A 140,779-nucleotide genomic window follows, 5' to 3' on the forward strand; every position below is an offset into this window, starting at 1 on the left:
AACACTTATATTTGGCTTCCACCACCACCACTGCGTTCATGACCTTGGCTTTTTTGTCTAGTAACTACAAAGCACTGGTATTATACAATTATAACTAAAGAATAGAAGAAAAAAATACTATTTTACAATAATAAAAATCCAAATAAACAACTTCTGAACAGAATGCAGTTAACTTAACATTCATTTTAGTACGGCGGCTTTGTGAAACATTGTGCACATCCTGCTACAAGCATGAAATTTGGCATAGACCTTCCTTAACTATTACTCTTTTATTTTAGATAGGGAGGCATTTGAAAAAAAATGTCGCACTTCCGGTAAAATCCAAAATGGCGGACTTCATACTTAAATCAGCCCAATATCGAAGGCTAGTATGTGAAAAGGTGTTACAATCATGATACTATCATAATATTTGGTACAAACCTTTGTTGTGTACTACTTTTGGATATATTATATAGATTAGATGTCTTTAAAAACCCTACTTCTGGTAAAATCTAATATGGCGGACATTGTACTAAAATTAGCTTATTTTTTAGGGAGGGTAATTGAAATATGTTTAAACGTATTGCTACTATTATTACATTGTGCAGGAACCTTACTTTGGTGCTTCTCATGGATAAAATGTATAAGACATATTTCTTTAAAACCCTTACTTCCGGTAATATCCAAAACGGCGGACATACATGTAGAAGTATTAATTTCTTATTTGTATATTCAACTTTTTTTCAAAATGTAAAGAAAATGTTTTTTTTGTGCTGGTCATTAAATTTTTGGCTTTAAATTATCATCAAAACCGCTTATTCTATTCTGTTGTAAATGTATAAGCACAAAGTTAACACTTCCGGTAAAAAAATCAAATCTGGCGTAAATTTTTAAAGATGAGTCTTCAATCCATATCTTCGATGTAGAGTTTTGGATAGAGTGATTGAACCAAAATAAAATCACTAAAGTACTAAAATATTTTTAAAACTACTACTACTATTTGGTCAAAAATACATGTTTATTCACAATCACCACCACATACACACAAGGCAGTCTACGGGAGACCCGATTTTCCACATAAACAACGACCGCATCATCCTTTCTTACATCCACATGTACAAGCTTCTGGCAAAATGATGAGGCCTCAGAAAGAGTTTTTTTTAAAGGGATCCTCTTTGTCCCTTCGCTATCCATTAGCGTCTGGACTGGGTACATAAGAGCCAATTCCAAGCTCATCCCCCTAAACACCTGCCTTAGTATATTGCACGTTTTACATGCTGGAAAAGACTAGACCAATTTTTAGGGAATAGCCTCAATTAGCCTTCTCTTTTGCGCAAATACATGTAGTTTTTTTCTTGCTTCGTTAACCATGTTAACCCAATCTGTTAAGTTTGTGCGATCTTACAGTAAAACCCCGGTAATTTAGGTTGATCAATCATCATTCTCTATGTTAAAGTCACATCTTCAAATGCCATTAATGTCTCACACGCAGTCTTTTTTCTTTTCAAGCAAAGAGAGAACTGTATCACAACCGGTAAAGGCATGGATCACAATAAGTGTGTGTGTGATCACTCATTTCCTATTGCATTTGAAAGGTCATTGATAGATATTAATTCAAAGTTTTTTGCCCTTCCAAACACAATCCACAGTTCGTCTACCTCTATGTCACGGAAAAGCGAAACAGTAATGACAGCATCATCAGTAACGACTGTTCGAATCATGACTCGTTTAAGTTTGTGTTTCACTGCATCAGATACATGCACCATGATTCTAGTGTCAGCCTCTTAATGTGAATATGGTGCTAAACTTGAAATTCATCACGTGGTGGATAAGATAGAATATCCTGAGCATTTGTTGCTACAACTACCATACGCATCCGAGAATTCATCCACTTGTGCTACAGTTTCAAGGTATTTTATTGAGGTAAGGACATTATACCCAATCAGCATACTCGTTAGGCCGCAAATACATGTTTATTCACAATCGGAGAGCTGATTTTCCACATTTACAAAGACTGGTATTGTTTCTTATATCCATAATGTACAAACTCCTGATAAGATGAAGAGGCCTCACTAAGAGTTGTTCAAAAGGGTTCCCATGGATCATATTTGTTCCTCCGCCATTCATAAGCGTCTGGACTAGTTAGCATAGGAACCAATTCCAAGCTTGTTACTCATTCATACCCGCTATGGTATATTGCACTCTTTACATGCTGAAAAAGACTAGACCAACTCGTGGGAATAGCCTCTTTCCTCTTCCAAAAACGCATGTTTTCTTGCTTTGTACTCATTCTAAATGCTAAAGTCACATCTTCAAACGCCATCCATGTCACTAACGCAGTTCCTTTTCCAGCAAACGTGTAACCTCTCAATGCCTAGTGCATTTGAAAGGTCATGTATAGATATATATCTAAAGTTTTTCCCACTTCCAAATGCAAACCAAAGTTCGCCTACCCCTATGTCACGGAATAGCGAAACAGCAATGACATCAGTATCGACTGTTCGAGTCTTGACTCAGTTAAGTCTAGATCTGTGTTTCACTGCATCAGACACATCCATCTTGATTCTGGTGTAAGTCTCTTCATGTAAAGATGGTGCCAAACTTGAAATATCATCAAGTGGAGGATAGCACTGAACATCCTGAGCATTAGTTGCTACAACTACCTTTTCCTCGAAATTTTATTGAGCAAGCTGTTGTGAATGAAAACTAAAATGTTCTTTCTTATTGTCGTCATCTCTCAGAAAACTTTGCCAATTTTGAGGAATTTGTTTTGACCCTGGATTCGTCTGTGTATTCCCTTTCCCCAAAATGTAACTCTTGCTTTTTGTAGCAGCCTTCAAACTACCAGTATTGTCTATGTACGCATCCGATACTACATCCACTATTGTTATAGTTTCAAGGTGTTTCCTAACGAGTATTCTGATTGGGTAGTATGTCCTTACCTTAATAAAATACCTTGAAACTGTAACCCGATTGGATGAAATCTTTGATGAGTATGGTAGCAACAAATGCTCAGGATGTTCAGTGTTATCCACCACGTGATGTATTTTACGTTTACCACCATGTTCACATTAAGAGGCTGACACTAGAATCATGGTGCATGTGTCTGATGCAGTGAATCACGAACTTAAACGAGTCATGATTCGAACAGTCGTTACTGATGATGCTGTCATTACTATTTCGTACACTTATTGTGATCAATGCCTTTACCGTTAGTGATACGGTTCTCTCTTTGCTTGAAAAGAAAAAAGACTGCGTGGGAGACATTCATTGCATTTGAAGATGTGACTTTAATATAAAGAATGATGTTTGATCTATCTTAACACAGGGGTTTTACTGTAAGATCGCACAAACTTATCAGATGGTGCTAACATGGTTAACGAAGCAAGAAAATAACTATTTGCACAAAAGGGAAGGCTAATTGAGGCTATTTCCTCAACTTGGTCTCGTCTTTTCCAGCATGTAAAACGTGCAATATACTAGGGCATGTGTTAGGGGGACGAGCTTTGGATTGGCTCTTTTGCTACCCAGTCCAGGCGCTAATGGATGGCGACGGGACAAAGAGGATCCCTTTTAAAATACTCTTTCTGAGGCCTCATCATTTTGTCAGAAGCTTGTACATTGTGGATGTAAGAAAGGATGTCGCGGTCGTTGTTAATGTGGAAAATCGGGTTTCCAGTGCACTGCTTTGTGTGCATGTGTTGGGGACTGTGCATAAACATGTATTTTTGGCCAAAAAGTAGTAATGTTTTAGTAAAATAGTGATTTTATTTTGTTTTAATCAATCTATCCAAAACTCTACATCGAAGAAATGGATTGAGGACTCATCTTTGAAATTTACGCCATATTTTTTACCGGAAGTGTCAACTTTGTATTTAAAGATTTGCAACAGAATAGAATTAGGGGTTTTGAGGATAACTTAAAGCCAAATGTTTAATGACCGGCACAAAAAACAACATTTTCTTTACATTTTGAAAAAAAGTTGAATATTTAAATAATGAATTGATATTTCTATGTCCGCCATTTTGGATATTACCGGAAGTAGGGGTTTTAAAGACAGATTTCTTTTACATTGTATCCACTAGAAGCACCAAAGAAAGGTTCCTGCACAATGTAATGATAGTAGCAATACGTTTAAACATATTTTAATTATCCTCCTTAAAAAATAAGTTTATTTTAGTACAATGTCCGCCATGTTAGATTTTACCGGAAGTAGGGTTTTTGAAGACATCTAATCTATATAATATATCCAAAAGTAGTACATAACAAAGATTTGTACCAAATATTATGATAGTAGCATGATAATAACACCTTTTCAAATACTAGCCTTCGACATTGGGCTGATTTAAGTATGAAGTCCGCCATTTTGGATTTTACCGGAAGTGAGACATTTTTTTCAAATACCTCCCTATCTGAAATAAAGAGTAATAGTTCAGGAAGGTTTATGCCAAATTTCATGCTTGTAGCAGGATGTGCACAATTCGTCTGAAATATGCTTGTAGTCGCCGGACTATTTAGTTAGTTTTCTCATTTGAATTGTTTTACAGTGTCTTATCGGGGCTTTTTATAGCTGACTATGCGGTATGGGTTTTGCTCATTGTTGAAGGCCGTACGGTGATCTATAGTTGTTAATGTCTGTGTCATTTTGGTCTTTTGTGGATAGTTGTCTCATTGGCAATCATACCACATCTTATTTTTTATATGGTACAAAACAATAAATCTTCTAGAGATGATGATTTATTCTGTTGGAAGCAAAATGAAACATGAACCGTTTTGTTTTCGTTTATCGCAAACACTCAGGCCCGAACATTTGTCCTTAACCTTTTTTTTATTTTCTCCCAGAAAACAACGTTTCCTTCGTTTTCATTCGGGTATTCTATGTAAGACTCTTTCTGGACTAGTTCTAGCATGACAAGTGGAAGTTCTTTAGGTTGAAGCTGTTCATAAAACACAAGGAATAAAACATTCCTCCCATTTCGTGAATAAATACTTTCCATTCGTGTTATGTTGAATTCGAACCTGCAGAAATACGAATCGAGAAACTTTCTTGTTATCAAACATACTGTTGTTCTACTTGTGTGGATGCAATTTGTTATGTTTACAGTGATGTCTTGTCCGGGCATAAAATCACGTTGATGTTTGCATAGCCTGATGTTTTTTTTCTTTTTCAAGTTTCTCAATGCAGTCTTGATGGACGAAACTTCTGTCACCATCGGAGTATGATATAAATGCGTCATACGTATATTCATCGTCATCATCGGGTGATTTTTTCTGATAGCTGTACTTTCCTTTCGTCATATAGTACATGTATCGTATCTTCCACCGATATCGATAAACTAAACTTCCGATAACAGTCATGATAACAACTAGAAGTGCCAATGATACACCTATAGTTAGTCCTAGGTACGATTTGCAGGTTTTGTTTAACTGAAGCACTCTGTACTCGATCGGATTTATGTTTATTATGCTACCATTCTCTAATCTACAGATGTACTTATGAAGGTCAACATATAAGACGTTGGTTTCGATCATCCACTTTAAAAAGGGAATTGTACTGCATGTACATTGAAAATATTTTGAGAAAGATCTATAGTAAGCTGTTTATGTAAAACTAGTATGTCCATAGTACGCATAGTACTTTCATTGAAAAGCTTGATTTTATTATAAGAAAGATTCAGAAATTCAAGTGCCGTCAAAGACGATAAATCGAATGTAATGTCTTGTATTTTATTGTTACTTAAATCGACATGTCTTAAAAAAGGTTGATGAAAAAATGTGAATGGTTCAAGTTCCTTTATATCATTTTGAGATATATCAACAAACTCAATTATGCTGGAATAGTGACCTTAGTAAAATAAGGATTGGTCGATAAAAAATTTCCTAGTAAATTTTGTTTAAGAATAAGTCGAGTAATGTTTCTAATATCAAGATGAAATCGGGTGAGACCGTTGTTTGAAAAATCCAATATTTGAAGAGTTGGTGGCGGATAACCAATATATGGTGGAAAGTACCCTGCTTTTCCCGCATTGTCTGTAATGTATATTTCAGTGATATTGGTGGTAAACAGTTCCTTATTAAGAACATACAAAGGAAATGTTTTAAAAGGAATTTGTGACTGGCCCAGTTTTAAAGTTTCGATTGAGGTGAATTTTAAGTCTTCAGCGATATTCTCAACTGGTGACGATTTACCACTAAATCAAGGTGTTTAAGGTATCTTAAGCTTTGGAGTGATCCTTTCGTAAATGAGACTTCTTCATTCCTATGTAGTAGAAGATTTCTGGTATTTATGAATGTGGTACTTGACTTTGAAAAGTGATAACCATTCCCTAATACCAATGATTTCAATTTAAGTAGCTTATCAAATCCTTTTTCCAGAAACTATTGCTTGTTGCATCTAACTCCAATGTTTCTAGATCGGATAAAACTGAAATTGTTTCATCCGGAAAATATCGACTGTAAAGCAAGTAATTATTGTTATTTTTCAAAATTAAATGTAAAAGTGATTTTAATGGTATAAATAGTCCTTTTGGAAAAATGTGATCTAGATACATCAATTTATTATTGTCAAGAGAAAGGTAACGTAATTTGCAAAGACCAGTGAATGTTGTAAGGTTTATAGATGATAATTTATTGAACGACAAGTCTAATATTGAGAGAATGTTTGCATCTTTGAAAAATCCTTCGCCGATGAAGTCAATCAAATTGTGTGATACGTTTAAATATACAGTAGACTCAGTTAAGTTCGTTATTCTTGAAATGTTTTTCCACGAACAATCTACAGTTACAAATTCTTTGCTCGTTTTACTACACTGGCATCGCTCGTCAAATTTGCACGAAGCTGTTTGACAAATTTGTAAGCATAAATATATGTTTAACAAAAAGCACACATAGTTCTTAGAATAGACCGCATTTCTATATTTGGTATTCTGAAAGAAAGAAAAAAGAGCATATTTAAGAATTAAATTGCAATTTTAAACCTCTTAAACAGCAAATCGAAAATTCATTTATGTAATGTTTACTGGAGTTCCACTTTCAAAAGCTTCATTCCCTACTGAACAAATTGAACTATGCAAACACGATAGTGCACTGGCTTGAATATTGTGTTAACCAATCCTTAAATAGTTATATCAAACACATGACATATGATTATTGTACATACATATTTGTCTTAATAGCCATGTTATAATAATATAAAGAGCTTTGCATCTTCATTTCATAGACTACGAATATAAAATGATATATAGGTTGATGCCACTGCTGATGGAGTTCAAATTCCCCGAGGGTATTACTAGCCAAGAAGCCAGAACTTTTGTGTTGACATGATTTATCATTGATATGGTCATAATTATGAATTACCGGTTTACAAAACTTTAATTTTTTGAAATACTAAGGCTTTTTTACATCTTATACTTTGAATTATTTGGCATAACTTTTGGGAACTGTTGGTCCTCAATACTCTTCAACTTCGTACTTTATTTGGTCTTTTTTCATTTTTTTTTATTCGAGCGTCACTGATGAGTCTTTGTAGACGAACCAGGCGTAATGCGCAGATATTAAATTTGAATCGTGGTATTTATGATGAGTTTACATATTCAATCACAGTTTAAAATCAAAACTAATTGGCTTTGACCTGTTTTGTCATTTCCTTACCTTATCAAATATAAGCATGCATATAGCATCCAAACACTATTCAGATACACTGATCTGATCAATTGGCCAACCAATATTACAATGAGCAATTTGCGTTTTTACATAAAAGGTAATACCATTTTTTTTATTTTCTGTTTTCCTGTTACAAACAAGTAAGGAATAATAAGGAAATTATTTTCATACCCATTGTTTTATATGCTGAGTAGTATAGAAATGTCGTTTCTTATCATTCCACTAACGAGTTAAGGAGGTACAAAAAATTCAGCAAATATTTAAACTTTTTTTTTCATTACAAATTTTATTTATTATACTATAAGTTGTTACTTTATGATTTGGTACAAAAATCAACCCAAAAAATCAATTCGTTTTGGCCCCAGATGACTTTTAAAATGTTTATATAATTGAAAAAGCTCCAAATTATCTGCCTTTGGTGTAAAAATGCCATTTTTTTGCGTTGAAATTAAAATATCTTTTTTTAACTCATCGGTGACCTACATTTTTTATTACTTTTTTCAAATAAACTGTACTAAACTATTGTAAAATTTAAGCGATTTCTGAAATTTGATTTTTTTTTATTTCGATATTACCTTTTTTTCTCCTTTTAGTTCAACAGAAAAAAAATACCTAAACAAAAATGCATGCATCTTTTAAAAGCAGATTGTGAGCTTAAATGAACGATGACCCTATAGTTTTATTTTATTTTTTTCTATAAGGTATAGGATAAAGTTTTTTATAGAAAAAAAATAGCGAAATCCTATATAAGAAAAAGAATTTGATTTATACCTGGAGCCCCCTTAAATTGGAAAACATTATTAAGCATTTCGATCTTACGGATACGGAGTGAGGCTCCAAAATTGTCCAAAATACTCGGTTAATAATTTTGTACTTTGGCAAGGATGTGCTTATTTTAAATAAGTACTTATAATATGATACGATATTAACAGGGTACGTGACGTTTCATAGTAACTTATTCCGAGTACGGTTTGGTATCAAATCGCCCCTAACGGACAACATTTTCTCTCACAGGAGAAAATGTTGTCCAGTAAGGGGGCGATTTGATACCAAACCGTACTCGGAATAAGTTTAAGGCACCATGAATCACACAGCTGTGATATAGGGGTTGTATTAGAGCCTCCACCACTTCTGTACGTAAATAAATGTCAAAGATTCACTACTTTACGCAAGCTAGCTGCCCAAAAACATAGCCCATCGGTACCAGAGTACCGATGGGAACGTGAAGGGGTTAAAAACGTAACTAAGGAAATGATTAAACATGTTACAATGTGATTCATAAAGGAAAATGTTATTGCATTAGCCATCTAAAACACATGTTTAATTATGGGCAAACACGACTGTATGAGGAAGGAATGATAATGAAATATCAACAGTATTGTGAACTTTTTAGGTCATACATATCACGTACTAGCTAATTGTAATGGCATTTTCCATAAGTGTCTTCAAGTCGAACAGGATGGGAGTAAAATAATGACTTATGTTAATGCATCTTACAGCACAAGTATACACTAGAATATAACAAACCACTGACCAAAATATCTATGTAAACAATTAATAATCGGAACTTGGGTTATGTCGGTCATGGTTGTATATAACATATTGTCTCATAGTGATTGTTCTGATGCAAAGTATCATTCCAACGTTTCATTCTATATCATCACAAAAAACTAGGGGTGATCTCAGGTGCTCTGGAAGGGTAAGCAGATCCTGCTCCACATGTGGAACCCGTCGTGTTGCTTATGTGATAACAAATCCGGTAAATAGTCTAATTCGGTAGGTCACATTCATGAAAGGGAAGGGGGTTGTAGTTACGACGTAAGGAACATATCCGAAATCATTTGTGAAACGGTTTTTCCATAACGGTCAACCAACTTGTGATGGCGTCCGTAAAATTTGCGAAGGGATAATTTCACCATTTGGAACTTTTGGTTTAATAGCTTCCTTGTGAGCAGCAACCCTCTATCAAGAAAATCATGATAGGAAATGCAAGCACGGGAATATCGTAACAATTTGGAGATATATACCCCGTATGCAGGTGCTGCTGGAATGTTGCTACTTAGAAATGGAAAGTTCACAATTGGAAAGCTGAAATCATCTCTTTTGTCGTAAAGTTTTGTTTTCAACCGACCCTCATTGTCAATTTCTAGATGTAAGTCAAGATATGAGGCCGACTTAACTGTATCTGTAGTATCCTTTATCACTATTTCGATGGGATAGATGCGTTCCACATTGTCACCAAATTTTGAATTATTTAGTGAAAGAACATCATCTATATAGCGGAAAGTAGAGTTAAAGGATATTGCTAACTTCTTATCTTTCTTCCTAAGAAGTTCCTGCATGAAGTCAGCCTCATAATAATAAAGAAACAAGTCGGCAAGTAGAGGGACACAGTTTATTCCCATTGGAATATCGACAGTCTGTTGAAAAACACGTCCTCCGAACGTAACAAATATGTTGTCAATCAAGAAATCAAGCATCTTGATAATATCAGTTTCAGAGAATTTTTTGATTGAATCAGAGTGGTCCTTTACAAAATAGGATTTATCCCTCCCTAAGACAAGATACATGTATCTACGTTGGCTATTCTTTTTAATGAAGCAAAGCAATACCAACTCTTTCAATTTGTCTTTTAGTTTGGAATGTGGAATACTTGTGTAAAGAGTAGAAAAGTCAAATGTTTTAATACTGTTACAAGATGAAAGAGAGTTAGATTGTATGTACTCTAAAAGATCTTTGGAATTTTTAAGCATCCACATCTGAATCACGCCACCTCTAGAATAGACAGTTTCACAATAATTTTAAAGCCCGTCTTTGATTACTGATAAAATAGATGTTAATAATTTAGATAGAGGTTTCGTAGAGCACTTGGAAGACCCAGCAATATACCGTTGTTTGTAAGGACACTTATGTAGTTTAGGTATCAAATACAGTGATGGAAGATCCAGTTCTTCGTCTTTGGTTGAAATTCCAAAAGAACATAGAACAAACCTATGACTATCCAGGATTCCCTCTTTGGTAAGTGTCGTGAGGGTATATGTTGAGTTTCCAAGTGAATTGTCAATACCTAATTCGTTTATCAAGCAGTTAATGTAATGAGTTTTAAACACAAAAACGATGTTGTTTTGGGCTTTATCTGCGGAGACAACTGCATATTTGTCATGGAGGTAGGATAGGTGTTTTGCAACATTTGGGTCTTTAAAGATTGACGTAGCATGGGCATTGATAGACCCATTCACTTTTTTCATTCTGATTTGTATCAACGACCTCACTGCCTTAATCCATTCGGAAAGAGTGTCTACGTCTTCCTTCTCGTGGTTAGCCCATTGCCTGGCATAATCCTCGACTGAATCCATCAAAATTTTAAAGTTGTATTTCCAATTGATGGATTTAAGCTCACGATATTTCGGACCTTTCGATAACACATTTCGTAGAGAAGTGTTATTAACAATGTTGAGGTCACCGGTAATAACGTGGCCAGCAGGAGTATATGTGAATTGGGAACCTGCACAAGTGCAATCAGGAGGTTTAGACTTGAAGTCGTCAATATCGAGATCCTGCAAAACGTGTTTGTAATTGAAAGTTTTAGGTGCAAAAGGTTTGGTATAGGTTTAAGAAATGATTGGTACAGACTGGTCTTTGAAATAAGGAGGTATTTTTGATTGAACTAATTTATGATGAAGGATATAGCCTAAGTTGACGCCATCGAGACCTTTGTTGGCAAAGGAAAGATTAAGGAAAGATCTTTTCTCTTTTTCATCTTTTCCAATGCGGACTGGCTTGAAAAGTCTGTGACTTGCAATATCCGAAATTATAGCTTCAAGTTTGTGTTGGTTTGAATGAGGGTTTGTAACAGTGGATTCCAAACATAAATTGAACAATGAAGTTTTGAAATGGGTAATGAATAAAGTTTCGTGCGAATGTGATGAATACCTAACGGCTTTTGTATAAATGGCAGCAAATCATTAATAGAGACATCATGCAGAGAAGGTGATGTATAATGACGATGACCATGAATGCGTCTACGTCGAGGAGTTGATTTGAAAATATTCATCACATTCACCGAGTTACACGAAGGACTAGATAGAATACCTATACCATCAATTTTGTCATTGCAACCATAAGGTGTCACAGTTTCCAATTGTCCAATCCAGTAGTCCTCTTTTTGTCTACGGAGAGTCGTTGAAAGATTAGGATTGTTAGAGCTATGGTATATCTTTTCGATAATGCGAACTGTCATTGAAACGATGGAATGATCGGGCTGATTGAAATGCTGGTATAGAATGTCGTTAGTATTGAGGTTAATGTCTGATCTATGACCGCACATACGTTTGTTAAGCCTAACTTTCGTTTCACCGACGTATACCAATCCGCAATTATTGCACTCTAATCCGTAGACGACAGATCTGGCTGTTTCGATGAAGTCAACTTAGGCAATATCTTTCATCATAAATTAGTTCAATCGAAAATACCTCCTTATTTCAAAGACCAGTCTTTACCCAATAATTTTTTATACCTATACCAAACCTATTGCAACTAAAATTTTCAATTACAAACACGTTTTGCAGGATCTCAATATTGACGACTTCAAGTCTAATCCTCCTGATTGCACTTGTGCTAGTTTCCCAATTCACATATAATCCGGCTGTTCACGTTATTACCGGTGACCTCAACATTGTCAATAACACTTCACTGCGTAATGTGTTATCGAAAGGTCCGAAATATCGTGAGCCTAAATCCATCAGTTGAACACAACTTCAAAATTTGATGGATTCAGTCGAGGATTATGCCAGGCAATGGGCTAAGCGCGAGAAGGAAGACGTAGACACTCTTTCCGAATGGATTAAGGCGGTGATGTCGTTGTCAAGTTGATACAAATCAGAATTAAGAAACTGAATGGAGTTATCAATGCCCATGCTACGTCAATCTTTAAAGACCCAAATGTTACAAAACACTTATCATACCTCCATGACGAATATGTTGTTTTCCCCGCAGATAAAGCCCCAAACAACATCGTTTATGTGTGTAAAACTCATTACATTAACTGTTTGATAGAGCTTTCTTACTAATTGACGAAAGGTACGAACGAACGTAAAGGGAGCACGTATTTCATTTCTACAATAACAGTTAAAAGAGTCTTTGTTTTATCCAGTAAAACAGCATTCTTTTCTAAATCAAGTTTATTAAGAAAAAAATAATATCGCAAATAATACACGATTTTAATATAATCAAACAGAGAAAAATAGTGTAAAATACACTTACGTCTGATACGTTACTTACGTAAACCACGATTACACACATTTCCGCGGGAATTCTTTAAGCACAAGTTTCACGATTAACATTTCAATGACATTATTGAAGTACGTTAGTCTAAATTTAACGACAAGATTCACATTTATTTTTATTTGTTACAGTACACTTTCAGCAAATTGTCAAAGTGGAATATCGAGATTTGCTAAAAAAAAAATGATGCTACAATGTTTTTAAAAAGTAATGTTGAGTAAATCTTGAAGACTATATCAAGAAAATAAATCTACAATTTTGCACCATATATATTGCGGATTTTATAATGACGATTTAACAGTATACATGTTTGGAAGATAGACGCAAAGTTGTCACTTATCGTCCAGTGGTTAATATTTCATGAATGTTGAGGACTATAGGCAAAACGCAGTTATACGCTAAAATAACCGTTCCATTGCTCCGGTGTATCATATATACACATTTGAGGGGGAGGCAATGAATATTACCAGGGGAGAGGCGATGATTCAAAAGTTATGAAACGAGCACCAGCATATGGCATAGTATGAAGATCATCTTTTGTTCTTCATTTTCCTTTTATTATTTTGAGCGCTGAAAATTTTGAATCAAAGAAGTATCTGTGTTTCTGTTAGGGAAGAAGACAATGTATTTGCTTTGACATTTTCTTAGGTTAAACATTGCAACATTGTAATATTGAAGAGTGGGGGAGGGGCCGATTTTTAGTCTTCTAGGGGCATTTTTTTCGTCTGACTACTCTTTATTTAGAATATTTTGTAGTGTTATCTCCTCCGACCTGGTGGTATCAATAATCATATTCTAACCTATCGCCGGTCCCGAAATCCTAAATATATCTCAAGAAAAATCCAATTTAATAAGTGTCGTTGCATGCACAATAATTGTCAAAAGTTCCACGACTATTATTTAAATATGTCAAAATAAAGGATCCCTAAAACGAGTCTTACGTATGATTCGTCAAGCATACGTACCTTTCGTCTATTTGTAAGAAAGCTCTGATAAACGAATTAGGTATTGACAATTCACTTGGAAACTCAACATATACCCTCACGACACTTACCAAAGAGGAAATCCTGGATAATCATACGTCTATTCTATGTTCCTTTGGAATTTCAACCAAAGATGAAGAACTGTATCTTCCATTACTGTATTTGATACCTAAACTACATAAGTGTCCTTACAAACAACGGTATATTGCTGGGTCTTCCAAGTGCTCCACGAAACCTCTTTCTAAATTATTAACATCTATTTTATCACCAATCAAAGACAGGCTTCAAAGTTATTGTTAAACTGCCAATTCTGGAGGTGGCGTGAATCAGATGTGGGTACTTAAAAATTCCAAAGATCTTTTGGAGTACATACAAGCTAACTCTCTTTCATCTTGAAATAGTATTAAAACTTTTTGACTTTTCTACTCTTTACACAAGTATTCCACATTCCAAACTAAAAGACAAATTGAAAGAGTTGGTATTGCTTTGCTTCATTAAAAAGAATAGCCAACGTAGATACATGTATCTTGTCTTAGGGAGGGATAAATACTACTTTGTAAAGGACCACTCTGATTCAATCAAAAAATTCTCTGAAACTGATATTATCAAGATGCTTGATTTCTTGATTGACGACATATTTGTTACGTTCGGAGGACGTATTTTTTCAACTGACAGTCGGCATTCCAATGGGAATAAACGGTGCCCCTCTACTTGCCGACTTGTTTCTTTATTATTATGAGGCTGACTTCATGCAGGAACTTCTTAGGAAGAAAGATAAGAAGTTAGCAATATCCTTTAACCTACTTTTCGCTATATAGATGATGTTCTTTCACTAAATAATTCAAAATTTGGTGACTATGTTGAACGCATCTATCCCATCGAACTACAGATAAAGGTTACAACATATACAGTTAAGTCTGCCTCATATCGTGACTTATTGGCAATGAGGGTCGGTTGAAAACAAAACCTTACGACAAAATAGATGATTTCAGCTTTCTTATGTGAACTTTCCATTTCTAAGTAGCAACAACCCAGCAGCACCTGCATACGGGGTATATATCTCCCAATTGATACGAGATTCCCGTGCTTGCATTTCCTATTATGATTTTCTTGATAGAGGGTTGCTGCTCACAAGAAAGCTATTAAACCAAGAGTTCCAAATAGTGAAGTTGAAATCATCCCTTCGTAAATTTTACGGACGTCATCACGAGTCGGTTGACCGTTATGGAATAACCGTTTCACAAATGATATCCCTTCCTTTTCATGAATGTGACCTACCGAATTAGACAATATACCGAATTTGTTATAACATAAGCCACACGACGGTTGTCACATGTGGAGCAGGATCTGCTTACCCTTCCGGAGCACCTGAGATCACCCCTAGTTTTTGGTGGGATTCGTGTTGCTTATTCTTTAGTTTTCTATGTTGTGTCATGAGTACTATTGTTTGTCTTTATTCATTTTGAGCCATGGCGTTGTCAGTTTATTTTCGATCTATGAGTTTGACTGTCCCTCTTTTAAGATAATGAATCAGCTTTTTCGTTTTTATGAAATTTAGTTTAAAGCACCTTTTTGCACCAGATGTTTTTTGTTTATAAACAGTCTTGTTTAGAAACAAATCCGACATTGTTAGAAATTACAAAAAAAACACCATTACATACACAATTCTATTTTGATATTCTTGTCACTGTTAGAAAATACATGAAACAAAACTTTTACAAACTCAATCCCAATATCATACTCAAGTATGTGTCTGAAATAAAAACAAATCTATTGGTTTTTTTAAGAAATTTACCTCTAATAGTATAAACGTCACAAACAAATACATCAATTTTTGTGGCGTTGTGTCAACTGTCAAAATATTCATGGGAGATGTCTTTTGTTATTCTGTTGTTTAATGTTGTCATATTATTCAATTTATTTATGTCGCTGCCCTGATTGTTCTTGCGTTTTTTTGTACAGTATTCCTGTCACGTAGTGTTATGAATTAAGCGATATTTTAAACATTGCCAAATAAGCAGAAAGTTTAGCTAGTCATATAACTAGGTTCCACCTACTTTTTTTTCTTTAGATTTCCTTATCAAGTCAGGAATATTGTAGTTGTTATCAAATAGTCCGTTTTTATGTATGTTGGCGTTTGTTTCTGTTGCAATTCAGTGTTCTCTTGTTCTGTTGTTTTTGTTTGTGAGGTTTCAATCATCCTTTAAACCTGGTACAGTGATGTAACACTCATTATTAGAACAGATGGTAAAAATCAGTTGCAATTAGGTCACCCAAAAGATCGATACGATGCACAAAAACAACTGACACAAAAACAATATAAACAGAGTATTCTAAGTTATTGATATTTTGTTCAAAGCCAATTACAATTTATAAATGAATCATGGTCTCAGAGACTGAAGCAGTTTTATACCTTTTATTATTTACATCATGTATGCATAATCTCTGTTAAATCTTGCAAAACATACAATGAAATTGTTGTTCTTCTTCAAAATAACCAATATTAAAAGCGGTCCTGGTTCTATTCAGACTGTGATATTATATTCTAACATGGTAGATAAATAGTAAAACAGATGGTAGTTAAGACACAAAATTCTTGAAGAATCTTCTTGATTTTTAAGCCAGTTACACAAATTTGCAATGATATCATTCGGACATACACATGAATCAGAGTGATGGAAATCACTCATGGAAAGATTAGAAATGTAGTTTAAATTATTTCATATTAAGGTATAGTGGGGAACATGAACATTTGCATTTACAGCAGATCTTTAGAAGGAAACTTGCTTTTCCAGTATGAGTATAAAATGAGCTCAAATTAAATAATATTGGTCTCTTAATTTGCACAATTTTATTTAAACTGCAGTTTATATCTTATCGAAATTATGTTTCCGGTTCTGAACATGTTTCAAAAAAACAAACAAATGCAAAAATTCTTCTAGTAAATGTTACCAACTATCCTTGTAAGAAATAAATTTGGACCAACAGCTTAAAACTTTAAAGTGTCAACAAAAAAAATTGAGAAATGTTGTTTTGGGGCATTTTGTAAGTTGAAACAGAGGTTTTATGGCATTGAATATTAAAAGTTTTAGAGTGCCTTTTGATCAATTTTTCAACACACGGCATAGAAAATGTACTTTTTCAACGTAAACCAATTAAAAAACTTATCTTATTGAAATGTGGATTCTTTCTTGATTGCAAAAATATATATTCACATATATTTTTAATAAAAATTCAAATGACTAAAAAAAGACATAATGATTGATGGGAAATAAACTAATAAACAATGGTTTGTTATAATTAAAAGTTTTAAAATTTTAAAACTGTTTCAAGCCAATTCCTGATAAAAAAAAGTGTACTAATTTAATTGTTGATTAATTACAGATGATTATTGGAAATTTATTTATTTTTTAAGATCTTGTTAATCCATTAATCATTTATCTTTCAGGTATAATTTACAGAATCACTTTATGTAATGTAGATCAAAAGTAATTGGCAATAAATAAATCTATCATCCTTATAGATATCAAACATCTAATATACACATTTGTGTAATCAATTATGAGGTCAAATACTTGTGTATTAAGAATTATATGTATATTGAGTGGTCTGTATAATTATGTAAGACTGAGGTGGATAGTTAATGTGGTCAATTTGATTGGCAGTTTAGGAGGTGGGGCATTGTAATTAAAGGTCCACCTTGTCTCTGGTTGTTTAGTGATAATGACAGTTGTCAATCATACAAGTTGAATCAATACCCAGTTACCTAATCAAAATGTTTTTTTAAAAAGCCTTCACATCAACACACCTTAATGACATACATTCTTGAATGAACTGCTCCAATAATATACCCAGTTTTTTCAGTTTATATGTGTTTTATGTGCACATACATGAGAACCACAGGGAACTATATTTCAGTGTGAATACATTTAGTAACAGTAGGCTGTAGTTAACCTGTCCTGTTGTTAGGGAGGCCGGTGCCTAAGTAAAGATTTAGAACAAGTTCTAATCTTTCCAAAAAACGACGTAATACGATCATCATTCAAAAATATATACAAATAACAATTGATGAAAATGCAGTCATTTAAACACATTCATGTCAACACATTCATTATGTGAACGTGAGAGATTGTAATTCAGTGGTTTGTCGATGTTCCTGTTAATCCTATTTATTTTGCTTTTTTCAATTATTATATAATACACTTGTTTATCAATTTTCTGTTTTTAACTTGTTTCCCACCTTATTTTGTCAAGGCCTTTTATAGCTGAGTTTACGGTATAGGTTTTGTTCTTTGGTGAAGACCATACGATACCCTATAATTGTTTTAAAAGATAGAAAAAGTTTCCTTAGTCGACTTCATCATTCTTGAGTTTTGTATTAATGTTTACACAAACAAACAAATACCATGGATTCAACTCTAAAACGATTCGTTCATTACTGGGAAATATCATGCAAAGCTTGATATTAGAAGGTACTGTGTCCTCTTAACTCACCGTACTTTCTGGCATACCACATGGCACAGTTCTTGGACCTCTATTGATTCTGAAAGAGGGCTAAAGATATCAGAGGAACAGCCTGACCTACACACCAATAAAATCAACGTCATCTGAAATCAAGCTATTTACAGTTTCTTTTCAGATCGATCAACAACCAGGCAAACAGTGACCTTTGGAAAATAAACCTTACATCATATGAAGATTGGGAGAATAAATGTAAATAGAGCTTGAGCGCCATTTAATGCATAGTTAAAATATCACATTAGAACAAAGATACTTGATACACATTTTTGAACATACACTAGGCAATGTTGATGCCAGCAAATACCTAGGTGTAACCATCAGCAAAAACTTATTCTGGAAAAGACACATTAATAACATTGTAGGTAAATGAAAAACACAATTGGGATTGATCCTACAGAACCAAACTAATTGAATCAGTGATTTCACTAAACCAATAAAAGAGGGACGAAAGATACCAGAGGGATAGTCAAATTCATTAATCGAAAATAAACTGACAATGCCTGGCTAAAAATAAAAAAAGATAAACAGACAATTTCTCGCTACATTGAAGACCTGTTGGTGACCTTCTGCTGTTGTCTTTTCTATGGTCGGGTTGTTGTCTCTTTGACACATTTCCCATTTCCATTTTCAATTTTAAACATTAGAACACATGCCACGACATAGAAAACTAAAGAATAAGCAACACGAACCCCATCAAAAACTAGGGGTGATCTCAGGTGCTCCCTTTACAAGAAAAAAAGCATCATATACAGCCATTGTGAGACCTACAGTGAAATATGTCTGACAGATAAACAATGAAATAGTTATAAAATAATTTGAAAAAGATAATTAACCTTAAGTAATTTTAATTGTTTGTTAAAAAAAAAGGCAAAACACTGAGATGAACTCATTTGAAAACATAATGGTGTGTTTATTAGACAATTGTTATGTCCTTTTACTTTGGGACAAATGGCAATTGAGTGCTGACTCTATATTCCTTAAAATCTGTTACTTCACGTTAACAGCGCGAATTTCGAACAATCGAGAAATACATATTCCATTAGATTATGGTGACGAAGAATCACCATTTAGGATAGAAAAAAAATACTAATGGAAAATGCCAATGATAAACACATTTTTCGCAAATTTTGGTAAGAAGATAACCAAGAAAAGTTCTAACATCAAAGATATAAAAGAACACAACAATCACTTTTAATATTGGAAATGTATAACAATGTTAAAAAAACAAGACAGTCTGATCAGTTTATTTGATTTCAATTTTTAACTGTGAATTTCTAAGAGCTCATGCATATGTAGCATTCACGCAATGTCATATGATATTCCAGGGATAGTGTTTGTATCATGATTTCCTTTATATGTAGTTGCTGCTTACAGGGAAGGTGTTAAATCAATTGCTCTAAATGACAATAGTGTTGAATATAATTAAAAGGAGACGTGTCACGATTGCCAGTGAAACAACCATTCAACAGATTCGAACGATGTGGTTTTAAGCAAATGTAGATCATCATATGGCCCAAGTACCGCATAGTCAGGCATCAACATGACAAAATATGAAACAATTTAAACGAGAAGAAAAACAACCGTCTTAAACCAATAGATCCAAATGGTGAAGTCGAAATCATCCTTTCGTAAATTTTACGGACGCCATCACGAGTTGGTTGATCGTTATGAAATAACCGTTTCACAGATGATATTTGGTACACATATGTTCCTTGTGTCGTAACTACAATACCCTTTCCTTTTCACGAATGTGACCTACCGAATTAAACTATTTACCGGATTTGTAATAACATAAGCAACACGACGGGTGCCACATGTGGAGCAGGATCTGCTTACCCTTTCGGAGCACCTGAGGGACCGTTCAATATTTACCAGATGGATGGGCCGGTGCATTCTTAACATTGTTTCATTAAAAAAGTTAATGCCCATCCTTTTAAATTCTGAAAAAAAGTCCTTGCCCATCTAAAAAAAATCTTTAAAAAAGTCCTTGCCCCTCTAACACTATAAGACAATCAAAAATGATTTAGGGTCTTTTTCTATTTTAAAGTTTTGAATTTTTTATGTCTTGAAATCAAAGTGTTTTTGTGTTAATACAATATTTAAAATGTGCTAGTTAATTCCATGTTTTAAATGTATATATTTATGTGTGTACTAGAACCATACATTTTATTGTTTTTTTAAAACCGGTATGAATATACATGTACAGCTTTGATTTTATATGTGCAGCCTCGAATACAATATTGATTTAAAATAAAGGAAATAATTTAGATTAAGGGACAATAACTCTTGAACTATAGTAAACATATTATCATATGCTGAATAACTAATTATTGTCCTAATAACAGAGCATGTTTATAGATCAAATATCAATGTCCCTTGATCTATTCTACTTTTCCAAAAAGAAATTATGGTCTTTTTGAGCAAATATAGGCAGACATTGATTTTGATGCAGCCTTTTTCGCCTATTAATTAATTCCCTAAATTTGACAACTTAACACCAAACTATCAAACAACCTAGCATTCAGTAAGACCAATATAAAAATGATTATAGCAGTAGAGTTTTATGAAAATGCAAGTTGATTTGAAAAAGTTATGAAAAAAATTAAAGATGAATTTCTTGAAATAACTTAAAACTGAAAAATTGAGCTTTTTCTTAAACCTTTTTATTAAATCCCTTAGAATGACATCAATACACCAAGCTACCAAACAACTTGGCATTCTATAAAATCAATATATAAATGAAATAGCAGTAAAGTTTTATGAAAATCCATGTTGATTTGAAAAAGTTATAAAAAAATTTAAAGATGACTATCTAGATTTAGCCTAAACTGAAAATTTGAGCTTTTTTTTTAACCTTTTTATTAAATCCGTAAGAATGACATCAATACACTTAACTACCAATCAACCTGGCATTCTGTTAGATCAATATTTAAATGAAATAACTGAAGAGTTTTTTGAAAATCCATGTTGATTTAAAAAATTTATAAAACAATTTAAAGATGACTCTCTAGATTCTGCCTAAACTTAAAGTTTTAGCTTTTTTTTTACCTATTTATAAAATCCATAAAAATGATAGCAATACACCAAAGGACCAAAAAAACTTGCTTTCTGTAAGATCAATATATAATTGAGATAGCTGTACAGTTTTATGAAAATCCAAGTTGATTTGAAAAAGTTATAAACAAATTTAAAGGTCACTATCTGAATCAGCCTAAAATGAAAATTTGAGGTTTTTTTTCTAACCTATTAATTAAATCCATAAATTTAACAGCAATACACCAAACTATTAAACAACTTGGTATTCTATTAGGTCAAAATAATTTAAAAGATAAAAAAAAAAGAAAATTCTAGCTTTTTTATTCCTTAATTAAATTCTGAAAATTGACAGAAAGCTAACAGTTTGTTGAGACATGTTTTGAGTGCCTGCAAAAGAATTTTCCTACACACCGATAAAATTGATAGCCAAATTTTTCCTATAAAATATGTTCTGGCCCATCCACTAAATATTTAAAAAAAAGTTCTTGCCCATCCAAATATTTCCACAAAAAAGTGCTTTCCCCGCCCTATTTTGCACCGGCCCATCCATCTGATAAATATTGAACGGTCTCTGAGATCACCCCCAGTTTTTGGTGGGGTTCATGCTGCTTAGTTTTTAGTTTCCTATGTGGTGTCTTGTGTACTATTGTTTGTCTGTCTGTTTATTTTTTTTAATTTTTTTTAGCCATGATGTTGTCAGTTTATTTTCAATCTATGAGTTTGACTGTCCCTCTGGTATCTTTCGCCCTTCATTAATCTAAGACAAAACAATAAACAATACACAGATTAAGCAGATATCAACAACGACTCTTGTTTTTCAGGCTTCTGCTTTGGACAGTTACATACAGAATGAAAAAGAGTCAATCATGTTCATGTATTTTAGTGTACACGTCTCCCCTCACCCGAGACAATGGTGTACCTAAGATATAGAAATGTAAAAAAATCTGTTGAAAATTACTTCACTGGAGGTCATTTCGTCTTAATATTTATGTCGCCATCAGAATTCGGTTGATCATTATGAAATATTTGTGTCACATGTGACCGCTGGTGTATTCTTTTTCTTTTTCTTTGAATGCCGTATATGGACTTGGTTTGTTCTACTTTTTCAAGGCCACAATCTTGTTCACGTTCGACGTTCAGTTGTTTGATATAGGTGTAATATTACAAAACCATAGTTCTTCACATCTGGTTGCATATGAAAAAGAGTCGCATAAACTAGTCCCTCGAATTTGACAGTTGAAGGATTTTACTCCTATATTTCTTTGCAGATAAATAAAATCTTTTTTTATATATTTGGTGTCTATAGAATATTTTGGAAACTTGAGGTTAAATGGGTTCTAAAGCTTGTTTGCAGGAAAAAAAAGGGGGGGGCATTTGATTATTTAACTTCCAGGGATGGTCATTAGCTTATATGTAATGAAATATTACGTGATTTTGTGTTTTTAGTACTGGACAGGAGGAAACTTTACTCATACAATTATTTCTTTATTTTATACAAAGATGAGTCTCCACAATTTTTTGAAACGAGAAAATTAACGAGACTCAATTAGGAAAAAATGGTGGTATTGCATCTATAGTCTTCAATTTTTGTCATGTTTTATAGATTCTCCCTTTTATGAAACCTTGGATTTAGGTGTTTTTGTAAAATACCTTTTTACTTATGAGATTTAATTGATCTCTCCGTATCTTCTCACTTCTTAACGTTCTACTAATTTATTGCCAGTACATAGTTTTAATAAGACAAATACAGAACTTCTCTGTTAAGGTGTAGAACTTTGTGATCAGTCAAATCTTAATAATTTAGATTATAAGTCATCATTGAACGATGCAGATTGTAGAAAAGATGAGCTATGCAATTTTTACACTATTGCATGTATGTTAATAACGGTAAAATTAAAAACAAAACTTTACACTTATCAACCCACATGTAAAAGAGGGACGAAAGATACCAGAGGAACAGTCAAACTCATAAATCGACAATAAACTGACAACGTCATGGCTAAAAAAGATGTAATGTATGAAGAAAAAATCACAAAAATATTGAACTTCGAGGAAAATTCAAAACGGAAAGTCCCTAATCAAATGGAAAAATCAAAAGCTCAAACATATCAAACAAATGGACAACAACCGTCATATTCCTGCCTTGGTAGAGACATTTTCTCATGTAGGAAATGGAGGGTTAAACCTGATTTTATGACTGGTATATGGTCTATTTCTTTACTACTTAATCAAGAAAAACAATTATAACGTGAGTCTGTACTTTAATAGATCCCGTCAGTATGATATTGTTCTATTATATGTCATTATGATATATTTCTTTTATGAATTAGAAAATGCGTTGACCCACAAAAGTCAAAATTATTCAATCGCGTAGTGGCATGAACTATTTGTGGATTCTTATAAATTCTATATAACTTTTGGACTATTTTAAATCTCGGTCTATTTCTGAAATTAATTCTCTCATACTTTTGATTTTTTAACCCTGTATGCTAACATTGCCCATGTAAAATCTTAAAATTGTTTGTATCTACATTGAACGACAAATATATATGACGTATAAAATTTTCTGACGTCAGACACGCCAATCAATGAATGTGTTTGTAGATAGATATTTTTGAGTTCTGTTAAATTGTTCCTTTTAAAATTGTTACACGATGATGACTGCTGTACCCGTATTTTGACTATTTTATTTATTATGTCTGTTTAGTTCATGCATCATTGTAAATATAACGGAATTTGATGAGACTGTCATCAAAGGGAGAGATTTCGCGCTATAAAACCAGGTTTAATCCACCATTTTCTACATTTGAAAATGCCTGTACCAAGTCAGGAATTCTTTTCCTTTCGTTTTTGATGTGTTTTGTCATTTGATTTTACCATGTGATTATGGTCTTTCCGATTGATTTTCCTAAGTTCAGTATTTTTGTGGTTTTACTTTTTAAATACCAATAAATCTATACATTTATTTATTATTATATATAATATTTGTATTATATGGTTTTCAAAGTAGTTTTTAAGAATTCTTTTTCAGTAACGCGAATACGTTTGGGCCTTCCAGGTTCGCAATTTCTGTAATTTCTGTGTTGCTTAATGGCGTTATTCCCAACGGCATTCCTTTTGTCATCTTTAAGCTCAATTCACTTCCGTTCGGCGTTGAAATCGTCATAATTGAATTGGTGAGGTAATACTTGTTGTTGATATTTTTCAGCGACCCTAACTCTTGTACAATCTTGAAAAAAACAATTAAAGAATACAGGCATGATTTTCAATTTCTGAAAACAAAACAGATGAAAGGAATAAATAAATTATTGTCCTTAAAACAATTACGTTTTCAAATCAGATCCTGTATATTATTATTCTAGCCCGTTCAAACAGTGTGCCTATTACAAAAGTTAGAAAATATCGATCCAAAGCAGAAAAACAACTCACTTAACACTGGGCGTGTCTGGGAATTAATACAACCTCCAACATAAAAGATACGCAGTACCTGACAGCTGGTTCCATGAATGTGCATTTTTGTATATACATTAATATTTACTATGGCTTTAATTTACAGATTACAAATCAGTATTCATACCAATGTAAACAATATTCGAAGATATAATTTATAAAAGTATTGAATTGGTAACCTTTTAGTAAGAATAAGTTTATTCATAGTATCGTAACCAAATTTCTAGGCTAGATGTGATATCCCATTCGAAATAAGTATTATAATGTGAAGCCAAATCTAAAAAATAAATCCTTCTATCTTTGGATTGATAGATTTATTGGTGATTGTTTTTCGCCGCATCAACACGAAAAGGCTTTATCGCGGCGATTGTATCTTTAAAATAATATAGTAAAGGTTTGAAGTAATTAGTGTTAACCATTCTCAATAATTTACCAGTGGATTACGCCCATTGAAATCTAAAAAAAGTCACTTAATACACAGGATACAGACGAGATGGAATTATGACGAGTTTTTAAGAAGTTTGGCCATAAGCTTTGATTCTTAAAAGCACAAAAACAGGTCTGCTATTAAAGGTGTACAAATTGTGCACTTAGGAGAACATACAAACTGTCGAAAAACTTGTTTTGCAAAAATGTACATAAATGTTGTCAAGAAGAAAATGAACTGCCTTAATCGTTTCGTAACATCTTTTATATATCATATCCTTATAAAACATGATTAATGACAATTAATATATTATGTTCTTGTAATTTAAAACGGATTAAAAAACTGCATTTTTATATTAAACTTTACTAGTTTTTGTAAAATATGACATCAATCCAAACGGCCGTCTTGATTACCAGCCAATAGAATTTCCATAATTAACAGTTTGTTTCTTCCAAAAACGTTGTCTACTTTGAATAAACACATGTTTCACCTAAAGTAAGCATTCGTATTGTGGAAAAGAAAGTTGTGTATTCGATGTTCAGGTGATCGACATCCCTGGAAATGTTCTTTAGCAATATTTTAAGAAACAGCGCTATTGTCGCTTTTCTTCATCTTGATAGTTTGTAGGATGCATATAAGTATGTTTCATTTACCTTAGTAACAAACTGGTTCTTATTATTTGTAAATTGGTATATGTTGTTTGTATCGTTACGCTCAATTTGAAGTTTCTTTATCTCTGAGGAGTAACTTGATCCACAAACTGCAACAAAAAACCCAGTCTTTTATCCTTAATTATCTATCATTAGGAAAATTGTATGAAACTTAATGCCAAAAAATCTAAATCAATGAAAATTGGTTCAAAGCAGAGGCTTTATGTAACTGCAACTAATAAGTTCAGTTATAAATAATTCAGATGATATATTAGAGACTGGAATGTTAAAAACTTCTTCGTTTATAAATCGACAATAACCTTAATTGGAATAAGCAAATAGATAGATTGTCATGTACATTATCGAATAGAATAAACTTTTTACAAAAGATAAAAAATTATTTACCAATGCATGTACGTATTATTCATTTCAATACTTATATTCTGTCATTATTTTGTTATTGTTGCAATATGGGGTTGTTATAATGAAAGTGGAATTAGTAGGCCAAATAAATTACTGAATAAATCTGCTAGGGCTTTTGTAGAATCTGACATGATGAAATCCCTCAGTTTATTGTTTAATAGTTTAAATCGGTCAAATATATCAAAGGCAATATTTGTATTTTTTTTTTTTAAGAATATGAGAGAACTTTACGTTCAGCTGTTGAAAAACTATGAAACAAATACCTTTATATATTCTGGTTCTCAAATATGGATTATTTTTTTAAGTTTACACAAAAAAATAACGACGAGTAATACACTTGTATCTTTTAAAATAAAATAGTTTTTTATGAAAAATTAATGGGCAAATTAATTTTCTTTTACATTAGAATCCAATTAAATTTAATAGTGTGTATAAGGCATAACAATTTATAATATAGTTTGCACTTTTTAAATATATTATTTTGATGACTCTCCAGGATATTAGTTTTAGCTAAAAATCGAGATTATCCTCTTGAGATCAAGGTAATTTATTTATTAATTTATATATTTCTCAGAGACACTGCGGAATAATTAATTTTAAAGAAATAATTATCTTAAATACTATATGAATACTATACGATATAAATGCAATATTTTGAAAAAATCATATTTTGAATCCTTACATAAATGCAGCAACCCTTAATAGACCAGGATTATAATTTAATACGCCAGACGCGCGTTTTGTCTACATAAGACTCATCAGTGACACTCAGATCAAAATATAAAGCCAAACAAGTACAAACTTGAAGAGCATTGAGAACCTAAAATTCCAAAAGGTTAAGCCAAATACGGCTAAGGTAATCTATGCATGGGATAAGAAAATCCTTTGTTTTAGAAAAATGCATTGTTTGTAAACATAATTAATAATTATTATATGAAAACTATAAGATACAAAATTGATTTATTTCCCGTATGTGTTCTAAATTAATGCTTTAAGTCACTGTAGCTTTATTCCTGAAAATGCGAATTTTAAACGAGAAAACCATTTCTATTTCAAAGGAGGATGCTATAAAGCATGGGAGTAGATTGTCGTCATGGTTATATTAATGCTTATTTTATCATATTTTTCCACAGTTTCGTGCTGCTTTGATTCATCTTAATGACGTCTTACTAACTTTTGTGTTATTGATGTGTCCTACAACACAGAAATTATGGGCAATATTTTCGTTTCTGTATGTTTTCTGTTTACTTATTTTGCTATTTGTTATTTTTTTATTTTGCTATCTGCTATTACTATCTATGTGCAGCTTAATAAAACGAAAAATTAAAGTAAAAGCGTAATACAGTAATGATAGCAATATAATTTTAATCCATATGACAAAGACTGTTATAATGACCTCTTCGTGCAATTCATAAAATGTCATTTTATATGAACTTGAGACAAAGTATCTTTTACTGCTTGATATTGAAGAAGTTAATCATAGATCGCAAAAAACAAATATTCAGCAGACAATCCGAACTAAATAAAGAAAAGTGAGGATATTTTTTCTTGTTTACATAACACTGCGCACATGTTCACACCGATTTATAGTCGAGTGTTGTAAAAACGATACATACACCGTGAAAGTATGTGCACACGGTCATTATTTTTTTCTAAAACCCTTACTGTTGTCATGCATATGACTTCATTTTGATACTCTTTAAGTTTGTTTTGTTTTCACGCATTATTGTCATGGATATTGGGATATAAAATGGGATATAAAATATATTTCTAAATACAGTTGTGGTCATTGATAATTGTTTGTTGATCAACTGATGGAATTATGTTATGTTATTATTAGTTGTGTAAATAACAATTTTGAATAAACTCATTGTGTTTTTTTTCTTTTCTTGAATGCTTTCAAGCTGCTATCAGACAGAACATTTTACATTATAAAAAGCAAGTTAATATGGTGGACGCGTGTAGATTATTTTTTTTTCTTATAAAAATAAAGATACTCTTTGATGAAAAATGAAGCTGAGTGAAGCGCCCAACCGGACGCTTTTCAATAATTGTTGTTTTAATGTCTCTATCGCATGCTCACATACCATATATTGGATTTTACCTCCCCAATTACATCGAGTTTTACGTATATGCCAGTTTTCTTTGTACGATTTTAGACAGCCAAAGTTTTGAACATTCCGTGGTCTTGATTAAGCCTCTAGCTTTAAAGTCCAAATATCAAAATTTAAATAACGAAAAATAAGACTATGAACATTGGCGAGGAAAACATGGAAAACCACAATAAAAATTACAATGGTGTAGTGATTATAATATTAACTTTTTAGTTTGTCTTATTCTAAAAAAAATTACAAATAAAATTGAGAATGGAAATGGGGAATGTGCCAAAGAGACAACAACCCGACCATAGAAAAAAACAACAGCAGAAGGTCAACAACAGGTCTTCAATGTAGCGAGAAATTCCCGCACCCGGAGGCGTCCTTCAACTGGCCCCTAAACAAATATATACTAGTTCAGTGATATTGAACGCCATACTAATTTCCAAATTGTACACAAGAAACTAAAATTAAAATAATACAAGACTAACAAAGGCCAGAGGCTCCTGACTTGGGACAGGCGCAAAAAATGCGGCGGGGTTAAACATATTTGTGAGATCTCAACCCTCCCCCTATACCTCTAGCCAATGTAGAAAAGTTTCCTTTACTTAAAATTAATGAAGATTTATATATTACTAAAATCGTCAGTTTTGAATTATACAAACCTCGTTGTATCTTTTCTGTTACAGAATCTTCTTCCTGAAAAGGGTCACACATAGTACACGAACAACCCATTTCACGTGCCACTTTCTGTACATCTCGTTTTTTGCCCCAGCCACGACTAAACCCTAGAAGCATATTTGTTACAAACGTGTTCAGTTCCATATTAGAGGTGACGAAAAATATATCAATGAAGACATTAACGTATTGGTCTTTTTCTCCATACCATATAAAATTACTGTATCAATTCAGGAATTTGGCAGTTGTTATCAATAGTTCATTTTATGTATGTCAACTTGTCGTTTGTTTTTGTTGCACTTCAGTGTGCTGTTGTTTCGTTGTTTTCCTCTCATAGATATTTTTTTCCCCAGTTTCACTTTGTATTTCGGATGTGTTACTTTCAATCGTTTTATGACTTTTGAACTGCGGTATACTACTGTTGCCTTTATTTTATGCGAATTTTTTGTATCACTCTCATTGAATATCCTTCATGTTATCCAGTACACTATAAAACGGAGTGAATTTCGCTTAATTTGATTTATTTCATGATGACGAAAAATAATGATTAATGTTAACTTACTTGGAGCACGAAAGGAAAATCGAGGAAGTCGCACTCGTGGAGCACGGTACGCTATACGAGGAAGCCGTATTCGTGGAACATGGACCTTTATACGAGGAAGTCGTATTCGTGGAGCACGGAAAGCTATCCGGGGGAGTTGTATTCGTGTTTTTAGTATTTTTCCTAGTCGTTTGGCTGTATCTGAGACACCATTGAACAAATCCTTGACAGCTTTATCTGCAAATTTCCCCATATTTCCCAAGATTCCAACAGTTTCTTTCATGAGTGGCGGAACTATTTTGTCTAACGGGTATGGAAGAATCGGAGGATAAACTGGCGATGGTACTAAGGGGAAATGTATTGTAGTACTTAATACTATTTCTGTAAAGTTTCTGAAAAAAAACCCCAATAAATTTACTATTCATTTTCTAATTTTCTTACTAAATTTTATATAGGAAACACCTAGAAGATATTATCAGTGTCTTTTCAACTGTTTTGATTTTAGCGTCATTAATGTAGTCTTTTGTAGACAAAACACGTTGCATACAAAATTTGAATCATTATATCACCAATGCTGAGTTTTGTTTTTGTTTCCAAGGAATTAGAACTAACGTGAAAGGAAATAGCTAACGATGTAGAGTCGTTGTCAATTTATCAAGGAAGTAAAACTACCGTGAATGTAAATTGCTTGCAGGTTTTCGTCAATTGCAAGGAAATTTTGTTCTTGTTGTTGTAGTCGCAATCAGTCACCTTATTTTGTGCCTCGCTTTTGGCTTATTACCTTCAGAAGTCGTGCAGGTATATAAAGGGAAGCAACAGTTTGATATTCTGAAAAGTCTGATTATTAGTGTTGTAGTAGCAAATAACGTTGACTTTAGCAGCTTCATTTTTTCCTGAATTTTTCGCTTTTCTATTTTCTTGTACTTCCTTTTTAATTTGACCTTCAATGTATCTTTATTCGAAAGACACTGTTGACTGTTATGAAGTCAGAGTAGTTTTCTTTTATTGGAACTAACATTTTCAACACGTCTTAATTTTACCAAACCCCAAATGATATTATTCAGGAATGAATGCCTTTTGTAGTTTTATTGGATGTAAAAGCTTTGACTGAAGCAAATTTTGAATGAAACCCGGTAGAATCTTATAATTTCATTTTTGAACTACAATAATAAAGTCAAACGTCTTGAGTTGTTTTTTCTGCATTGCTGTGCGATGGAGAAAATGTGTTATAATAAATATGAAAAAAACTTATTTTGGAATGTCTAAAGCCATACAAAATTACGGAATCGTGTAAAACATACATATAATGTAATTATTTCAGAATAGAATGCTTCGTTTTGTAAATCTATTTGGGTGTAAAAGCGTTGACCGAAGTACCTTATGTATGAAGCGCGTAAAAGAAGATACAATATCATAAAATCAATTTTATGACAACTGCGAAATTTAGGTGACCCAAACAGATATTTGACGAACACGAAATTCAAGGGTCCTTTACTTTGTTTTAACTATCTATTTGAAAGTTGCTGCTCACAAGGAAGCTATTAAACCAACAGTTCCAAATGGTGAAGTTGAAATCATCCCTTCGTAATTTTACGGACGCCATTGCGAGTTGGTTGACCGTTATGGAATAACCGTTTCACAGATGAAATCGGATATGTTCCTTACATATATGTCGTAACTACAATCCACTTTCCTTTTCACCAATAATGTGACCTACCGAATAAGACTATTTACCGGGCTTGTAATAACATGAGCAAGACGACGGGTGCCACTTGTAGAGCATGATCTGCTTACTCTTCCGGAGCTCCTGAGATTACCCCCAGTTTTTGGTGGGGTTCGTGCTGCTTAGTCTTTAGTTTTCTATGTTATGTCTTGTGTTCTTTAATTTGTCTGTTTGTCTTTTTATTTTTTAGCCATGGCTTTGTCAGTTAATTTTCGATTTATGAGTTTGACTGTCCATCTGGTATCTCCCCCCCCCCCCCAATTTGCTGCCCTCATGAGTATAAAAATCGGCTGTTATCGACGGCTAGCTTTACACCATTAAGTTGGTCTTATGATTAATGGTAGTTTACATTGTTGTTTTGTTGCTGTCTTGTGGACGAATGACTGTAACCTCCGTGTCATCATCAATCATGTAAGGGATATATATCGGGTAACCCAAACACTTGTTTCTTCACAAAGAAACAACTCTTCGTTTATCTGAGCATGGAACAAATACTTTATATCACGAACTATAAATGAAGATACAAAAAAGGAAAAACTAAGCGAAATTGTTAATGCAATGCATGAAGAAAGTGTTCTATTTCAGCAAATAACACGTTTTCTCAGTTGATTGTAAATACGTAGTAGTCCATCATGCATTGTAACTGATTTAGTAGATTGGTCATAAACCCAAGAAAAAATAAATTGCGTCACACGTAAATAAATAATAACAAGAGCGGGACATAAGCATGCTAATTATGCAAATTCATGACCTGTGTTACCTTTTAAGAACATGGTGAAACGGGAAAGGTATAACGGACAGGAAATATTGTAAAAACAACTTGAAATTAAACAAATAATATGAGAAGATTTTTATACCTAAAACATAAATGCAAATATTTAAAAAAAAAAAGTAAAAAAAAAAAAAAAAGAGATAATTACTCACTTCAATGGTTCACGGATATCACATCGCTTCATACACGTTTCACAGTGTTTGTATTCTGAAGTTATTTTTGCGATACACGCCAAACTGCTGTCGTTTATCTTTCCTTCTAAAGCAAGCAGTTTATCATACACAAAACCATTTATTGCTCCGTTTATTTCTGCCAATATAAAACAGTATAACTGTTTTAAGTCAAAAATATTTATGTTTTCTAATTTATCTATCTGTATGTTTGTACCTCAGTATCAGGTTTCTACACATTTATACTGTTAAGTTACATCTATGAGGGTTAATCATAAATTTTGACAACTACCTGATACTTTACAAAATAAATATTACAAACATCTGATGATCTACTTTCCATGTGTTTGATCTGTCATGATATTAACCAGAGTTTCTTCGTTTCGCAAGTTCTACTACATTCACTTCCAGGAGTCAACAAGACTTATAGAAGTTAAATTAATGGTAAATGATTTTTCTTTAATATTGAAATAAAATTACACTAACAACAATAACGCTTATTGTTCCAGTTCAATGGAAACATATTTCATACAGATTACGTAAATTAATATTTAAAAAATCTCACACCAAATGCACGACGTCCATTCAGATTGACAGTTATAACAAAAACGTGTATTTTTTGTTAATAAATAAAATGGTAAATTTACTGTGTAAAGTCATGATTTTGTTGTCTTTACCAATACAAACATTTAGGTATCTTAATATATCTTATAAACTAATTGAGATATATTGATGATTAAATAAGATATCTTATAAAACTGGTTATAAAGATATCTTATTTAGCTGGTTATAAAGATATCATATTAAACTGCTTATAAAGATATCTTATTAAACTGGTATAAAGATATCTTATTAAACTGGTATAAAGATATCTTATTAAACTGGTATAAAGATATCTTATTAAACATACAAGATATCTTAAGGCTTTTCTAAGGCTTTTCTACCTCAGGCATAGATTACCTTAGCTGTGTTTGGCAAAACTTTAAGGAATTTTGGTCCTCAATGCTCTTCAACTTCGTACTTTATTTGGCCTTTTAAACTTTTTTGGATTCGAGCGTCACTGATGAGTCTTTTGTAGACAAAACGAGCGTCTGGCGTATATACAAAATTTAGTCCTGGTATCTATGATGAGTTTATTTACAACCACTGGGTCGATGCCACTGCTGGTGGAGATTTATTTCCCCGAGAGTATCACCAGCCCAATAGTCAGCACTTTTTTGTGCTGACATGAATTATCATTGATATGGTTATATTAATAAATTACCTGTTTACAAAATTTTGATTTTTTGAAATACTAAGGCTTTTCTACCTCAGGCATAGATTACCTTAGCTGTGTTTGGCAAAACTTTTTGGGAATTTTGGTCCTCAATGCTCTTCAACTTCGTACTTTATTTGGCCTTTTTAACTTTTTTGGATTCGAGCGTCACTGATGAGTCTTTTGTAGACGAAACGCGCGTCTGGCGTATATACAAAATTTAGTCCTGGTATCTATGATGAGTTCATTATATATTTAATAAGATATCTTATATAGTTAATAATAAAACCATCATAGATACCAGGACTAAATTTTGTATATACGCGAATAAGATATCTTATAAAGTAAATAAGATATCTTATATACTTTACAAGGTATTTGTTTAAAAGATATCTTTGAAAAGTATATAAGATATCTAATAAAATAAAAATAATTAAGATATCTTATGAAATAAACAAGATATCTTATAAAATAGATAAGATATTTTATAAAGTAAATAAGATATCTTATTAAGTAAATAATATATCTTAATATCTTCAAATTAAATAAGATATCTTATAAACATTATAAGATATCTTGAAATTTATTAAATATAAAAACAGTTTGCCATAATTTACTCATATTACTTATTTTTATATGGAGTGGTCATTGCAATGGATTTTTGCTAAATTCTATTGATTGATACATTCATTTCTTTTTTTATTTTTTCACTTTTATCTGCATTTCCTACATAAATAATGACAGGACATGAAATTTTATTACGTAACAATTCCTGTTTTTAAATAAGGGCTGGCAACTCCAAAGTTAAAAATCATTTAAGAAATAAGATATTGGAAAAATACAAGATATTGTAGTTATGATTTGATTTTTCTCTCTCCTTCCAATACAAAATTAACAAGTCGGAAAATTTTACTCATTGCTTTACGGAAGTTGATGCGACTGTCATAAAAGTGAGAGGCTTAGCGCTATAAAACCAGGTTCAATCCACCATTTTCTACATTTGAAATGCCTGTACCAAGTCAGGAATATGACAGTTGTTGTCCATTCGTTTGATGTGTTTTGTCATTTGATTTTGCCATTTGATTAGGGACTTTCCGTTTTGAATTTTCCTCGGAGTTCAATATTTTTGTAATTTTCATTTTAACTGTATGAATATAATTAAAACAATGTTTTAGACTAAATATAATAAATTTATATCAAATTGGTTAAAAGTTTCTAGTTTGCAAAATTTAGATCGGTTATGAATTATTAACTTCGATTACTCACTGCTTTTGTTAAACTGGATCGATGACACAATGATTGTTCAAATTACTAAGGAATTTCTATACTGGTATAGATTGCTTTAACTGTAATTGGTACAACCTGTCGGAATTGTTGCCCGCTATTTGACAACACGACGGTTTCCACATATGGAGCAGAATCTACTTACTCTGTCGGAGTACCTGAGATCACCCCAGTTGAGTTGAGTTCGTGATACTAAGTTTTCATTTTCTATGTTCTGTTTGTGTATTATTGTTTTCTTTTAGCCAAGGCGTTGTCAGTTTGTTTTTGAATGATGAGTTTGAATTTACCTTAGGTATCTTTCGCCTCTCTTTTGGCTATGAACTAGTTTTCAGTAACTACGAATAATCTTACAAAAGTAACATATAGAAGAATTAAATATGTTACATCATATTTACATGAGCGACGTGCATAAATTGTACATTAAATTTCAAAATGAAATTCCGAGAGCATCGATATCTTTTAAAACTTTGCCAATCGTACAAACAGCAGCATAATATATATAATTTAATTTAGTAAATGCATCAGTTTATTTACAAACTGATCCACACCTAGATAGATTGAATGTGGATTGTTGCTATTTTTAGACACTATATATATTGTATTGAACAAAAATATGTCAGAAGCCATGCCTGACGATTTGACGCATGTCAAACAACTGACAATACTTATGAAAGAGACGTATTAAATATCAAATTATATAACTTGCTTTTGACTACTGTGCCATTAACAAACTCTGGATCTCCTGTAATAAATTTCCAATTGCATGCAAATAGAACCAAAACCAACTGCAACCACACTGAGTTTCTTGTAAGGTTGAATTCCATCTGAAAGTGTAAATTTATTTATATCAGCAAATTTCAAAAGTACCGCAGTAATGCTTATTACCGAAAACTTCAAAAACCTGGAAATGAAGAGAATCAATATTCATTGATCAGAGTATAACCATATTGCATTTACCAAATATCTTAAGTAAAGTCTAAATCTATGAGACTATTTTCAAGTCAAACATGTATGTTTTTTCTTACTTACTATTAAACAAAAGGTTCTTAGAAATTTGATTGCAAATTTATGTTCGTATAAAGCCTTCTGTAATAAAAAAAAAAAGTATGTTAAATCGGTAATCTTATGGGCAACAATTATGAATCTTTAACAGAAGAATTGTTCACAAGTAAAGAGAAGCAGTTTATACTTTCTTTCATCAAACGTCACTTATGTGTTGTCTATTGTAGTCGATACGCGCGTTGTGTGTACATTTTTTAAATCCTGGTATCTATGATGAGTTTATTTGCAATCACTGGGTTGATACCACTGCTTGTGAGTTTTTTCTAACTGGGTATCATCAGCCCAGCAGTCATCACTTTTGTTTTGACTTTGATTATCATTTAGATGTATAGATTAAGGTCAAGTTACAGTAAATGGGCTATGTCACAGATTTCATTAAACTTTTGCATACTACTCTGACTCGATGAACTGCAACTGAAAATCGAAAAAATAATGCATTTATCTGCAAAAAATCTTCTAAAATTTGTCTTAAAATCGCCAATTTCTAATTCTGCTCCATAGATTTAAAAAAAAAAACTATATGTTGTTGATACATAAATTTCCGTTATAATGATACAAAAAAAGGTAGGGTCACCGACTTCGTTTTTACGGTATAAATCATTCAAAGTTGTGTTCTTTGTGAATAAATCCAATAAAACGTCGAAATAATCGTAACGTTGCATCGATGCAGGCCGTAAAACGTTGATTTCTGACGTTTTTCACTACCAACAAGGTAACACATTGATTTTTAGACAAAAAACGAAGTCGGTGACAATTGGTTTTTTTTATATCATTAAAACAGAAATGTTTGTGTGAACAACATATAGTTTTTTTACTGATCTTTAACGTTAACTGTTTGTGAATTTTTCGAAAGACTAATGATATTCTAGCCCAGGAATAGATTACCTTAGTTGTATTTGGCAAACACTTTCTGAATAATGGGTTCTGCACGCCCTCGTTAGCGTACACTAGTTTGGTCTTGTAACTCTATTCGGGCGTCTCTGATGAGTTATTTGTAGGCAAAACAAACGTCTGGCAAACAATTTCTCTATACTGATATCTTTAATGAGTTTATTCATGTCATAAGATCCATCTAAACATTAACGAACACTAACCATTACATTGGTAAAAGATCCCCAGGTAAACTTGTTTTCTTGTTTTTCGTGCTTTAGAAGTGTTTTATAACTATAAAAGCAGGAAAAATGTACATACTAAGATCGCAATACAATACCACTAACGGAACAATTTTACTGCACCAAGTTTAAAGGTATTGTTTTGAACAAAATAAACAATAAAAGAACACGTTACACCCAAGCACGTACTAAGCGTTTATACCTTTTAATATTAATCACTTGAATTTTAGTTTAAATTTTATTCTGGTTAAGACTTTTATAATTTGACTGATTAACTGCTATATTGATTTCCTTGAGGCATAAATGAGCCACCATTTCAATCGTTCAAATGTCATTCATTGTCAATCTGGAAAATTTCAGATAACGATAAAGCACTTCAAAAGAGATATCATATTTGTCCATTTATAGAACGCTCACTTGATACGTACTAAATAAGTCTTATATTTGTTGAAGCATTAATGGTTTAATTTAGTACGCCAGACGCGCGTTTCGTCATTAAAATAAATGTTTAGACCTTTCGATGTCTAATAATAATAATAATGAGCACTATATTGTAGACTTTATTGTCGTTTATTTTCGTAAATACTCAATGTTCTGCTTTAAGTAAGCTTTTTATAATAAATCGACTTGCTATTTTTTCAAATAGTCGTGGGAACACGAGATATATTGGACAAAAAATAAATGTAGGCCCAGACTGACTGTGCTGAAAAGTTGCTGAAAATATTAATTTTATCCGTCTTGTTTCGTAACGGTCTAAGTAAAACATTTGGTCCACCTATTCAATATTATTATGTGGTTCATTTGTAAGTTTTCTTACATAAGGACAAAAATCTTAACTCAAAAGGGAATACGATTGCAAATGAACAAATGAACCTGGCTCAGTAAAGACTAAACTGAAAGCTGGGCATCCCTAAATTTCAACCTTTGACATGTAAAACTTTCTTTTTTTTTTTTCTTTTTTTTTTATTATACATTTTTATAAACATCACTCAAAAACCTACTTGATTTTTTATCAAGAACTTTCATACTATCAAAGTATTGTTGAAATTCTAACTTAAAAATTCTGTAGACATCAACATTTTTTTGTTTATATTCTGATGCATATGTAGATTTATGAATAGAGAACATTAATACAGTCAGAAACAGATTGATGTCATAGTAGTTTTTATCATATATTTTATACCCAAGTATTAGATTTTTGAAAGTGATCATATGTGTCCCTATTTTTATTTTGTCAAGTAGTAATTTGACCTTTTTCCAAAAAATTTGAAAGTATTGGCATGTGATGAAAAAGTGTTCATAGTTTTCTAATTGGTTGCAAATATTGCACTGGTCATCGCTTTTCAGTTGCCAGATGTACAATAGCTGTTTACAAGGAAGGATATAGAGGAGTAGCTTCCACCGGAATATTTTTAATTTGTTAACTTGTAAACTGTAGAATATGAAGTTAAGCATTTTATACAGATAGCTTGACGATTCTAATTTAAATTGTGTTTTCCATTTTAGAAAGCCAATTGGTGTTTCTTCCTCTACATTACTTGAATTAATGCTTTTATATATTTCTTTTGATGGAAGGTTTTCAATGCAGATCAATTTTGTGTTGTTTTGTGTTTTTAAGTATAGTTTTTTATCTGTTTTAACTTGAGTATGGCATGATTTATCTGATTTCATTTCTATTTGCCATTTTTTTGGTATTGCATTTTTGATTCTTGATAGTTCTGATATCCAATTTGATTTAATTGTCAGTTTATCTAGTACAATTTTTTGTGAGATATTTCCTTCTTTGTCGATTATATCATTAATAAATAGTATGCCATTTGTTATCCAATTTGAAAATATTAAGCATTTGTTTTGAAATTTTATATGCTTATTGCCCCAGATATATTGTTGTCTTATATTAATAAAAGTTGTATCGTTGGTTTTGTTTGAGATATTTTTTATTCTAAACCAACTTTTAATTATTTCTAAGTAAAAAAGGGGGAGTGTTTTACTAAGGTTTGGGATTGCTTTTATGTTACCTGGATTCATGTTGAATAAGGAAAAGTTTTCTCCAAATATATTAAAAAAGAAGAGGGGAATAACTTTCCAGTTTGCAAAGTGTGTGGATGTTAATCGTTTGACCCAGGATAATTGTATAGCTGATAGGAAATTGTCAATATTAATCATTTTTAGGCCTCCTTCCAAATAATCTTTACATAAATATATCCGTTTAACTTTTTCTTTTTTATTGCCCCAAATGAAGTTGTAAATCAGTTTTTTGAATTCATTCAAAAAATTTTTGGATATAGTTGTAACAGATGCCAAGAAAGTTAAATTTGGTAGGATAAGAGATTTAATTACTGTTATTCTACCTATCATTGTAAGATTTCTTCTGTTCCAGCTATTGATTGCATCTTGAGATTTTCTTAAAATCTTTTCTGTATTTAATCTGTCACATTCATCTTTGTTAAGTCCAAAATATACCCCTAGACTTTTAATAGGTTCTGTATTCCAGTTTATATTTTCATATTTATCTTTACAGCTTTTCTATTTGCCTAACCATATGCCCTCTGTTTTAGATCGGTTAAGTTTAAGACCTGATAGTATTCCAAATATTTCAATCAAGTTTAAAGCATAGCTTATTTCCTGCTTACATTTTAAAAAACGAGTAGTATCATCTGCTAGTTGTGAAATTTTCAGACTATGTGTTTTAGAGTCTAGTTTAATTTGAAATCCCTTAATACCAGTATCTTGTCTTATTCTACATGCGAGAATTTCTACTGCTATTGTGAAAATTAGAGAACTGCATGGACACCCTTGTCGTATCCCGCGAGATACATTATAGGTTTCTGAAATCCAACCATTATTTAGCATACAGCCTTTAATATTTTTATATAATGTTTTAACCCATTTAATAAATGAGTTTGGGAGACCAAATTTTATAAGGACTTCATACATAAAGTCCCATTCTAATGAATCAAAAGCTTTTGAAAAATCAATAAAAAGTAATGCACCATCAATATGAAAGGTTTCAGCATAATCTATTATGTCTTGGATTTGGCGTATATTAAAACCAATATATCTATTTTTGATATAACCATTTTGATCGCCATGAATTATTTTTAACAGTATTGGCTTTAAACGTTGAGCTATTGCATATGCAATGAGTTTAGTATCTACATTTAATAATGTAATTGGTCTATAGTTATCCAGTGACAAAGGATCTTTTTTCTTGTAAATTAAGGATATTATACCTATTTTTTGTATGGTTGTTAGTTCTCCTTCTTCATAGCATTTGTTAAAAACTTCAACAGTAAATTCTTTTAAATTACTCCAGAAAGTGCGATAAAATTCTACACTTAGCCCATCTATTCCTGGAGATTTATTTAATTTCATTTTAAATATTGCCTTAGTGCATTCTTCTACTGTTAAGGCCCCCCCCCCCAAGGATTCACTCTCTATTTCAGATAGTTTGTGATCAATGTTGGTTTCATTTATATAATGTTTTATATCTTTTAAATTGGGAGAAGTGCTTTTATATAGATTTTCATAGTATGATCTTTCTATGTTAAGAATTTCTGAGTGTTCTGTAACTATTTTCCCATCTTTATTTTTAAGCGCTGTGATACTCTTTTTGGTTTGTCTTGATTTTTCAAGGCCCAGGAAGAATTTAGTGTTTTTCTCTCCTTCTTCTAACCATTGTACTCGGGATCTTATTTGTGCACCTTTAACTTTATTTAAATATAAGTTTTCAAGTTTTTCTTCAATGGTTTTAATTTCTTTTTCAATAGTTGGGCTTACATTTGTTTTTTCATTTAATTTTCTTAATTTTATTTCTAAATTTTTTATATCATTTTTATTTTCAGATGACCTTTGTTTGCAGTAAGTAAGAGTTGTGGTTCTTACCTCTGACTTAAACATATCCCACAGTGTTTTCAAATTTTTGGTGAGTATTTGTTTTTTATAGTTTTCGATTAATTTATTTATGAGATCAATATAATTTTGCTCTAAGTATGCTATTATTTATTTTAAAGAATCCCCTGCCTCTTTCTTCCGAATTTTTTCTTACCTGTAAAAAAATGGCTTGGTGATCAGTATATGAGATCATTGCAGGTCGAATATCTGCTTTCATAACATGCGGTCTTATATCGGGACTTATTAAAAAGAAGTCAATTCTACTGGCTATTTTTGTATCATTTTTTCTTCTCCATGTGAATTGACTTGTATTTGGATGAAGTTCTCTCTATATATCTGTTAAATTATTTTTCTTTATTAATTTTTTTAAACTATTCACTGGTTTGTAGTTTCGTGAGATATTATAAGTTTTTTTTATCATTAATTGATAGGGTTTCGTTCATGTCACCTCCAAGTATAAGAATACCCAAACGATGGTTTTCAATTATATTTTGAACCTTTTTGAAAAATTTGTTTCTGTTTTTGTGTTGATTTGGAGCATATACATTTATTAAAGTAAAAATGTTTTCCTTTATTTCTATGTTTATCAAAATTATTCTGCCTTCAGTATCTTTTATCTCATTTATTGTCTTACATTTTAAATTATTTTTCACATAGATTGATACCCCTTTTGATTGTGTGTTACCATAGCTATGAAACATTTTGCCATCAAACTCATTATTTATTGTTTTTTCATTTTTTTTCTATAAAATGTGACTCTTGCATGAAAAGAATGTTACATTTTTGATTTTTTGTCCATAATTGTAATCTTTCTCTTTTCTGTTTTTGGCCTAAACCTTGACAGTTTAGTGATATAATATGTAGATTTTCACCCATTGTTAAATTTTGAGTTTAAATGTTTTGTTGACATAAATGCAAAAAGAAGATATATTTGTTTCATCTCATATTTACAGCATATTTTCATTATTTGTTTGATTTTATGATTACTATAAAAACAATGGTACACAGTTATGTGTGAGATAAGTGCATATAATAAATAAAATATAAACACAAACTTGACAGTGTACATAAATGTAAATAAAACATAACACAAATAAATATAAGCATGCATGCATGTAATTGAACATATAATTTTATTTACTTGTTCAATATATACTTTAGATTTTTCTGTTGCTACTTCAACATATTTTGAGACTATATACATGTTATATATACACTGAAAAAACAGATATATTTTATTCATATCATGTGTTTTAATTTCATGGTTATTTATTTTTAGGTCTGATGTTTTGGCAGAAGTATGAAATTGTTGGACCATGTACATGGTGTGGGAATTTACAATCAGTTTAGAAGCAATCAGAATGATTATATTTAGCAAAATCAGTACTTGTGTATTTCTATGGAGGAACATATTTGCTGATAATATGGGACTTGCAAAGGATGGACAGATGGATTTTATCATGTGGATTAAAATTGACGTTTGAAGTATTCCTAATGTATGGATTGAATAAGATATCCAAATCTTTTTAAAACTTTCAATTAACGTCTTAATCGAAAGAAAACGCACGAATTCCGACTTGATTCAACATTAAATTAGTAGTTCAAATTTTGTAAATTGATTAAAAAGTAAAATCTCAAAAAATACCGAACTCGGGGGAAAAAATTCAATCGTAAAGTCCCTAAACAAATGGCAAAATCAAATGACAAAACACATCAAACGAATGGACAACAACTGTCATATTCCTGACTTGGTACAGGCAATTTCAAATGTAGAAAAATGAGACAAATCTAAGTAACAAACAAAAACAGAGGAAATTGTAATGAACTCCAAAAGTAACAAAAACTGGTGCGTTGACATGGTATGCGTTTCTTGCAATACATACATTACCATCTATGCCAATTAACACTCAATTATAACGGCACATTCGGAAAAAGGGACAAGATCAGTATATGAAGATCTAAAATATTTTGATAGTGAGTTGACATATCGTATCTTTCAAAAATATCTGTAAATGAGTTTTGTTATAATCAGTATGGTGACGGATAAGCTAGTATACAGCCAAGGCTCCATATTGAAGGCAGTAATTTGACTTATAACAGTTTACTTTTACTAAGTGTGACTTGGATGAAGAGTTGTCTCATTTGCACTCATATCACATTTTCTTATATCTATATATCATCTTTGCATATATGTTGTTAGCAAAACAATGTTGAAATAAATATAGCAAAGGATGTTTAAATTTATTGTGAGAATGTAAAAAAAGTGATATAAGGAAGCAATCAGATACCCATGGTTCAATAAAACCAAACACTACCATGACAGAAAGATTGAAAGTGTTGCGAAAGTAGTTAGTATATGTTAAAATAGGGAAGTAAAAGCATTGGAAAGGTGAAATCATCATGTTGGTCTAGATTTGTCATAAAAACAAAAGGATGGCAACAACAGCAGACAACTACAGATAAATAGACACGAATGTAAACATGTGTAGGTGAACTCAGGGTATTACGAAAGATCAGAGGTTCCAAACTCAAGGATTTGCTACTGGTAGCATAGAGATTGACTTGCACAATTTTTGTAATCAGTACAAATATCGGAGGTTCTGATTGACAATAAGCTTTTTTTTTTTTAAATAATTCACATTAATTGTACTACTCTTGACCAATTAAAATATAGCATATTCTTTTGTAATTTAAAAACCGAAAGTTATAAATAAGCCTCCGAATAATAAGATCAGAACGACACTATTTCCTACTGCATTGATAACATATAACAAATATTATCAAGATAGTTAAAAGTAAAAACATTAAAAATTACTTACATTGCCAGGGTATGAGCACATGCATGATTGCAGAAAAAATATCTCATTTATATAGGTACACATATGCTGGTTCTCATGGTCGTAATCGAATTTTTAAATAAAATTCTGTGAAAGCTTATTAACGATTTTTTAAATTAAAAAAATAGTATTCTAAGAAATGATATGCACGTTGTGTAATAAATTAATTTAACCAAATAAAATTATTGGTAAAAAAAAAAGGATATGTAAAATTCTGGAAATATTTAATAAATGGTTAAATTTTAATTCTCAATGATATTTGTTAAACCCGAAATGAAGATTGTATACAGAAAATAAAACTTTATATCTAGCAAACAAAATTATAATATACTTTTTTGCAATTATTGGTCGAATTCAACATTTTTTAATTAGTATTTGTTTTTTCAATATCATCAATTTTTAGGGTTTGCTTCAAAATACGTTTTGTTTGTTCACCCATGTAGGAATAACGCTTTAAAGGGGGAATTGGGTCTTAAAACATAGTTTAACACAGACATGTTGTCAGATAGTACTTTTCATATTTTGTCATTTGGAGAATTGTATGTCAATGCAAAATCATAAACACTTGAATATATTCACAACCTCCATGACTGATTACTAATCTATAAATTCTATTCGGTTATTTTATATTATTTGACTGTCCTAGTTCATTACCGGTGCAGTGTTATACATTTTAAATTTTTGATATAAGATTACAATCATTATCTCTTTCTTGTATATATACGCAATCAGTAAATCTTTAAATATGATTTGTTTTATAATGTGTTCACCTTAACAAGGTAGTGGTATAGGGTTGTGGTTTTCTTTATTTTCATATTTTTGCATTTTGGTTTTGGTTTAGTTATTAATCGAACATTTTGTTTAGATAATGCCAGAACCCAGGCATGAATATGAAAGTTGTTTTCCATCAGTTCCGTTGGTTGAAAACGTTTGAATTTATCAGTTTTTATGGACTTTCTGTTTTTAAATTAATGTGGAGTTCTAGTATTTTTGTTATACTTTTTATACTAATCGGGAATTTCATATCACGGAAACCTCATTTTTTACAACATAGTTGGTTGGATATGTAGTGGCTTCTAGATATGCCATGTCCTTGGGAAACTTCAGTGGTTAGAACCATATCGACCTATTTTTCATTCGGAGAAGATGAAGTAGGAATATCGGGAGAGTATTTGTTGAAAAGAAGCCAAACACTAGTCTACAAATTTTTAAAATCGATCTAAAAAAAAATGGAATTGCTACAGTTGCAAATATGTTTCCTGTACATGTAAGGTCAGAAAAATGTCCCTGAAATAAATTGCGCAGCGTTAAACAATACACAACAGGTGTTGCATACGTTGTCATTACATATATATCGATTCAATTTTCCTAGTATTAGTAATAGTGTTAATCAGTTCATTTCTTTCTTTTTTCCAAGTATTTTTAATACGGTTAATCATTTGGCATGAATTATCATTGAAATGGTCATAATTATAAATTAACTGTTAACAAAATTAGATTTTTGTAAATACTAAGGATTTTCTTTCTCGGGAATATATTACCTAAGCTGTATTTGGCAAAACTTTTATAGGACTTTTTGGTCCTCAATGCTATTTAAATTCGTAATTTAATTGCCCTTACACTTTTTTTTTCGAGCGTCACTGATGAGTCTTTTGTAGACGAAACGCGCGTCTTGTGCATATACAACATTTCAATCATTGAATCTATGATGAGTTTAATTCCTACCACATTCTAATCAATACATATTTTTTCTCAATTTTAAAGCAACGAAAAAGTCCATGTGATCAAAATGTTTTTTGTTCTTCCGAAAACAGATATAAGACATTAAAGCCCTGCACATTTATGATTAAGTTAATATGGACTAGAAAAATTGAAACTGAAAGGGATCTAAAATTACAAAAACATAATAACTGTTGGAAAGATTTTTCAATCCTAATACTATTACACATGGAATTAAACGTATTTATGGACCTTCTAACTAAGAAATCAGAAGACACATATTCAACAAATATAGAAAAAAAAATACTAAAATCTAAGACACCTTTGCTAACCAGCTGCCTTACATAGAAATTCGTGCGAAGACATGATATATAGTATTACAATTTATACGTTAACGCCAATAGGTGGGTTCTGGGACATTACATTCAGAACCGAAAGGATTGTTTATAACTTCAAGGTTTAATTTCGGATTTATATATACTATACTAAGTCTTACTCTTAATTCAATTCAAATCCTACTCGGTGTCATCAGCTTTTGAATTTCAAACACTTTTAAAGAATCATAAACAGGGTAAAATTTCGAAGATGTATATATCATCTTGAGTTTTTGAGTCATCACCATTAATTTATAATTTCATTAGATATAACGAAATAGATAGACTTCAATGGCAACTGTACAAATGCAAAAGTGGCATCGTAAGTTGAAATACCTATAATCATAAAAATACGACTTTATCATAGTTGGAGAGGATAAATTTTAGTTCAAGTTTTTCAAACTAAAGAAATACGCAGAAGTAATTTGTCTATTCTCTTGAAAACCATTATGGTTATAGAAAATATGTAGGTGAGGATCTTTTTAATGTTCAGGTCTACCTACTGTCTATTCCATCAAAACTGTCAGATAACTTCTTATTACAACAAAACTATCAAATAACTTTCTACTCAATGTTTGCCCTTTGACTATGACTTGAGGAATTTAACATTTTCTTATATTTGCCAATTTTCTTGAATTTTTGATAACAAAAATTATAAGCATTACAACATCTACAAATAAGTCAATGACTAAAATTGGCAGTCGACTTCTTCTAGTATTTTTTTTTCTCACATAAATAAACTCATCATAGATACCAGGATAGAAATATTTTATTTGCTCCAGACGAGCTTTTCGTCTACAAAACACTCATCGGAGATGCTCTAATAAAAAATTGTTAAACAGGCCCAAAAAAGTACGAAGTTGAAGAGCATTTAGGACCAAAATGCCTACAAGTTTTGCCAAAATACAGCTATGTTTATCTTTTCCTGAGGTAGAAAAGACTTAGTATCTCAAAAATTATTTTATTTAGTAAACAGTTGATTTATAACTATGACCATATCAATGATAATTCATTTCAACATAGAAGTGCTGACTACTGGGCTGGTGATACCCTCGGGGAATATAAATGAAGATATTTACAAGCTTTTTGCGTCTTGTCTATTAGCCTGGGAACATTAATAGAAGAGCAAACAATATCAGCAAGACAAGATATATAAATGAGTTAACCTGGTCAAATTCGTTATTGAACTATCTATAGGAGTGATTGCCCTTATTCATTTTGCGTTTTCTACGATTATCCTAAAAACTAGGATGCAAAAATAAAAACTTGAAAAGCAAAAAGTATCAGCAGGTCAAGATAATATGAAAATATGTCAAAGGGTCGAAATTGTTCACCAACACATTATAGGATATATTGCGTTTTCGTGGTGATTTTTATCTAATCTTGCATATAAGCTGTTAACATGAAAAATAATCGACATGACATAGTCTACAAAAGAGCAACAATTGTCAATTGGCTCCTTGTAAACAGTATTGAGAAATGGTCAGTTAAAACCATCATAAATACCAACTAGAAAATCTTTAGTATTTCGAAAAATTCAAAGTATTGAAAACAGCTCACTTATTTAATGCTCTTCAACTTCGTACTTTATTTGGCCTTTTTAACTTTTTTGGATTCGAGCGTCACTGATGAGTCTTTTGTAGACGAAACGCGCGTCTGACGTATATACAAAATTTAGTCCTGGTATCTATGATGAGTTTATTTATAATTATAACCATATCAATAATAAGTGATGCCTACTGGGATGGTGATGCTCTCTGAGGTTAAACCTCCACCGTCAGTAGTATCGACCAAGTGGTTGAACATAAACTATATCAAAGATACCAGGCTTAAAGTTTGTACCCCAGAAGCTCTTCGTCTACCAAAGACCCATCAACAATTTGACGCTCGAAGCAAAAAAAAAATAAATTAAGTTGACGAGCATTGGAGACCCAAATCCTGAAAGGTTTTTTAAAATACAGCCAAAAAAGAGGCAAAAAATTCCAAAGAAAATTCAAACTCATAAGGCGAAAATAAACTGATACCACCATGGTTAAAAGGGAAGAAGAAAAAAAAACAAACAACAAACAACAAAACAAAACAAAACAAAATAAAATAAAACATGTAGAACTAAAGACTAAGCAACACGAACCCCAGCATGAACACTTTGAAAAGTAGAATCTTGAGTTGTTTCAGCTGATTAGTGTTTTAACTGGAATGTTTCGTTTATGCTAAAATTGTCTTACCCGTAAATTTCAAGATGTTTTAGCTAGAAACGGTATTTTGGTGTTGACAAAATGTTATATAGCGAGACTTCCTTTTTATAAATCATTTATTTTATTCAAATTGGGTTGTTACAATATGATCCTCAACTAAGGGAGCTACCATTTTTGGGGGCTAGGATGAAATTTGAAGAAAAAAATGCAGGACAGGAGTTTTGAGGTAAAAAAAGACAGAATAAGGGATGACAATTTATTTGAAAGAAGTCAGAATAACAAATAAAAAAGGCAGGACCGAATAGAGTGAAAAATAAAAAAGCAGGACAAAGATTAATTTACAACTTTAAAAAATGCAGGACAAAATTTCAAATTTATTTTAGCAACCCCCTCCCCCTAAAATTCAAATAGTAGCTCCCTTAAACTTTTAAAGGTTTAATTATACTTTAGTCAATACAAAACGGAGTCATATTTCAATGCAAATCTAACTTATACCTTACAACTATTTCGTTAATGAGAAACTACACATTTTGAAAATATTAAGACAAATTCTGACCACGGATTATTTACAAATTTTAAAGAGGAAACTTTTAAGGGATGAAATTTCTAGATAAAACCTTAATTGTCTAGTATGCATTCTGGAATGTAATGAACAGGTACCGTCAATTCTCTGTTAAAAATTCCTGAATAAGATTATACTAGCATACAAAAAATGAAAATAAAACTCTATGAGTATCAAACGTTCTTATTTTATGTATTTACCTTCATCAATAGTGACAAATACATTTACGTATTGTTGAAAAACGAGACAAGTAATAATATCGGTTATGAAATATAATATGAACACAAATAAAAAAAAAACTTGTTTTCATAATCTTTCTGTTCAGATGAGATATAAATTAGATAGCAAGCTCCCTTCGTGGGCTCCTGTTGTCACCCTCTGGTTTTTTTTTCTTCAGTGGGAATCATGGTGCTCAGTATTTAGATTTGTAGATTAACTTTTCAGAGACATTTTGGCTTTGGTTTTTGCCAAGGCATAGTACATGTAGCAATCCGCCACTTTTAAACTCAACGTGTTTTAATGAGCAATTAAATTTAATTAAAACACTAATTTTCAAACTTTTAGGAATGTTTGGTCCTCGATGCTCTTCAACTTTGTACTTTATTTGACCTTTTACAAATTTTTTTGTTTATTCGAACGTCATCTTATGTAGACGAAACGCGCGTCTGGCGCAAATACAAAATTTTTAATCCTGTTATTTATGATGAGTTTGCATATTGCCATACCTTTTTTTTTTTAAAGAAAACGCAAGACTTTGAGCGTTTGCAATGCAAATATGCATATACTTAATATTCCTATTTTAATGCCAGTGGCGGATCCAAAAAGGGGGGGGGGGGCGGTCCTGGGTTTGAAACCACCCTCTTTTTTTGGACGATCAATGCATTTGAATGGGGAAATGTAGTTGGACCCCCCTTTTTTAGTCCTTGGTTAGGACCCCCCCCCCTTTTTTTTAAATGGCTGGATCCGCCCCTGTATGCAATTTTAATTTGGTTGGAGATCTAGATCGAGACTGACAAGACCATTGAATCAAAAGTTATATTTAATCTGGGACTTTTATACTAATACTAGTATAATAGTCCCAGATTTAATCCTTAATTTCTGTAAAGAGAATATAGCGTTCATTATACAAAAAGAAAAATAATATTTTAAAAATGAAATGCATGCTTTTAAAATTTAAGAGCATTTCATTTTAAAAATATTATTTTTCTTTTTGTATATTAAATACCCCAAAAGAGCAACACATGTCATGTTAGTGTAAACGTCACGAAATTCAAATATTAAGCTATAACACTGTGTAGGATATTTTATGGCCTAATCGGATTTGTAAAAATCCGGAAATAAGCTGATATATCCGGTATTGTTCTTTATTACACAGATGCTTTGTGTTTCATGCAAACGTTTTATACCATATGAATTTATCTTTATTTAGAAAGTAAAGTTTTGATATCGTTACCAAAATAAACACAGCGTGAAACGTGGAATACATTTGTAATAGGATACAGAATACAGAATAATAGGAGATACACGAAATGTTGAAGACAATACAGGTATGAATTGATGATTTGATCGTCCAAATTTGCCAAGTGATACAGAGGCTATCCGCAGTTAAATAGTTATAGATCCAGCCTTGTAGTAAATTAAGGATCATTTAGTCCAAATAATTATTACGTCTGGCAAGGCTATTTTGATTTTTTTTTTCTGGGACGCCTTCCTACGACTTTGTAACTACGTAAAAATTTCTAACCGGCAATGAAAATTTCTTGTCAAAATAAGGTGTCAAAGTTCCCCCCCAAAATTTGCTCTCAAACTCCAGATGAAAAAAAATGGCTTTAGCCTTATGACATCGTAGGAAGGCGCCCCAGAAAAAAATTTAAAATAGCGTTGCCAGACATCATAATTATTTGGACTAAGGATCATCTAAAAAATTATGAAATCCTTGGCTTGTGCCGTTTTGGAGTAATTTCTGAGTCCTGGTTTAGTATGGAAGTTGGAAAGGCAGATATTAACAGTGCTGAAGGTTTCAGAGTTTAATTTTGACTTGCGGCGCTTGAAATATCAGAATATCAAAAGGTTGATTTTTACCCTCCCCACACAGAATATGGGTCCATTCATAGGCAATCATATTCACGCCCATTTACATTCGCCCACTTTCACTTTCACACCCTACATGTACACAGTGTTGAATAAATGGTAAGCATGGTAAGTGTATTAGCTATTGCTTTAAATAATTTGTATATTCTGTATTCTGTATGTGTCGATGTTGACACTGGATTGTCTCCCTTGTAATTATTCAAGTCTCACCTGTAAATATTTCACTCTGGTAAACAGCTCACTTGTACTTTAAAATATATACTTTTAGGTGGCAACTGTACTAGTACTGTGCTTAACATATTTTGACAAAAATTAAAAAATATACATACATTTATTAATTAACAAGAAAATTTAAAGGAAAAAAAAATAATAATTAATATTTCATTAATAAAAAGGGTGCGACTCGCAAATAAAGTCACAACATTCATCACACCATGGGGGCGCTACAGGTACAAGGTTGCTCCACAGGGATTTATGGCCAGCGGTGACGCTTACAATCAACGATTTGATGCTATAATATCAAACTTCAACGACAAGGTTAAATGTGTGGATGACACATGTATGTGGGCGAACTCCATTGAAGCAGCATTTTTTCAGGCATGTGAATGGCTCGACCTGTGTGCTCGTAACGGCATTACACTAAACCCAAAGAAGTTTCAATTTGCTCAAGACACTGTCAATTTTGCAGGACTTACAATCACCCCAACAAACATACGACCAAGTACTAAGTTCCTAGATGCAATTAGCAACTTCCCAACACCAACTGACATTACTGGTGCAAGAGCTTGGTTTGGGCTAATAAACCAAGGAGCATATGCATTTGCCATGGCAAGACAAATGAAACCTTTTCGTGCTCTATTGAAACCATCCACCACATTCTGCTGGACAAATGAATTAGATGAAGTATTTCACAAGTCAAAAGAGATCATTATCCAGGAGATGAAGGAAGGTGTTCGTCTTTTTGACCCTGCTCGTATGACATGCCTAACTACCGACTGGTCTGTTGACGGAATTGGATTCTTTTTGATGCAGAAGTACTGTCAGTGCTCAAGTAAAACCCCTACCTGCTGTAATGACGGTTGGAAACTATGTCTAGTTGGCAGCAGATTCACACATCCAGCAGAAAGTAGATATGCTCCTATTGAAGGTGAGGCCTTGGCTGTTGTGTATGCACTTCACCAAACACGCTACTATGTTCTTGGTTGCAAAGACCTTCTTGTTGCAACTGACCACAAGCCACTACTACAGATTCTGAACGATCGATCACTCACAGACATCGACAACAGACGACTTCTCAACCTCAAAGAGAAAACTTTAGGGTACAGATTCACAATTCTTCATGTACCAGGCAGAAAGAACCTTGGGCCAGATGCAGCGTCACGGTATCCTGTTGGACCACCAGATCGTCTGAACTTACCTGGTGAAGCACCTGAACTTGATTCCCTAGTTAACATGACTGCTCATTATCATGATACACTTACCAGTCTATGTCTACATACAGAGGATAATGATGCAGCTAATGACGCCTCCACAGTTGCTGCTGCCACTTGTGCCTTGAATGCTGTTATCACAGTTGTTACTTGGAACATGGTTCGTGAGGCCACTGCATCAGACCCTACATTTGTAAGTCTAATCAGGCAGCTGGAAGCAGGGTTCCCAGAAGACTACAAGGAGCTACCAACAGACTTGCGTCCTTACCATCGCTTTGCATCCAGTTTATGCACCGTGGATGGTGTAGTTCTTATGGGCCAACGAATTGTTATACCTCCAGCTCTTCGCAAACCAGTACTCAATGCTTTACACGCAGCCCACCAAGGAGTCAGCGCTATGCGTGCGAGGGCCATGGACTCTGTATATTGGCCTGAGATCACAGTAGATATTGCCCGGGTGAGAGACCAGTGTGTTCACTGCCATCAGATGGCTAAGTCAAACCCTATGCAGCCACCGTCTGACATAACACCTCCAGATTATCCATTCCAGATGATTTGCAGTGACTACTTCACATATAACAGTAATGACTATGTAGTTATTGTTGACAGGTATTCAAACTGGCCAATGGTATACAAGTCTGAATCAGGTGCCGAAGGACTTGTCAAGAGACTTCGTGAGACGTTCGTGACATTTGGAATCCCAGAAGAGTTGACGTCTGATGGAGGTCCACAGTTCACAGCAGGGAAGACTCAAGAGTTTTTAAAGGCCTGGGGAGTTCGTCATAGACTTTCATCAGTTGCAAACCCACACGCTAACTGCAGGGCTGAGATAGCGGTAAAAACAGTAAAACGCATGCTGGTGGACAACATTACAGCAGTTGGATCTCTGGATGTTGACAAATTCCAGAGAGCCTTACTAATGTACAGAAATTCTATTGACCCAGAGACAAAAGCATCACCAGCATTGATTCTGTTTGGACGACCCATTCGTGATGCCATTCCCATACTGATGGGTAGATATTCTCCACATGAAACATGGACTGAGTTAATGTCTCATCGAGAGATGGCTCTTGCCAAACGTCATTCAAGGGAACATGAACGGTGGAATGAACACACTCATCACCTGCCAACACTACAGGTTGGAGATCATGTATACATACAAAACTTGGTAGGCAACCATCCCAGGAGATGGGAACGTACAGGAACAGTTGTTGAAGTACGCCAATACCACCAGTATGTTATACGTGTAGATGGCACAGGCCGAGTGACTATCCGCAACCGCCAACACCTTCGAAAGTTCACTCCTTTTCAAACCAACCAAACACAAGGTACTTTGATGGCACCTACTGCAGTTCAACATCAAGAAGTGATCTTGAGCTCTCCATCTACACCCAAGACGAAACAGCCACAAGTGCCCAAGATTCCAGTGTCTTTATCACCAACAAGAATCTGAAGTCAACCAGCTGCATTGAATGAGACACCAATTATAGTCCCCACTCAAAAACAGGCGACGCAGACTCAGACAATTCAACAGCCTTCACAAATAGATTTGGACCAGTCATTCCACCAGACCCCTGAACCAGATGTACCTTCAATGTCTAGAATACCACGTGCTCTATCCCGTCTTCAGCCACATAATAAAGCTGGAGAAAAGGAACTATTGACACCACGCAGCCCGAGCCGCCGCAACACAACAGAACATAACATTGATGAATCAGGAACTGATTAATGAAATATATATACAAAGACATTGATAAGTGAATCTAGAGACTTTGCGTTTAAAATTATGAAAGGATACCATACATTTAAAATTGTGAAAGGACACCATATGTTTCAAATTGTGAAAGGACACCATACGTTTAAAATTGTGAAAGGACACCATACATTTAAAATTGTGAAAGGACACCATATGTTTAAAATTGTGAAAGAACACCATACGTTTAAAATTGTGAAAGGACACCATACGTTTAATCTTGTTCGCTTCCAGATGACTTCAACAGAACATTCCTGAAGATCTATTTTCTAATAGACTTGACTTTAATTAATTAAGTTTGTTTTTTTTTTCGTATACAAAAAAAAACTTGTCCCCGGGGGAGGAGATAACTAATCATTTACTAATATACTGTATACATTCATTTCAGGTATCAGTCATCCTTATTATTAAAGCTATAAACCTAGGAAGATGTTGACTCTCATTTAGTAACTGTAATATGAGCTTCTTTTTGAATTTGATTTGCCTCTTTAGCTGCATCTTTATCATGCTAGCTTATCAGCTATTTCATTTCCGCTAATATCTGCATGTCCTGGGGTCCATTCAAAATTTATTTTATTCCATGGTGTTTTTGGATAGATTTAATAAGGGTGATAATTTCATGTGAAGTGGATCTGTGATATCCAATTTTCCAGTTTAATGTTAAATTTCCAATTGTTGATTGACTGTCTGAAAATATTTTTACTTCTATTATGGTTTTATTTTCAATTCTGCTTACATAATCTAATACTAGTTTTATTGCAACAAGCTCTGCCAAAAGAATTGAACTCCTTTTTGAAACTGGTTGTTTAAGTTCTATTTCTTTATTGTTGAAGATTACAATTGCACCTGCTCCACAAGGTCCTGGGTTGGATTGGCAAGAACCGTCTGTAAAAGCAACAATTGTTGATTGAGATACTGTGTTAAGTTTGTTTAATATTAATTTTTTTCCTGTGATTTCTTGTTCTTTAGTTCTGTTTTTTGAGAAACCAAGAGTACGCCAATATTCTAGTGACGATTTTGATGCTTGTAGACCTTGAAATTGATATTCTGGCTCTACATTGTATGTCATCAATACTGAAATCTGTTTCTTCTCTCATGTTTTTTTTTCATTGTTTCTAAATATATTTGGATTCTGACGTTTTAAAAAGTATTATTTGGTATTTACATATAAAAAATATCTATAATTCAACTGAAATTCGAATAAAAATGTGTAGTGTGCAAACAGACTTGGGGGTGAACATGCAAGGTGTGAACGTGTAGGGTGCAAACGTGTAGGTCACGAAAGGACCTGATACCCCTACACACACATTTCTAAAATGTATACATTATACTTTGGGGGCTTGGTTTGTTTAAGTCCCCCCTTTTCTACCCTTTGACCTAGAGATCAATCTGCTAATTTCTCCCTTTGAGCAGCTTGGTCATTCTCTCCTAGGCGAAGGGTGTGAACGTGTGAGAAGCGAACATGATTTTTGGTGAATGGACCCTGATTCACCTAGTACTTGGGCTTTCTTAATTAATAACAGAATGTCCTTGCACACTCATTGTTCTGAGGTGGTCATTGTTCTACATGTGATACAAATAGAACAGACAACAAACTAAAAAAAATGTTGATAAATGGTGCATGTGTAATATTTAAGAAGTTCGAACATGTTAAGTACAAAAATGTATGTTGATTAGAAAGGAAACCAAACACTATTATGATTTGGCATATACATGTCATGTTGTCATTTATTTTCAGGATGCTAGTGACTGCTTTGTTTATTCTGAAAATGATCTTTTAAAGAATTGTCAACTGGATAAAGATTATCAACTTAGTGAAGTAGGTATAATTACAAATGTTCAGGAATTACAAGTATCTGACCTTTTTATTTTGAACTTAAGGAAGGACAATACTTTAAAAATGATCTTGATGAAAGTCACTCTTTGTGATGAATTTAAACAATTAATACTGTTGTCTGTGGGTGATTCCCCTTGCATTATGGTGCTGTGTATTACATTTATGTACATGTAGGTAATATATGACAGGATGTAAAATTACATTTGATCAACATGCACAGCATCAATTGGTTTCAAAGTGAATCACTCAATGCCAGCAAGAATGCAATTTACCTTTCAAAAGTGTGGCTTGATATATCTGTCTGCTTTCATGATGCCCATATTTGTTTAATTTCTACTTGAAACTTTAGTTTTTTGTTGTTAAAAATAAACACTATTTAAAAATAGTCATAATGGAATTAATCCTCGATATCTGATCAAAATTTTAAATTAAAAAAAAGGATTGGCTGCATTCTTTTAAATTTATCTTACATTGTCTTAGTTAGATCTTCTTGTATACTGGTAGACAAAACAGTTTGTAAAATAAAATCTGTCTGAGGAATAAACATGATAAAAAATGTGCAAACATAAATTAGATGAGAAGAGAATTTAGAAGTGCTATATATAGAAACAAAGTAGCAGCACTCTAAAGAAATTTAACTCAGTGGCGATTCCATGCATGGCCAATGTGAAATTGATATTGTTTTTCTTCAGAACTCTTAGGTTCAGAAAAAAATCTTAAAGTATGAGAGAACATGTAAGTGCTAAAATATGTGGTAGTTTTAAGTTTTGATTTAATATGCCACCTGTCTGCAAGTACAAGAAAAGCTGCTAGATTCTTATTGTTAATAATACTTTGGGAGCATAGCGCTTAGAGGTCAGCTGATCAGTACTAGTCCTTTTAATTTTTTTAGTCTTTTAATTTTTCCAATCTTTATTTATATACATTATGTTTCAGTTTGACATCCAACTGAGAAAGAGCTGGGATGATAAAATGAAGAATGGACATTTCCGTTATCATTTAGACAAAGTAGAAACAAAGATTATACCAGGTTCATTGAAATATGTAGCACAGGTAAGATAAGGCATCATAGGGATATACTTACTTATAGTTGATTCCCAGTACAGGATCCTTTAAGGTTCCTCTTCACCAGACTCATAATATATATTTATGGTATACATGGTATATGGCTACAATGTATATGTTATCTGACAATATCTCTTTGTATGATGTAAAAATATACTGTTTCTTTAATTTTTGTTTCACAAGATAACAAAAGGATATTTTATACTTTATATGATTGTTTTATGACATTAACTTGTTGGAGGGAAACTTTTCTGGAATATTGCTATATCTCCAATACTGTTTTTCTTGTTATAATATCGCCTTCATAAATAGTGGCTGGGTGCTCTAAGTAGTTACTACTGTAATCACTAGCCAGTCAGCACTAAAGGTTGAACTTTTTTATTGACTAGGATTGTCAGTTTTCCTATCTAAGCACAGTGCTTTTCTCCAGGAACTCCAGTTTCCTCTACCAATAAAAACGTGAAATAGCCCAAAAGCGGTGCTTAAAAGTAGCTTTAAAACACAAAAAAAATCAAAAATCAAATCTCCTGCATAACAAAAAAAAAAGTGTTTGACTAAATTTTTTTTTTTTTTTACAATGTTTGTTATATTCTCTTGCAGCTTTATGAATTACATACTTTACAAAATAATATTATAACAGCCCTTGCAATTTGAAAAATGAAGGGGACTAATATATTCTTGCTGATTGTTAAGCCTACACAATAATAACTGTACATGTACTGTTTTAAAACTTTCAGCTAAATGTAAAGAGAGCTACAGAAAGAAGACCTCCTCAGAACATAACTATAGTGAATCAACCTTTTGACAGTAAAGTGTTTAATTTTACAAAAGTAAAGGAAGATGAGATTATATTTAGGTTAGATAAATCAGACAACGATGGTCAACAGCTGTGTAATGGACATACAGATTCTAAGAGTGAAGTAAGTATTAAATATCTGCTCATGAATAAAGGCAACAAGTTGAAGAAAGACAGAAAAAAAAATTAAAAAAAAATACATACATACATGCAACAATAAGAAAATATTACACATTTAAAAAAACAAGATCAACATGGACTCTATGAAGAACCAAGACAAGAAGGCACATAATGACAAATGGATAATTGTACATCATTTGATTTCAGAAAAGAAATATTGTAATGGTAAATGTTAGTCCGTTGGAGTATGGCCATATACTGATCTGTCCTGATATTGATGCTTCTAAACCACAAGTAAGTAATTAGTTTATATATAAAAAAGAAGATGTGGTATGATTGCCAATGAGACAACTATCCACAAAAGACCAAAATGACACAGACATTAACAACTATAGGTCACTGTACGGCCTTCAACAATGAGCAAAGCCCATACCGCATAGTCAGCTATAAAAGGCCCCGATAAGACAATGTAAAACAATTCAAACAAGAAAACTAACGGCCTTATTTATGTAAAAAAATGAACGAAAAACAAATATGTAACACATAAACAAACGACAACCACTGAATATACAGGCTCCTGACTTGGGACAGGCACATACATAAATAATGTGGCGGGGTTAAACATGTTAGCGGGATCCCAACCCTCCCCCTAACCTGGGACAGTGGTATAACAGTACAACATAAGAATCCATGTAAGTAATTAGATTGTGGTATATATTAAAAACCATACCAAACTTTTATACAAATGGTAAGTTCTATTAAAATTTCGTCAAGAGCTGATTAATGGCATTTTAAGTTTTAAAACCAAAATACATCTAGGTCAGATGAAACTTGTGTAATGTCTTCTGACATTAGCAGTTTACCTGTCATAGCAATATTTGTTTGATCAGATGTTTTAGCTTCTCAGGAAAAAAATTAACAGACTAGAAAATGGCAAAATCATGATTATATTAAAATATTATGTACATTTGACAATTGAAAAAATGTTTGAGTCTTGTAATGTTATTTATTCAAGCGTTTTTTGTAACTATTTCAGCTATTAGATGAATATGCTCTTAAACTAGCCATTAACTGTCAGCTACTGAGCAAACATAAGTAAGTATTTTACTGTTGTTTTAATACACTATTGTAACTTTACTTTGTTTCAGGATTCATCATTCATTTTTATTGGAATTCAGGTTGGCATCCCTTCTACCTTTGTAGTCCCTACCCCAGGGATAGATTTAAATGTAACAATAAATGTAACTTATGGTGTTGCATAAAAAAACCTGCCTAAATAACCCTTAATGTGTAAGGTACATATGTTTTGTTTTGTGGCTCCCAATGATTACTGGTACCATGGTTTCAGAGGAGAGTTGAATTTTTTGTAACTTCAAAAAAAAATTGCCATCTATGACTATAGTTTGTTGTTGCAAGAACTGTTTTATTTCAATGATAGCCATGCAGTGTAGTGGGTAAATTTTCTAGCTTTGGACCAATCTGCACTGGATACAAAAAAAATGTACTCCCTGCATGCCGTGGGCATGTAGTAGATAAATGAATTTAAAAACAAAACAAGAGTATTCCTTTTTAACTCCCTATTTAGAGCTAAGATCCCAAAAAAAATGTTTTGACACTAAACAAATATTTAAAATTTACATCAATTTGCAGGTTTAAGTATATATTTTGTTTTGTTTTAGGGGATTTAGACTTGGTTTTAATAGTCTGTGTGCCTTTGCCTCAGTTAATCATCAACATGTACATGCATATTACTTAGAGCAAGAAATATTTGCAGAAAAATGTGTAAGTTGGAATCTTAATGTAATGTTGACTCATTATTATTTGTTTGATGCAAATTTTCTTATTTACAAATCTAAGGATTCATGAATGTAAAATTAAATGATATTCAACAAATTACAATTTTTTGTTGAGCCTTCGACTTTTGTAGAAAAAGTGAGACTAAGCGATCCTACATTCTGTCGTCCTCTGCGGCGTCCACAAATATTCACTCTGTGGTTAAAGTTTTTGAAATTTTAATAATTTTCTTAAACTATACTGTATTACTTCCAAATGTGGACAGAAGCTTTTTTATGATCATAAGATAGTATCCAGAAGTAAATTTTGTAAAAATAAAATTCTATTTTTTTCTGTATTTTACTTATAAATGGACTTAGATTTTCTGCCAAGAAACAACACATTCACTCTGTGGTTAAATTTTAAAAAAAAATAATAACTTTCTTATACTACTTTTAATTTGTACCAAACTTAGACAGAAGCTTGTTTATGATCAAAAGCTAGTATCTAGAAGGAAATTTTGTTAATTTTTTGTACCTGTGTATCTGTATTTTACTTATAAATGGACTGAGTTTTTCTTCCAGTTAACATTACATACAGTCTGCAGTAAAAGTTTTAAACATTTATTAGATTTATAAACTATCCTGGATTTTTACCAAACTTGGACAGAAGTTTCTTATAATCAAAAGATAGTATCAAGAGGAATATTTTTATTGATTTTTTTCCTCATTTTTTGTTGAGCCTGTGATTTTTAGCAAAAGAAGGCAAGACACTGGGTTCCAAGGAACCCTTACAAATTTTTCTTTAAAAATATATGTAGATTTGCAAAACCAAAATATAATCTTCCATCCACGAGAATAAATGATACCACAGTAGAATCGTTTGCTTTTTTGTCGAGCCTGCAACTTTTGTTGCAGAAAGCTCGACATAGGGAAAGTGATCCGGCGGCAGCGTTAGCTAACTTCTTAAAAGCTTTATATTTTCGAGGGTGGAAGACCTGGATGCTTCATACTTTGTATATAGATGCCTCATGTTACGAAGATTCCGTCAGTCATATGTTCAATGTCCTTGACCTAATTTTCATGGTTCAGTGACCACTTGAAAAAAAAGTTCAGATTTTTTTACTGTAATGTTGAATTCTCTCTATTATAAGTAATAGGATAACTATATTTAGTATGTGCATTCCTTGCAAGGTCCTCATGCCCGTCAGACAGTTTTCATTTGACCTTGACCTCATTTCACGGATCAGTGAACAAGCTTAAGTTTTGGTGGTCAAGTCCATATCTCAGATACTATAAGCAATAGGGCTTGTATATTCGGTGTATGGAAGGACTGTAAGGTGTACATGTCCAAGTGGCAGGTGTCATCTGACCTTGACCTCATTTTCATGGTTCAGTGGTTATAGTTAAGTTTTTGTGTTTTGGTCTGTTTTTCTCATACTTTATGCAATAGGTCTACTATATTTGTTGTATGGAATGATTGTAAGTGACATGTCTAGCAGGCAGATGTCATCTGACCATGACCTTATTTTCATGGTTCAGTGGTCAAAGTTAAGTTTTTGATTTTTGGTCATTTTATCTAATACTATATACCATAGGTCAACTATATTTGGTGTATGGAAATATTTTATGATCTATATGTCAGTCGTGCAGGTTTTATTTGACGTGACCTCATTTTCACGGTTCATTGCACAGTGTTAAGTTTTTGTGTTTTGGTCTATTTTTCTTAAACTATAAGTAATATGTCAACTATATTTGTTGTATGGAAGCATTGTTAGCTGTACATGTCTGCCTGGCATAGGTTATCTGACCTTGACCTCATTTTTATGGTTCATTGGTCTTTGTTTAGTTATCTTGGTTAATGTTAAGTTTATGTGACAGTTGTAACAAAGCTTTATACTTAGGACTATCAACATAATATCAATGATTAGTAAAGAAGGCGAGACATTTCAGCGTGTGTACTCTTGTCTTTAATGGTTCTTTTATATTATGGACTAAAATCCAAATGTTTTTGCATTTATTTGAAATATTTTGTTTTTCTTTGTCTCCCTTGAAAAAACATTGTAAATTGAGCAGTTTGTCTCAGGTAGCCTTATTTGGTAATATTAACAAATATATATTGATTTTGCTTCATGTAAACCCGTTATATTTCTACAGTCTTTTTACAGGACTCAATTTGATATTAAAGTATAATTCTTTTTGTTATAACATGTTTCTGTTTTTGAAGCAGAATATTGTCTCAAAGTGTCAAGCATTTAAAGCAAAGATGTGTTGTTTTTTTTTTTATTTAGCCTGTTCAACATTTAAAAGGACCAGTGTATGAATTAGATGTCATTCCATGTAAAGGTTTCGTGTTCCAATTGTTCGGAACTACTGTGGACCAGCTAACAAAGTGAGTTATAATCTTAGTTCTCTAAATTGTTTAATTTAACACTGATACAAAAAAAAATGTTGGACACAGTAGAATATTAAATATATATATTTTATGTTTTTATTTTTCATTTTTGTTAGATAATATTCATGTAAATAATTGTTATAGAAAAAGAAATGATGTAATTTTTTTCTCCCTTTCTTTCTCTCTTTTCTTTCTTCTTTCTTAGATGGGACAAAGAGTAAGAGGGTTTCAGACCTTAATGGTATACATGTATATACAGTTCATATTTGGTTCTTTTATTTGCAAAAGTTAGTTTTTTTCATTCTCTATTTTATTTCAGAGATGTTATAAAAATGACAGAATATTTACAAAGTAATGAAGTAGCACACAATGTTTTCATGACCAGAGGTACTGCATTTGGTGATAATAGCAAAGAAGATACAATCAGAATATATGTGTGGCCAAGAGCAAAGTTCATCGGTAAGATTTGGTTCAAGTATTGACTTCAGTCATAATGTTTTATTCCATTAAATGAAGTTTTGACTTGTCACTGAAACACTAAAGAAGTACTGTCAGGGCCAGCAATTTGCATTGTGTCAAACAATTTGCTTTAAAAATTATTACTTGGCAAGACATTCAATGCAGAGGGAAGCAGGAAACCTGGGGCTTATTGGTGAAGGTCAAATAAGAGAATTTTCTCTGCAACTTGTAAGTAATTGATGATAAATTTCAACACAGAAAAAGACCTATAGGGACCTTTATATAAAATATGTTTGAAATATGACAAAAGAAAGAAGATACAAGGCAAATTGGCTCCTGGTACTGTAAATATCAAAAATCAATGCATGTATTTACCATTGTGAATCTGTGACCAACCACTAGTCCTAGCAAAAATGCTAAATAGACCTTAATTAATGCAATTGCCAAAAAAATATGAATGAAAATCACTACTGAAAATTTCAATGCAATCTTTTATTATTGCGAACCAGGTACTGTCGCATTATTTCTGAATTTACAGTATTAAGTGATAGTAATTATGTTAAAGTGTAGTTCCAGCTGATAGGAAATGCATTTGAATAAAAAAAAACATAATTATATCAGTACCTGCTATACTTTCAAACAGTATATTAAATAATTATTATACCCCTGCTTTCAAAAAAGGAGGGAGGTATACTATTTTACCTCTGTCTGTCCATCCATCCGTCAGTCCATCCATCAGTCTGTCCATCCCATGAAAATTTTTCGTCGCATTATTCTCAGGAATTGCAATGCAAGGATTTCTGAAATTTGGTTTGAGGGTTTATATAAGTCAGCTATACCGTGTGATGCATTTTCAGATTCATCACTCGACATCTTCCTGTGAACCGAACACTCACATATTTTTACACAATTAACATTATCCACTTGCACCTGGTATCATCAGTGAGCAGTAGCTCGCAGTTACACTTGTATTTCAGCAGTTTTTTTATCTGTAATTTCAGGTGTAAAAGAAGAAGCTGCCTTTAATGTAGCTGTAGTAGAACTGGCTGGACATTTGCCAATCAAAGGTAAGTCAATATTACTTATTTAATTTATATTTATTCCCAAACTAGGGAAAATATTGATATAAAAAAAAATTGGTAAAATTGAAATATCAATATATATATCAATGTTTGCATCAATATTGCGAAATTCACTACCTTTGGACAATAACAGAAATTTTACACTAAGATCGGAAATGAAAAGAAAAAACATTTTGAAAAAAAGTATGGTCAGAAAAAATATCAGACTAGCATGACTATGGCTTGATCATAACATAAACAATGTTTTGATTATATATATTTCATTTCAGTTGAGAAGTTATATGAAGATCTGACAGAAGAGTTGATATCTGACACTGTACGTGAAGCAGCCCTACCTGAAGAGGAATACAAAAATATAAAAGACAATATACTCAAATTGTATCTTAGTTGATAATAGTTGACTTTTAGATGATTGTGCAAAATAATGACCTGTAAAGTATGTTATATGATATTTAATAGCAGACAAGATTTAAGTTTTAACTAACAGTTGAAATAACTCAGTTTTATTGGGTTTTTTTTCATCAGATTATATTCAGAATAATCCAGGCCCGTAGCTAGGAATTTCCAAGGGGGGGTTATTTGGACTCATGAACTTGACTTTTACAGTCACAATTTAAACAGAACGTTGACTTTAACAGTGCTTATTTGGTTTCAAGGGGTGGGGGGGGGAGTTCGTCCAAACCCCCATAACCCACCCTGGCTACAGGTATGTAATCATAATATCTATTGTGTCAGATTAAGGATATTATTTGTATGAGGCTTAATTATAGTAACAAGAACAAATTAATTTTCAATCTGATATAATGAATAGTTATTCTATTTATAATGCAACCCAACCATTGGACATAATTTAAAGCTGTTGATATTAAAAATCTGCAAGATTGAAATCGACTTCCTTAGTTAAATAATAAATGTTAAAGTAATTTGAATTACATAGAAGCAATGCTGGTTAGGGCTATCCCTTAAAAATATATGTGGGAGGGTAGGAAGGGACTTTTAAAATATCCCTACAACCAAGAACCATTTTTGATAATTTTGTATAAAGGTAATAGACCCATACTGAAAAAAGACCCATGACCAACATTCAATAATCAAACTTCCCTTCCTACCCTCCAACATACATTTTAATGGGATAGCCCTTATCAATTTCTAATAAACATAAATCTGTATTATTATCCATATCATATATCATTATTTACAGTGGAGCAGACTGGTGATATATTTAGGTATTGTAAACATAAGTGGTGTTCATTTATAGTTATATATGCATAATATTAATAAGTTTTAAAAACTTGTGACCACAATAGGGTTGTTGTCTATATTTAATCTGTGTTTGGAGTAAAATTTGCTGATTTTGGTGGACAATATTCATCTACAGACTAGAGAAGGCCTTCAGTTTATACCCCATTAAATTCATAGTATACTATACTCTTACTAACTATTTGCTTTTTCCAAAGTTTGATAATAAATTTTTAAGACTTTAATTAAGTCTTGTTATAAATTGTCTATCACCAGGTAGTTTGAGTGACTATTTGGTCATCTATGGTACATTTGGTGTTCTGGGCAAGGGGCTCTTCACAAAAAAAAGACATGAACATTCCAGTATATTTGCTATCAATTTAAATCCTAATTTGTGAAAAGTATTACTGAAATAAATGTTACATTCCTAAGTTGTTTTTTAGGGGGTGGGCGAGGTTTGGAAGTTTTCTAGTTTAGTATCTCCATTTTTTCATCTTTTCATGTGAAAATTATTAAATACGAGTAAATGCTTTTTTAAGTTATCATGTAGACAAAAGTGGGTAAATAAATTTTGAATATGAATATGATTGTCAGCAATTCTATAATTTTTTTTATATTTTTTACAACTTTTTTAACAGTTTTGTTTTTCATATTACTGCTGTTATTAACCTTGATGTATTTGTTGTATATCAGATAATATATTTGTTGTTTATTATATTTATATGTCGTATTTTCTTTATTTTTGGGATGATTAAAATTATTTTTATAGATGTGATGTTGATTGGTTATTGTAGACCAGTGTTTTAATATTCATATAACAAGAATGTGTCCACAGTACATGGATGCCCCACTCGCACTATCATTTTCTATGTTTAGTGGACCGTGAAATTGGAATAAATTCTCTAATTTGGCATTAAAATTAGAATGATCTTATCAAAGGGAACATGTATACTAAGTTTCAAGTTGATTGGACTTCAACTTCATCAAAAACTACCTTGACCAAAAACTTTAACCTGAAGCAGGACAGACGGACGAATGGACGGACAGACGGACGGACGGACGAACAAACAGACGGACGAACGGACACACAGACCAGAAAACATAATGCCCCTCTACTATCGTAGGTGGGGCATAAAAACTTTAATGGGCTCTCTATATGGGTAATATCATACCATCTGCAACATTTCTCATATTACCAATATTATATTTGAGAAATAGAGTGGGATTTCATCTAAATCAAACCTTTCAAATCTGAAGATGTTTTCCATTTAGGCAGGTGTATGGATTTTACATATGGACTTACAAATGAAAATTCAGGTACATCTAGACAAATGATTCAGTTTATACAGATTTCAATAGGTATATTGTTTATTCTCTTATTGTTGTGGCCTGCTATCTATTTTTGGCATGAATACATATTTTTTGTATCACACTATACATACATGTAGTGATATACGAAAAAGTCTTCTTTAATTTGATTGGCTAATCGAGTACATGTATCACAAGACGATATAACAGCATTTCCATTGGCTATTCGTTATGTCATTGATGACTTTCAAAGGTTAAAACTATATATTTTGTCCATGGCAACATACATCTATGTCATTTCTGCAATAATATACTAAATACTCACACATTCTGAAGCCAATGAAAAGTCTTAAAATGTTTGATGTTAAAGTTTGACACTGGAAAAGGACATATAAAGTCATACTGGCATGTGCAAAAGACTTGATCAACATTTCATGGAATCTTTAATTTAATACATTAAGAGTATTGACCATAAGAGAAATAGGTTTAACAACTTGTGAAAATTGGATATCAACTCTGGTTATTTAATTTAAATAGTAATAATAAACTCGCTGAAGGTTAGGTTATTATTATATTGAAATTAAATAACTCAAGTTGATATCAAGCAATATCCCATTCTCACTCTTTGTGAAACCTATTACTATTAACATGATAAAACTTACTATTAAAATGTGTTTTTCTCCTGAAGTTGCAGTAATCCATATTCTGTCAAACTGATCAACCAAGAGAAAGATTGGTTCTCGATAACTGATATTTGTAAGAGTGCACACACTGAACTGTCTTGCCTGCTTTAATGGCCCTTGTTAGACTATGTTGAAAGTCTTTAAGATAAAGATTTACTACAAGTGTCACATAAACCTTAATTTTTTAAGGATCCATGGCAATAAGGTCAAGGTAAGATTAATCCTGTCTGATAAACATATACACCTTACAGTTATTCCATGCATTAATTATAGTTGACCTATTGCTTATGGCAATTAATAACACAAAATCACAAAAAAATAACCAATGACCAATGAACCATGAAAATGAGGTCAGGGTCATATGACACCAGAAAAACTTACATGTACCTCTTTAATAAAACCATTCAATACACCACCTAATGATTATAGTTTCTGAGAATTGGATGTAACTTTAACCTTGATCACTGATCCATGAAATTAGGTCGAGATTTGGTGAATCCTGTTTTATGGACATGAAGACACTGCAAGGAACCCATATACCAACTATAGCTCTACCACACTATTTCTAGTAATAAGCAGTTGCTGAACCTATAAATTGAGGTCAAGGGCAATATTCATATGACAGAAAATTAGTAACATAAGGTATCTGCATACATCCAGATCTTTTACCTTCCGGAGTATATAAAGCTGTATACAAATAGTTTAAGGGTACATTGATGCTTGACAGAAGGATAGAAATAACAAGTCTGGAAGTAATATCTATATAATATTTTTTTTATTTTAACTGGTTAAAAATTAACAATAACAGACAATATAAATTGTATGGTTGTAAATGAGAGATTTTTAAGGTACCTTACTGTTGAATGACAGATACTCCAGTTTGATGAGGTATGAAAATGAGTGAATAATTGTATCTACATATATTATATGATTTTAAAAATATCAATCATTTTTGTTCTTTAAGAAATTGTATGAAGAGTAATTTTATGCATTTTCTATCAGGACTTTTTTTATAAATTGACCATGATTGAAGTTCACTTTTCATTATTAAAGCCATCTGTGTAGATGTTCAGTACTTTAATTTATCAAAATGAAATCCTGGGTCTGATTTAAACTAAAAATAACAACACTATGCCCATATATAGAATCAGAATTTGTGTTCTTCAGTTCAATGATCCACTGTGGACAGATGCTTTCTGAAAATCACTGATGTTCTTCAAAATAAAAGATCTGAAAATATAAATACACAGTATTTACAATCTTTTACAATCTCTAAAGCTAACAGTTCAGTTTGTCAATTTAAATGTATGACTGTTTTAATGAATGACTGCTTACTATAAAATTTAGCCTAAACAGGTTCACTATAGCTACAATTTCAGCTTTATCATATAGCTTGGTTGATATTTATTTTCTCTATTAATATTATTATCTCCCTTTAACATTTTTGAAATGAAATTTTCAATTTTGGATTTTTACTATGAAGAGTAGTCAAAAACATATATGCAGACATTATAGAGTAAATTTGCTGAATACTGACTTTATAATGTCTGTATATATTTTTTAGACTGCTCTTTGAAAGTATTGATGCAAAAATGAAAACTTCTTTTAAAAAATGTCCAAAAAGAAGGCATTTTTTTCACGAGTTTTAGGGTGAAACTGTTTTTAATGCAAATTATAGCCATCAGTGCTTCTAAAATATGTCTGTAATATTTTAATTAGACTTCTAAATCGTAATTGAGAGGTTTTTTTATAATTTATCTAAGGGAGATAATTCAGCACAATTTGACTGATCGCCCAGACTGAGCTACAACAGCTTAAGAGAACCTGTTCAACAGACATTTAAATATCTAAAAAAAACAAATTCTTATACTTCTTAACAGGCCTTGTCATTGGTTTTCTGAAACAATATCTTCTATATTATATAATGAAAGGATGTCGACCTGTCCATCAATCCTCAACCTGGAGAGCCAGATAGTCTTTGTTCAAGATTTCATTTCTTTAGATTGTTTGGTGACCAAGATTGACACATGGTGATGATGGGAGTTGAAAGTTGTATTCGTGAAAAAAAATATAGATCGCTTTGCACAAATACTGACTTGTGACAAACACTGAATATAATTATTAGTGTTTCGGTAAAAATCTTTTTCATTTACATTCATGACTTTTTGCTTGAAATCTAAATACATATGAAATTTAATGGTTCACAGTTATAGCAAAAACATTCTTACTGACTGTGTTGGTATATACTGTCAGACTCTACTTACTTTGCTCTTTGTGCCATTTCATTCCCAGTCCATCTTGGACTGTATGGGTAATCCCCAAATGGTTGAATGAATGGTTTTCGCTTGGCATCTTGATGATAAATAGACTGGAATTTGAATTCTGGTTGTTCTTGTGGAAAGAACTGTGGCAAATCAACTTTAATAAAAACAAATACCAAGATGAAGTAATTAGATTTATTTTTGTTAGCAGAACACCTGGATTTGATTAGAAACTGAATGCAATATTCTACTAAATGTTTTTTCTGTGCAAACTTTTTTTTTCGCCTTCGGCGAAGAACAATCTATTTTTTTAGCGACAAACCGAAGACAATTTTTTTCTTTCAATTTTAGCATTACATATAGTGGCAGCTCAGGGTGAAACAAACAATTTTTTTTACTCAGGGTCCAAAACAAATTATTTTTCACCAAAACCTGGAAACAAACTTTTTTTTCCAAAAAAACCCCCCCCCCAGAAAATCAAATGGTTGCTGCCTTACACTTCGGGTTAAAACCGCTAAATTCATACTTCACTGTCATATTTCTTTGTACAATTGTCCTGATGATGCCTATCGATTAGGCGAAACATGTAGACCCAATAAACAGATACTATGCGGTAAAAACATGAGTGTTGTTGTCTTTTTTGTCGACACACTAAATTTAGTTGTGTAAAATATACTGTTACTAATGATGATATTTCATCCTATCTGGGTGAAGATATGAACAATTACTATTATGTGTCCATCCTTCTATTTGAACAAGAGTGCACACGCTGAAATGTCTCGCCTTCTATACTAATCATTGATATTATGTTGATAGTCCTAAGTATAAAGCTTAGTTTTATTACAACTGTCTCATAAACTTAACATTAACCAAGATAACTAAACAAAGACCAATGAACCTTGAAAATGAGGTCAAGGTCAGATGAACCATGCCAGGCAGACATGTACAGCTAACAATGCTTCTATACAACATATATAGTTGACCCATTACTTATAGTTTAAGAAAAATAGATCAAAACACAAAAACTTAACACTGTGCAATGAACCGTGAAAATGAGGTCACCGTCAAATAAAACCTGCGCGACTGACATAAAGATCATAAAATATTTCCATACACCAAATATAGTTGACCTATGGCATACAGTATAAGATAAAAAGACCAAAAACTCAAAAACTTAACTTTGACCACTGAACCATGAAAATGAGGTCAAGGTCACATGGCATCTGCCCGCTAGACATGTACACCTTACCATCATTCCATACAACAAATATAGTAGACCTATTGCATATAGTATGAGAAAAACAGACCAAAACACAAAAATTTAACTATAACCACTGAACCATGAAAATGAGGTCAAGGTCAGATGACACCTGCCAGTTGGACATGTATACCTTACAGTCCTTCCATACACCGAATATACTAGCCCTATTGCTTATAGTATCTGAGATATGGACTTGACCACCAAAACTTAACCTTGATCACTGATCCATGAAATGAGGTCGAGGTCAAGTGAAAACTGTCTGACAGACATGAGGACCTTGCAAGGTACGCACATACCAAATATAGTTATCCTATTACTTATAATAAGAGAGAATTCAACATTACAAAAAATTTGAACTTTTTTTTCAAGTGGTCACTGAACCATGAAAATGAGGTCAAGGACATTGGACATGTGACTGACGGAAACTTCGTCACATGAAGCATCTATATACAAAGTATGAAGCATCCAGGTCTTCCACCTTCTGAAATATAAAGCTTTTAAGAAGTGAGCTAACACCGCCGCCGCCGCCGCCGCCGCCGCCGCCGCCGCCGGATCACTATCCCTATGTCGAGCTATCTGCAACAAAAGTTGCAGGCTCGACAAAAACTGAGTTGGATTCCCCAATAATCTAAGGAATAAACTATAATAGGCAAAAGAGTTTGACATTAATAAAGTGATCCTATTATAATATGAATATGAATATTTCATTTGTTTTGTTCAAAGCAGCAATGGATATAATGAGAGATTGTGATACAAATACATTTTTTGTACTGCAAAAACTAGGCAAAAATAAAAGGTGTAATTTTGCCTTGACTTCAGTTTTGGCAGAATTTTTACACACATAGTTTAATTTCCTCTGCAATGTAGGATACAATGTTCAACCTGAGTAACTTCTACTGTCATTGTAATGATGAAAAGTTATCTTTACTTACTTAAAAATATAAAGAAAAAATCATTCCATTCAAACAAAAAGCTGATCTTTGTAAAAGCATCTGCATCATATTCCAGTAATGATCTGTGAAATAAACAGAATAAAATAGTCTGTGAATATTGGTACATATTAATGGTAAGTACTCATTGTTTCTTTTTTTATGAACCGAACAAATATATCACTTAAAAGATCTGTTTAAAAAACAAACAAAACCATTAACCATTAAAAAAATAATACTATCTAAATGGTACAAACAAAATGTAAATAAATCTGAATCATGGAAAAAATAAGCTGCTTACAGTAAATATTGTATTCAGATTTACTCTATATTCACATTATTTTAGGTTTATATCCTCAAATAGTAAAATTCATGAATTTTTCTTAGATTGAGTTCTCTCCTTTAAAACTGTTTTTATAAATAAACCTACCTTCCAAAATGACTTAAAAATGCTGCGATATATTCTTTTCTTTTCTCAAAATTTGCAACTACTTGGTCAACCTACCCAAAAAAAAAAGTCATCAGTACTGAAAAGAATCTATTTTAATACAAATAAGTAGTATGTTCTCATGCTGAGTGACAATTTTTGTAAGTTCAAGAGATAAAATAATGCAAATGTCATGTATGTTGACTTTGCTTTACACAAAACTCCCTATATATACATGTACATTTGTAGCTAGGGCAAAGTTGACCATCACTGAATTTGGCTATTTATTTTAGGTCTCTTTTGATCAAATAGCTCCAACCCTTCTGCATATCTGCATAGCTTTATCTACATCTCTAGTTTTCAACGGTTTTGGCTTGTGCGTTTTCAATGAAGATAAACCCAGAACATTTATTCAATGTTTAATATATATCGAGTGTTATTTTCATTTGGAAGAGGTTTTTTTCTTTCAAAAACATAAAAAAGAGCATTTTTAATATCTTAACCTTTAAGATATTCAATTGTACAGTTATCTGATATTTTATCTTACAACTACTCCTACCTTATTAGATAATAAATTAGAAACATTTGGTACATAATCTAACAAACATCCATCTGATGGAAAGGCTGGTATTCTTAAATTTGCTGCACCTCCTAGTGCACTGAAACAGAAAATACAAGAAATATTAAGCAGTTATCTCCCTTACAGAGGTTAATTTGAGAAGGGAATCAAACATTTATTTCTCTTATCCTCAGCCTAACTTACCATTTGAATATATTTGTATGCCCCACCTACAATAGTAGAGGGGCATTATGTTTTCTGGTCTGTGCATCTGTCTGTTCTTCCTTCCGTCTGTCCTTCCGTCCGTCTGTCCTTCTGTCCGTCTGTCGTACCGTCCGTCTGTTCATTCTTTCAGGTTAAAGTTTTTTGGTCAAGGTAGTTTTTGATGAAGTTGAAGTCCAATCAACTTCAAACTTAATACACATGTTCCCTTTGATATGATCTTTCTAATTTAATTGCCAAATTAGACTTTTGACCCCAATGTCACGGTCCACTGAACATAGAAAATGATAGTGCAAGTTTCAGGTTAAAGTTTTTGGTCAAGGTAGTTTGTGATTTAGTTGAAGTCCAATCAACTTGAAACTTTGTACACATGTTCCTTAGGTTATAATCTTTCTAATTTAAATGCCAAATTATATTTTTTATCCCAATTTCACGGTCCACTGAACATAGAAAATGACAATGGGAGTGGGGCATCCGTGTACTATGGACACATTCTTGTTTTTTTTAATTCAAAGATCAGGTTATTCTAAACTGCTAATCTTCCAATATAAAAATCAAAATTTTGGAATCAAGGGTAGATAATCCTACATTTTTCCACACATTTTTTTAATAATGAAGTCACTTACTGCTCAACTTTTGGTGATAAATATAACTGTGGTGTGATCTTTGAACTTGATGGAGACAGAAAACTTATGAGGAGGATGGCTGAATCTTCACCAGGATTATCCTAAAATACAGATATGATTAATATAAAAAATATGCAAATCTCACTTCTTCAAATCAGGAACCACCACTGTGAGCTTCTTCATTTAACTTGTTACACTTGTATCCTCTTCCTTTTTCTTACTTATTTATAGTTTGATTGATGAAAATTATACCACCATCTAGTACACAAAAGACCTAAAATTTCATCTTTCTTATGAAGGCTAAAGTGAACATTTGAAAATAAGAAACTGAAGGATAAATATATTTAAATTTAATATTAAACAACAAAGGATTAATTCAACATTATCTCCTACTAAAGTTGAAACTATACTTTACATATTAAGTCACTTTTGGGAAACAAAAATCAACAACGCTAAAAAAATACAAACATTTTTTTAGAGTTCTGCAATTCTCATGATCAACAAAGGAAAGAATAGTCAAGAATATAAATATTTATTTAGTACAATATTATTCCAAACTTACCTTTGATAAAAATGGAGGTATTCTGGTAAAATCTACTGGTAATCTGATTAAAAAGCTAATTGGTCCAACTTTTGACTGAAAAAAATAAGTGTAAAAATAATTTCATATGAATTTGGAAGGCTCTGTTTAAGTATCAATCATTAAACATGGTCATATGTCAAGTTCTAAGTTCAAAGGTTAATACCAGTTTGTTGTTTCTGCACAATGATTTCAAAAACCTATTGACATCATATTTTTTCTTCTATAAATGCATTTACAGGAAAAATGAAAATAAGAAAATGAGGCAAAACATACAATTGTTCTGTTACACTTGCATACTTCGCCAAACTTATTGAGATAATTCAACACACCAAAATCAGTTTACAATTACATTCAGATGATTTGCCATCTCTAACATTGTCTTAATTGTAACTTCATTTGTTTCTAAGGCTTTTAATCATCCATTGACTGGGACAATTTACGTGAACGTTTGTCTGTAACGACCACTGTTCACGACGTACCTACGATAGACATTTAAACTGTGGGGTCACCAAAGGTTTCATAACGCCTTTAATTATAAAATAATTCGAAAAATTAATCAGGAATAACCTTTGTGTTTTGATTTATATAATTGATATAAATCAAAATATCGTGTTATTTCTGATTAATTATTCGAATTACTTTATTTAGGTGTTGAAAACCTTTGGTGACCCCATAGTTTAAGTGTCTTTAAAAAGTACATAGTGAGCATTGGTCGTTACATACAAACGTTCACCTTAATTGTTCCAGTCAATGGATGATTTTTTAAAATGTGTCAATCAATGGCCACAGCTACACTGTTTTGAATTTCATTCTAAGATAATTTTTATTTTCTACCTTCTTTTTTATAACACACTATGTTTTAAAATCTTGGGATTAAAACTAAATCAAAATAGTTTTAAAAGAAAGCATAAAAATAAATAACTACTAATACTTCATTTTATATAAATGTTATAAGGGACTGCTGTTTTGTGTTTCACTGATTACATTCTATCAATTACAACTTACCTCAAACCTAAGTATATGTATTTCTACATGTTGTGAGGTGATATCTGATTGGTTAACTAGTGATGAATATTCAAATTGTAATTACAACTTACCTCAAACCTAAGTATATGTACTTCCACATGCTGTGAGGAGATATCTGATTGGTTAACTAGTGATGAATATTCAAATTGTAATTACAACTTACCTCAAACCTAAGTATATGTACTTCCACATGTTGTGAGGTGATATCTGATTGGTTAACTAGTGATGAATATTCAAATTGTAATTACAACTTACCTCAAACCTAAGTATATGTACTTCTACATGTTTTGAGGTGATATCTGATTGGTTAACTAGTGATGAATATTCAAATTGTAATTACAACTTACCTCAAACCTAAGTATATGTACTTCTACATGTTGTGACAAATTGTAATTACAACTTACCTCAAACCTAAGTATATGTACTTCTACATGTTGTGAGGTGATATCTGACTGGTTAACTAGTGATGAATATTCAAATTGTAATTACAACTTACCTCAAACCTAAGTATATGTACTTCCACATGCTGTGAGGTGATATCTGATTGGTTAACTAGTGATGAATATTCAAATTGTAATTACAACTTACCTCAAACCTAAGTATATGTACTTCCACATGCTGTGAGGTGATATCTGATTGGTTAACTAGTGATGAATATTCAAATTGTAATTACAACTTACCTCAAACCTAAGTATATGTACTTCCACATGCTGTGAGGTGATATCTGATTGGTTAACTAGTGATGAATATTCAAATTGTAATCTGTCATAAGCTTCTACTATACGCTCCTGGTGGGCCTTATACATTCTTAGAAGTTCTTCTATAACTTGGAGCAGGGCATAAGGATTATGATAATCCCAATCTACTAATGTCTATAAATAGATACATATATATCACTATGCGAAAAGTAAATACCTGAATTTACATGTCAATATGGTCAAAAACAGACAATGAAGTGTACTTTACATTTTCTATAACCATTTTTATTTAGTTGAAGAAAGTATGTTGACTAGATGTCTTTTGCGTTTTTGTGTAATTGGGTTGTTGTTTCATTGACCCCCGCCCCACATCTCCTGTAATTTATATTAAATCAAGTAATATTCTTTCAAGACCTATTGGCATTCATACATGGTGATACATTTTTGTATCTGAATGACTTTTCCTCTGACACATTTGACAATTTTTATGAAAAAGTTTCTATGTCTTTAAGTCATTTTTCTGATTTTCATGAAAGTTATTCCATTGAAAGTTAGATAATAAGCAGATTCTTGAGATAATTGTCATTAATTGTGTAAACAAACAATCCTACTTTCGATATATATCACAATCTAGCTTTATACTCATACTTGTATATAATGATGACATCGGAACTTTGTTTAGGATTTTTGTAAAAAAAGCTTTCCTACAAAGAAATTTTAACAGGTTGTTTGCTTACCAAGCATTTAAATAAGTATATTCACGCATTTCTACAAAAACTGACATATTTTTCATATCACTTATCAAATCAAATATATGCATTTCATTTGTAAAATTGTTTCGTGTGCAGTTTATAATGACACATATGAACACATACTAAGGCGATGTATTCATGTAGATATATTTGTACATTGTGTAATAATTTCAAAAATTATTTGATGTTTTTGTATTATTGATATCTGCAAGACAAACCTTAATATCAGCTATATCAGGTGAAAAATCTGTGTCTTCTGATCCAAAAATAAAATCTGGTGATTCTTCTGGACTATATTTATCAAATATTACCTCCCCTGAAAAGAAATATTTTAAGTAAATATGTTTTATAAAGAAAAAGGATTTTTGTGGCTGAATATATGCAATAATGATAGATTATTGTTGATCATCTCAACAAGATTGATTTCTTGCTTGAGCCAGTACTTTGAAAGTGAAAATCAAGTTGAGATCATGACTATTGACTATTGATAATGTGTTTATCACTATTTTACATATATAACAACATTGTTAATTTCATGTTAATTTCATAAACAATAGCACATGCTCCCTTAGTTTCTAGCGATAATTTTTCATATTACTCGACATTGCTGAGAAAGAAAATTATCAGTCAGTAAGATCAAAGGAAAATTCGTAAAATAGTGATAATTGAACTTTTCTACTATCTTGATGTCAATATACAATTAGAGAAACAATTTTAAAAGGTATATGTTTGCACATTCCTGTAATAATTTCCTGTGATATGTCTAATACATTTGTATATAGTGCAGTCAGTGGTTGTCTTATGTCATACATACATGTATGAAGTCTAATGGTTTTTAATTGTTATTTTGAGCTTTTTGTCACAATTTCAGTGTACACAGCAGATCTTTTGTTTAATTTATTCAAACTCAGCCAGTCAAGACTCTACATAGAGTTTGACATGAAGAAGACTGTATGATGACTTCTAAGTGTCATCTGTAATTTGCTTTGTCATATTTGCTTTCTCATTGATGTATATATCCAGCATCTCCTATGATTCTTTTTGGTAAGCTGTTGTATCCATATACTACTTCTTATATTTATCTAATGTCTTTTTTGGTTATTTCTACCCAGTAACTTAAAAAGCAAATATTTTACTTGACATGTACATGCAACAGCGTACTAGGCTTAACAATATTTTGTTTGTTGTTCATCTACAAATATTAAATTTATTGATATACATGATATACATATAAGAATGTGCATGTATGTGTGGACAAGTCTAGTGTTTTTGTTTGTTTCAAATATGGACATGATGGATATTTACATGTTAAAGTCTGTCCAGCATAAGGCAATAGTACTTTAAATCTGTCTCCTTCACAACCAGCAATAAATGACACAGATCTGTAAAAAATAAAAAATAATAAACATTAATTCTAAATGTTTATGTAAGAACTCTATTTAAGAAATCTTTGACAACATAATTGTAAATAAAACCCTAAATTTGTAGTCCTGAACATATTTCTGTAAAGGACCTTTTTCCTATTTTTAGGCATTAGGAATTCAGGTTTGTAATGGCCATTAGAAAGGGGGTCTCATTGGGGGTTCTGATCCAAGATCCAGCTTACTGTTTTATCTCCCATCTCCCGCTTATGTACATGTAGCAATACACAGTAAGGAGTTAACTTTCACATTTTGGCCCCAGTGGATTTTTCAAACATGAAAGTTATTGTGTAATAAAATTCATTTTTAGACAGCTGAGTACTAATTTAGCCTTCAAAGATGGTTTATACAAATACAAAAACAAATATTTTATTGGCACAAACTCAATAACAATAATTGGCAACGGCCCATACAACTAGTATACAAATAGTAATGATGCAGCAATTAAACAATATAATACTACATAGCATATCATTGGGCACATTTCGAACAATGAAATGTGCAGTTATAAATATCAATATATATAGGTTAATTTGTAAGAATAGACTACTGACATAAGTATATTGTATGTTATAGCTTCAAATTGTTCATATTACTCATTTATAAGGACATTTTTCCTTAATTCAAATGATTGATTAATAAAAGATGATATTAATCTAAGTGTTTTTCTACACTTGTTATTAAGTAGTAGTTTTATATATTCATCCTCAGTTTTGGATTTTTTGTCATAATTTTTAAAATAGGACAATTTTGATATATAAGAACTTTTCTTTGTGATTCATATTTTGTGCAGTGCAAGATAAAATGTTTTTCGTCTTCTATATTTTTATTATGACATAATTTGCACAACCTTTCTTCTCTGTTATAAACTTGCATGTATCTACCTCTTTCAATTTCAAGATTGTGTGCACTTTCAATTTTCATGTAGCCTTAGTTTTGCCAAAGGTGCCCTATCTTTCAACATATTCAATATAAGAACATCAAGATTATTTTATACATGTTTTATTGGCTATTTTCTGTTTGACTCTCCATATTTTCATAGCTAGACCAGCCATAGGTAGAGCTTCAGAAAAGGTATTACTTCAAGTGATTGAAATTCTACTTTTAGCCAAATTATGGGGAAATATGTGACATCTTTTCCACCCTTTTTGCAAATAAATTCAGATTGTTGCCATGGATACACCCAAAAGACAAGTATATTTTACCATTTCACATACAGGATATAAAATCTATGGAAGATTCTGATTCCATACATATGCACACATATGACACAAATAGTAAGCTTAATATTGCAAGAAAGCAATGAAAAGGTGATGGTAAAATTCATAGGGGCAAATTTTGATATTTTTTCCTAACTGTTTATTGCTACCTTACACTATGTACGTAAGCAATTCTCATTTTTTTTTTATAATTTCCTGTGTCCCACTAAACTTCATTTCCCATTTTCACGGCACAATAATATGACTTTCACCTGTCACGCTTACAAAAAATCGGCAATCCCACATCATACCCCAATGAGACCCACTAAAAATATGACAAATTTCAGCAATAGTTTAGAATAACAATGAAAACATATCTTTAGAAATGTTTTTTTTTTATTCAAAAGAGTAGAAAAAAACATATTCTGCATTAACTTTGTACGCTGGTAGTTAGCGTAGTGATGTCAATATGTAGTTTCCCTGTGTGATAAGTTCAAACACAGATACCAAACAAAACAACAAGATGACTGATTTTAGACTACGGTAGGATACTCCTATAGAATGAGTCATTAAACGACCCTTGTATATGCCAAATAGTAATGATACAAAAATATATAGACTAGTCCAAATTATCATAGTGTCTTGAAAGACTATAGAATAGAATAGAATAGAATATCTTTTATTTCCATAAGAGGTACCCTCAAGGGGCATAGTGCATATACATTCATGACAATATATAGTTACAAACAATTACAAATACAATAAAGCAAAACAACAAAACAGTATGCTTTAAAAAGTTACACATTTTAAATATTACTTACAGTATCCCAGTGTTATATTATAAATGTTTACTCAAGGCAGGTGTTTTGATAAGAAATAGCCAAGTTGTTTTAAAATATTAATAGACTCACAGTTTAATAGCCAAATTAATTTATTGACCATATCCAAGGAGTGAAAATTTTTACATTCTTTAAATATCAGATCAAATAACATGTCTCTATCCTTAGAGTATACAGGACATTCTATAAGAAAATGAAGTTCATCTTCCACTTTATTCAAATCGCATTTATCACAAATTCTTTGATGAACTTCTAATTTGGAATATCTCCTATAAATATTTTGCTACGACCCCATCCTACAAAATGTTACAGCATAAACATATAATAGCCTTTCAATGAACTGTTCAAGACGTCATAATGATAATTATTAAAACTAGTACACTGACTGTACTGTATAAAAAATTTACAGGATTATTACAGTGCGATCACTTAAAAGGTAGGTCAGTAGTGGTTTTTCTTTTTGCGATTTATGAATGGAATGTGAAAAACTATATCTCGAGTGAACGCGATTGATAGTTTAGATTATTTTTACTGATAACCGCTACGAATTTCAGCTGACGGCGACTATAGTAGGAAGCCTGGAAGGACCATTTTTAGGTAAATCCTGGTAATGTAAAAACAGCAATTTTGTATAAATAGATTACCCCGATCTAACATCTGTTAATCTAGCTTTTCCTCCACATATACCAAAACATGAATGTTCTATCAATGTTTCTGCAAATTGTCGAATATCAGGCGAAATCCCTAAAAGAACATCATAATCGTTGTGATTCATTTCTTTTCAGCTGTATCCGTGTTTATCTTCTTCTCCGGTTGCAGTCGGTGATTATAATTTCAGATTTCCGGTTCAACCGAATACCAAAGAGATTTTTAGAAGGCATGAAACTATTTTTTTCAATAACAAATTTGAGTTAAAGCTATTGTCTTACTCACAAACTAGAAAAATACCAAAAGGAATAAACTGCTGGTTTATTGTAAAAGCACTGTTTGTTATAGTTTAACCAACAAGGTGATTAATCATAATGGCAGGGTGAGTTCGATATTTAAAACTGGTTAATATCGCTAAACGGTAATCAACTCATCTGCACACGTACATGTAGTTCTACCCAAATATAAAACAAATACTATTGCTTATGTTAGCCTTGTCAGTTGTGTCTTGCAGTTGTGAGATATCGTTTTCTGCGCTACGGCGCCTTTAAACATAAATAAAAATAGATTGTGAAGAGTCATAGAGCAGGAAAAAGCGTAAAAAAATCTTACTTTAACGGCACACCTAATCTAATATAAATAAAAAAGAAGATGTGGTATGATTGCCAATGAGACAACTCTCCACAAGAGACAAAATGACAAAGAAATTAACAACTATAGGTCACCGTACGGCCTTCAACAAAGAGCAAAGCCCATACCGCATAGTCGAATATAAAAGGCCCCGAAATGACAAATGTAAAACAATTCAAACGGGAAAACTAACCGGCCTAATTTATGTGCAAAAAATGAATGAAAAACAAATATGTTACACATCAGCAAATCAAAACCACTGAAATACAGGCTCCTGACTTGGGACAGGCACATACATACAGAGTGTGTTGGAGTTAAACATGTTAGCGGGATCCCAACCCTCCCCTAACTCTGCTTTATAACTGTATTCAATATTTTCCAGGTGCTTATTTATGAAATGTAACAAAAATCTAACAAGTGGTGCATTCTGTGGAGGTACATTTTACATTGCATACAGGGAAAATGCCCGAAAAAATATCATTTTCTGCATAAAATGGGTCAAAAAAAAATTTGGCCTCGCACAGCTCGGCAGTCAGCCTCCCCTTACAGGTCAGGCTATTTACGGCCCTGAACACAGATCAAATTTGAATTTGGGTGGTGAAATTCAACCATTCTACAGGTTTTCCCTGTACATACAAAAAATACTGAATTATTTTTTCTGGTTCTCTTGCTTTAGTCTTTTACGAGGGTAGTAATGCCCTCATAACGCCAGACGCCAAACAGTTATTTTAGGCTACAGTTAGCAGGGGCGTAGCTGCCGTTAGGCACTTTAGGCACGTGCCTACACATATTTTTTTCACAAATATTTTTTTTTTGTGAAAAAAAATAATGAAGAACGTTATCCTTAGATGAAAGCCGGTGAAGTTGTCAATATTCTTTAATTATCGAATGCCATTTGTACACTAGTCTTCCGTCCTCATTGAATGTAATATTGGATAGAATTGAATGTTTTTACGATTTGACATTATATAGAAACAAAAACTAGAACTTTGGTTCAGATCATTTCTCTTATATCAACAAAAACTTGAATGAACATCAACTGAGAAACATGAGCTTTTTAATTAGTTGTTGTTAGTTTTCAACTAGCTTTCCACTTTGTCTTCACCCGGCTTGCCAATGTTGGTCATTCTGTGCAGGATGTATAAATACGCAGCCACGTCTGATCAGAATGGGGACATTAAATCCGATGCCTGGTTGTCGAGAGAATGCAACTCTTTGAGGAGTTCGCAGTTGGTCTACTGAAAGGCAAAATTTCTGCTCCTATCCAATAATCCCTCATTTTCCAATGCATGTCATTTTTAAATTTCCAGACCTTCGTCCTGGACGACACCTATTACAGGACCTAGCGCCAAGTTGTATTTATTGCAAAGAAAAATTTCAACGGTCCTGAACTTGCATAAATATTTGGCACAAGATGTAAAAAAACAATCAATCAACTGGCTTCCAGTAATTTTAAGTTCTCTCAAATCTGCGTGTAATGGCCACAATTATTCAAAATTACTAACCAGGTAGGGATTGGCGTGTAATGGCCACAATTATTCAAAATTCCTAAGCAGGTAGGGATTTTACAGTAGAGGATATATAGAAATACGAATTTCTTGAATTTTGTTAGGCATCGACTATGTCTGTATGTGTTTGTGTGGCTAGGTGGAAGGTTTAAGATTCAAAAGATTGATGGTTGATGTCTAGCCAAAAGGATAGTTCTATTATATAGTAGTATCAGTGTTTACGTGCCTATTTTTTTTAAGAAGGATCGTCAATATGTACTATTAATTAAGTTAAACGTATATATCAATCAGAACGGAATAGATATGATAATAACAAACAGGTAGTACTGCTAAATTAAAGGGATACGCTTATCTACGCATATAACAATGCATATTGTAAATAATTTTTATGTTACGGATTGCACTGCGTTATTTGATTCACCTGTCAGCATGGTCAGATGTTATGGTACATCATTTTATTCATAATTCTTCGAACTTTTCATCATGTATATTATAATTATCATAATTAAATAACCAGTAAATTTAACATTTTTGTACATAAAATTTTGCAGCTAAAACGCTGAAATCCGTTTTCCGTCGGGGGGCTTCGCCCCCTGGACAGGCTGGGGGCCTTAAGCAGCCCAGCCCCCCTGCCGATTGGTGCCTACAGTTGACTAAATACCTAGCTACGCCCCTGGTTAGCATCAAATTGTTTAAAATTTTACCATTATTCATCAAAATATCCTTATCGTGATTCATCAGAGGTCTCAAATAATTATTGTTACCATCATTTTTGGAAAATAATTAACGTGATTCATCAAAATCAGTCTTAAAAAAGTGTAAATTTTATTGTCATACACCAAACAATACCGTTAACGTCATATGGCAAGTATTTTTACCGTTATTCGTCATGAAGGTACCCTTCCGGAGCACCTGAGATCACCCCTAGTTTTTGGTGGGGTTCGTGTTGTTTATTCTTTAGTTTTCTATGTTGTGTCATGTGTACTATTGTTTTTCTGTTTGTCTTTTTCATTTTTAGCCATGGCGTTGTCAGTTTGTTTTAGATTTATGAGTTTGACTGTCCCTTTGGTATCAGTCGTCCCTCTTTTACATTGTTCCTCCATTATGATCGTCTTTTACTGTTTTAGACCTAAGACTTAAGATAAAGTCTTTAGTTTGCCTCACACAAATGATATGAAACTTATACACAATGCTTCTGATCGCAAAATAAAGATCGAGTTTGAATTTCGGTTGTGTTCAGATAAAGTTCTTGAGTTGTGTGCCTTTACAAGATAAAAAATTGCTGATTTTTTTGTTTCCATTCTACATTTGTTCTCTAACTTAAGTTTGCCTCTCCCAAATATTATGAAAATAACACAGAATGCTTATTACCACAAAAATCAAATGGATATGAATTTGTGTAGTGTAACTTTTACTATTCTTGATTTATGTTCCTTCATAATATTTTATTCATTCCACATTTATTTTGAAATGATATAGGCATATTTGCCCCTTAAAACTTTCTTTTTTTATTGTAAAGTTTTGTCTCATGCTCCCACATGCCCTTAATCTTAGGCCTTACATACTGTACCACTTAAAAACTACTTAAAACCTTTGAAAATATGACATTATTGTATGCACATGTTCAGTAAGTATGTTTTCATCTGGGTGGTGAAATCTAAGTAGGTGACATTGTCTGTATGTTTATGTTTCCATGTAGACCATGTTGTACTGATCCCAACACTTCATATATTTCTAGATTATCACATGTCATTTGTGTCTATCTCAGAACTTAAACGCATTGTTCGCAAATTATAAGTAATCTGTTGAAACAAAAATTGTGTATAACAGCTGTGTTATGACCTCAAACATCCACATCACCCAAAAATAAAATAAAATTTGACATTGCATACAGATAGAAAATAGATCATAATGTGGGGTATATGATGTATATAAATGAGACAGCAACTAACCAATAAAAACACATTTATGTTAACATATGTGCACATTCTTCAAAAAACAAAAAGTGTGCCATTGCCAAATGTTAAACACTAAATGGTCTACATTATGAATGCATGTTAACAAACCAATTCAAGAGATGCCATTACAACCAAATATAAAGACAACCACTGACATGGTTTAATTCTAATTAATGAAAAATACATTTTCTGTATTTTAGATAACACAAGCCAACATGGCGTACTCGTCAAGAAGACTTCAGAAGATATTGATACTTTTAAAACAGTACAGTGTAAGTTAACACAAAAGTAGTGCTTGTTCTTGAATCTTTGCATATTGTATAAGCGTGATAAGTCTCTATGTCCTCTAGGTTTTCCCTCTTTCACTATTGAATTTTTGAAGACAAAATGAGTTTTTTTATGTAATGAAATTTTGAATTAAACAATGATATACCTGCAGTATCTCCTTTTCTTTCATAGTTCTAAAAAGTGGTTGTCTATGGGATTTTACCACCAAATATATGGGAAGGACTGACAGAGTTTTGGTATTTTGAGAACTCTGTACTTAACCATATACTGATTTTTACCAATAATGATAATATAAAGATTTATTTATAAATTACAAAGTTTGACAAAGACCAAAATTTGTCTTGAGATATAACAGACAGAATAATTTCTAAAAATTGACAAACAGCACTACCACAATACAAGATCAAATCCTTGTAACTATATCAAGCCTTATAGTGTTTAAAAAAGATGCCTTCACTTAAAAGAGGGACGAAAGATACCAAAGGGACAGTCAAATTCATAAATCTAAAACAAACTGACAAGCCATGGCTAAAAATGAAAAATACCAACAAACAACAGCACACACGACACAACATAGAAAACTAAAGAATAAACAACACGAACCCCACCAAAAAACCAGGGGTGATCTCAGGTGCTCCGGAAGGGTAAGGAGATCCTGCTCCACATGCGGCACCCGTCATGTTGCTTATGTGATAACAAATCCGGTAAATAGTCTAATTCGGTAGGTCACATTCATAAGATGTACAAGAGAAGAACATTAGAGAAATATTATCTCTTTTTGTATGTGTAGATAATCTTTAAATTTCTATTTTATATTAAACGATACCACAATTTGGCTAATTTTTGAATTTTAATCATAAAAAAAACCCATTGAAAGGAAGCTGAATAGCTTTCATTGTTTAAGATAGATTCTAAGATATTAAGCATTGTTTGGGGTTTAAAGTTTTAATGATAGATCAAAGGTTTTCTTTTGTACTATTATTTGTTATGAATTTCCTTTGTTTCCTTTTCAACTTTCTTTCTTAATAAATATATTTGACCTTTACTTTACTAGTGATGAAAAGGCCAAGATATTTAGACATTTCTCAAAATTGAACAATATGGAAAGGTTGTATCAGTGCATCATGATTATTATTCTGACTGGTATTTTAATAGTTTGATTTTTATATTATACTATTCTTTTTTTCCAGACACTAGTAGGAGACAGAGAATTGCCAAGAATAACAGTTCCTCAAAAGATGATGCTCAATTTAGAAAAACAAAAACTTAAAAAGGAAATAGAAAATAAGAAGAAAAAAATAAAATTCAAATCGCCTTTAATTATTTCATGCAAGCGATCTCAATACAATCACCATAAAGGACAAACATATAGTGAGTTTGATCCTAAAGTACTGGTTTCTCATGCATGGAAAAACACTAAATCTGCTGGAGATTACTTCACTATAAATAGTTACGGAAAGGTAAGAAAAAGGTTTTGATTTTTGTTCAATTATATAGCAGTTGGTAATCTATCTGTGTTATAGGAAGCAGTTGTAAATCTTTATCAAGGTTCAGAATTTGTAGTATACCAGAAAAAACAATGATTTCTTGAGACTTGGTACATTACATAAATAAAAATAAAATTTTAAATTTTATTTTAGAGTAGTTCATGATGTGCCCTGCACCTTATAACTTTTTGTACACAAATATCAAATATTCCTGTTAAAGTTAGATTTAACAAGGGAAAAGTTGATGTCATAATGGTCATAGTGATTGAAGTATGATTTTAAGTGTAGAAGAATCCCTTAAAGGGATGGTTATATTCATGCATAATAATAATTAATACAAAAAAAGAAAAATTTATGAATTGTCTTCTTTTCAGAATCCAGCCTTACTGAGAGATGACGAAATTCAACACTTTACAGACTTCGATATAAACCCAGAATTTCTGCCTGTGCTTGAAAGTATGAACATTACCTCCCCAACTGTGATACAGGTATTTATTTGAAGGACTCTGAACCACGATGGTATTCTGAACTGCGATGGTCACGCTGAAGTGTGATGGTCCACGCCAAAGTGTGCGCCAAGGTGTGATGGTTAACATGCTGAAGTGCGATGGTGACATCAACTTGTTGATATCTACGGTGAAGTGTGATGGTGGTTAGGCTGTAGTGAGATGGTCTACCTGTGACATTGAGCAAAAAACAAAATGTACATGAGCCATTGAAATAAAATCATAATTATTAGGACTTGACATAAGTAGCTGCTAGCCTTGCATCTGAAAGATCTTTTAATTTTTGTTCAGGTCAAACCAAAGACCTTAAGTTTTTATTTTTTATGTAATTGTAAATTTGCCAATTCTCCGATTAGCACGCAGTAGTAGTCAGATATAGGGTGTTCAAGGGAGAAACAATTTTTTTTATTTTTTTTTTATCTATATGATAACAGTTAGCAGGGTTCATTTCAGTTTATCAAATGTTATGACAAAAATTAGAAATTAATCAAAACAATTAATCCTATTTATTATTTTAGGAAGAGTAGGGAGCAGTCAGGTTGATTTGTGGCGATCATGTTGCAGACAATTAACACTGTAACCGCAATAAAATAAGACTAGAGCGACAATATTCTTACAAATAAGGATTTATCTCAAGATTAAACCATCTTATTAACTTAATTAACAAAAACATTGCTAATACTCTCAATATTTTTTCTCTATTAGATAGTAAGTTTGCGGCAAAGGTCCAAACACTGTATAGCCCATTTGCTGACCAAGTTCATCAAGTTTCAGCCTCGTAGCTCTCCCTAATTTGCTGCTAGACATGGTTAAAATATTTTTGTAACTTCCACATGTAATGCTTAAAAGTGTTCGGGACTTGAATAGTTCGTTTTCTTTCTTTCTTTCTTTTTCCTTTCTTTTCTTTTTTGAGCATGAAACATTCATTTACAAAACCCTATCCTACTACTTGCAAACCAATATTGTATTAAACGTTATATTGAAAAATGTCACAATATTCAAACATCATGCAAAATCATCGCACTTCGGCGTAGACCATCACACTTCAGTGTTACCATCCCACTTCAACATCCCCATCGCACCTCCGAGTCCTACATATTTAAAATAGAAAGTTGAAGACAGTGATGAAATCAATAAAGCCAATCAATGTACAAAATAGAAACATTTTATTTTCATTTTATAAATAGCCATTTTTTTATAGTTTAATCACAGAAATTAACATACTGCAGGAATAACTGTAAAGGCTAAGCAGTGAAATGACATGTTGCTGTATTTTGAAAGTGCTGCAGATTTGTTTTCATTGTTTTCAATTTCTGTTTACAGAGTAAATCTATTGCTAAGGTTTTAGAAGGTGAAAATATTCAAATAGCTGCAGAAACAGGTGAGAATTTACAATTCTACATTTTGATTTTAACAACAACTTTAAAGATTAGTTCTTATGTAGTAGCAACATGATTTTGACAAAGCGTCACAATGTGCCAAAGAATTTACTTTACTTTAAATCAATAAATAAAACAGAAAAATGATAGCAGAAATCTATAATCAAACAGACAGCATACTAGATCACACCACCCACAAATATCTGATCTTGAAAAAAACAAATTCACAAATTAAGACATACAACAGCACAACAGACTATAATACCATTGAGCAATACTTGAATAAAAATAATAAAATCATTAACAAAGACAAACAACGAGGAACAACACATGGCCTTAAAAAAATCCCTGCTTACTCATACTTACCTTTCATAATTTTATTACATATAGTTTAAAAGCCATATTTGAAAATCCTATAAAATCCTTGCGTTTTTTCTTGTTTTTTTTTAGTTCCTTTATTTATATACTATCAATATATAACAGTCTTTTAAAAAGCTTGTTATTTTGAAACTCAGTAGCGAACATCCTAGTTAAATGTATCTCCTTTCTTTGCTTTGCATTACATATTAAGTTCTATTGGATCCACTTTCATAATTTCATCTTTATTTAAGGTAGTGGTAAAACATTAGCTTATTTGTTACCCATAATGGAAATGATATCCAGACAGAAGAAAAGTGATGCTAAATTTGGTGCAGAAATTCCAGAAAATAGTCCAAGATGTATCATATTGGTTCCAACTAAAGAACTGGTACAACAGGTTAAGGTACAGCATTTAAAGCAAAACCTTCTTTGCAATTTAATGCTGAGTTCACACGTAATTCGAATTCGATTCGCATTAACTAATTCAAATAAGTTTAATTCGCATTCGAAACGTTTTATGTCCTAACGTCATTTCTAATTCGAATTACAATGCTCTTAAAATTCGCTTTACTGTCCAAACGACGTTAACTTTTAATTCGTATTCACAAAAGCATATTTCTAATGCGAATTAGATAATTCGAATTAGCCAATTCAATTAAAAAAGAAGAGTGTGTGAACGCGATTTGCAAATTCGATTCGAATTCAATTTGAATTAAATGTCCATGTGAACGAGGCATTAAAGCAGAATTAATTGAAGTATTTTCTCATTAATTGAATATACTTGACTGTGTTCTTCTTAGGTTCTTTAAGTAAGGTAAAAGTTCATGTGAATAGTTACATACCATGTGAATATTTTTAGCTATTTACTTTAGATTTTTTTTTCAATTTTTTAAAGCTGAATGTGTTGAATTCAGATTCAAGACTTTGCTTGACTTATAAATTGTGGAATGAAATATTTGGATTTTCATATGTATGGAAGTCTGTAAAAATGATATGAAATATTTCCAGTGCATGAAGTGAAAAAAATATTAGTTTTTTTTGTCTTTCATAAATTAAACTAAAAACAAAAACATATGATTTTATATTTTCAGGTCCTTGCAGACAAGTTTGCAGCACAGATGGACTTTTCTGTAGATACTATGATAGGAAGCTTTGGAACAAAAGTAGGTCTTTTATTATCAGCTTTCAAATAGAATCATTTATATTTTATTGTGTTGGTGGAAGAATTTTCATATGTTGATTTTCTAAATGTTTTCTTTTAGGAGGAATACAAATCTTTATATATTGCATAGAATAAAATTACTACTCCATATAGAATAACAGGTAGTTTCGTTTTTGATACTGACTATATCATGTGGAATATCTAGACGAGCCCGTTAGGACGAGTTAAGATATTCCACATGATATAGTCAGTATCAAAAACGAAACTACCTATTATTCTGTTTATCGGTAATTATGACGTCACACAACGTATTGCCTAATATTTTCAGTGATACAGCCAGTACGTTGATACTCGAAATTATTAGGCAGTAAGATCAAAGGGAAAATAGACGAATTACGGATAAATTCATTTGATTGTTTATTTTATTGAAATGAAATTAGATTTTTCCAATGATACTGGACTTTCAATTTAGGGAAGAAATACTAATTAAGCAAATAAATATATAAGAATAAGAAGATGTGGTATGATAGCCAACGAGACAACTCTTCACCAGACACCAAATGACATTGAGGGTTACTTTAGGTCACCCTACAGCCTTCAACAATGAAGGATAGACTATAGGTGTACCTGTAAATTACATATTAACTATAAATAATTTGTTTTCTTTTCTCTTTACTATAGAAAAAGTTGGCTTATCCAAAGAAATCTGAAATTGATATACTGATATCAACAACAGGAATGTTAAGGAAATTCTTAGGAGCCAGTAAGTATCGCTAGGATTATTTATTGTATATCAGGATCGATGGACCTTAAGACGCAAGATGCCAAAATATCCCTTTTTATTTTATGTCATGCCATATGAAAATTACCATTCAGAATATACTTTATTGTTATTAATTTGTGAATGTTTGTGTCATCTAATTTCTGTGGGTTTTTTTGTCAATGCAAGTTCAAAGTTTTTTATTTTAGTGTTTTATATTGTAGTTTAAAAGGTAACGTTCAGACACTTTTAAAATATGCAATGACTTTAAGGTCTTACATTTTCATGCATCACATGATTCTTGTAAAAAAAGAGAACTGTTTGTTTGATTTTTTCTTCTAAATTTTAAAGAAACATCACAAATTTGATTTTTCTTTTTTTCTTTTCAGGGATAATTAAACCGTCCCATGTGAGACATTTAGTCATTGATGAGGCAGACACATTACTGGATGACAGTTTTAATTCAGAAATCAAATATATTATAAATAAATTAGGTGTAAGTTTTACATAACTTCTTTGACAGGGCTTATATCAGGATTGAAAAAATACACAACAAACACTAAATATCACAATGCTGTTAACATAATAATATTTAAATGATTTCATCATAAAATTTCTGAATGTACAATACAATGTACTATCTTTGATGATGGATGGTGACCATATCGTATGTCTATGTATAAATTGCTTGAGTAGACTTTTTTATGAATTTAGTCCAGTCTATCTAGCATAAATTTGACCCTAACCTTGAAGTAATTACAACAGAAGAGTTTTATTTAAAGTTTTTAATCTTTAGCATTATTACCCAAATATACACAGGAAAAAGTCCCAAAAAATCTAACTTGGGAAAAACTATAAATGATGATTTTAAAATTCCTATGGAGTTTGCATTGATATGGGAGATAACTCTGCAAAAAAGTTAGAAATATCAATAAAAATTTATCCAAATTATAACTTTACCACTTCTATTCAACAGAATGTATTGGTTCTTGATATTTTAGTTGTCTGTAGAGTATAACAAACCACTCTAAAGGTGTTTTCATATCTTTTATCAAGCTACAACCTAGATTTCATAATTCATTAGTTGACCAATTATTCGATTTTTCAGCATGTTAAGGTAAAGAATCTCAAATTGAATAAAACTAATAATGCATATTTTCTTCTTGTTGTGGTTTAAAGTTTCTTTAAACAAGGTAGATGCTGAACAAATATAATTTACAAATATAAACAATACCAAATATTCACATTATTTTTTCAAAATGGTCACAAAGCCATAAATTTTCAATTTCTTTAATGAAAAATGTGCCAAAAAAAAAAAATACCCATAACACTTCAGTTTTGTACATTTCATGAGCAGGAGGTTATATAATGTAGTCAAATACAAACTTATAATCCCATCAAAGTATAATATTTTACATGAATTTAAAGAAAATCAACCAAAAACTGACACAAAAACCCACATTTTTGTGGCGTTATCTCCCTTTCCAATGTTAATTTCAATAAGAAATTAAAAATGCAAAATTTGAGTTTCCTCAAGTTAGATTTTATGGGACTTTTTTCTGTGTATATTTAGGGCTTAATGCTATAGATTAGAACTAAAACATTTTCTGTTGCAATCAGTTTGAGGTTAAAACTTAGTTTGACTAGACTAATTCAGCTGAGGCTATTCTTCTCTGACATTCAACACAAAATTTCTTCAACTGATAACATAAGATCTCCTTCAGTTAATAATTGGCTGGAAGAAAAGATGACAGATACATACAGGAACTTCTGACGTTTTGTATTTCAAAAAATCATGTCAATCAGTTAATATATGCAAGGAGCAGAAAGATAGAAGGGCTGTTCCAATATTTATATATCGGTTCAGGAATGGGAGGCACTCCATGTTAAACATGGGTATTTGCTGAGAATTTTGCAAAGTTTATGATTTTTTGTTTGTTTTATGGGTGGTTGGGGTCTTCAAAATATGCCTCCCATACCCATGAGTTTAATTCTTGTACAGCCTTTATGCGTTGTGTAAGAAAATAAACTGAATTTTAATTTTCTTTTCAGGTTTCAGAGAATATTATTTCAGAGACAAGTGCAGTAGGAATGCAGCTAGTACTAGTTAGTGCCACCATGCCAAGAAGTTTAAAAACTATACTAGGTGATTCATTTCCTGTGAGTAAAACAGATTGAATCTGATTCAAAATTGTAATTTGATATGACATGTTATGTTATAAAATTGAGAATGGAAATAGGGAATGTGTCAAAGAGACAACAACCTGACCATAAAAAAAACAACAGCAGAAGATCACCAACAGGTCTTCAATGTAGCGAGAAATTCCCACACCTGGAGGCGTCCCTCAGCTGGCCCCTAAAAGTTTTGATTTGATGACGATTGCCATTTATTCATGGTTGGCAAAGTCATTGGCAACCATCACAGTCACTTTTTCTGAAATAGTCTAATTTTTTTAATTTTAAGATTACTAAATTGGAATATTTACAATACTTATGTGTCAATTGGTGTTTAACACTATCACTGCTTCAAACACACAAATGTTATTTCTAGTGTTTCTGAATTCACTTTAAATCAGGGAAAAAGTTTGTTTTTTTCATTCCAGTGTTTTCTTTGGTTTGTAAGTGCTTTCTACAGAAGCTTGTTCAACAAAAGTTAGGATAATTTATTAGATGAGTTTGTCAGAGGTTTAATTGTAAAAAGAACCTTAAGAATCCACTGTATGCTGTTGCTGTTAGTGTTATAATTGTGCATTGGTCATTCAATATACTATATGAATAAGTTTTGAAAAGTAAAATTCTTTTGGATCAACAGTCAAGGAATAAAGTTTTGTAATCTTTAGTAAAACGATGAACATTCAAAGGTTTTTTTGTACTCCTAATTAATGAAAACCATTTGTGTTTTAGATTGAAGACATGGAAAAGGTAACAACAGATTTTCTACATCACTTGATGCCACATGTTCCACAGAAATTTTTAAGACTGAAACCTTCACAAAAAGCAGGTAAATATATATATATACAATATTTGATACTGTGAATGCATTATTAATCTTGGGATATTAATTTTGTTGAAATTCATGGGTGAAGAGGAACAACATATTTATACATTCAACAAAATAAACATTTTCTATAGGCTTAAGAAATAATTTATCCATTAAAATATAATTTTCCCCCAATATACAAAAATTGCTTCTCAAGATGATAAATGTAGCAATATTACTAGAAATTATATTCTACCTGCAGTAAGTTCAAAGAATGCCAAAAATAAAGAAACTGTAACATCAAAAATAGTTTCATGAGTAAAAAAAAACGAAGATCATACCAAAAATCATACAAAAGCCAGAATGTGTAATAACTAGAGGATTAAAATCAACCCACAGAAAAATAAAAGATTGAGTTAAATAAACCTATAAAAAAACTTGTGTAAACTCATGTTATACACAGTTTCTACTCTACATAAAGGTTGTTTTCTTTTGTGAAACAAGTGCACATGTTCATAAGTCCCATTGATAATAAAAAAAAGTTATCCAATCAAAGGTCTCATAACAGTTTTAAAAAGAATTATGGCCCGTCAATCATTAAAAGAACCACCCAAATTTCTTGAAAGGCATGAACAATTTTTCATATGATTTCAATCATTCTTGAAAGCTAAGGGACAGACTCGATGTTCAATTTCACTCAGCTGAATGAATTTCTATAACCTACACTCAACTTTTGCCGCTGTAGGTGAACTAATACCTTGTTATTACTTGACAGATATTTTTTGGAAAGTTTGCTATAGCTTGCTATTGCTACTTTCCTTAGGCGTCGGCCTCAACTTCCAGTGAGACAGACTATCCCAATGTTCTGCTCCAAGATAATGTAGTACTAGTGTTCGACTTCTGATTCTTGGATACTTTGAGTTGCTACTCTTTTGAAAAGATTACAGCTTGAATAAAAAAGGAATGAATGTTCAACGACAATTCAGATGAATTTAGCTTCATATTGAAAATAAGTATCACAAACACTACTTTGCGGATCGGCCATTGGCTGAAGAGAAAATCAAAGAAATCTACGGGAGACAGCGTTTCATTCATGAATATTTCATGAATGAACATTTTCCCGCATCTTTTTTTACTATGTACGATATTTACAACTGTTTATTATGGAATAAGTAAAAGCCCGAGTGCATCGAAAGAGTCCGGTATGCGAGAACAAGTTGATATTTGACAAAATTGTCGGATAATTGACAAGTGATAATGGTTTGATTTATTTTAAAAATACACAGGTGATAGAATATAAAATAATCGATAATTATATGGCTTATGTCTCACGCCATGGACGATTAAAGGTAAATACCGGCTTATAGAAATAAATAGAAAAGTGCATTGTTTTTGTCAAACTGACATCGATCTGAAAGTTTTGATGCCAAAAATCATTTGAAAACTTTTAATTTGTTAAGTACTAGCTGTTTCACATTCCAATGTGGATATAAGGACCTTCACTCGTTCAGCATGTTCAAGTGGATCAAACTGACAACAGAAAAAACATTGTCTTGATGACAATTAAGCATCCGTATAATTTAAAAGCAACTGAGTCATCAACTACTTCTAAGAATATTATAGTTCAGAGTATCAAGACGGAGATCAAGCTAAAGTCAAGTGCTGTAGAAATTATTAAAATGATTTAATAACATTTGTCCATGTACTAGCAAAATGACTTTCTTAGTGCTTAACAATGCAGTGGCGGATCCAGAACTTTTTATCCTCACTTTATTCCTGGGGCAGTATGATTTTGTAAGATTGACCTATAATTAATAATGTGTCCCCACAGAGGCAATGATTAAATAAATGGCTTAAAACAAAAATCTCAAATGTCATTGCCTCAATGGCAATTATGCAGCAGCAACTAAAATGTGTTACAGGGTTATAAGCACCTCAGATCAACATTGTATGAATCTAGTGTATATAAACTTTTTTATTCCTGAGGTCATACTACTATTGTTATGCCCCCACCATATTGAGTTTTATCCTTGTTTTTTTCTGTAAGTATGTACGTCCCTTACTTGTACGTACATCCATACATCCCAAAATTGATTTCTGTTCTCTTACTTAAGTTTGCCTGAACCAAGTTTTATGAAACTTATACGCAACCACAAAACACAAGTCAAGTTTGAATTTTGTTGGCGTCACTTTTACCATTCTAGATGTAAAGGGGTGAAATTTTCAGTATACCCTATCAAGTATATATACCTTTATATATAAAACATAAACATAAAAACGGTCTTTAGATTTAGAAGTATAGATATATAAGAATGGGTCCCCAGTACACGCATGCCCCATCTGCACTATCATTTTATATGTTCAGTGGACCGTGAAAATGGAGTAAAAACTCTAATTTGGCATTAAAATTAGAAAGATTATATCATAGGGAACAACTATAATACTAAAATGACGAGGTCCAATTTATCAGCCGTCATTGGGTAAAAACGACAAATCAAAGAATTCAATTTTATATATATCCAATATAGGACAATGGTGTTGATTTAAAAAAAATTACAGCACTCTTCCACATAATTAATATTCACCTGTTACCTATTACTTATCGGTACGTTTCTCATCTGACAGGCGCACCACCAAACAGTGTATTTCGGATTTTGCCATGTACACGGGTCATAGTCACAGGGTTGACACTACTAAATTCAATCATTGTCAAATTGTTCCCTATTGTAGTATTTTAAGCAGTAAGACTTTCTAAGATGACAATATGAGTACTAAAAATCTGGACTTAAAATAAGGCGTACAGGTACAGTTTTCAATTTGTTAGCGGGCATGACATAAAACAGCGAATCAAAGAATTCAACTTTATTTATAACTAAATTAATAAATATAGGACAATGCTGTTGATTAAAAAATACTCCATTCCAGGACCTTTTGTTTTCAATTAATATTACCAATAATTGATAAGTTCCAGGTCGACGGGTTCAAACAGACAGATTTTGAAAGCAGAGAACACTGTGCATCTTATAATCGGCATGACTTTATCAGATGGCAATCCCAATACTAAAATAAGGCGTAGGCATAGTTATATACTTTAATTCAGTCACAGACCCGCGATATCACGGGTGTGTTCTAGTGTGTACTAAGTTTCAAATTGATTGGACTTCAACTTCATCAAAAGCTACCTTGACCAAAAACTTTAACCTGAATGGGACAGAGGAACGGACGGAAGGACGGACGGACGAAGGGACGCACAGACCAGAAAACATAATGCCCATAAATGGGGCATAAAAAGTGATTTTTTGAAATTGCTGGCGAGACAATGGTTTAGTTTAAAAAATCAAAACAGTGATTTAAATACTTATTTAAAATAATACACGTCAATAACCTATTTGAAATAATACACATATACAGTTGCAAACTTTTCAGAGGTGCTATCCAGCACTTTGATTAATCATTGAAATCAGTAACAGCAGCAGAATGTCTTCTTGTTTTGTTTTTCAGAGGAGATTGTTTTAATGTCAAAAAAATTAATGAAGAAAGGCACTCCAGCAATGATATTCTGTAATGAACATGCCAGATCAGTCTGGTTGTCAAGATTTTTAAAAGAACAATCCATTGATAATGTTCTTATGAATGCAGGGATGACACCATATGTAAGTACAAATGATTCTTTAAAGCTTTACTTAGGACTAATAAGAAACCCATGGGAATGTTAGAACCAATCATATGTATCAAACTATTGTTTGAACTGACGAGGAAATTTACACTTATAAACTACAAATAAACTGAAATTGTTTTTCACAGTCACAAAAGTTGATTTATTCTTTCATTTAACTCAAAATTGAAATTTGCTTTGAGAAATGAAAGTGCTGATCTATTATAATTTTTTAAATGAAATGTCCGCTTAAAGATATGCTAAGATCCTGCATAATGCATCAATGTAAAGGTCATCACTTGATATATATTCTACACAAGTTGCCATGTAAGTTGGAAAATATCAAGTAATTGTTGAGTCTGCGACTTTTGTTGCAGAAAGCTTGACATAGGGATAGTGATCCAGCGGTGGCTACAGCGGCAGCGTAAGCTAACTTCTTAAAAGCTTTATATTTCAGAAAGGTGGAAGACCTGAAGTCATAAAACTTTGCTCAGTGTTCGGAGCACAAAAATCATGCTCGAAACATGAAAACCAACATTTTGATTGGTTGATTTTGGAGTATAAAAAACTGACTTGAAAGTTTTATGACCACAAGGCAGGATGATTGATACTTTGTATATAGATGCATCATGTAAAGAAGTTTCTGTCAGTCACATGTCCAATGTCCTTGGCCTCATTTTCATGGTTCAGTGACTACTTGAAAAAAAAGTTGAGATGTTTTGTAATGTTAATTTCTCTCTTATTGTAAGTAATACGATAACAATATTTGATGTGTCATACCTTGCAAGGTCCTCATGCCCATCAGACAGTTTTCACTTGACCTCGACCTCATTTCATGGATCAGTGAACAAGGTTAAGTTTTGGTGGTCAAGTCCATATCTCAGATACTATAAGCAATATGAGTAGTATATTTGGTGTATGGAAGGATTGTAAAGTGTGCATGTCCAACTGACAGGTGTCATCTGACCGACCTGATTTTCAGTGGTTATAGTTAAGTTTTTGTGTTTTTTTCCATTTTTCTTATACTGTATGTGATAGGTCTACTATATTTGGTGTATGGAATGATTGTAAGGTGTACATGTCTAGCTGGCTGATGTCATCTGACCTTGACCTCATTTTCATGATTCAGGGGTTATAGTTAAGTTTTTGTGTTTTCGTCTGTTTTTCTTATATTGTATGTGATAGGTCTACTATATTTGGTGTATGATATGATTGTAAGGTGTACATGTCTAGCTGGCAGGTGTCATCTGACCTTGACCTCATTTTCATGGTTCAGTGGTCAAAGTTAATTTTTGAGTTTTGGTCTTTTTTTCTTATACTATATGCAATAGATCAACTATATTTGGTGTATGGAAATATTTTAGTATTTTTGTGTCAGTTGTGCAGGTTTTATTTGACCTTGACCTCATTTTCACCGTTCATTGCTCATTTTTAGTGTATGTGTTTTGGTCTACTTTTCTTAAACCATAAAGTCAACTATATTCGTTGTATGGAACATTGTTAGCTGTACATATCTGCCTGGCACGGTTCATCTGACCTTGACCTTATTTTAATGGTTCTTTGGTTAATGTTAAGTTTATGTGACAGTTGTAATAAAGCTTTATATTTAGGACTATCAACATAATATCAATGATTAGTAAAGAATGCGAGACATTTCAGTGTGTGCACTCTTGTTTCAGTTGAGTAATTAAAACTTGGTCTAACTTTCTCCTCTGAAACTACTAGGCCAAATTAAACCAAACTTGGCCACAATCATCATTGGGGTATTTAGTTTTAAAAATGTGTGGCGTGAATATGCTGCGTCACTCATTTGACTTGAAAATTCCATTAATGAACAAATAATTGTGTTTGTTAATTCACATTAATGGGTACAAAATGTATTAAAATTGTGTTTTTAACCTTTAACCAGCTAGACAAACATACCTCCGTTATCCATTTCAATATTCTATTGATTAAGGTGAAGGAACAGTAAATCAGCTATGTCACAGATTTTTCAAAAGTTTTGCATATAACCTTAACTCGTTGAACTACAAATGAAAATCAAAAACATAATGCATTTAATTCTTTAATTATCTGAAATATCACAGATTGATTTCTTTCAATATGAGTGAATATTTGTATAGATAGCACATAAAATCTGCAAAAAATCTTTTAAAATTTCACATAAAAAACTTTATGTTGTTGACACATAAATTTCTGTTTTAATGATATAGAATAATCATATGGTCATATCGGAATGATATATATTGTAAAAACGAAGTAAGGAACCCTATCTTTATTTTTCACCATTAAATGTATTAACAACATATAGTTTTTTAAGAAAAATGATTTTAAGACAAATTTTAGAAGGTTTTTAGTCGATTTTGTGTGCTTTCTTTACACATTTTCACACATTTTGAAAGAATTCAATCAGTAATATTTCAAATGATAAATAGAGAATATCATATGGCGTTTTCAATATCGCATCCGTATCAACCCGAGACACCAATATAATCCCAATAGCTCTGCTCGAGGGATTATATTGGTTGAGGGTTGATACAGTGTGTGATATTGAAAAAGCCATATCATATACACTTTATTATATACATATATCTCAAGAAGATGTTTTTTATGTGACATGACATCATACAGATAAGGAGGATTGACATGATATCATACAGGTTATAGGTTTGACATGACGTCATACACATTAGGGATTTGATAAAGCCTTTGCAACAGTGACTGCAATTGATGATGTGACGTCATACAGATTAAAGGTGTGATAAAGCTTTTGCAACCATGCTGATATCGATATCATCACGGGTGGCTGATACAGCACGCTTGCCGATGATTGTATTACACATACAATTTATCTGTATTTACTACTAGGTATATAATAAATTAGAAAAATGCATTATTTTTTCAATTTTCATTTGTAGTTCATCGAGCCAGACTGGTATGCAAGATTTTACAGAAATCTTTGACATAACCCATTTACTGTAACTTGACCTTAAACCTTCTTTTTATGCTTCAGGAAAGAAAAGATATATTTGAAAGATTCCAGAATGAAGAGAATGATTTATTAGTATGTACAGATATAGCCTCTAGAGGCTTAGACACTGTCAGGGTGAGTGCCTCTTCCTGTCTGCTGTATGTGTGGTTTTTCTTCTTCAGTATATTACTTACACCAACATTTAAATGAGACTGCCATCTTGGAATATTATTTTTGATTAGGACATTATTTTACAATAGAACTAAAGCAATTTCAAAATCAATCTTCCAGGTAACTTTTTAACAGGATCATCATACATAAATAAAAATGTATAAAAATAAGGATGTAAGACATTTAAGATATTTGTGACAGCTTTTAATGTTTTTGTTATATTAATACTTATATAACTTTATTTCTATTTACAGGTAGAACATGTGATTAATTATGATTTCCCTAATTTTATGTCGGACTACATTCATCGTGCTGGCCGTGTAGGTCGAGTTGGTTCCAAATATCAAGGTCTAGTCACAAGTTTTGTAACATATGCTTGGGAGGTAGACCTACTGTGGAATATAGAGGTAAAAAAAATAAACAACCATATGTGCCTGTCCCAAGTCAGGAGTCTGTAATTCAGTGGTTGTCGTTTGTTTGTGTTACATATTTGTTTTTCATTCATTTTTTATACAAATAAGACCTTTAGTTTTCTTGTTTGAACTGTTTTACATTGTCTTATCGGGGCCTTTTATAGCTGACTATGAGGTATGGGCTTTGCTCATTGTTGAAGGCTGTACAGTGACCTATAGTTGTTAATGTCTATGTCATTTTGGTCTCTTGTGGACAGTTGTCTCATTGGCAATCATACCACATCTTCTTTTTTATATTGCTATATTACAGTATATAAATAACACATATTAAACTTTTAAATTAAAATAAATAAACTATGATGTTTTTCTTATAACAACTTTCCTTTTAAATACAGTGCACAACTGATTAAGTGTGTGAAGGGTAAAAGAATATAAGCTGTGTGATAGATTATCGCCCTCTTATGAACAATCAAATCTGGCATTTTAACATGGAGTATAATAATATTTTTCTCTTCCACACTTCTGAATGACCATAAGTAATGTTTTCTGATGTAACTCATATTGCGTCGGGTATAACCCCCCCCCCCCCCCCCCCCAAAAAAAAAAATGGTAGATGTATTACAAAAAACTAGAACAATAATAAGGAATATATACTCAATCAGGAATAATTAACTTGAATATACTTGAAAGTGGATCTTTGTAGTAAGATATTGATTTGTTTAATTTTTCAATGAAAGAGTAATATATACTGTGAATTCATTATTATACTTTGATACTAATGTTCATAGATCAGAGATGGGTCCGATTACTTTCAATGTAATTGATTAAATTACAATTACTTTGTCATTTGTACGATTAAATTAAATTAATGATTACATCATTTCTGAAAGTATCTGATTAAATTAATGATTACATTGGCAAAGTAATCATGATTACATCTGATTACAATGAATTTAAAAACAAAACATTTTGAATGATGTGAATGAATAATCGTTCAATATAACTATAGCATTTTTGAGAAAGTATTTTATTTGGTTCAATTATAAAATGATAACTTCAAATTAAACTTCATCTATTTAAATAAACACCAAATTTCACTACATACATATACATTACACTTTCTCACCAATGATCTCTGAATTATTTTGAATTAAATTTAATAAAGATATATCATAATCAAGTGTTTTTTTGTTTGTCTTCTGACCTCTTTCATAATTTATATGTATTCCAAGTTGCAGTTTATGGAAGTTTAAATATGGATGAAATAAAGTTACCAGTTAAAACTATGTTAAATGTTAATAGATATGTTTAATCAAATTGTAAACAATATGTAACATGTGTAAGTACTAAAAATCATTGCATTTTACATGTCCAGTCCAAATACAAAAAAATTTTAAACAACATATTTGTCCAACTTTTAAATTTAATTTGTGCTAATTAGATAAATTTTCATGTCTGATATATCTTTTATCATATATATATTTCCCTACAGCTATACTCATTGGTAATTGCAATAAAAACAAACCTTAATTAGTCTCCTACCTGTCAATTCGAAGTTGACAAAAATCACAAAAATTAACAAAAGATTATAATTCAGGGTTAAAGAAAAGTATTACTTGAATATACAACAGTTATTATCAAATATTAATATGAAGATCATTATAAAACGATGAATATACATGTATGTACAATATCTTTTACCAAGATAAAAGGTTTATAATTATATTATATGTCTCTGCTTAGGCTAATGATGACTTTTCAATACTGTAACAGTTTATTTTTTACTGAAGTAGACATGCTTAAAGTAACCAAACCATTTTAGTATGTAAAAAATTTATCAAATATGAATAACAAAGAGGTTCATTTACTGACCAAAACACAATTTTACATTTTTTTCATTGTAATCAGAATGTAATCAAAAAGTAATCATGATTACAGGGTATTTTGAAAAGTAATTGATTAAATTAAATTACATGTAATCAGATTTTTGCTGATTAATGATTACACTGATTACTTGAAAAATTGTAATCAATTACAGCTGATTAACGATTACAATTACAATTACCCCAAGTCTGTCATAGATGTCATTGGTAGAGACAAACCAAGAAAGAATTTTTAAATGTTCAAAGAAGTACAAATTTCCTACAACTTTAGCAAATCTACAAAATGAAGTTTCATACAATTTTTCTTCAATCAATGACATTTAAAATTAATGAATACACAGTCAACCATATTCAAACAATGTTTATCAACCTATATTAGTAAACCAAGTAGTTTTAGTATAACACTTGTAGTAAGTTAGGATTTGCCTCGATATGATTTTTGTTTTTTATTTCATGCATGATATTGGTTTTTTTTTCTGTTTCAGACTGCAGCCAGGAAATCCAAGGAACTACACAATGTCAATGCAAACATAAAAAAGAAACTAGTTGGTAGAGCAGACAAAAGAGAATTTGAACAAGAATAAAATTAAACATATAATTCTCCATTATTACAAAATTTTGACCAGTCATGAATATTCAGACTTAATGATGTCATGAACAAAACAAAAGTAATTTTAGAAATGAGGTTATTGATATTGAAAAACAAAGATAAAGATTTATAAATAAATGGTATACTAGTAACCTGAAATATACAACAGTTCTAATACCAATTCAATTTTGTGCTCTTTTCAACCAAATTTTTATCATTTTAAAACTCTGATTCACCAGCAACACTATACAGACCAAAAATCATAGATGTCTTTTCTATCCTTTCTTTCATGACATTTTTGTTTTGGAGGCTTTTTAGTCAGTAGCAGCTACTTTCAAGGAAAACACCCTATCTAATAATAGCTGATAACTACTAGAATATCTCCCATAAAAGAAAGGTGAAAGATAACAAAGGTACATTCAAACTCACAACTTAAAAAAACAAACTGTTGATAACATTGCAAAAGACGAAAGTTGATAAAATGACTAGTAATGGTACACAAAACACAGCATAGAAAACTGAAGACTGAGCAATAGGAACCCAGTGCATTCATGAAGGTTGTTGGTTCTCTTTGGGAACTCTGACATCTGCACAAATTGAATCTGACTGCAATGAAATAGCTCAAAAGTGCTGAAAGCCATCAATATAAATAAAGTAAATGTTTTTGTGCTTAGAACCAATCTGATGAGTCAAGTCATTTCCAACAGGGTTTTACAGTTAAATCTTGTGTTATGCTGTTACATCGCTATCAAAGGTTAGGGAAGGTTTTTTTGCTCACACATCTGTTTAAATCGCCAACATCTTGTGCTTGTCCCAAATCAAGAAACTGTAAAACAATGCTGCTGTTTGTTTCTGTCTGTTTTCCGTTTTTCTTATTTTTAGCATAAATCATTCTTTTGGTTTGCTCTTTAAAAATGGTTTCCTTTTCTTATGCCTGATATTTCGTTGTTAGCGTCCCTATGGTGACCTTCAGTTGTTTACATACATCCTCATCTTTTTAAGTCTGGTGGTTGATTGTCTCATTGACAATTTTACTGCATGTTATTTATATGTTGATAATGTAGTATTGTTGTAACTGGAAATAGAAATTGGTCTGACAATAATTCCAAAAAAGAGAAAACTTTTCATAAAGAACTAGAAATATTACATATCTACATAGACAACTGTGTATTGTTGAAGACTATGTGTCCTTTGACTGTGTTGTTGTGTTACAGTCTTTTTGCCATATTCAAATGTTTCTTTCATTTCCATTTATTCACTTATAAAGAAGTTATGCCTGGTATTGAAGTTTATGTTTTGTAATTGTGGGTATTTAGAACAATTTAATGAGTAGCAGGTGGTCTTATTTGGATATGTTGAACTGATTAGTTTACAGATACTTGGTATATATATAAATCATTGCAATGTATAAATGTTGCTCTCTCAACCTCCTAATTTCATGATCAGCGATGAAGTTGTGTGATTATATCTGTTTCTTAGATGCTATTACAAAAGGTCAGAAGTATTGGGTATGCACAATGATTTTAAGGTGTCATCCGACAGGTTGCATCTGATTTTGACGTCATTGTCATTGATCAAGTTACTGATTTTCGCATTATGACCTTGATTTTGTATACTATCGACTCAAAACATCTAAGATTATCAGTTAAAAAACGAGAAATGGTAATCTTTCCCGGGTAGAAAAAAAATTATGGACAGTTTCCAACTGTTCGAAAATTGAGATGTTTTATGAAATTTCACAAAATATACTAAAATTCATCTTTTATAACGGATTTGAATGTTCCAAAAAAAATCAAAGTCTTAAACATGTACATGTATGGGTGCAATCATTAATGAAATTCGCTTTAAGAAGCCAATTTTGCCTAGATAAGCTATGAAACTTCGCTGATAGAATGTTCTCTAGCAAATGAAAAATTTGACCGCAATGAATTCATATTCATGTGACCTTCAATTTAATCCATTAGCTAGAGTCTGGGTTGCACGAACCAGGCGTGCTCAGTTATTAAAAGAAAAAGAATGAAAGTTCAAATTGAAAGTGAACCAAGGGTAAACAATTTGATTGACTGATTCGGTCAACAAAAATTGATTTTCATACAGGTAAAACAATGCTTTACCTATAGCATGAGATAAAATAGACCAAGAAAAATCCAATTGCACGAGTTCGCTATCTATTTATATCTATATTCAGACCTGCTGTTAATTAAATTTTCTTTAATAGTGCTTTATTAATGTTCCTTTCCCCCACCATACCTTAATATGAAATTATTCAAACTACTCTTCTAATCTTTCCATGACTGATTTCCATCACTTTGATTTTATATACGTTTAAGTATGTTATAATTCAAATATGAGAATTTGAGTCAAATCGGTGAGCACAAAATTGACAGCTTATGTCATTTGAACAATATATTAGCTCTACACAGGAAAATTTCACTCACATCAATTTCACGTGAATTTAAATTCATGTGAATCTCACATGAAATTCACATCAATTTCACCTCAAACGAGCTTATACGTGAAACTCATGTGAAATCAGTTTTTGTGAGTTTCACGTGAATCTCATGTGAAACTAATGTGAATTTCACATGGAAATCACGTAAAAAATTTTCATGTGAAATTCACATGATTTTTTAAAATAGAGTATTTCAAATAACATGTAAATTTTCAAATTGAATTAAAATCATGTAAAATATCAATTTTTTTTTTGTAAATTTCACGTGAAATTCATGTGAAAAAATTCACATCAGATTCGTGTGAATCTCAATTCACGTGAAATTCACATGAAAATTTTCACGTGAGTTTCATGTATAAGCTCGTTTGAGGTGAATCTCACGTAAACTTTTTCATGTGAATTTCACGTGAGATTCATGTGAAATTCATGTGAGCAAATTTTGCCTGTGTATATCATTTCAAAGATTATTATATTACCCAGTTCTTTCAGCTGAAATGTTGTGGAGCTAGAATTGTCATGAAAATTAAGTTTACACGCTGTCAATGTTTTTCTTGCAGCTATTGGGGTTATATAAAGTAGGTTATTAAGAAGAAGAAATTGTGTTTCATGCTCACTAACTGTGGTTGACTTACAAGAGTTACTTAAATAGGTTTTAAACTGCATATATCTGTGCCGAGACTTAAAATAGGAAACTAGTTTATGGTAGGTATGACACCCTTAAATATGACTCTCTTTTCTGACATTCATTGAAAATCTGCATTCTTAAGAACTTCAAATGGAAAATTAAAACAAAAACATTTTTATAAGTACTTCCTTCTCTGTTATGTTCCCGAATAACAAGATTACAATTGGATGTTGAAAATTTGAATTTGGGAAGTATTTGTTTTGGCAAAAAAATAAGATAAAGGTAATCCTCGTGATCACCAATTGTTATCTTTTTTCTTTTTTGAATTTTTACTTGGATACCTAGATATTTTGAATAATGTTGTGCCAGCTGCCAAACATCTAATTTGCATGCATTTCTAAAAGGTTACGCGCCTAATGTATGTTCAAGCAATTTCAACATTTTTAAAACGATTTTATTAAATCAGATGTGTTGATGAAGAAGTATGAATGGCATGCAAAAGAAAAGTAAAATCACAAAAATACTTAACTCCAAGGAAAATTCATAAAAAGGAGTCCTCAATTAATTGGCAAAAGCAAAATCTCAAACACATCAAACGAATGGATACTAACTGTCATGCATATTCCAAACTGATATGTTTTAAACTGTTGCTTTATTGTCAACACAATTCAGATTTGGGAGGAGTGTGGAGTTCTACTCATTCAGCTAAGGTTTACTGACTGGAATCCTTAGATCGTTTAAATGTTGATTTTTCTTATAAGTTGTGTTTATATGTATACTAGAACATAGGTATTCAGTAAGTCCATTTAAATCAGTTTCATTACGGTAAATAAAATATATAGCCTATATCCTTTGTCAAGATCTAATGACTGAAATTTGTACTTCATTCAAATTGATTTCTGATGCAATAGGTATGTTAAAAAAAAGTACTAGGACATTGATATTGAGTATACGGTTGCATCAGGATTCCTACATTTCAGTTTTAAGGACATTATAATTCCTGCTAATCCGTCATGTTATATCGTTCAGTTATGTTTAGATTTCGGATTAGTTAGAACATTACTTTAACTAGACTATCGATGTTTGGTTGGATGTTGCATTACCATCTGCTCTATTTCTCTCTCATATAGAATTTGACAAATTAGAGGCAATAGCATTTACCGATGTTCTTATCTCATAAATCCATAGAAATAGTTAAAAATGTGAAAATGATATAAAATCGCTTGAACTAAAAAAGGAGCAAAACCGTCGGGTGCGTCGAAGTGGGAAAATAAAGAAACATTAGTAGAGCGTTGTGGAAATCTCGTAAGTTGAGAAGGAATAGAAAATTGAATGTTAGAAATGAAAATTAGGAAATCGCATTAACTCAACAAGGAGTAAAATCAGTCAAATTGTCATGATCGGAAATATGACAAAATCTGTAAAATTGCATATCACTTGACTGTTTCTTAAGTTTTTGAGCGCGAAAACGTGTCGCTTGTTAATTTAGATATAGACACATCGTATCGCTCAACCATTTTAGTATGGTGACCGTAACACCATGTAGAGGAGATTATAGTCGCGTTTCGAGCTCATAACTTTGTTGAATCAGTTTTTATGAGAGGAGCACACTCCTGTTGAAGGCCGTATATTATGTACATGCAAGTATTAACTAGGTTTTGTAAAACGCCATGCATTTGAACATAGAGTATCTTTCTGCTGAGAAAATAGAATTTTGATAATTGGAAAGTTGCAATCATCATGATGGCTATTAATAGTAGTTTGAATGTCGCAATCGAGGAAAAGATCGAAATATTAAAAAAGTAAAATAACAAAATACCTAACTCCAAGGAAAATTCAAAACGTTTAGTTCCTTAACAAATGGCAAAATCGAAGCACACATTCTACTTACGGTAGTATCCTGAATTTAAAGTTCACTGTGATATATAAGACTTAAGCTCTCATGGAAATGTGGGTAATTGAGTGAGAGAACATCACAGTTTATCTGAAATTGAAATGATATGCTTTTTGTTTTGTCTCTTAGAAAAATCTTAATGAATTTTGCTGCATTTGTGAATATAAAAAGTAGTTTAAAAGTGGTACACAAAGTGTACCTATTTGAATACCGACCTTTTTCTCGATCAACCAAACTCACCAAAAAATATGTTGAACAAAGACCTCAGCGTGTTTATGATGTCATAATCAGTGTGGTATGACAATATATCGTCTTTTAAAAGGAGTAGTGTGAAGTTTAGTTATCCAGTTTTTATGTAAATACCGTTGGAGAAAATGACGGAAATGTGATTTTCTAAAATCTCTTTCGTTAATGTTATAAAGCTATATGTGGGATTCACAGCATTGCTGTGAGTAACAAGTTGCAAGTTATTTAGTGAAACTTTCCGAATAATGATTTGTGCATATAAAGATTTTTTTAGGCGTTGTTTGCTAATATAACAACAAACAAGGGAAGATACAACATCAAGAAACCTAGGCTTCTTGAAAGAGACAGAAACCTATTGATTCATTGTATATCCTAGCTTAGGAATGCACTTCTAGATGCACTACCTAACAGCTTCGATCAATTTATATGAAGTGTCCAGTTTTGCTTCATCTTAGTCACAATTTACCCATTTTCGGGCATAGTATGAAATTGAAAACAACACGTTTAATAATTTCTTGCGTCCGAAGCGTTTTTCTATAAACTGCACCCAACACTTACCTGAAGTTGATGGACTGGGGAATTCGATATTTCTGATCGTTGGCTAACAATTCTCGCTCTTAGTTGTTCATTGTGTACGATGTTAGAGTCTCCATGTATTACATGACAAGCGGGACTATATTTGTGCGAAGAACAATTGTCTCTTATATATATCGCATGCCATGAAAATACACACTCAAAATTTCACAATTGGTAAGTTTACAAATGAGTGGACTATGGTAACTGAAGAATTAACACTGCGAAAATATGTCGCTAGTGTTCAGACAAAGAAAAAGAGAGATAACAGTAGTTTACCGCTGTTCAAAATTCATAAATCCGAGTAACATACTAAAACCGAAGGTAACTTATTAACTATGAGAGGAAAACAAAGGAACAACAGGAACACGGAAGTGCAAAAAAAAACCAAAAAACAAAGACACATCGTATCAGTCAACCAACCGTGATGTTAATGAGTATAAGTTGTTTTTCCTCCTAACATAACATAGCAGTTAATGCTTTTATTTTAGTTTACGCAGAAAGATTTTCAATTTTTCTCTTTGTTGTAAGGTAGAAAATAATTGTGTAACAATGGGCAAAATTTTCATTCGATACAGTAAAGTCATAACAATTTGATGATTTCTTATTATTGGTTAATGGAGATAAAAAAAAAAAAGTTTATATTCAGGTAGCAGGAAAAACAATTATACACATACATTGAAGCAATTAAAGAAAATATCTAAATAGTTATCAAAGGTAATCAGGCTTATAATATAAAACGCCAGACGCTCGTTTCTTCTACTTAAGACTTATTAGTGAATATTAATGACCCAAATTTCCAAAAAGTTTTGCCAAATATGACTGAGGTTATCTATGTCAGGGATTTCAAATAATTTAAACTTTTACAAACATTAAATTTATAAAAAGTTATATAATTGATATTCATGTCAACACCAAAGTGTTGACTACTGGGCTGGTGATACTCTCGGGGACGAAACGTTCACCAGCAGTGGCATCGGCCCAGTGGTGTAAATGGTTATCAAAGATACCAGGCTTATAATTTAATTTTAGACGCGCGTTTCGTCTACATAATACTCATTAGAGACGATCAGATCGAAATAGTTAGAAAACCAGACAAGTACAAAGTTGAAGAGCATGAATGACCCAAAATTCAACAAAGATGTGCCAAATACGGCTTAGGGTACATTTTTCCATCACAGTTTGATTTTCAATTCTAGAAAAAGCGAAGTTATACTTATCTGATCATGTTGAACTAAAATAATTCCTAACTACCTTTCCCTTTTAATGTTGTTTGAAATTAGATTCGGTTGAGATATGAACTATATATTAATGTTTGAATCATGGATGCCCATTTGTGCGAAATATTCCGTTGTGGGATCAGGTATGACAAAAGTATATTTTTATCAAAGGGGCTAGGACATGAACTACAGTCTCTGCTTTTGTCTCTAAATACAGTGTGCTTGGCGAATGAGCAGCAAATTCCGATTACCAAGTCTTCCGGATGAAACCACAGACCTTAAAAAACGTGCATTATCGAGCAACATCAAATCCTTCTGTTAATATATTTGTTCTGGAATGTGTCAGATATTGTGAAGTGAGTGATCTGTAATTCCTAACATCTAAGTTATATGGACTTGGTCTCACTTGAAATTATACCACATATTTATTTTCATATTAGAATGAATAACAGTTTATTGAAAAACCAGGTTTAATCCACCATTTTCTACATTTGAAAATGCCTGTACCAAGTCAGGAATATGACAGTTCTTGTCCATTCGTATTTTGATGTGTTTTGTCATTTGATTTTGCCATGTGATTATGAACTTTCCGATTAGATTTTCCTCTGAGTTCAGTATTTTTGTGATTTTACTTTTTATATGTACGAAATTAAACGGACTTGCCTAAAAGAGAGTGTGATGATATTGGATCCGTCTCTCCTTTTCTATCAAAATTGAAGTAGTTATAACGAATTCAGACGAAAAAGAACCCCAATATTTAATATCAACTTATTATCATGTTGTGTTGTATTAGTAGTTTTATACTGGAAATAATATTAGCGGTACAAATTTTGCAGCACCAGCTGTGCGTTTCGACAATAAATATCCTTCAGTGATGTTCCTAGTCCAAAATATTTGAAAATCCATATCTCATACAAATAACAAAAAGTAAGATCACAAAAATACTGAACTTAGAGAAAAATCAATTCGGAAAGTCCATAATCACATGGCAAAATCAAATAACAAAACGCATAAAAAACGAATGGACAAGAACTGTCATATTCCTGACTTGGTACAGGCATTTTCAAATGTAGAAAATGGTGGATTAAACCTGGTTTTATAGCGCTAACCCTCTCACTTTGATGACAGTCTCATCAAATTCCGTTATATTTACATTGATGCGTAAACTAAACAGACACAATAAATAAAATAGTCAAAATATGGGTACATCAGTCATCATCGTATAACAATTTTAAAAGGAACAATTTAACAGAACACAAAAACATCTATCTACAAACACATTCATTGATTTGAGTGTCTGACGTCAGAATTTTTTTTAAATACGTCACATAAATTTGTCGTTCAATGTGCATGCAAACAATTTTAAAATTTACATAGGCAATGTTAGCATATAGAGTTAAAAAATCGAAAGTATGTAAGAATAAATATCAGAAATAGAAAAAGATAATCAAACCAGGAATTACAAAGGATGAAGTCAAATCTGGACTTTAAAAGGGTTAGGTCGAATGGGTCCTGATCCCGAAATCCCGGGCTTAAAAACATTTAAATTCCGACATCCAGAAATTTTGAAAAAAATCCCGGATCCCGAAAGGTTCAATCCCGAAATCCCGAGCTTTAATGATTAAAAAAGCACACATATATTTAGTCTTTTTGTTTACCGCTACTTAATGATATTTAATTTTTAAAAAGAAAAATATTTATCAACTGAACTTCAATTTCAACTGAAAAATATTTTCAAAATTATTCTATCTTTCAAATCACTTGCTTCACCAGATGTGCTTGATATTTTCCATCCCCCCTCATTAAGAAAGATATATACGTAGTTTAATCACCAAAGACCTTATATATATATGCTAGTTATGATGCAAAGTCCACCAATTTTTCTTCATATGATGCATTTCATAATTGAAATATTTTCACTGAAAACTATTTCGAAACCATATACAGTTATATTTAGTTTTATTTAAACAAAATACCTACGTGACCTTCATTTTAAGTTTATCACATATAGTCACACGGAAATAACATATAAGGAAGTATTAAAGAATTATAGATATGACAGTTTCAGATCAGGTAAATTGTAATTAATTGATAAGCAATTTTGATTAATGATAATGCATAATAATTAATGAGAGTTTAAAATTATCTGTTACTACTGTTTGTCTTCTAAATTAGATAAAACACATTTGAATAATTTGGGGAAACAATATTTCATATAATTTGACTGATCAACCTTATCAAATGTGAAATTTAGTAGAAATTCAAAAAGTAATCTACATGGCTAATGATTAATCTGGTAGAGCTACCACCCCCTTCGAGACCACTCAATACCATCAAATTCAATATTGATTTTGGACATTTCCATAATGCAAAACATTGTTCCGAACCAATAGAGGTTCTGGGACATTAACCCCTCCCTTTTTTCCCAAGTCGAAATTGTAGGTTATCTACCTGCAAATTCCGGACAACGAGCATGTACTCGGTGTAACAAAGTAAACATATTTTGTGATATCTTAGTTAATATAAAAAGAATATGTAGTATGATTGCAAATGAGACAACTCTCCACAATAGACAAAAAGGACACAGAAACTAACGACTATAGGTCACCATACGGCCTTCAACAATGAGCAAAGCCCATATCGCATAGTCAGCTATAAAAGGCCCCGACATGACAATGTAAAACATTCAAACGTGAAAACTAACGGCCTTAAACCTGCATTTTTCACAGTCCTGAATGTTGCTCGACTGCTCTTCAATGCACTTGTTAAAATATTATATCATTTGAAGAGAGTGTTTAGTTTCAAAGGGAAGTTTAAAGTTTTGGTATCTGAGGTGGATAAAACAGTTTGCTTTTATATCAACTTGAATTATCCGAGTATAAATAGCTTAGTTATTTTAAACATGTATTTAAAAGATATATTTCCCTTTTTCCAAATGTATTGATCTTGTGATAAACAAGGAAGTATACTTAGTGGAATATATATATATATTAAATATTTCAGTTGTAAAGGTTATAATGACAATTTACAATTCTTTTGATATCTCGTGAATGGCGGTTTTAAAGATTTATTTTCAGGTAAGAAAAGTTCAATTTTGGTTCATCGAGGGAGGGGGCTGTTGTAACATTTTCTATAAAGATATACACAGTCGTGTTACTGTAGTTGGTATAAAATTAAGACTTTTTCAGTGTTGAAGACCGTACCTTGATCGATAATGGTTTACTTTTATAAATTTTTATTTGGATGGAGAGTTGTCTTATTGGCACTCATACCACATCTTCCTATATCTATTTTAAGTACAAATGTATGCGATAATGATGTTTGGAAGGCGAAAGATGGATATCATATTTTCAAACCTACATAAAATACACAATTGATGTATTCAAATGAAACTTGTTAAGGCTACACCTAGAAAAATAATAAATACGTTCACCGGGTACTCTCAAACCCCAACACTTGAAAGCCAGTGATGCACTAATATGTACAAACGTTAGATTTTTATAACCACAATTGAAATTGGGAATAGCCAAATTCATCTATTGTCAATTTTGCCTGAGGAATTTGGAACTTTGGTTTCATAGTTATTTTTAGAATTTATGATGAACGTGAATTATAATACGTTATAAATCAGGTTCGTACATAATCACTGTCGACCGAACGTTGATGATACTCTGAGGGACTAACAGTCCACATGAAGAAGTATAGAACATGTGGTAGTTATTTAATACAGCAATTTGTAAAATTTGTGCATCCGAAACTTTTCTGGAAATGATTTATCTTTGTCAGGAACGCTCAAACCCAAAATGCTGAAAGCCAGTGGTGTATAAATACGTTAGGTGTTATATAATCAAGGGACACTTACAACTGTATCAACTAGAAATTTAAACGTTTTTCTTGATTTATCTTCCCCAGGAACGCTCAACAAAAACATTTGACAAACATATATATATATATATATATATATATATATATATATATATATATATATATATATATATATATAGATATACATAGAAATAATTGATTATATGAGAAAAAAGTATATTTTGGTCTCGATTTTTTCTTTCTTGTATAGTGATGAAAGGTGAATATTTTGTCGTCTTTATTGTTTCTGTTGCAACTTTTTTTCTGGGTCAAACGTCAATCTCACTGGACTTGAATAACCATAAGTCAGTGCTAGTCAATTGAAACGACCCTTTTTAGATTTCATGTATCTGAAGCGCAATAACATCTTCATCAGGAAAAAATTCAAACCAAAATTTGAAAGTCAGAGATATAAGCTATAAATACGAAGAAACTTTAGGATAATAATAACGAACTAGAGGCTCTAAAGAGCCTGTGTCGCTCACTTGGTCAACAAAGGACACAGATGGATTCATGACAAAATTGTGTTTTGGTGATGGTGATGTGTTTTTAGATCTTACTTAACTTAACATTCTTGCTGCTCCAGGGCAGATAGATCTTAACCTGATTAACCTGATAAACAATTCCACTCCCTGTCAGATTTCCTCTAAATGCTTTGGTTTTTGAGTTATAAGCCAAAAACTGCAATTTATCCAATATGTTCTATTTTTAGCCATGGCGGCCATCTTGGTTGGTTGGCCGAGTTAGCGGACACACTTTTTAAACTAAATACCCCAATGATGATTATGGCCAAGTTTGGTTTTATTCGGCCCAGTAGTTACAGAGAAGATTTTTCTAAAAGATTACTAAGATTTACGAAAAATGGTTAAAAATTGACTATAAAGGGCAATAACTCCTAAAAGGGGTCAACTGACCATTTTGGTCATGTCAACTTATTTGTAAATCTTACTTTGCTGAACATTATTGCTGTTTACAGTTTATCTCTATCTATAATAATATTCAAAATAATAACCAAAAACAGCAAAATTTCCTTGAAATTAACAATTCAGGGGCAGCAACCTAACAACTGGTTGTCCGATTCATCTGAAAATTTCAGGGCTGATAGATCTTGACCTGATAAACAATTTTACCCCCACATCAGATTTGCTCTTAATGCTTTAGTTTTTGGGTTATAAGCCAAAAACTGCATTTTACCCCTCCCTTTGTTCTATTTTTAGCCATGGCGGCCATCTTGGTTGGTTGGCCGGGTCACCGACACATTTTTTAAACAAGATAACCCAATGATGATTGTGGCCAAGTTTCGTTAAATTTGGCCCAGTAGTTATAGAGGAGAAGATTTTTGTAAAAGTTAACGACGACGGACGACAGGCCAGGTGAGCTAAAAAGGTAATTAAAAGAATAGTAAAATTCAACTTAGATCAACTTTGTCTGAGAGAGTTTAAACCTTAGTTTCTGTGTGTTTTCTTAACACTTTATATAAATATTGTGTGCAAGATAGTTATCAAAGGTACCAGGATTATAATTTAGTACGCCAGACGCGCGTTTCGTCTACAAGAAGTGTTATTGGAGCAGGGGTGTAATGAAGGTATATACCTTAAGGTAATAGAAAAACTTTGCATTAGAATTTCCATTTTTTGAATATAAGCGGCTTTCTTTTTTATGTTCCTGACATTATGATTTCGATCGGCAACACAAAACCTCATTTGATCTTAAATAAAACCAAAGTATATTAGGTTAAGTGTTAAAAACAAAATATCAAACTAACTTTTTAACACCATATTACTGGTGAATATAATAAATAAGCTAACTAATTGTCAACCATGAAACAACGTTCATTATTTTCTTTTTTAGATATTAAACCTACAACCATGACCAGTATTAAAATCATCATACCTGTATATTTATTTGGAGTTATCTCCCTTACGTTGTTTCACACTGCTTCTTTAATAGAATGTCCACAGTTTTGCATTTGTAACAAAACAACGAGTGAAGCTAAATGCCAGAATGAATTATACGACGGTATCCCAGCTTTCCCAAATTATATCACTAGTCTAACCTATACAGGTATGAATTTACCTGAAGTGAAAAAGAGAACATTTGAACTAATAAAAGATTTAGACTTACAAGTTCTTATTCTGAGACATAATCGTATACAAAATATTACAGATCATGCACTTAGTGAATTAATACATCTGCGTCATCTTGATTTAAGTGGAAATGGCCAAATTAATTTTACACAGTTAGCTGCATGCCTTGGGAATATTGAATCGCCAAATATAACGATTTTAAAACTTAATTCATTTGATTGGGACAATGAACCGATAAGCATTTATGAAACAATTTCAAAGTACAACATCACTGAATTGCAAATGTCCCGCAATAATTTCAAATCTTTGAATATGAGCGCACTTGAACAGTACGTACCAAACTTGATCTCATTAAATGTGGCGTATAATGATATAGAGCATATAATACCAGGCCAGTTAAAGAAACTTGAGATATGGAAAATCCACCACAGTTACGTTGATGTAAATTACACATTATTCAATTCTACTGGAACCTGTAACTTTCCAAGTTTGAAAGTTTTGAATTTGACCTCAAATTTTGTCAACCATTTTGAAAATCGTTTTTCGTGTCTCGATAAACTAGAAGTATTGGTCCTAGACAGAAATCCCGTCAAGCAAATTCTAAAAGACACTTTTGTAAATCTGCCGTCATTGCAAGTTCTACATTTGAATCACCTTGGTGATCGCTTGTATAATATAGAGGCGTTTCCATTCCGAAGTAAGACATTAAGGGAATTGTCATTTTCAAGAAACCATTTTGCATTTTTGAAATCTGCAAGGTACTTATACTTTAACAGTACTCATATATTTCGTGGAATTCCTAATCTTGAAGCAATAGACATTAGCGAAAATTACTTTAATCTTTCCGATGGTATCCTTCAAAAAATGATATCGCATCTGACAAATTTAAAACGAATAACGATAAAATCGTGTAAATTTCAAACCATTCCTACTGATATCTTTAGCAAAATGAAAAGACTTGAAGTGTTAAACTTGACTAAAAATCACATTGGACAATGGAATGGAGCAGAAGTTTTCGGTAGCATATCATCACTTAAGACATTGCGTTTGGACTTTAATTATATAAATGTATTCAACGATACATCGTTTCCAGAGTCCTTTATGGCAAATCTTAAGTCTATAGATTTGGCGGGAAATCCTTTTTTCTGCAGCTGTAAGAACCTCTGGTTTCGTAAGTGGATTCATTCTTGGCGATTGAAAAGACCAAACATATTTAGAGGATATCCAGCAAATTACCTTTGTATTAATCCGCCAGAATTATATAATACCGAATTGAAAGATTATTTCCCGTCCGACCATGAGTGTTACCCGGAAAAAATGAACGCAGCATTACAGTCATTTATAGTGCTATCGCTGATTGGCATCTTCAGTGTTATATTGGTAAGTTTAATTTACAAAGGTAGGTGGCACATCAGATACTGGATCTATCTACAGCGCGTCAAACAAAAGGGGTACATTTCACTTAACAGTGGGGACAGTTCTCTGTATTCTGGATTCGTAGTATATAGTGACGAAGATAGACATTGGGTATTTTCCAAGTTTCTTAAAATAGTGGAGGAAGAAAATGATCAAACATTATGTATCCATCATCGCGATTTCGAAGTAGGGAAGCTCATTGTCGACAATATCGCCGACTGTATTGCACAAAGTAGAAAAATTATATTAGTGTTATCTCGTACCATGATGACGAGCGATTGGTGTTTATTTGAAACTAGACTTGCGCAGAGAAAGTTTTTAAATGATGATAATGGATCTCTTATAATTATTATGCTCGAAAATATTCAGAAGAAAGATATGCCCCATTCTTTACGTGACTTAGTTGATTTGACAACGTACATCACGTGGACCGAGGAACCTGAGTTACAAGAAAGATTTTGGAAAAATGTTCTTAGGTGTATAAAAGATGAATGATTTATTTCTGTTATCAAATAATAGCGTAGACATTTGTAACCCTTTTCTAGATTATAAAATTCTATTCAAACGCTAACTGGTCATAAATGTATAGAGAAATTATTTTTTGAAAAGTAAGTTAATGCATGAACCCAGAGAGAGAGAAAGAGATGTTTTTTTAAATTCATTGTACATACATCTGTCAGTCATGTGTTTACATTTGCTTTCAAACAAAGGCCTTTTATAGCTTTTGCTAAATTCCAAAAAAAAAATTAATAATTTATAAAGGATATCCTTGTTTCTTTTTTTTCATTTTAACATATATGTTTGCTTATATTTGTGTTTCTATACAAATCAAGCACGGACGAGAATTGGACCAAATGTATCACATTAGGTATCAGTAACGGGAAACCCCATTGGACAATCCCATGCAGGCTGTTATCATTAAAAAAAAAGACGAAAATTAATTCACGTGCAGTTATATGTTTAATCCAAAATTTTCCACATAAGAAAATGTTTTTACCAAGTCAGGAATATGACACTTGTTATCTATCGTCTGATGTGTTTGAGAATTTGATTTTGCCATTTGAATAGTAACTTTCAGTTTTGAATTTACCTTGGAGCTTGGTATTTTTGTTACTTTACTTTTTACAAGAACATGTACATAACTGGCAACAATAATAAAAACAACTTCCCGTAAAATCGTTGTTTTTTTGGTATCAGATGCTTAGGAACATGATTTCCTTTGGCTTGTGTCGCATTGTTTATCAGTAAATCAAGTAGTTTATAACATTTGGTCACGATTTAAGTCAGATATTCAGATCGTCTAGACTTTCCTCAATCTATGATGTATATAATAATCAATTGTGTTCAGCCGTCTTGCAGAAATAAAAGGGGAAGCGGTCTGGGAACAAAAATATATACACTCATCCTTCATCCTAACTACATACATCAAGGTATCAAATTTTCTCATGAAAGATCTAAATCTAAAATCACCTTCCTCGATATTATCAGCTCTCAAGTAGATGGCATGATATCCCCATACCTATATTTTAATTCTATTGATACTCACCATTTCTGCTCACTGTAATAGTAGCATCCAACACTGAGTCAAACGAATATGTTCAAACACAGATATATTAAAAAAGACTGAGTCAACTCTAAACAATCCACTGGAAGAGAAGGGGCTTTAAACAGAAGTCTATTAAAAGATTCCAAAGAGCGTAATATACCTAAAGGAGCAAACTCTCTCATACCAATTTTTTTTTTTTTTTTATATATCTAACCAACTGTAAAAGGCTTTCTTCTGTTTGCCATTGGAGCCCATCATTTGATAAACAGTATCTAGAACCAAACCTGTTGAGATCTAACTCACAAATGCTATAATCACACTGCATTCTGAATGAGCTGTATGTACAGTGTTAATTCAAACAGGCTTACTTTTTTACATAGTATTATGATTTCCGTATGCACAACAAATTTCTGGAATAAAATGAATTCATTAAACACTAGAAACAATATTGGGAAACAGAAAATTCTGGTATGTACATATTACTTTCCAGCCTGTGGATTTTGCAAATAACTCGTTTTTTTTAACTTGGTTTTGCGAAGTGTTTTCCCAGGGACATAATCGTCATCATCGAAATAGAGGAAAGCGAAGTTAAAGGATACTCCTTATATTCTTTCTTTCTTCTTGAAGTCAGCTTCATTGGGATAATAAAGGAATAAGTTGACTAAAAGAGCAGTTGATTCCCATGAAATACCGATTGTTTGTTGCGTAACAAATATGACGACAATCAAAACATCTAACATCTAGATAATGTCAGTTTCAGTGAATGCTATGTTTGAATCAGAGAGTTGCTTTATAAAGTACAACGATGTATCCCTCCCTAAGTAAAGATACTTGTATCTACGTTATCGTTAACTTTTATGAAACTAATGTTCCAACTCTTTCACTTTTCAGTTTGGATAGGAATTAGTCAAATATTTGAAAACTATTGCAAGATGAAAAGTCTGAGTCATTTGGTCTCTGTTGAAGAGTTGTCTCTATGGCAATCATATCACATCTCCTTTTTATATATATATTAAAAAAAGCTATCTCTAACTTATTATTTTTCGAGGGCTGCTTATATGATAAGTTTTTACATGAAAAATATATCAACAAAAGATTTTGTTTTCAAGTTTAAGGTGGCTTGTGGGTACAAAAATTTCAGCAAACCTTTATTTTTTCATTACAAATTTTATTTATTACACTTTTAGTTATTACTTTATGATATGGTTCAAAATTCAACCCAAAAAAAAAAGATTCGGTTTGGCGCCAGATGACTTTTAATATGTTTATCTCATCAAAAAAGCTCTAAATTATCTCCCTTTGGTGCAAAAATGCCATTTTTTGGCATTAAATTTGAAATATCTTTTTTAACTCATTGGTGACCTCTATTTTTTATTATTGTTTTCAAATAAGCTGTACATAAACTAAATAATTGTAAAATTTAAGCGATTTCTGTAATTAGGTTATTGTTTATTTTGATATTACCTCTATTTCTCCTATTAGCTCAACAGAAAAATACGACATTTACAAATATGTATGCTTCTCCTGGAGGCAGATTGTGAGCTTAAATGAACGATGACCCCGTTTTTTTATTTCATTTTTCTTTTAAGTATCTGATAAAAGAGGGACGAAAGATACCAAAGGGACAGTCAAACTCATAAATCCAAAACAAACTGACAACGCCATGGCTAAAAATGAAAAAGACAAACAAAAAACAGCACACATGACACAACATAGAAAACTATGTTGAAAACTAAAGAATAAACAACACGAACCCCGATAAAGTTCGTTTATAAAAAAAATATAGCGAAATCCTATATTAGGGAAAAAATGATTTATACCCAGGAGCCCCTTAAGATTTCTTATATATTCACCAGTAATTAAGAGATGATGATGCGATTGTGGTATTGACATATTGAACCCTATTCAAAAGCTGTAAATAGAACAACTCATCAAACATACCAGGTAAATAACTATATTCGCTATATGTGCGTTTTGCTACACAGACTCATCAGTGGCACTAGTATCAGAACAGTTTTAAATTTAACAACCAGTCACATTATGTATGTGGCTGGTTGTAAAATTTAAGTCTCAAGTCATAAGAACGTAATTCAGTGGTAATCGATTGTTGCTGTATATCTTATTTATTTTTGGTTGGTGAAATGGGTAAATCTTATAAGACAATAACCATCAAAACCAAGGAGTAAACAAAGACTCACAAAAACCAAAGGACACGTATATCAACAGTTATAAATAATTTAAGAAACAACACGGACTCCACTAAAAACCGGGAGTGAAATCAGGTGCTCCGGAAGGGTAAGCATTTTCTGCACCGTATACGGTACCCGTCGTGTTATTTCTTTGTTCAGTCCGGTAATGATGGAAGGTTATTATGACTGAGGAAGAATATCAGATATGATTTCTGACACACTTTTGTCATAATGGCTAATCAGCTCATGATGGAGACCGTAAAATTTCTTGAGTGATGACCTTAATTTAATTGATTCATAGCCCTGTCTTAGCAACTTTTGAGAATGCAGTATTCCTCGTTCAACAAAATCAGCGTATTTTTAGCTAGCTCTAGAGTAACGTATCAATTGGGACACATATACTCCATATGCTGGTGCCGCTGGGATGTTGCTACACAGAAACGGAACTTTTAGGAAAATTAAGATCATCGCGTTTGTCATAAATTTTGGCATTCATCCTACCATCAGTAGTCATTTCGAGAAAAAGGTTTAAATATGAAGCAGATTTATCTGTGTCGGTAGTATCTTTTATTTCAAGTTCACTTGGATATATTAAAAGTAAGTGATCACTGAATCTATTATTATTAAGAGACAGTACATCATCAATATACCGAAAGGTGAAATTAAAAGACTGGGCTAATTTTTTTTCTCCTTTCTGTACAAGCCCTTGGATAAATTCTGCTTCATTGAAATATAAAAACAAGCAAGTAGAGGAGCGCAATTGGTATCCATTGGGATTCCAATAGTCTGTTGGAAGACCAAACCTCCAAATTGAACAAAAATACTGTCAATTAAAAAGTCCAGCATGGCAGTGATATCCTCGTCTGTATATTTTTTCCTTGACTGTATGATTTTTTCACAAAGTAAGCTGAATTCCAGCCCAAAACTAGATATTTTAAACGTCTAGTGCCCTTTTTGTAAAAAAAAACAACATAATAAGTAAAAGCCAAGGCAATCTATGACTGGGTGTAGAACACTCCTAATGTTCCGAATAATTTGACCTTCCTATAAACAGTCGATTTAATGAAAATGAAAATATCAAAGAAAAATTATGATACCCTTGGAGATGAAACGTCATATGACAATGTCATCGACCAAGTTGTTATAAAACCCTATAATTTGTTGTAAGGACTTTCTGTAAAGGTATAGTTAGGTCCGTAAAATTTGTTATTGAAAAACGGCTGTTAGAAATACAAATATATTGAATGAGCTCTTGGTTATCAATGTAAGTAGCTGCGATAAAAAGTAAAATAACAAAAGCACCGACCTCCGAGGAATATTCAAAACGGAAAGACCCTAATCATACGGCAAATTCAAAAGCTCAAACACATCAAAGGAATGGATAACAACTTTCATATTCCTGACTTGGTACATACATTTTCTTATGTAGAAAACTGTGGATTAAACCTGGTTTTATAGCAAGCTTAACCTCTCACTTGTATGGCAGTCGCATACAATTTCATTATATTGACAACAATGTGTAGTTTGTACAAATAGACATATTTGGTGAAAATGTCAAAAATAGGGGTACAGCAGTCAACGTTCTGTTATAATCTTAGTAACTATGCAAACAAAATAATAGGTAACAAAGAAACACAACAAATACATAGAAACAAGCACATTAGCAAAAATGAAAGACAGGAATATAAAAATTTACAAACGTACACTATCACAATTAAGGGATGTATAAGTACCGAGCCACGTCAAATGGATATTACCAAAAATAGACTAAACAGTAAAAGTGATATTCATTAAGAAAAATATAAGAATACTATGACACGTTCAAAAAAGTCCTTAACATTTCTTTTAAGAGTCTTCGTATTGAAGTTATGAGCAGTGGTATGACTCCCGGTTTGTAGTGGAGTTCGTGTTGTTTCTTATTTATTATTTATAACTGTTGGTGTAAAAGTCCTTTGGTTTTGTGAGTCTTTGTTTACTCCTTGGTTTTGATTGTTATTGTCTTCAAATAAGAAAACTATCCACATACGACCAATTGTAAAATTAAAAGACTAGGTAACTATATATTCATTTTTATAAGGATAAGTATACAGAAACGCCATGTGTCTGGATTAAACTAAGCTTTGCCTACCGCATATTGAAATTGTTTCATGTACCAACATTGTATAATTTAAGAATGACAAACTCTAATTACATATGGATCTGTTTTAATTCAAAGACATATAATTCGGATTTAAGTCAATTTGATGTAGGACTTCAACTCAAACTTGTTGAAGAGTACCTAAAGCGGTATTATTATATTAAACTTGGTAACAGGTATCGTTCTTTTACAAATAGATTTGTATAAGAAAATTATCGTGTTGTCTTTCTCGTAATAAAAATGGACTTATTTTTACCAATGTCATATATTTTTACAGGCGGTTATCTACTTTCTACATCTTGTTAACGTTTATATGGTTTTCAGAAAATTCATCTAGGATGTGTTAGTACCTTATGGCATTATGCAACTTTATATATAAGGTGGGATACATATACGCTATCTATATATGTATATATATAGTGTTAGATGTTTCCTGTCTGATCTTTCTGCTATACATTTTATTTTTTGTAAAATATTGACTGAATATCAATAAAACTTTCAGAAAATCGTTCGTTCCTTATAGAATCATGCACCTTTCATTTATCATATTGTTTCAAACTACTTTTCCGAAGGTTTCAATATCAAAACATGGCCTTGACCTTATGAAAAAGGGAACAAGCTTTAGGATCATGTATCAGTTACTGATCCAAAACATTCAAAAAGCTTTAAAAACCTTAACGAATATATTGCTCATTCTTTAGTTTTAGTTTTTCAATGGTGTGTCTTTTGTATTATTGTTTGTCTGTTTGTCTTTTTCTTTTTTAGCCACTTGCAAGAATTTAATGAATAGACTATTGGTATTTCATAGCAATATTTGAATGGGGATTTTATCTATATTTAAGCAAACGAATAAGTTTGTTAGACAAATTTGATGGAAAGTGTTGTAGTTATCCCCTTGTTGTAAACTCATTGTGTCTTGTATTTTCATAGTTAATATCGGTGCGCACATTTATTCAATATAATGGATTTTATGCGACTGTCATACAAGTGAGAGGTTCGGCCAGCTATAAACCCTGGTTTAATCCACCTTTTTTTACATAAGAAAATGTCTGTACCAAGTCAGGAAAATGACATTTGCAATCTCTTCGTTTGATGTGTTTGAGCTTTTGATTGTACCATTTGACTACGAAATTTCCGTTTTGAATTTTCCTTTGAGTAACTGTTTGACAATTAATGAAAATCACTGCATAATACCACCCACTGGTAAGAAATATAAGAGAATATTTTTCCTCATAGCTTGGTTTCAATAACTTTTAGCTTACCTTCAATAAATTTGAGCTTGCTATCGGTAAATTTAAAATTGCTTCCAATAACTTGAAATTGCTTTTAAAAAGTTTGAGCTTGTTTTCAATATGTTTCAGCTTGCTTTCATTTACTTTGAATTTGCTTTCAATAACTAGAGCTTGCCTTCATTTACTACTTTGAGCTTGCTTTCAATAAACTTTGGCTTACTTTCAATAACTTTGAGCTTAGCTTGCTTTCAATAACTTCGAGCTTACTTTCAATAACTGTGAGTTTGCTTTTTATAACTATGAGCTTGCTTTTTATATTTTTGAGCTTGTCTTCGTAAACTTTGAGCTTGTCTTTATTAACTTTGAGTTCGCTTTCAATAACGTTAAGCTTGTTTTCAATAACTATGAGTATTTTCTGTTAAGGTAACAATCAGAATGTTTTAAATACACCGATTCATCGTTTCCTTCATTGCCTATGTTGTAATCATTATTTTCGATTTATGAGTTTGACTGTCCCTCTCGTATCTTTCGTCCCTCTTTTATAATCATTAATCTATGTTTGATATTTTTTATTCTTTTTATATGTACCTTATTGTATAAATGATATTCACTGATTGAAGTACAACAAAAATCAAGAGATGACTTCAAAAAAAATGTTCAACCGCGCACAAGTTAATGTTCCAGCTCACAGTCAGGGATTCGTCAGGGATTGTCTCCGTTCATATATGTCATTATTGGTGTAAAGTCACATAATCAATCAAACTGTATATTGTATTTCAAACATATGCATAGTCTATATCCGAAGCATTAGAAGTCTGAAGCTACTGGTCAAATGACCGGGGCATTTTTAAATGAGAGTTATAGACGTCATGCAAATACGAATTGCATGTACAATGTAGTATAGAAATGGACTTTCAACTATCGTGTTCATTGATCTTTAAACATAGGAATTCTGTTGTATTATATAACTTTAATCAAAACGAAACTAATTAAATATTGATTTTCTGACAGAAAGGGACGACAGAGGTGACGATATGTCACATACATACACGTTGTCAACACGGAAGGTGCTATACCTGAGTGTGAAATCATTCATCCACACAACAGATTCATAGAAATTCCAATTTCTTCAGATAAGTCATTAGGAATTTCTTAATTATTGTTTTTAACAAAATGGCCTTGATATTATAGGTCCTTCGCCCACCAAATTATCCATGATAAAATGAAATGATGCATTATGTTATATGAAATAAGACAATAAAATAAATGTATCATAAGTATCAAGTTGATTTGTCATATGAACATAGGATGTTGGAATTCGAGAAATAAACCCTCATATTTGAGGAAAAATGAGGGTAATGGTAGTGAATCAAATTGATTCCGATAGAGATATTATACTAAAAGTAGAAAAAAGTAAAATCACAAAAATATCGAACTCCGAGGAAAATTCAAAACGGAAATTCCCTAATCAAATTGCAAAATCAAATAATAAAACACATCAAACGAATGGACAACTGTCATATTCCTGACTTGGTACAGACATTTTCAAATGTAGAAAATAGTGAATTGAATCTGGTTTTATAGCGCTAAACCTCTCACTTATACGACAGCAGCGCCGCATCAAATTCTATTATATTGACAACGATGCGAGAACAAAATGTCACAAACAGGTGTACAACAACAACACGAACACCACCAAAAACTAGGGGTGAATTTAGGTACTCCGGAAGGGAAGGCAGATCCTGCTTCTTATTTAACATCCGTCGTGTTTCTCGAGATATTACAAAGCCGGTAAATAGTCTAAATAGTCTTATTCGATAGGTTACATTAGTGAAAAGGGAACGTGATTGTAGTTACGACATAAGGAGCATATCCGATATCATCTGTATAACCGATATTTCGTATTGGTCAACCAACTCGTGATGGCGTCCGTAAAATTTACGTAGTGATGATTTCAACTTCAGCATTTGGAACTTTTGATTTAAAATTTAAAAGGTCACAACTTTGGGAAGCTAATATCATCTCTTATGTCCTACATTTTTGTTTTCAACTGACCCTCATAGTCCATTTCTAGAGTTAAATCATAATCAAATGGCAAAAATCAAAAGCTCAAACACATCAAACGAATGTATAACAAATTAACTGTCATATTCCTTAAATTCGTACAGGCATTTTCTTATGTAGAAAATGGTGGATTGAACCGGGTTTTATAGCGCTAAATCTCTCTTTTGTATGACAATCGCATCCAATTCCATTATATTGACAACGATGCGTAAACAAAACAGACATTATAGGTAAAATTGTCAAAATAGGGTTACAGTAGTCATCACTGTGTCACAATCTTAATTAGAACAAAAATAAACAAATATTTAACAAAGAAGCACAAAATGCATCTATCAAATTTAACAACCACATTTATTGCTTACTTATATATTAGTACCAAGTATGTATTTTAAATCACTTGTTAATATTACGAGTAGATAATAATCTAAAACATAAAATATCTTATTAATTGTACATGCAGTTCATATAATCTAAATTTTTACTTTTTCACTTTTTCACTCCCTCCTGAAACAGTCGATATGAATGTAAGTTATCTTTGATTATACTCAATATATATATAATATAATGTGTCTGTTAACATCGTTAACATCAATTTCAGGGACTGAATTTTCGACTCTCCCTTGACACCATTTGCGAGTATGGTCTTGAGGAATCGATGATAGTCCGTCGGAAGGGGACGATAAATGGCTGACCCGTGTTAAAGCTCTAGTTACATTGTCGCGTTTTACTACGGTTTAAAATGCTACGTTTTGAATAAAAATGTCCCGTTATTTTGAAAGCTAGGTTTTACTAAGTTTGTGCTACATTCTTACCACGTTTTTCTACGTATTAATACGTGTAGACCCACGTTTCCACCACGCATTGATACGTTTCGATACGTAATTAGCACGTTTTGTTAAGTTCCGCTAAGCTTTGATACGTATTTACTATTTCGTTTCAATTTTCGCTACGTTTGTTGTTGAATTTTCAAAACATACACGGAAGGTCCCGTTTTGAACAAAGGGTCACTACGTTTCGATACGCTTAGTTACGTATATTCCCATTTCTACGCTTTCAAAACGTAGCTCTTGAAACGTGGCTGTGTGACTGGGGCTATATGAGAGAGCCATATCTCTTGCTAGTTAAAGACACCCTTGTAGATTTTGAAAAAGAGCAGGCTAATGCCGCTACAATGCAGTACTCGCACCATCAATGTGGAAAGGGATTGGTATTAGTTGCAACAACTTGTTTCCCAATTCACTATAGATATATTTAAACTAACATCGTTTAAGAATACCATCGTTCATTTTTCGGCAAGTTCCATTATAAAATTTATTATCAGAATCCATGTCATGGAAAACTACAGTCACACCCTTCGACTTAAATGAACATGTATTGAAATTATTTGTGTAAGATACACATGATTTATTCACAGTTTCTATCGATATAAACATATACTGTTATTTTGATTTCACTTTAATTCAACTTCTATATTTGCGTTCATACCTCCAACATCCAATGTACATGTCCACGACAGTACGCTCGTCTGCGATTGTTGTCCGTTTTACTTTGATGCGGTTGCCCTTTATTGAATCTGGTGTTGATGGTAGGATCTTTGGTATTTTCGGAACTGTTCGAGGTTCGAAGCAATTGAGAAATACCTATACTTTATAGACACTTCTATAAGTGTCTACTGTTTTCATTTCATCGGGTTGCTATCTGAAGAATGATACCAGGTACATAACTGTTCATTTATAGAGTTTGTGGTGATATATAAAAAAAAATGGGGAAAAATAGATGTTTTTCCTGGCAAAGTTACATTTTTAATGTTTTCAAATGCCTTTTTATCATGGAAATATCGTCTTTACAATAAAATTAAAAGAAAATGCTTGCAGTATTTCACTTTTCAAGCAAACATTCAAAATAATGGATGGGTTGAAATTAAAGCAAAATGTATCAAATGTATTGATTGTCTTCTAAAATAATTTAACGGTGTTATAAGTTTACTTTGATAAAATATTGTGACGACAGCTTGTTTTGATAATTGTCGTTATTGAATAGATCTATTCGAATGATGAATAATTTTAATTTAAAAATGCAGTGATAAGGGATTAATCTAAGGTTAAACTCCTAGTATCTATATATCGTTATGCGAAGTTGGCTAAGCTATGAAATAAACTTTTGACATCAGATTTTTTTTTGACAGCTGACATGCTTGTTAACAAAATATTAATTCTGTCCAGTTCTCGCGCAATTTTCACATTGTTGTGTTAAGTTAAGAATCAGTTATAAATGCTATCAAGACTAAGGATATTTTATATAAAATAAATGTTGTGGATGAGATTTTTTATCTTCATTAAAAAAATCTAGTTAGAATTTAGAGCAGCTGCCCTTTTTTATTAGATGAAACTCGTTTCATGTAATTTCTGTTTTCAAAAAATTTTGTAATTTTGTTCCAATCATTTTTCATTACAAAAATTAATCTTAAACATTATCAAATTTATATTTGAAGGCTTTGAACTATCTCAATTAATTGACGTAATTCGTCTTTGTGTTAGAATATGCTGTTTATGTTTAAATTTTTATTTACGATTTTATTGTCAAATATTTATGAAAGAGTTATTATGCAAACAATTGTATCGTTTAAACATGTTTAATGTTAGAAAAGGACAATATCTTCCTTTTCGTATTTTATTTGTACGTTGTAATCTATAAAATGAAATTTTAAGACATTTCATATGTAATTATTGGAAATGTTTCTCCTCGGATACATTTCTGCATTGAGTTTGACATTTATTGACCGCACGACAGTAAGCTTGAGGCAGCTGGCCTATCAAAAGTTTTGGCGGGCAAAACGAAATAGAGAATTTTCATGCAGGTGCCATGCGCGCGTGTCTTATGGATTTTTCAGGATTATAACTCGTCTGCTACCTCAAAGAATAACCGACAGCAGCCGATATAGATTTCCGTATTGAAAGACAAATTTACATTTGGCTTCATTGTGATAGGAGACAGGTGTGTGTCTGCTTCTGCGCAAAAACAAAAACAAAAACTAACAAGGAACCTAAAAATAAATGTCGTGAAATTAATATCATAATGAATGTAGTGTCTGATTTCGCCATTAGAAATTGTAGTTATTTAAATCTCAAAAATGATTTGTTTTTACGTTAAAATATCTTGTTTAAATTTTTTCAACACAAATGTTTTAAAACTTGTGCTTTAGTGTGCAAATTTTTAAAATATTTATATGATGAAAATAACATGGAAAGATTTTGTATACCACATTTCCTAATTTAGATTTTTATTGATTACGTGTATTTAAAAGAAGAAAGTTTTCGTCATTATTATGTGAAAAAATGCATTTGAAATTAAGCTCAATATAAAATTTCGAAAGCTTAATTTTTGTAAAAAATTGATTTTGAAGGTAGCTAAGTACTTATAGGGTATCCATCTATATTGACATACTATAAGTATATGCACATCACAAAAAGCGAAGGAATGGCGCTTTTATTGCTTTTCTCAGTTCCATCGCAATGTCACATTGAGTCCTTAAACACGAAAAGTAACAACAAAAAACAAAAAACTCGCACTTCACCGAATTCTTTGCAAGTGACAATCACGCAACAACTTCTACATAGAAAAAAATATCAAACATCATAGATAAAAAGAAGACATTTGTAAATGCATAACTTGAACTTATATGAAAAAAATAATATCTCGTTGCCCATCTGAATAGATACCAAACTATCTTAAAAGGACACTTAGATGTTCCAGAGTCATATAAACACACGGTTATAATTCATATTTGTCATATTTGTCAATATGCTTTTCTCCATTTTTTAAGCATTACATTTAATATTTTGATATGGAAATTATCATTTTTTTTTTAAAGAAAAGTCAATCCCTAACTTACCCATAATACGATACTTTCATACATATTTTATATTTTATTTTACTGCTAATCAGAATGTTTGTCTTTTCCCATAAAAATATCTATCTGATTTTTTTTTTCTCAATCAAACGATTTTTAAAACAACTATTTGTAAAAACATTTCTTTACATCTAAAATTCAAAACAATTGTATGGGAAAAAATGAAAGATACATTTTAATTCAAAGATCAAAAACAGTCCAGTTAGAAATTGAATAATCATGAATAAATAATATAAACCGCATGTTTAAGTTTAAAGTCTTTTCATGTCGAACTTAATAAAACTTTATACAGCAGGTGACACGCGAGCGGCACACGCCTTTAATGAAAATAAAATGTCCTTTTATGACCTTTTTTTTTATTTAAATTCACTGCATAGCTTTTGTTTTCTACTTTTTGACAGAATTATGGGAATTATAGCAGGTAAATAGACCCTACAACAAATACAAAATGTTAACCAATTATATTTGTTTCTATTGTGCTTCGTATTCACGCGCGCGACAAACGGTATATTCTTTCGTACACCTGTCTTTTTTGGACAAATCGATCATAGAAACCGCCTGTCGCACGCGCCTGCAATATTGTTGAGCAGGTGAAAAGTGGAAATATAATAAAATTTCATAATCCTTTCTGCGTTTAAACCTACAGTAACGATGATTTGAAGTATTTTGTTCATCTGTTCCGCTTCTTTAAAAGATCATTGAACTTTTCAAATATTGATGAAATTAAACGATCGTTAAGAGATGAAGCGATTAGCCCCGTAATGGTGTAAATAAAGTGAACTTTAAAAAGGTCATATTTTAAAATCAGTGTAAAATTATAAATCCATATTTTCATTTGAACATTGTCTCAATGACTAACAATTTAATTATCGTATTTGTCGGCGATTTCAACATTACTCCAGCTAATATAAAATATTACTTTCAAATTGATAGAAAACTGTTAAATTGGATTGTTATCGTAACGATCATTTCTACGCCAATGGGATTTTCATAAAACTATTTAGTCAACCATAAACAGGACTTTCAAAAAATGTCAAATTAAAGATTTTTGATGAATAATGATTTGAGTTTCATTATTACTAACGCACATGTCTTTGTTATTTTTGAAATTATTTAAGAGAAATTACTCAACTCTCTGGAAACTCGGCATTGTTTCGGACTTTCTTTCGTCTGTTCGCGCTGCTGCACGTGCATTGTGTCGCCTGCGATATTGATCATAACTCTACTCGATATCGTTGCTATCTCGCTGCTTCTCCACTGAAATTATTTCCGTTCGTTAGATTAATCTATGCATCTGTCATTTAATAAAACACTTCTGTAGATTCTATACCAACAAGTGACAGTCGGACGGTTATTAATTTTGCCAATACCAAGTAATATGCGATAATTTGTATAAAATGTTTGGTAACAACGGGGATAAACCGAACTACCGCTGTGCTTCTCAAAGGAACCGAACGCGTGATTCCAGCGTCAAGTTTCCGTTTAATCTTCTAAAGTGTGAATTTATGCCGGCATTCTTCTGTTTTGAAGAGATTTTTGGAGTATCATATAAGTTTCAATTTGGAATCGTGACAAAGGCTTCATCCAAACGAGTGATTCAGTTATCAGGAGAGAATAAGAAAACACGCTGTTAAAGAACAATACCGCCATCATTCGTGTTTAAATGCAATAAGTGACGGTCTTTAATGGTTATAATTGTCGCTCAATAAATGACTGATTTTTTTATACAGATATCGGAAAATATTCAAATGTCATGTTCTGTTATTACAAACTAATCAGCATATAAAACATCTAAAAAATCAAAATATTGAAATTATCGACATTTGCAAAAGGACAAGCAATACATTGGAAAATGTTTGAGCGTAAAGTTTGAAATCAGATAATAAATTAAATACCAACACTAATAAATGCCACTACTCTCATTAATATTTAAACATGGAAATAATCTAACTGTTTTGATTCAAGCTGAGTTTTTCAACATATTATAGCGCGTGTTTTATGGCAAATGATGAACCAATTAGAGTTTTTTTAAATTTTAAATTGATCATCAGAGAGTTCATATTAATAAAACTTAATTCTATTTGTCTCATTTCAATATCAGTTTGATATATTAATTTCATAAATTTTCAGCATATATGATAAATGACAAAGAAAATCTGATCCCAAACAGCTGTTTGTTTGAAATCAAACCGTTAAATGAAAGTAAGCCATAAGCCGGCATAACCGGGGTAAAAAGTAAAGGGGAATTAAAGAAAGCATTTGTCGTAAGTCAAAACAACACGCTTCCAAAATAAGTTATTGCCAAACCATTTAAAATTTCAATAACATATTTATAATATAAATGATTGCTATCAATGTATGTCCTAGATGCCTTTTCTTTGATAACTGATAGCGGTACAATACATTTAAAACGAAAAAGAAAGTGAAAATTTTGTTGAAAGCAATAATGCTTGTAGATCAATTTAACAAAATAAAGCAACAGCTTAAGTTCCAATCACGCTCAAAGACTGATACAAATTTTCAAGTGCGAACATTTTTTCTATCACTTTTTTCTATAATTGGTATTGTACATAACCAAATATTGAGATAATTTAAACTACAAAATGTACTAGTTTCCAAAACTTGATACTAAATTATAACACAATCTTCTGTTTGGTGCAGAATTTTTTACTCGATAAGAATAAATGGGCTACTTCAAATTTGGTTTCTCCATAAGAATATGCATGTCTTAAGAACGGGAAAGTTGCACAAAATGTTATTACGAGAGTCTCTCTCATCACCATAAATATAACAAATTTGGTTATTTTTCAGACTTTACCTATCTGCATGCATCCATAAACTTTAGACATTTTTCTGGTTTGATTTGTGGTAAAATATCAAAATACAAAGATAAATTGATTGATTGCTGTTTGCTTAACGTACAGTGGCAAATATTTTATACAAATGTCAAAGGTTCTGCCATGTATATGTCCGTCAGGATGAAAGGCAGGAAATATAACTGTCACTGCAAATTTCTGGTATGTTATATAGTGGGGGAATAATGCCTTACAACAGAATAACTACGCACAATTCATAAGGTTGTTGCAACGGTTGTTTAACGGACAGAGAGTGTGTCACTCTTTACATGCATGAAGCGTCGTTTCAAACGTCCCTATTCCGAAAGGACGTAGTTGCGTATTTATACATCTCGCACAACCTAACCGGCACCCACTTACAGGAGGACAATAATTTTTGAATGGGGCGAAATGCATGAAACTGAAGAAATACTGTTGAACCGGTAGCAAGTCTGAAATATATTTGGACGATTTTACGCTAATATGATATACATTGTATTTTCAAATCAAAAGGCCTCCTCCCCCGCCCCCCGTGACCTATTCCCCATTGGATTTCCTCTGACTTTTGAGATGGGTTTTCTACTGGTAGCAAGAATGTAGTGACAATCATACTTCTATACCCCCGTCTACCCCTATGCAGACAAATAAAATTAAATGATAGGGGGTAAATAGAGAATAGTATTCGGACCATTTCATCAGAATAGAAAACACATCAATGTTGACAGGTAGTGTAAGTGTTGAAAGAAATAAGTGATATTTATTTGATAATCTTGAAAATAAACACTTGACAAATATTTTTACAATTAGAACAATCACATCATCTTGATGGTTTTATTTGCGATATCCATCTCTAAATGCTGATTTAAATAATATAAACAAACTATACGGTAAAATTGTTGGCACGCGACATACTCATTAAAACCATGTCTTTGTACCCGGATAAAAAACCACAAATACAATTACATTAGTAATCAGTGATGCGAATGTATGTGCAATGAGCCGTTGGTGTGACCATATCTATGTGTTCATTTAACGGCTTAATGATAAATTGATACGATCTTCACAGATGTCCCGCCTTTAATTTGAAATTTAACCTGGAATGACAGAACATTCATTGCATTAAAACGTTTGAAAGCATGAAACATAAATTATGTCAAAATCAATTTGAGATTCATTTTAATTGATTATGTTTATTTTGATTTTTGAACTTTTGAAAATAGTTAAGTGATCCTGTCGAGACGACTTTAACGTAATTGGCACCATCTTTGTGAAGGGCCATAATCGTCTTTTATGTCCAATAACAAGTTGAAAAGTCAATGGTATATTTCTGTAAAAAACAACAACAAATTTATCGAAAGATTAAGAGAACATCCGAGATAGTCGCCTTCAAATGTTCACCAAAAATCGAGGGAAAATGGAAAAAGTCTTATAAAGGACCAAATGATACCAAATCTAAGGAGTCAAGATAATGCTTCGTTGAATGTTGAAGTCCTTGTTCTTCGCATAAGCAGATAAACCATGAAGCGTGGCAATACCGTTATCAGGCCATTTTTTTTTTTTTTTTTTGCAAATTACTTTAGTTACCACAAATGAATTGCGAAACCAGCTTAATCCTATGCAAAATTCGTATTAGCCAAGTCGTATAATAATCATTAAAAATCTGTAGAAAATAAACGAATTGAGTAAGCATTCAAACTGCCAGAGTGTATGTTTTATTACTATCTAAGACACTTTTTTTAAGCAAATGTTAAAAGAAAAACTAAGGAAAAGGAACAGAGGCCAGGATATTAAATTCGTTAAGATTAAAAAAATCATCATATAAAACCAATTCCATGGCCGAAATTAGTGAAAAGGAAACAAACCAATAACACTACATGAATACTGCAAACTTTGAAAAATGAATCAGCTTGAGTTAGAGTTTTTCGTTTTTTCGTTTTTCGTCTTGATTGTTCAAAAGTTGTTTTCTCCATGAGTGTGTGTATAAGTGTGAGGACTGTGTTTGATATGTAACTTCTAGTTATTGTTTGCATGGTTCGAAAATGAAGGAAAATTGAGCATGTAATATTTACTTTGACATAATACAAATCATATTTTAAAACCGTGCAGGCATATTCAAATCATTTTTTTTTTTTGTATATTTGGCATTGATATTATTTATTAACATATAGTGCTGTTAGAAGATAAACATTGTCTCATTGGGAATTATACCACATCTTCTTTTAACATGAAACTTGATTCTCTTTTTCATATAAAAACTGTAATATTATTTTTTTTTGTTCAGTATTTTCATGTTTACAAATAAATTAAAGAGATAAAAAAAAAACATAAAATTTGATAAAACGAAAAAATGACAAAACATGACACATGACAAAGGACATTTTTCATCTGCTAACGATTTTTAACGATATGAACATTTGTGTAAACCATGTTTATTTGTCTTATCCAGCTTTTATCAGCATGCATAATCACAGTCTATCATTTATAAACTACTTTCTTTGGTAACATCTGCATTCCGGTAAAATACAATGGAATCTCCTGTCAACCAGTGACTTCACGTCTGAGTCCCGCGTGATTCCCGCATCAGTATGTACGGCAACACATGTTTCCAGTATTATTTTGTTATGTAAATTCGTAAATATGTTATGAGGGTGCCATGTTGCCAGACTTTTATTGTTCTTGTTATAAAATACCTAATAACAAACATTAAAAAGATACCCTATACCTGCCAATGATCGATTTATATAATCTTATTGAAACATTCGTTTATGGGATCAGTTCAAGGATAATTTATATTCCAATTTGAAAAAAAAAGTTGCACGCAATAGTCTTGTGTAAAACAGAACAACGCACCTGTTTATGGGTGCATAATAAAAATTGTATATTGTTGAATGTCAGTGCAAAATTTTGACCACAACATTTTTAATAAGTGAAGTCATTTTATTACCTCAAAAAATCATTAAAAATTGATACTGTCGTTAAGTTTTTGTTAAGCCACGATGCCGACTGTTAAGAGAATTTTTGAACTTGTTCTGATTGTGAAACTATTTACGGTCTTCAGAATTTTACAAATAAACACCTCAGGGATTGTTTTCTCTGTTTTAGATTATTTAAACTTAATTTTCGAGGACACTATTGGATTCAAGGAGACCCACTAACCGATCAATCATGACGAAACGAAAATTGTCCAGACTTAAAACTAAAAGAATCTTTCTTTTTGTCGATAAAGAACCCCCCCTTTTCAAAACGCCCTGGGTTAGTTTTGAGTTACGTTATATTTCATAAACTATGTAATCAGATATTTTCCGCATACCTGTATTCTGTTCTACAGGTGATGGTTATTAAATTTTATAATTCTGATATTTCTGAATGATTAAATATTATTGATCTAAATAAGTACGACTGCCATATGTTGCGTTCTCTCTCCCGCTGCACAGTCATCCAACAGATGTTAATATATACCTGTATAGCACTTTTAATAATCTGTGTATCAACAATATTTTATTATTATTAAGTCAATAATCTTATCTTCTTTAAATACCGTTACTTTCAGTTAGAAAAGCACTCGAGGAAAACTACAGTAAATTTCACAGGTAATACTGTAAACATTACCGTTAAAGAATTGTATGGGACATTGTTCGAACGATAATAATGTACAATCTTTTGTGCGTGTCATACTCCTGTCGTTCTCCCGCCACGCGCACACATTCACGGTCGTGGGAACATCTGCCGTGCGCTACCCTTTGTCGGTATGGTCAGATGGGCTAATAGTTGCTTTGTGAAAATAACTACACCGTTATGAACAACGGTCACCAGACAAACATCTGACCTTTTGTAACCTTAAAATTGAAATAATTTTTCTTTCTTTCTTTTTTTCTAAATTTGGTCTGGAAATATTTTAATCAATATAAATTCTTCATGTTGAATAGAAAATTAGATACAGTTGAAAGCTGAATTAATTCTGAAAAAAAAAATAATCTTTCAGATTCCTCTGTGTATTCAGAAAAATTGTTGTCGCCAAAAAGCAAACAGTTATTATGTCAAATACAACGTTTATTTCACAGAAAATGATTTAAGTAATTAAAAATGATAAATGAGATGAAAGCTTATCACGCAACTCCATTCATTTCATTAAGAATTGATTAAGAGACTTGCAGGAAAATGGACATCGTAAATAGCTATAATGAATTGGTTATAAATTGTGTAAAACGCCTCATTGAAGTTGGTGATCATGTAGATAGGCAGAACATCCTGATGATAAAAGTACATAAATGGCAAAACCCTGAGGACAGGCAAGATCAAATACAGTAATTGTTTTAACAGAAATGTTAGAATATCCATCAGTAATATGAATGATGGTACGAAACGATCCGTTCCACGCACTGATTTTTAAATTTTATGTTCTATTCCGAAACTTGTTAAACCTTGTGACGAATTCGAAATGGGTTCAAATAACGAATTATAATTCTGTTTGGTTCAATTTGTTTCCGAAATTTGGGACCATTACCTTACTTGAGTTTTAATGAATATAGTTGTAAATGAATAATGTAGATCGAAACGGAAACCCTTATAAAATTGAAAAAAATCATTTAAGAGAGTGAAAGTCACAAATTATAGCAAATATAAGTACCCCCCCCCCCCCCAAAAAAAAAGAAAAACAAACACAAAAAAAACCAAACCCAAACCAAGCTTAACATCTTAACATTCGCATTCTTGAAAACCTCACACATTTAAGTTCTATAAGAGGGCCAAAGCAATTGCTTTTGTAATATGGAATATCAGGTCACGTCCCAAGGGCCGTGGGTATGACAGACTGAGGGAGAGATGAAAATACTGGAGTATAAGTATTATACAAACAAATCAGCATAACTATCATGAACTACATCAGTACAAGTACCTGTCCAAAAGTAAAATGTTGAAAAAAGGGGGGATTTTATATGAATTAGCTTTTTGGGGGATTTTCAGTCTTTACATTTTGAGCGTACCGGATTAAGGTTACTAGTATATACAAGACTTGTATTTTGACAGAAACTGTTACAATAGTTTTCAACAACATTAGTTCCCATTAAAATGATGTTTTTGTTTTAAACTGTAATAAAAATCTTCAATATGTATATATGTCAAAACTTTTAAATTATATTTTTAAAAGCTAGATTTATACTGAAATCGTTGCGATGTTCCTCCTCCGTCTCATTACAAACCAAAAAACTTTTTTTATAACCCAAAAATCCGATTAAAATTATACCATATGCATTCCTATAAGTTTTTCCCTCACATTGTAAGACACTGATCTGATTCAAAATGATTTTTCAAAGATTCCAACATTTAACGTAATTTTATGTTTAATTATAGCTAATTCTCTCTTAAATGGAAAATACCAGTAAAGTTATGTTGTTTATTATCAATAAAGATCAATAAGAATATCGTCACAATTTGCAAAATAATTATAACATTGTTTAGTTTCTTTACATGATACAAAACATTGCAAATTATTTTCTGATATTCACGGGGACTTTCTGAAGCTATGCTATTATTTCATATTTCTAAATTAATAGCATCGGTATAGTGGCACGCTCAATGGTCTTTGACAAAGAAATTAGAATAACCAACTTCTAAAGACTATCGATTTTCAAAATCCAAAATTACAAGGATAAATTTATAGTTCAGAATAAGTTTAATCACAAAGAAATGCGTGTGAAAGTTGTATCGCGCGTTAGCAGCTGTATGCAAATTAGCACGTGCAAAAACCTTTTCTGGTAAAGCACGCGCATTTTTTAATTCCTTAAATTTAAGTTATTTAATGAAGCAAAATATTTAAAAAATATATGTTCGTCGAAACAAAGGCAGGTGTTGTATTTTTCACTCTATCTTTGGTGACAAAATTTCATTTTATTATGATTGGATGCTAAAATTTTAAGAAAAGTGAAAAGGAAATTTGATCGAAAGAAAGAAAATTGGAGGATAAGTTTTTAAAACAGCAGTTGTTGGAAATTAAGATTTTGAAATTTTTGTAATTATGGAAAAAGCAAATCTTACAGTAAATTTCTATTTTTACTGTTTACATGATGGTTCTTATTGTTGAATTTATTTTATTTCAATAAATAAACAATTTGGAAGTCTTATTTCAACTTTTATACCGTACAAAAACAAAAATTATTAAAACAAAATCATTTTTGAATTATTTCTCACGAGATTCGGATTTTCATGTAAAAATATTCAATTGCACGGCCATATATAGATTTCCAATACAAGATGCTGCCGATTTTCCTGCTAACAAAGAATTCTACCTGAGAATACCGATACGATAATTAAACAAAGATCGACAGTTGTGGGAAACTCAAATAACGTTACTTAAAAGTCATAGCCATAGATTGTTTGCCAATGCGAACAAAGGAGTTGAGAAGATACTAGTGGGCGGAGTTAGCCACACGACCAAAATGAATATTCAAAAGCTAATCGTGTGCCGTTTTCTAGCGTTCCTATATAAACTAAAATTAAATGAAAAAAAGTTGGATTTGGTCAAAATTTAAGGCGCCAAAGAAAGCGTTTGAAAATTTTGTGCTATGAACATTTATGAAACAAAAGACTTGCATAATTAATACAAAAGAAATTGACCAAATTCCGATTTTCGTTACCTTTCGTCAGTGCAAATGTAAATAATAATAATCTTATAGCGTTCACCAATAGTGCCTTATCTTGTTTAAAATCTTAGTAAAATGCCGAGGAATTTTCTTGTGAAAAGAACTAAACATTCTGGCAATGTCTCATACAGGGAACGGAGCAATTCTGGCGAAGACACCATACAGATTGCGCCAGTTTATGAAACTTTAAACACCACAACAGACTGTGAAAATGTGAAAACAAACTATGGGTCACCTGACTCGGGATATTCCGTTAGTCCCCTCAATTTGGTAATGGTATCAAAGGATGCGGAAAACAACAACTGTGAAGTTAGTAACAACAATAAAACCTCGGAATGTTTGACTTTTACACCAACAAAGTCACCATTAACTGTAAGTACTAGTTCATATCCATCACCATTTTATTATTCAACATTTGACCGGCTAAGTGTTTCTTCATCAAACATTTCACCATCTTATTCACCGAAAGGTTCACCATCTCAAAGTAGTCCTAATAAAAGGAGGGGACAATCTGATACCAATGAAATTAAACCAAAGTCAATAAAAAAGCCAAAAGCTGCAAGAAAAATTAACTTTGATGAAGATAAGTCTTCTCCTGTTTCTGGCTGTATAATCAAAGATCTTTCCGACTGTGATGAAGGCAAAGTTGTTTATGGGGACATTGATAGTACTTATAATTACGTAGAAGTAACGCCAGAGGCTAGGGCAGCTATAGAGAAGATCGAAAATAAAATTGGTGAATATATTTGCCGCCTTTGTAAAGAACATTATGACGATGCTTTCAAGTTAGCGCAGCATCGCTGCCCGCGCATTGTTCATGTCGAATATAGATGTCCAGAATGCGACAAAGTGTTTAGCTGCCCAGCAAATCTAGCATCACATAGACGTTGGCATAAACCAAGGCAGACAACTTCAAATAAACAATCCGTTCCTTCAAGAATTTTACCAGCAAATATCAACTTAAATCAACTTGGGACTTTGGA

At 31.9% G+C, this 140,779-nt stretch overlaps 5 protein-coding genes across 6 annotated transcripts in view; 4 read left to right on the forward strand and 1 right to left on the reverse strand.

Moving 5' to 3' along the window:
* The first annotated feature begins 55,699 nt into the window (after positions 1-55,699).
* LOC143068847 (GDP-D-glucose phosphorylase 1-like) lies at positions 55,700-65,497 on the forward strand. The gene is made up of 10 exons (XM_076243186.1): positions 55,700-55,781; positions 56,736-56,852; positions 57,602-57,784; positions 57,988-58,074; positions 58,817-58,875; positions 59,460-59,562; positions 61,844-61,944; positions 62,267-62,406; positions 63,408-63,473; positions 63,758-65,497. The coding sequence occupies exons 2-10, from the start codon at positions 56,772-56,774 to the stop codon at positions 63,877-63,879; spliced, it is 942 nt and encodes a 313-aa protein (XP_076099301.1). The 5' UTR covers positions 55,700-55,781; positions 56,736-56,771; the 3' UTR covers positions 63,880-65,497.
* Positions 65,498-67,471: 1,974 nt separating this feature from the next.
* On the reverse strand, positions 67,472-80,352 carry LOC143068850 (BRISC and BRCA1-A complex member 2-like). The gene is made up of 11 exons (XM_076243189.1): positions 80,166-80,352; positions 77,368-77,444; positions 76,281-76,378; positions 75,293-75,484; positions 73,566-73,640; positions 73,004-73,104; positions 72,156-72,255; positions 71,600-71,670; positions 71,173-71,255; positions 68,983-69,136; positions 67,472-67,948 (listed from the first exon to the last, which is right to left on the reverse strand). Exons 1-11 carry the CDS (start codon positions 80,294-80,296, stop codon positions 67,882-67,884), a joined length of 1,149 nt encoding a protein of 382 aa, XP_076099304.1. The 5' UTR covers positions 80,297-80,352; the 3' UTR covers positions 67,472-67,881.
* Positions 80,353-80,360: 8 nt separating this feature from the next.
* LOC143068848 (putative ATP-dependent RNA helicase DDX28) lies at positions 80,361-102,878 on the forward strand. Of its 2 annotated transcripts, none has more exons than XM_076243187.1 (15): positions 80,361-80,398; positions 84,466-84,537; positions 85,744-86,013; positions 86,415-86,528; positions 87,870-87,927; positions 88,537-88,688; positions 89,377-89,448; positions 90,129-90,210; positions 90,597-90,703; positions 92,260-92,367; positions 93,112-93,208; positions 96,689-96,840; positions 99,856-99,948; positions 100,239-100,391; positions 102,766-102,878. In XM_076243187.1, the coding sequence occupies exons 2-15, from the start codon at positions 84,481-84,483 to the stop codon at positions 102,862-102,864; spliced, it is 1,614 nt and encodes a 537-aa protein (XP_076099302.1). In that variant the 5' UTR covers positions 80,361-80,398; positions 84,466-84,480; the 3' UTR covers positions 102,865-102,878. The 2 variants fall into 2 exon arrangements, with proteins under 2 accessions (XP_076099302.1, XP_076099303.1); XM_076243188.1 differs by lacking the exon at positions 80,361-80,398 and adding an exon at positions 80,443-80,551.
* A 9,002-nt stretch (positions 102,879-111,880) lies between these two features.
* On the forward strand, positions 111,881-117,815 carry LOC143068851 (toll-like receptor 2 type-2). Its single transcript, XM_076243190.1, has 2 exons — positions 111,881-111,952; positions 115,595-117,815. Exon 2 carries the CDS (start codon positions 115,612-115,614, stop codon positions 117,739-117,741), a length of 2,130 nt encoding a protein of 709 aa, XP_076099305.1. The 5' UTR covers positions 111,881-111,952; positions 115,595-115,611; the 3' UTR covers positions 117,742-117,815.
* A 21,598-nt stretch (positions 117,816-139,413) lies between these two features.
* LOC143068852 (insulinoma-associated protein 1a-like) overlaps positions 139,414-140,779 on the forward strand; it is a 3,731-nt gene continuing 2,365 nt past the window's right edge. Inside the window, exon 1 of the mRNA XM_076243191.1 lies at positions 139,414-140,779. This exon is cut by the window's right edge and continues 2,365 nt beyond it. Within this exon, the coding sequence (XP_076099306.1) occupies positions 139,872-140,779 (908 nt within the window). The 5' untranslated portion in view covers positions 139,414-139,871.

The sequence above is a fragment of the Mytilus galloprovincialis genome, chromosome 3 (genome assembly GCF_965363235.1).
Source record: "Mytilus galloprovincialis chromosome 3, xbMytGall1.hap1.1, whole genome shotgun sequence".
NCBI lineage: Eukaryota > Metazoa > Mollusca > Bivalvia > Mytilida > Mytilidae > Mytilus > Mytilus galloprovincialis.

Bases quoted from the DNA above. Each gene is read 5' to 3' on its own strand.
- LOC143068847 (XM_076243186.1), top strand. From the start codon at position 56,772: ATGAAGAATGGACATTTCCGTTATCATTTAGACAAAGTAGAAACAAAG. The intron at 56,853-57,601 runs GTAAGATAAGGC...TAAAACTTTCAG, and splicing joins CATTGAAATATGTAGCACAG to CTAAATGTAAAGAGAGCTAC. The intron at 57,785-57,987 runs GTAAGTATTAAA...ATTTGATTTCAG, and splicing joins ATACAGATTCTAAGAGTGAA to AAAAGAAATATTGTAATGGT.
- LOC143068851 (XM_076243190.1), top strand. From the start codon at position 115,612: ATGACCAGTATTAAAATCATCATACCTGTATATTTATTTGGAGTTATC.
- LOC143068850 (XM_076243189.1), bottom strand. From the start codon at position 80,296: ATGAATCACAACGATTATGATGTTCTTTTAGGGATTTCGCCTGATATT. The intron at 76,379-77,367 runs GTAAATATCCAT...ATTTCTTTTCAG, and splicing joins TGCTGGACAGACTTTAACAT to GGGAGGTAATATTTGATAAA. The intron at 75,485-76,280 runs GTTTGTCTTGCA...ATCTATTTATAG, and splicing joins CTGATATAGCTGATATTAAG to ACATTAGTAGATTGGGATTA.
- LOC143068848 (XM_076243187.1), top strand. From the start codon at position 84,481: ATGGCGTACTCGTCAAGAAGACTTCAGAAGATATTGATACTTTTAAAA. The intron at 92,368-93,111 runs GTGAGTAAAACA...TTTGTGTTTTAG, and splicing joins TACTAGGTGATTCATTTCCT to ATTGAAGACATGGAAAAGGT. The intron at 93,209-96,688 runs GTAAATATATAT...TTTGTTTTTCAG, and splicing joins GAAACCTTCACAAAAAGCAG to AGGAGATTGTTTTAATGTCA.